The 121,896-nt window shown below is 43.5% G+C and overlaps 1 protein-coding gene and 1 long non-coding RNA gene across 2 annotated transcripts; both read right to left on the bottom strand.

Moving 5' to 3' along the window:
• Positions 1 to 2,898: 2,898 nt before the first annotated feature.
• On the bottom strand, positions 2,899 to 4,262 carry LOC117535745. The gene is made up of 2 exons (XR_004567455.1): positions 4,157 to 4,262; positions 2,899 to 3,063 (listed from the first exon to the last, which is right to left on the bottom strand). It is a non-coding gene; the product is annotated as an uncharacterized LOC117535745 (long non-coding RNA).
• Positions 4,263 to 11,309: 7,047 nt separating this feature from the next.
• arrdc1a (arrestin domain containing 1a) lies at positions 11,310 to 66,797 on the bottom strand. Its single transcript, XM_034200279.1, has 8 exons — positions 66,550 to 66,797; positions 62,217 to 62,327; positions 61,920 to 61,970; positions 45,086 to 45,240; positions 38,974 to 39,156; positions 17,753 to 17,929; positions 13,946 to 14,465; positions 11,310 to 12,523 (listed from the first exon to the last, which is right to left on the bottom strand). The coding sequence occupies exons 1-8, from the start codon at positions 66,665 to 66,667 to the stop codon at positions 12,486 to 12,488; spliced, it is 1,353 nt and encodes a 450-aa protein (XP_034056170.1). The 5' UTR covers positions 66,668 to 66,797; the 3' UTR covers positions 11,310 to 12,485.
• Positions 66,798 to 121,896: the final 55,099 nt, after the last annotated feature.

Genomic DNA, 121,896 nt, shown 5'->3' with positions numbered 1-121,896 from the left:
AATATATGTGTTGATAACAAAATACATCCGTCATAAACTAAACCGGTAACAGCAGTATCATTTATTGTGTTAACACTGTACACTTGACCGTTTTTTAACCTGCACCACTTAACCTGTTATTACACGTTTAGAGTCATTGCAATGCAGGTAAGGTTGTGTTGCTAATCTTTGTTGCATGTTTTGTTGAATATGTTATATTTGATGAAAACATACACATATTAAAGATGGGGTAGGTAAGTTTGAGAAACCGGCTCGAGATACACTTTTTGTTATATTCCATGGAATGCTCTTAACATCCCGATAGCAATGAATATCTGAAGTGCTTTGACAAAACATCCATAAAAACATTTCATCAGTGGAAGCTGTAGTGCTGTAAAAAGCACGACCAATCATTTGAGCCGGCCCGGCTAAAGTAACTGGATGGCCTACCTGCCTGTCAGCCTTCCATCTGTGCACAAACTTATCTCGTGCCCTCATTGGTCATGTGTGTGTTGGAGGAGGGGCTCTGTAAGGAAGTGGCAGATTTTTTCCGGCTGTGCATTTTCAAATTCTAGCGCACTTGAGCTGGTTTCTCAAATTACCTACCCCTCCTTTAAGAGTACATACAAAATAGGGGGAAAGTAGAAGGTCAATGAAAGAAATATAGAAGATACTGTAAGTGATCTCTACACTAAAACAGTTTAGTGCAGGACGTCCAAAGATATTAATATGAGGATGTGCAAAACAGAAACTAATTCACCTTTATTTAAACATTAAAGAATACTTTAGGTTAAGGTCCTCTTTCAAATAAGAAAAAAGCTTTGGGGGTATCTATCTACAGATAAATATTAAGCCTGACAAAGTACTTAACGTCTAATATATTGCTTTCCTGCAATGTTAACTATGTTGAAGCACTTATTTTAACTGATATTATCAGTGGCGGCTGGTGGAAAATATTTTTGGTGGGGCTGTTGATATAGTGAGTAAAAAAATGTTTTGGGGAGAAATGACCCCTTAAATTAGGACTTCTGGTGATGTAATGGCGCGTTTCCACTGCAGCGCGGAGCTCGCTTTAAGCGTGCCGAGCCGTGCGGGGCCCGTTTTTGGTTGCGTTTGCACTTGGCCTAGTACCGGCTAGCGGGTCCTAATTCACAGTTTTTCTGGCCCCATAAAATCGTGGTTCTAGGGAACAACCAGGCTGAGTCGGGCGGAGTATGCTAAACTAGAGAGAGAATCGCTGGCAAGGGGGCTACAACTACAACAAGATGAACATGTTTTACCGTGATTTAATTGTAATACACGTTTCAAAATGATGCCGAAGTAACAACATGCTGATACCGGTTAGTAAAAACCATGAATTAATGCTTTGACAAGTCTGCAGACCGAAAAACCCTTTTAAAATGCGTGTTATCTAAATGGAGCTTGGCTAAGCTAACGTTATATATGCTCCGACCGTCCACACTCACAACAACGGCCTATACAGACATAAATAAACCAGCGACTGTATTCTCCATGACACAGACAGTCTGTGGTTTGTACTTGTTTAACTTTTGTCTAGTTTCTGAACAGATCGTATCTGTCCCCGGCTGTTTGAAGAGCAAGCATGGAAAACAAAAGACAGCATTTACCTGTTTGCATCCAGCTAGCCATGCCTTTCTGGTGTACCAGCTACGTGAGAAGCCTCGTTGATACGTTTTGTCTTTTTCACGAGCTTGCTGCGATATATACAAATCGGGTTGGTCCGGTCCAAGGTCTTTAAGCAACAGTTTATCTCACAAACTTCTCCTTTCGAAAGGTTTGGAGATTAGCTCTTGAACGGAATTGGGCGGGGACCGAGGTCCGGAGACTCCACCTGCACATGAAGCCATCCTCATCAACTACTGCCGTACTGTGTCACCCCACCGGATACGAGTCACTAGTGTCCAAACTACTCACAGACTGGACCGGGCGCTAACATTGGCGCCCGGTGATCATCAGATTTGACGACGCTGATTGGCTGAAATTATGTTTCGGCATCATAGTTTACAGATAACAACAGTCAGCTGCTAGTGGCTGCTGCTGCACTGGTTGAGGGCTCCTTTCTTACCGCCCAGACGAGAGAGGGTAATGACCATAGACTGTATATATAAAGGTAATGGGCAAGGCCAGGCAGGAAACATGTGACTTATCAGTAACTTTGGACATCGTCGTAACACAATTTTAAACGAGATTTTATTGTAGATTATACATTTTACTGATACCAATTATATAATATTTACCTTGTTTATTAAAAATAAAAATAAAATAAAAAAATATATTTTTAAATATATATTTTTTTTTATTTTGTATGTGGGAAGAGGTGGGGCGGTGCCCCGAGCGCCCCTATGGGCCGGCCGCCACTGGATATTATACACATTAATTATACTCCTATGTATGTAGATAGAATAAGAAATGTGCAGAATTTGACAGTTTAATGCTGGAGGTATACACACATATTGATAGATGTCTTGTAATGCACTGTTGAGGAACCTGTGACCCAAGTTTTCATTCATTGCATAACTACACCGTAGTTGGTATGTCAATAAACCTTAGAAAATCTTGAAATCTTGAAAGGGATGTGCAAAATAGCAATTATACGATACGATACGATACGATATTACTTTATTGTCAGATCAAGTCTGAAATTTGACTTGCGTCACAGCAGCTCCATGTCCAACATCAACAGACAAATATGCATACACAAATACATGAAACACGAACATACAGTCTTTAATTAACTATTAGTAGAGAATAACGAGTAATTAATATGCTTTGTAACGAAGGTAACTTCGTTACTATGGACTGACGGCTTTGGGGGCCTTGTAATATTGCACATGTGGGTTTTCACTTTATATAACGACTTCCTTTTGCACAGTAATAATGTCACTCAGCACTTTAGTGAACAGTTTGCACTTTATTAGCATGATTTGCACAGTACAGTTTGACATGGCCTATTTGCAAATTGTTATATAATCTATACTATTTATTGATGTAGTAGTTGTTAAATGATTAAACCGTATTATTTGGAATGTCGTCTGGCAGATGCTGGTCGGTCCTCGGCTCCACCTGAAAAAGGTGTGGGAGTTAAAGCGAGAGCGCCGAGAGTGTTTATGATTGTGTAAGATTGACAGCAGATGAGATTAATCATTGTGTGCAGATGTCCTGTTTTAGTGTGTATATGTCATGACATGAAGTTGCATTCATTGTAGAAGTGAACACTAGTGATGGCAGTTTGACACTGAAGCTTCGAACGGAGCTTCAACCCTGGACTTCCTATTTCATAGAAGCAGTGATTGGAAGCTTGCTTCAAATCACGTGACATATGACGTCCGAAGCAGCAACTGCTTCAAATCACGTGACATGTGACGTCCGAAGCAGCAACTGCTTCATTTCCTGAATTAATCACTTGACTGGTTCGCGGTCCATTCACGCGATTCAATGCACTGCCTCGTCTCGATTCTGACAGGTGACAGGTTGAAACAGTTTCAAATTTGAGCGCTTCAACACTTTATGACCGCTCTAAACAATGCGCAATGTGTCGGTTGTTGTCGTAGTTTGCGTTGTTGCTGTTGAGTTGTTGTTGGTATTGCATTTTAATTTTAGTATCATTATAGAGCAAGCCAGGAAGAAAGATAGGTCGTTCTGGCTCTGGAAACACTTTGAAATGTGGAGAAGTTGTGAACAAAAAGACAATTATCAGTAATATAAAAACAGTTCAATATTTCAAGGAATAGATAACCCAGTGGGTAGAGCCGGCGGCCCAAATGCGGCGATGTATCCGCTGGTTCAAAGCCCGGAATGGATGTATTTTAATCATTGCTTTTCAACTTTAATAACTGTTAAAAGGCCCTCTCCTCCCAAAAAAATGTCCAGCACTCTCTAGTCTCTTCTCAATAACCCAATACACACAATTATCAATTTTTAATTGCAAATAGAACATGATATTCAGTCTTAGTGTGTGTGTGTCTGCATCGAATATTATTCAAGGCAAAGATACGTTAAACCCACTGCAGCCTTGCACTTCGCCAGGAGAGGTCGCTGAAGCTTCGAGAAATTAACCTATTTCCGACACCAATTTTCCAAGTGGTTCGATGCTTCATTCAAGCTTCATTTTGCCATCACTAGTGAACACTGTGTAAAGGTTACGTCCATCGCTTACCCATGCTGTTTCGTCCTGTGTCCGCTCCAGTGTGTTTGGCCAAAAGGTCCTCGGGGGGAAACAAACACTGACAAAAGAAGGTTCCGGGACGAACCAAGTGGCGGGATGGGCGGTAGGAGTTTCTGTTGTAGTTGGGGAATGTATTTCTATATATTATGGTCGATTATAATGTGGGTTTTGGGGTTAAATAACAGCCTGGGCTATAAACCACTGATCATACATGCACAGAATATTATAGATTATCGTTATACCAAATATGATGACATGTTTATTTATAATGGCTCACCTGTGAATGATTTCTCCCAATAAGATCCTCTATAAAGAGCCAGTCTTCAGTCGGAGGAAAGTGGTGAACACCTCCATGCTGGCTGGCTGGCTGTTCTTTATGGTGGTTGTGAAATAAAGACACTATGGTGTGCAACTCTACCTCCTCTCGTGTTTGGTTCTTTCACTGGAAATCCAGCCGCTAAAAGGGTCGCTGTCTCACAAATGGTGTCAGAAGTGGGCCCCACACTACAGTGAAAGGATGCCGAGAGGTGGGAAAAAAGATGATAAGGAGGACCAAGAGGGGAGAGCCGCCTCGTCAGTTGAGCCAGGCAGCACAGCGGAGTCCAAAACCGAGGGAAGCTGGAGGAGCTAGCAGGGTTGGAGACGACGCTAGTTCGTGTTCAAGCGGCTAAAGATGAACAAGCAGAGAAGGCGTCCTCAATTCAGGAGTGCCTTTGGAGAAGCATGCAGCAGCAGTGTACTGAGATACAGCAGCAAGTATCCAGGATAGCACAAGAACGGAGACAAGAAGATGATACTCAGGACAACAGCCAGTTTCACGAAAGAAGTGAGTATCAGGACAGGGATTATGAGGGTCCTGCTGGTGGTGACGATGAGATGTTCAACCAGAGGAGACACAGCCTCCAACAACAGAGGGAACCCTTGGCCCATAGGGAACCCAAATTGCTGCCGTTATCGCCAGAGGATGACATTGAACAGTTCCTGACAACTTTTGAGAGAATAGCATATGTCTGCCGCTGGCCAAGAGATGGATGGGCGGTGCGCCTTGTTCCCTTGCTCACCGGTAAAGCTCGTAGTGCCTATGTGATGATGGACATGAAAGACTGACAATTATGGAAAAGTTAAAGCAGCAATTTTGTCAAAGTTTGAAATCACACCGGATACTTACAGAAGACGATTCCGGTCCCTGAAGATCGAGTCTGGCGAGACTCCACAAGAGCTGTATGTTCGTCTGAAGGATCTCTTCGTCAAATAGGTAAAGCCAGGAAAATCGACGGTGGAAGAAATAACCGAGACCATTATCCTGGAGCAGTTCCTGAGGATACTCCATCCTGAGCTAGAAATCTGGATAAGAGAGGTTTTCACATCAGCCAGGAAAGAGAGCCGGGATGCCACACACAGTTGGGAGAACAACCGAGGCCCAAACCAAGCTCAAAGGCCGATAAAAAAAGAAATTAGGTGCCATCATTACAATGCTCTAGGTCACACCAAGCCATATTGCCCAGTTCAAGCCCACACCAAGCCATCTCTCCTGTGTGCAGTTCCTAGGTCAGACAGGGTCGAGAGATTACATTACATTTAGCTGACGCTTTTGTCCAAAGCGACTTACAATAAGTACATTCGACCAGGAAGACACAACCTTGAAGAAAACAGAATCATATAAGTACATCAGGTTTCATAGAGCCAAACATTTCAAGTGCTACTCAACTGGCTTTAGGTAAGCCAGTCCTTTAGTCCAAGATTAGGTGGAAAAGGCAGGAAAGTACCAGTCTTGATCAATGGGCAGCGGGTAGAAGCTTTGCTGGATACAGCATGTTTTCAGTCAGTTGTTTTGTCCAGTTTGGTCACTAGGGAAAAGTCAGGATACTTCAACCATAAGTTGCATTCATGGTGATCAACATGTTTACCCCACAGCAGAGGTCTATCTAACTGTAGGAGGCCAAACCTTTCTGTTGCCTGTAGCATTAGCCCCAACATTGCCATACCCAGTCATTTTTGGTAATGATCTCCCTACACTTTATGACCTAGTGCACAAGCCAGGTTGCAAGTCTGACAGGGAAAGATGTGAGGTTGAGAGCCTTGGGGCAATGGTCAGGGAGCCACTTAGCCAAGATGAGGTGAAACCAGTTCTACAGCCAGTCAAGCCTTGTAATGTTACCACTAGAGCGCAGAAACTCGCTGAGATTGCCTTTTTATAGGGTGGACTGGGAGACAAGTCCAGGTAAACCGCCAAAGACTAGAGCGCAGAGAAGGAAAGGGAAAAACTGAGGGGTACTCTGGAGGAAAGGGTCACAAGAACCTTCAGAATTACCAGATGTGCTAGACTTTGACTTTTCCCCCCAGATATAGGGGCAGTACAGAAACTGGATGCTACACTGACGCATTGGTTTGGGAAAGTAACAGAGGTTGAGGGGGTTAAGCAAGATAACCATAGCTATCTGGAGGAGGCCACCTACATAGTTAAGCAGGGCATCCTCTATCAGCGCAAGGGAAATACTGAGGTTTTAGCTCTGCCAAAGCAATTCAGAACCAGAGTGATGGAGTTAGGCCATTCAATTCCATGGCTTTTCAAAGACTTTGCACAGGATTGGAAGTAGGTTTGGTTGGCCAGGGATGTATACGCAAGTCTCTCAGTTCTGTAGGTCTTGTGAAACCTGTCAACTTACCTCATCAAAGGGAGTAGCCCATGCAAAACTTCAGCCGTTGCCTATAATAGACACACCTTTTGAGAGGATAGCCATGGACATATTAGGACCTTTAGAGAAAAGCTCCTCAGGACACCGTTACATTCTTGTTGTATGTGACTATGCCACCCGCTATCCAGAAGCCTTCCCTCTCAGGTCCATCAAAGCCAAACAGGTAGCAAATTGTCTTGTTCATCTGTTCTCCAGAGTAGGCATACTGTTACAGCCGCTGCTACCTTGTGCCTTTAACGTTGTGTGTATGCAAATGAGCTGTGCCTTCCGATGCTGTCAGTGGCCGTCCCGACCTCGCAACATTCGCGGGGATTGGACAGACGTCACTCAAGCCCTGCCCGCTGCTGCCACGTCATCCGGGGGAGGAGGATAAAGGCTGGGCACGAACATCCGTCTGGAGGCCCTGTATTTTGTGACAGATGCCTCAACCCTCTACTTGAGACAAAGCCTTCCTCCTGTGATTCTGTTAGACTGCGTAGCAGTGTATTTTCTGTGCCTCGTTAGACTGCTTAGCAGTATATTCTGTAGGGTTCTGTGCGATCTCACTGGTTAGCAGTGTGTCGTGGTATTCTGTGTTTAGAGTAGGGTTTGTGTGTGTACTTTGCGTAGATCCAGGTTGCTTAGCTCCTGTAAACCCGCATTTAGATTAGTGACATTGTGAAACAGCTTAGACCCAGGTTAGCTTAGCGCCTGTAGATCAGCATTTGTGTGTATATTGCTAGACCCCGGTGATTAGCACCGGTTGATCAGCAACAGCTGTGTTTCCACAGTCTCCTTTTGTTTAGTGTTTTGTTCCACTTTAGAAGTGAGGTACGTTCTTCTTTTGTAGCCTACTGTGCAACTCTCTTTTGGAGTCCTGTGTTGTTAACCCGTAACAGTTTGGTCCGTTGTTGGTCAGGCTGTTCGTGTGTTTATCATTGTTTTTGTTCAGTTGCCGTCATAAATAAACCCACCGGTAACCAATACCAATTACAAACTGGTCGTGTTGTTTCCCTTTCTTACCCCTAGCAAAGAGGGGGAACGTAACACATACCTAGAGAGATCCTTACAGACTGGGACACATTTCTTGTCCAAGTTTTGAAGCATGTTTACCAAGTCTTAGGTGTGAAGGGCATTAAGACCACCCCTTATCACCTCCAGACAGACGGGCTAGTAGAGCGCTACAATCAGACTCTCAAAGGCATGCTACGCAAATTTGTCTCCAATACAGGGGCCGATTGGGATCAATGGCTTCCGTACCTGTTGTTTGCCTATCGGGAAGTTCCACAAGTGTCGACAGGTTTTTCACCATTCGAGCTCTTGTATGGCCATCAAGTGAGAGGACCCTTGGATATTCTTAAAGGCCACTGGGAGAGTCCACAGCCAGGAGGAGATAATGTTGTCTCATACGTGATCAAAATGAGGAAGAGACTTGAGGAGATGACAGCACTGGCACATGAAAATATGAAGTCGGCACAGCAACAACAGAAAACCTGGTATGATCGGAAGGCCAGGGAGAGGGTTTTCAAACCAGGATAGAAGGTACTGTTATTGTTGCCAACGTGTGACAGTAAGCTGCTGACAAAATGGCATGGACCTTATGAAATTACCAGGGTTGTTGGTAAGGTCACATATGAACTATATATGCCAGAAAGAGTAAAGAAATATCAGACTTTCCATGTCAATCTGCTCAAGGAGTTCCAGGTTCGTCAAGAGCCTGTGTGCCAGTTGTTGGTATGTGCTGTCCAGGATGAGGAAGCAAATGAGAAGTATTTCCTGCCACCACTGTAACAGCAGAGCCCTTGACATTGGGCCTGTCTCATCTATCTCCCACCCAGTAGGAAGGAGTAAAGCCACTCCTTGACCCGGATCTTTTTAAAGAGACACCAGGTTTTACCTCACTGGTCCAGCACAGGATCCGTCTAACAGGAAATGCTCCAGTTCGGCAGAAGAGCTACAGGATTCCTGAACGGCTAATTCCTGTTCTACAAAAGGAAATAAAGATGATGCTGGAACTGGGGATAATCGAGGTCTCCTGCAGTGAGTGGTGCAGCCCAATTGTACTGGTTCCAAAGAAAGATGGATCACTTCGATTTTGCATTGACTTCAGGTACCTGAATGCAGTGTCTAATTTCGAATCCATACCCAATACCTCGAATTGACGATCTGTTGGAAAGGGTTGGCAAAGCTCAGTACATCACCACGTTGGACCTAAGCAAAGGCTACTGGCAGTTAGCATTGGCACCTGAAGCTAAGGAGTTGACAGCCTTTAGGACCCCATTTGGTATGTATCAGTTCAGAGTCATGCCATTTGGTCTCCAAGGGGCGCCGGCAACATTCCAAAGACTGATGGACCATGTATTGAGGGATGTCTCTGTCTTCTCTGCTGCATATTTGGATGATGTGGTTATTTCCAGCCAATCCTGGGATGAGCACAGGTTCCATCTACAACAAGTCTTGCAGCGGATCAGAGTAGCTGGTCTGACAATCAACCCAAACAAGTGTGCTATCGCTCAAAGAGAAGTGAAGTACCTGGGCTACATCATCGGATTTGGGAAGATTAAGCCACAGCTGGGGAAAGTCGAGGCCATACAGTCGTTCCCTGTGCCCACTACCAAGAAGAAGATGAGGGTTTCTGGGGTTGGTCGGTTGGTACCGTAAGTTTGTTCCTCATTTTGCAGACAGGGCGGTTGTGTTGAATGACTTGACCAAAGCCTCTGCTCCCAACAAACTGAAATGGACCGATGAGTGTGACAAAGCTTTTAGAGACTTGAAAGATGCAGTCTGCGCTAACTCTGTCATTCACACTCCAGACTTTGACAAGCCCTTCACCCTGCAAACTGATGCTTCTGGAGTGGGCCTAGGGCCAGTGCTGCTGCAGGAGGGAGACTGGAGACCTGTCGTTTTCCTGAGTCGCAAGCTGCTGGATAGAGAGACTAGATACTCCACGGTTGAAAAGGAGTGTTTGGCAATGAAGTGGGCCATTGACTCCCTCAGATATTATCTGTTGGGGTGGCACTTCGTTTTAGAAACAGATCACAGAGCTCTACAGTGGTTGCATCGCATGAGAGATACAAACATGCGCATCGCTGGATGGTACCTGGCACTGCAGCCGTATGACTTCACCGTTCGCTACAGGTCAGGGAAGACCAATATAGTGGATGACTTTCTGTCCAGAGTGTCGCAGGAATGAGACACTGTTCTCCTTCGGGAGAGGGAGGAGGAAATGTAACGAAGGTAACTTCGTTACTATGGACTGACGGCTTTGGGGGCCTTGTAATATTGCACATGTGGGTTTGCACTTTATATAACGACTTCCTTTTGCACAGTAATAATGTCACTCAGCACTTTAGTGAACAGTTTGCACTTTATTAGCATGATTTGCACAGTACAGTTTGACATGGCCTATTGCACATTTTTATATAATCTATACTATTTATTGATGTAGTAGTTGTTTAAATGATTAAACCGTATTATTTGGAATGTCGTCTGGCAGATGCTGGTCGGTCCTCGGCTCCACCTGAAAAGAGAGGGGAGTTTATAGCGAGAGTATTTATAATTATGTAAGATTGACAGCAGATGAGATTAATCATTGTGTGCAGATGTCCTGTTTTAGCGTGTATATGTCATGACATTAAGTTGCATTCATTGTAGAAGTGAACACTGTGTAAAGGTTACGTCCATCGCTTACCCATGCTGTTTCGTCCTGTGTCCGCTCCAGTGTGTTTGACCAAAAGGTCCTCGGGGGAAACAAACACTGACTAAAGAAGGTTCCGGGATGAACCAAGTAGCGGGATGGGCGTAGGGGTTTATGTTGTAGTTGGGAATGTATTTCTATATATTATGGTCAGTTATAATGTGGGTTTTGGGGTTAACTTAACAGCTGGCTATAAACCACTGATCATACATGCACAGAATGTTATGGATTATCGTTATACCAATTATGATGACATGTTTATTTATAATGGCTCACCTGTGAATGGTTTCTCCCAATAAGATCCTCTATAAAAGAGCCAGTCTTCAGTCGGAGGAAAGTGGTGAACACCTCCATGCTGGCTGGCTGGCTGTTCTTTATGGTGGTTGTGAAATAAAGACTATGCAACTCTACCTCCTCTCGTGTTTGGTTCTTTCACTGGAAATCCAGCCGCTAAAAGGGTCGCTGTCTCACATGCTTTATAGGGATCTGCAGATAAATGTTTTGTCCAACTATCAAATATCTATTTTTTTTTCAATGTAATAGCAGCCCTGTGCGTGGTCGGGCGCATTGTAGGAAAGCAAGACAATAAATGGCAAATATATGTTGAAAATAAACGTATTTGAGTTACGTCCAAAACAAACGTAATGTGGGAGAAAATACGTTTCTAGCTTAATGTAGTTGAGATTTGGATTTTGATAATTGATTTATTTAGCATTAAAGTGGCTCATATTGTTCAGAGTTTACCTTAATTAAAATGTTAAAACCACAAATGCAGACTAATGTTTATTTAGTATGAGTATAAATGTCCCATCTGATACTGGAGTACAGCGGTTTTAATGTTGTTATGGGACTTTTCTGTAATCTGAAAAAAAGGTTCATTTGACCTCTTTAGTCAAAAAAATGAAATGATAAAAATGTAGCCTTGTCAACATTTTGAGTTGTTAAGAGGGGAAACGTTCCTCTGGTGGAACTGCTAACAACAACTCTAAACACACAGAATTGTGTGTTTATAATGAAACAACCTTCCAAATCTGAATCTGAATTATGAGACTGTTTGGACAATAAATAAATATAATGCTGTCTTATGAATGTGTGAAGGATTTAACTTTATCAAGAAATATTAAAATCTATTAAAAAAAGTATCAAGACAGAGGTTTTTAACTACATCAATACCTACAACCTGAAATCACAGTGATGTTGCTAAAAGACATTTAAAAAAGTATGTCTGGTGTATAAAGAACCAACACAATCACAACACAGTGCAAGGGCACAAAAGTAAAAAAGGATCAAACATGGCAAACATCTTAAGAGGCCAAAATGTATCATGCATTATAGCCTTATGAAGATATATTTAGACAAGAGCAATATCTGGATTATCCTTATCATCTTAACATAGAAAACTCCTGATCAAAAGTAAATAAAACTAATATTTTCAACCAAACCATTAAATCTAGCGTTATCGAAACTCAGATTAAATGAAAAGATGTGCCAGAAGATGATCCCCCCGTTTCAAGTAAAAACCCACAGATTCCTTTCCTATTAGTCTTCTGGAAAATATATGATAGACTAATTGAGATGTTTGTTTTGCACAGGTTTCCGTACATAAATCATCCGAACTTGACATCACAGAGGCCATCTGAGGGACTTCTAAATAACACCCTATGACTCCTGCTCAAACAGCAAATCAAATCTGCAGATTCCCTTCAAAGTGCAAAAGCATACCGAAAAGGACCGACAGTGTTGATTGGCTGTAGTTTGAAGAAAGAATAACCCCTTTAGATTATTAAAGGTATTTGTTCACTGGGCAGCAGAGTGTGAGGTCAGTCCAGCTTCATTAAAATTCAAAATGTTGATAACCTGCCATTTAGAAAGTCCTTTGACAGGTAGGTAAAGTTCCCTCATTATACCAGGGGATATTAGTTTGATGGTTGCTGCCTCTTCATCCTCTTCATGTGTTGAAGCTGTCATCATAGGAAGGGGGAGCCTCTGTAACAGACAGTCAACATCAGATCAGCTGCTTTTTACACTCACAATGTACACACACTGCTACACAGCACCCTGTCCACAAGTCAGCAGCGTCAGCCCTGTAAGCCTGCAGAGTGGAAACACACACACACTGCTAAAAGACTCTCAAACTGACAAAAAGAGTGCAAGGCAATGCAAAACTATAAGGATTGCAGTCATCTCCACAACAAAAGTAGTGTAAAACAATTAAAATGTGTTGTTGAGTTTGGAATGTTTATGCCTTAGCCCTAGTTGAAATTAGTTACATGTACCTTTAGGTTTACTACTGTAGTTAGGTATGAGTGCTGTAGTAGTGCATTATGGGGACAGGTGTTTCTATTGTTTTGAAAACACAATTTTAGTCTATTTGCCAGACGTGTGAGACAAAGTTTGATGATATAAATGAATAGTGCGCGTCCCCAGGACATAGAAACTGCCAGATGACAACTTGCATATGTTGGGCAATTTGCACAATTGGCTTAAAGGTGGGGTAGGTCATTTTGGAGAAACCAGCTCGAGTGCGCTAGAATTTTAAAATACACAGCCGGAAAAAATCTGCCACTTCCTTACAGAGCCCCTCCTCCAACACACACATGACCAATGAGGGCACGAGATAAGTTTGTGCACAGATGGAAGGCTGACAGGCAGGTAGGCCATCCAGTTACTTTAGCCGGGCCGGCTCAGATGATTGGTCTGCTTTTTAGAGTACTACGGCTTCCACAGATGAGATATTTTATGGATTTTTTGTCAAAGCACTTCAGATATTCATTGCTATCGGGGTGTTAAGAGCATTCCATGGAATATAACAAGTGTATCTCGATCTGGTTTCTCAAACTTACCTACCCCATGTTTAAGTGGCATTAAATAGCATTTATAGACAATAGCTAAAGTATAGCGTTGACACATTTTGACAGTTTGCGTGTGATTTTTGAGCTACATTGAGGATGTTGAATCAATTTCTGATTTTCTTGATAAATAAATTGCAGTTTTGAGTCCCCTAAAACATTGAAAACGACCCGAAATTCATAAAAATCATACTGTTAGTACAAGTATTGATTAAGACTGCCCTTTTTGATCCTGAAAATGTCAGGAATTGATTCAACATCCTCAACAACCCCCAAAACTACTCCAAAATTGCCCAAATCGGCCAAGCCATTTTTGCATATGCTAATTAGTGATAACTAATGCAACTTAAGCTACTTGTACACTTTTCCCAAAATATGCAGGTTAGCATCCAGCAGTTTCTATGTGCTGGCGACCCGTACTATACATTTCTAACATAAAACTTTGGTGGACATTCCTGGGTTCAAACATTCAAACATTCAAATGAGCTGCAAACAGACTATTCACCTTATACAGGTTAATCCGTATTCAGCCTGGATGCTTCACCGTGTGCAGACTGACCTTGTGGATAAGCTGAGGCGCCGTAGTCTGGAGGCAGGATGAGTGGTGTTGGCATTAAGCTGGCGCTGCTCTCAGGGGGGTACGGTGCTGTGGCCCCCGTGGACCCAGGGGGGGCTGGGCTTGGCCCGTTGTGCTGCTGGTTTTGGGAGAAGAAGAGGCCGGGAGCGTAGCTGAAAGCATTGGGGGACACCAGCTGAGACTGGCGCTTGTTTGGAAGGCCATCGTTCATCGGAGCCCCCCCCTCGGCTCCCTGGGGTGAGTCAGCCGGAGGAGCACTGTGGGGATTATGGGAGGATGCCCTGGAGCGAGGGGTGGGACGTGGACCAGGTTTGGGGGCAGGGCGAGGAGGCAGAGTGAGGGTGGTGGTGGTGCTGGTGGAGGGGGGGTTGGCAGATTCTTGTGTGTCTTCAGCAGAACAGGCAGAAGCTGCTTTCTTAGAAGAGCGCAGCTTTTTGTCCAGTGAGACGTTCCCGATGTGGATGGGCAACATCAACATGACGTCTGGAGACTTCAGACAGACCTGAGCAATCACAAGAGAGGAAAACGGAATCATTCTCTACAAACCAATCCAATCAACTATTGATTTGATCATTGGGGCTATAGAATATCAGACATAAAAAATAAAAGGGCTTAATATATATAAATATATATATTTATCAAGCCCTTTTATTTTCAGACAGATTGATGATTATCAGGTTCTTTAACGGTTCTGTGTATAGACATGTTCAGGGCTGACAAAGATCAACAGTTACATTTGATATGTTTTGTAATGACGACACTACTGCTACTTATATTATAATAAAAATAAAAAGGAGAAACAAAATAGACTAAAAGAAAAAAGTCCTGATATTAAAAATCGAACATTAATTAATCAAAACATTTTTAAAGTATTTATATTAGGTCTATCAACAATAATGTTTCCCCTTGCAATTCATCTGGAAACCTTAACATAAAATAAAATAGGACCACAAATGAATCACAAGCAGACTGGTTTAAAGAGGATTTTTAGTGTTGAGCAGGATATTCATTCAGTACTTCCAAAATAAAAGTTAAACAGGAATAGAAATTGCTGGTCCAACTATATTATAGTCAGAGGCAGTGTTGTAGTCAAGTCACCAATTCACGAGTCCAAGTCACTCTTCGAGTCCGAGTCCAAGTCCGAGTCACCAAGGGAGAGTCGTAGTCGAGTCCGAGTCACCCAAGGAGTGTCCGAGTCGAGTCCAAGTCCGAGTCACCAAGGGAGAGTCGTAGTCGAGTCCAAGTCACCCAAGGAGTGTCCGAGTCGAGTCCGAGTCATCATTACCTGTGTTCGAGTCCGAGTCCAAGTCCGAGTCACCCAAGGAGTGTCCGAGTCGAGTCGAGTCCGAGTCATCATTACCTGTGTTCGAGTCCGAGTCCAAGTCCGAGTCACCCAAGGAGTGTCCGAGTCGAGTCCGAGTCATCATTACCTGTGTTCGAGTCCGAGTCCAAGTCACCCAAGGAGTGTCCGAGTCGAGTTGAGTCCGAGTCATCATTACCTGTGTTCGAGTCCGAGTCAAAGTTCGAGTCACCCAAGGAGTGTCCGAGTCGAGTCCGATTCATCATTACCTGTGTTCGAGTCCAAGTCAAGTCTGAGTCACAAGTCTTCATGTATTAATCTTCGTGGATATATGTGTTGAAATGTAGCTGCTCCTCTACATTGCTTCTATCCTGTCATGTTATACTAATCTGTCTATTGAACTGCTGTGAAGCCAGTTCGGCTACAGTTTTTGTAATAGGTGCTATACAAATATAAAGCTTATTACTAATATTAATAGTATTATTGTAAATTACCTTTAATATGTCCAACTATGTTTAAAATTAGTTAACTTTTAGAGAAGTGATTATATTTGTATGCCAATAATTTCCTATGGTAAAGTTTTCGTTTTGCACTTTTATTTTGATAGTAATAAGATCGGGACTCTTATTTTGAAGGAACTTTTACCGGTTAAATCAGTTTACTAATAAAGATTAAGCCCCAGAAAGCACATGGCTACTTAACATGCAAAATGATGTCATTCTGCATGTTAAGTAGCCATGTGCTTTCGTGTTATCGGCTGAATCTTTATTTATTGATTAGATCACGTTACTCTGATGATAGTGTTCAAGACCGCCTATATGTCTGAACTCGATCCTTAGAGTAATGTGTTACGGAGCCTTCTCTTCAATATTGTTTCCACATAACGAGCATTTTGCGCTGCTCTTTTCCAATGTGGAAGCATAATGTGTGAAAGCATACAGCACGATGCGGGGTGTGTCTCTAGACATCTTTAGACTGGAACAGCGGGGCCCAGTCCGTGAACTCGCCTCGCAGGTGCACACGCCAGGATAGAGGACATCAGACTCCAGAGAAAACTAGCGTCAATGTACAAGTCGAGTCCGAGTCATCGTGGGGGGGGGGATTCACGAGTCGGAGTCCGAGTACAAGTCATCGTGCGCGAGAATTCAGAGTCCAAGGCCCCGTCTCAGGTCGACTATTTTCATTTCCTCGCTCCTCGCTCTCACCGGAAGTTGATTTGTCTGCGCCATCTTGAGTAGCGTCCCAATGGCCTTATTTTTGCCGGAGGATCGAGGAGCGATAATGGAGGAGCGATAACCGAGGAACCACCAGACCATCCTTCGATGAAATCCTCAGATACTCGCCCCGCCCCCTTACTGTGTATCGCTCACTGATTGGACGATGCAGTGCATGCACTGCTCTCATGCTTCTTGACATGAGAGCAGTTTCCCAGCGGAGTGAAGAAAATAAATGAAACTCACGAGAGTCACTCCTCAGTTTATACTGTGTTTTGTTTCAATTCATGTATCATTTAGTTACAAATATGTGATATATCTGAACAACAAATGATCAAAATCATTTTATTCATTTTTTGGAAACATTTTCATGATCGCTTTTTTCGTTTTACATTTTCATTTATTGTCATTTCCATTCAGTCAGTCATTAAGTGCTATTACAATGTTAATTTACTACATATCCAAACAAACAAAAAAAGTGTGCAATCCAATGAATGTTAATCTAACTGGGTTTTGATAGATAACATATCTCTTTTTCTTCTCTCAATTATTTTATTTCTATTGTGCACTCTGATCAATATTAATCAAACTATTGTTCGTTTATACATTTTAAGAATGGCGTTTATCTTTTTTGAGAATGAGTTCTTATTTTATTTTATTTATTGGGGTCTACAGATGATACAAATGTTTGTGTCAGTAAATGTGTGGCGGGGGTGTTTGGGAAAATAACGGGGACAGAGCTGCTGTCAGACGAACAGCTGTGCGGCGTCATCACAAACGGACGTCGCTTCACGTGACGCTCCGGGGGAAAGGAAAGGACGTCCCATTGCTCTTAAAACTCATTTCCCTGCTTCTCGTGGTTTCCTTGCGTCTCTCCATGCTTCCCTGGTGGGAGGGACTAGTCGCAGGGAAACGACGCAAGTGAGGGAAGCAAGGATTTCATTTAACCGACCTGAGACGGGGCCCAAGTCCGAGTCACGCCAATGTGTGGCACTTCCGTATTGGCGAAAATCCGCACTCGAGTCCGACTCGGGTCCGAGTCCAGGACTCGAGTACTCCATCTCTGGTCAGAGGATGTATTTTAAACCTATTTTGCTCCATATGACTATGGCAACTGAGTAATTGAATAAAGTAAATACATTCACTAAGTAAGAAAACCAAAAGTACATAAACAATATTGTTTTGTAAAATGTTCTTGTGCACAGATCCAGACTTCAGATCAACGTGTAAAATGACACTACCAAAGGATGATGGCAGAAAAAAAGCATATCTTACTTTGACATAATAGTCCATCTTTATAAGATCACAGCCAATGAGGGAGGACTGAGGAAGAGGAGGGACGATGATCTGCTCCTTCCACTCCGACTCCTTGCCAGCCTTCACCACTCCGCCCTCCACCTCAGCTATGGTCCTCACATCGTGGGTGGGCCTCTTCGTCTCATAGGTCACTCTCTGAAACACACACGGAGGTTCATGAAGGCAGCAACATATGTGAATTATACCAAAGGACAGTATCTGCCATCTGAACATCAACCATTAAAACCCTTTAATATATATGATTAATCTTTACATTTTAATCTTTCTTTTTTTGTTTGTTTTTCTCATATCTCTATCCTTAGACCTTCTCATTTAGACCTTACATTCTTACTCATTTTGTAAAAAAGCAGCACTCAGTGTATGTACACTGTGCCTTATGTACTTGCTAATTACAAAAATAAATATATATATAACATAATATAAATATATAACAATTGCTAGTACTGTTACTGTGCACCAATAATTATTGGTGCACAGTAACAGTACTAGCAATTGTTATATATTTATATTATGTTATATATATATTTATTTTTGTAATTTTCTGCACCATATATATATATATATATATATATTTGGTGCAGAGTAACAGTATATATATATTTTTTATATATAAAAAATGATGTTCATTTGAGCCCCTTTTTTTGAAAGCTTGAGAAAGAACATCACATCTATTAGCCAGGCAGAAACAGAGGGACTTCCAATTGAGAAGCATTCTGCGACGGGCCAACAGGGCGGTGAAGATATCTGCGGTCTGGAGGTTGATGAGGACAAATCTCTATGGACACCAACGATGGCATCAGGGTAATCTTGAGAACATCTGGGAGGGTTTTTCAGATTAAATACCAATCATTTTGCAATTTGGGACACTAGGCAAACATATGACTAAGGTCACACAGGAAGAGAGGGCTTCTGTTACATGTGTCAATTACATTCGGGTATATTTTGGATAGCCTCGATTTGGAAAAGTGTAACATATGTAGGATTTAGAACTGTATGAGCCCAAGACGAGCGCATAAGGTGAAAGTTGGCACTGGATCAGATATATTATCCCACCACTCTTCAGATAATTCAATGTTCAATTCCTGCCCCAAAACCGTTTTTGTCTTGTTCATCGAATAGGCATCTATTGACATAATGAATGAGATGTGGGAGATGGACCCCCTCTGTCTGGGCATCCATTGATGCAGGTATACCCAGGGTTGTTTGAGAGGATGAGCGGGAAAGTTAGGAAAATGGAAGGAGACAAAATTCCTGACCCTGAAAATAGCAAAAGAGATGGGACGGATGCATGGGCGTTGCAGCCATTATATGAGGGTGGGGCAAGTCCCCCCCACCTTTTAAAATGATTAGTTTAGACCCCCCCACTTTTACCATGCGGAAAGTCCGTGCATCGGTCTATCCACTCGCTCTTTGGCGCTGTGTCAGTGCTTCATTATCAAATCCATTCCACTTGCTTATTGTGAGAATGCCCAAATCAATGAAACTCCGTACCATGTTTTCACTGCTACTTTGTACCAAGGCAGATTCTCTGAGCCGTGCACATGAGCCGTACACATGCTGCGTTTTTTGTGTAGCTATGTCTTTAGTTGTAAAATGATGCGCGCCACAGTTTCCACGATCTAAGGTTCCGGTGCTAACAGTTCACGAGCGTGCTCCACTAGCACCCAGATATAAGGCGCTGTTATTAAAGAGGTGGATGCAGGGAAGCGATTCACCATTAAAGAGAAGAAGAAGAAGATTTTTGATTTTAAAACAAATTTTATTTGCATTTGTTTTAAACATACACCCACCCTGCAAAAGAGTCGGAACAAACCTAATACATTACACAATCAAATAAACAGATTTTCATGACTACCAAATACATATCATTTGAAAACCCCATTTGAAAGCGTTTTACCCATTTAAAAACATCCTCTTTTACACACTTTAAAAACAAAAACTACACCTATCCTTTAAAACTTCAATATTAGAGAGTCATTCTCCCCCAGCGAGCACAGAACCTGCCCAACAGCCCACACATCCAGAAACCCCTGCAGATGATTGATCAGCGTATAGTACGCATGCTCCACCCTCAGATGCGCTGCCACCAGCCCCCTCAGACAGAGCACTGCATCCGTCCATCCCACTCCAGCAACTTGGTTCTTCCTACTTTTCCAGATTGCATTAGCAAACAAGAAATGTATCAATAGTAGGGTTTCTTTCTTTTTCAGGATGTATTTGGGGCCATTGACAAAAAGTGGTATGGAGAAAACCTCCCCGAACCCTTCCACCCACTCCTGTAACACATTTTTAAGACCAGCCAATCAGGACACCACTAAATGCTCCAATGTTTCTGCCATAAAACAGAACGGACAGCCCCCCCTTGTGCCTGGGTCAAAATTAGCTCTGTATTTGTTAGTGGCTATTGCACCGTGTATAACTCTCCATTGGATGTCAGCCATCCGTTTCTCAACCGGAGATTTATACAGGATCCTCCAGCTGCCCTGAGGGGAAAAGCCCAAGCCAAACACATCCGTCCACCTCGACTCTCTGACGCCTGCGAGCGAGCTGAGGTTTAGCACCTTTACGCAGCTAAGATATAGCTTCTTCCCATTGCAGGAGCTGAACGTTCCAGGTGTTAGAGTCCCCAGTGATAGCAGGAGACATTACATTACATTGCATTTAGCTGACGCTTTTATCCAAAGCGACTTACAATAAGTACATTCGACCAGGAAGACACAACCTTGAAGAAAACAGAATCATATAAGTACATCAGGTTTCATAGAGCCAAACATTTCAAGTGCTACTCAACTGGCTTTAGGTAAGCCAGTCCTTTATTAGTATAAAAAGTGCTTCGTTAATAGTTCTAACGCTCGAAGTGGAGTCGAAAGAGATGAGTTTTCAGTTTGCGCCGGAAGATGTGCAAGCTATCTGCCGTCCTGATGTCAATGGGGAGCTCATTCCACCATCTTGGAGCCAGGACAGCAAACCCACGTGTTTTCGCCGATGGGAATTTGGGTCCCCCTCGCAGCGAGGGCGCAACGAGTCGTTTGGCTGATGCAGAGCGTAGTGCACGCGCTGGGGTGTACGGTTTAACCATGTCCTGGATGTAGGAAGGGCCAGATCCATTCGCAGCATGGTAAGCAAGTACCAGTGTCTTGAAGTGGATTCTAGCAGTTACCGGAAGCCAGTGAAGGGAGCGGAGGAGCGGAGTGGTGTGGGAGAATTTAGGAAGGTGTTGAAGACCAGACGAGCCGCTGCATTCTGGATGAGCTGCAGAGGTCGGATGGCACATGCAGGTAGACCAGCCAGGAGGGAGTTGCAGTAGTCTAGGCGTGAGATGACGAGAGCCTGGACCAGAACCTGAGTCGCTTTCTGTGTCAGCTGGGGACGTATCTTCCTGATGTTGTAAAGCGTGTATCTGCAGCAACGGGTTGTAGCAGCGATGTTTGCAGTGAAGGACAGGTTGTTATCTAGGGTCACACCCAGATTCCTTGCAGTCTGAGTCGGGGAAACAACTGAGGTGCCGATGTTGATTGTTAGGTCAAGAGTGGGACAATCTTTTCCCGGGAGGAAGAGCAGCTCAGTCTTGTCAAGGTTGAGCTTGAGGTGGTGAGCAGACATCCACTGAGAGATGTCAGCTAGACAAGCAGAGATGCGTGCGACGACCTGGGTCTCTGAGCGGGGAAAGGACAGAATTAATTGGGTGTCATCAGCGTAGCAGTGGTAAGAAAAACCATGCGGGCTAATGACTGATCCGAGCTAGTTTGTGTACAGGGAGAAGAGGAGGGGACCAAGAACAGAGCCCTGAGGGACCCCCGTAGTTAATTGACAAGGGTCGGACTCAGACCCTCTCCAAGTCACCCTGTAGGTACGGTCTTTCAGGTATGAGGTGAGGAGGGAAAGTGCGGAGCCTGAAACTCCAAGTTTTTGGAGAGTGCGAAGGAGGATCTGATGATTCACCGTGTCGAATGCAGCAGACAGGTCCAACAGGATGATGACAGAGGAGAGGGATGCAGTTTTGGCAGTGTGCAGTTCCTCCGTGACAGCAATGAGAGCAGTTTCTGTGGAGTGACCTGCCTTGAAACCAGACTGGTGCGGATCCAGAAGGTTGTTCTGATTGAGATAACAGGAGAGTTGTTTAAAGACAGCGCGTTCAAGTGATTTAGACAGGAACGGGAGGAGAGAGACAGGCCTGTAGTTTATAACATCTGACGGGTTGAGAGTGAGTTTCTTTAGGAGAGGGTTTACTCTTGCCTCCTTGAGACTGTTTGGAAAGTGACCAGAAGTTAGAGAAGTGTTGATGAAATGGGTGAGAAACGGTAGAATATCAGGAGCGATAGTCTGAAGGAGGTTTGAAGGTATAGGGTCCAGAGGACAGGTGGTAGGGCGGGCAGAGGTAATGAGGGTAAGAACCTCACTTGGAGAGAGAGGGGAAAAGGAGGTAAGTGTGTTGGTGGAAGGAGGGTCTGGTGACCCAGCGGTGAGTAAAGGTGAGGCAGAAAAAAAAGAGCGAATATCATCAACCTTTTGAGACCATCCTCCTCTCTCCATTCCCCCACCGCAGGACCCACACTCAAGGCAGGAAAGTCATACTCATGTCCCTTTCTCCACTGGTCAGCCAGATCTGCATCCAGAGCAAAAGTCTGGTGGGATGGCGACAGCAACTGCCACGCCTCATCTACCAGGTTCTCCAGAACACGGGTTGATCAAATGCCTGTCACCTCAGCCAGTTTTTCTGTGGAGACCCCCGTCAAATGGCCAAGTTTTACCACTCCCGCTTCAATGAATGCGTTCTTTAGGGTGGCTGAAGATAAATGGGTTCCAGAAAGAAACCCAGTGTCAAACAGTGGCTCCTCAAACAGCCACATCCCAGGCCGGGGGTCAGGTGGTCTGGTAAAACTCAGAATCTTCCAGGCATTGATGACTGAGCAGTAAAAAGGTGCAAGTCCAGTTATCTTGTACGCAGGGGCCTTCAGCAGAAACAGGTGTTTATCAAAACCAAAGCCCCCTGCCCTCCAGAGCAACAGCCGGGCCATAGCCAGCCAGCAGGGAGAGGCACCAGACAGCAGCCGCTGAGCTGCCTGCAGTCTAAAAGTAGCAGTCCTTGCAGTAATGTCCACAAGGCCCTGCCCCCCCTCCGCCACAGGCAGGTACAGGACCGATGCTGGCACCCAGTGATGACCCGACCAGAAGAAATCCACGAGGAGCCGCTGCAGTTGTTTCATGAGGCCCGGCGGTGGGGTTAACACCTGAAGTCTGTGCCACAGAGACGAGGCAACCAGATTGTTGGCTACAAGAACTCTTCCCCCTGTAGGACAGCTGGGGTAGCAGCCATTTCCATTTGGCTAACTTAGCTTGCACCTTTCCCAGCAATCCCTCCCAGTTCTGTGCCACCATGTCCTCAGACCCCAACCAAACTCCCAGGACCTTTAAACCCTTGTTTCCCCAGCTGAGGTTACCAGGAAGACTGGGCCTATTTCCTACACTCCACTGACCTACCAAAACTGCCTCAGTCTTCTCCCAGTTAACTTTGGCTGAAGCAGCCTTCCTGTACAAAGCTAAACTGTCCTGTAGCTCATGGGATATCTCACTGACCCTGGACAAAAACACTGACATCATCAGCATAAGCTGATACAACCACCGGGGGGGCCTGAGCTGACTCTGGCAGACACAGGCCCCTCAGACGGTTTCTAAGTCTGCACAAAAGCGGCTCGATGGCAATACTATATAATAGGCCTGAGATAGGGCAGTGCTGCCTGATCCCCCTTTTAACTGGTACAGGTCTGCTCAGCCCTCCCCCCACCTTCACAACACAACATGCATCACTGTACAAACACTTCACCCTGGACAAAAAATGCTCCCAACACCAAAAGCCTGCAAAGTGGCAGCCAGAAAAGTGTGATCCACACGATCAAACGCCTTCTCCTGGTCAATAGAAATAATACCAACATTTATATTATACAGTTTGCAAACATCAAAAGTGTCTCATCAAAAACAAATTGTCCACAATTGATCTGCCAGGGATGCAATATGTCTGATCAGTACCGATAAGAAGTTCAATAAAACACTTCAGTCTGTTTGCTAAGACCTTTGACAGTATCTTATAGTCCGTACATAGGAGAGCCACAGGTCTCCAGTTCTTAAGCAGGGTTAGATCTCCTTTCTTAGGCAACAGTGAAATCACTGCACGCCTACAGGAAGCTGGAAGAGTCCCTTTCCCAAAGGACTCCATCAATACGTCTAGCAAGTCATGTCCTAAAATACTCCAGAAATGTTATAAAAAGTCTGCAGGTAAACCGTCTATGCCGGGAGGCTTGCCGGCGGCCATCTGTGTCACCACAGAGGTCAGTTCCTCCAGCGTAATGTCAGAGCCCAGGATGTCACTTTCAGCTGGACTCAGCTGTGGAAGACCCTGAAGAAGTTCATCGGCAGCTTCCACGTCACAACCTTCGGCTTTGAACAGGTCCGTGTAGAAGGACACTGCATGCCTCCTCATCTCAGCAGGTTCAGAGGTTACCTGTCCATCGGGGAGACGCAGACATACCATCTGCTTCCTTTGGCCCACAGACCTCTCCAGGTTGAAGAAAAAGGTGGTTGGTGCATCAATGTCTCTAATGGAAGTAAAAACGGGCTCTGATCAGAGCTCCCTTGGCCTTCTCCTGAAGAAAATAGTTAAGCTGTTGTTGTTTTAGGAGGGACTGTTCTATATTTCGAGCAGACACACTCTCTAACTCTCTGATCTCCCTCTCTAACTGCTCTATAGCTCTCCTAATGTTTGCAGTGGAGTAGGCTGTATACTGTTGGCAGAACACTCTAATCTGAGCCTTTCCTACCTCCCACCACTGACTCAGGGAGGGAAAAGACTCTTTCTTTGATTTCCAGTTGATCCAAAACAATTTAAAATTCTCACAGAAAATCAAATCTTGTAAAATGTTAACATTAAACTGCCAGAACGATCTAGGTTTCTCTGTGTTGGATAAAACCAAATCTAAAGAAACTAGCTGATGGTCTGTAAAACCAACAGGTTGGATGTGACAGTTCACTGCACGAATAATAAAAGTCGACATGTAAAATCTGTCTAGCCTGGCTGCACTGACGCCCCCATCTAGTATTCTCATCCAGGTGTATTGTTTAACAGAAGGATGCTTCATCCTCTACACATCCACTAAGTCAGCCTCTCTTATCACCTGTGACAGTAAAAGGGACGGCTGACGATGCGGCTCCCGTCCTATTCTGTCTAAAGTGACATTAGTGCAAGCGTTCCAGTCCCCCCCCAGTATAACACACTCCCCCTGTACACTAGTGTCTAGCTTGTCTTTTAATAACTGAAACACAGATACACGTGCAGGGCCCTGATTGGGTGCATACACATTAATAAAAGTGAAAAATAACTCTAACAGTTCCACTTTCCACTATCTCTGTGCTGGATCACATCTTAACATTTAGAGGGGGAGAACAAAACAGCTACTCCAGCACTAAGGTTTGAGCCATGACTGAGTACATACTGACACCCCCACCACATTCCCCAGTCCGTCTCATTCAGGCTATCACTGTGCGTTTCCTGCAGAAATATCACATCTAATTTTTTCTGATTAAAGAACTCTAATGCTGCGTTCACACCGGACGCGATGCGATATTTGGGGGCGGCACGATTACATGTAAAGTCAATGCAGAGAGTCAATGGACAGACGCAAATTCACTCCGACGTCGAGCATGAAGCGGTGGACGCGGCGCGAATCACACGATTGAGGCGATTGAACGGTGCCGCATCAAACGTGAGAGTTACACAAGAAGAAGAAGACTTTTTGACTTTTGAAAAAACACTTTATTTACATATGATCAATTATACATTCTTCAAATAAAGTGCTTCATTGTGCAATAAAAAACAAATCACTTAAAATAATACATTAAAACCTATGTCTTAAAAACTTGTGCGAAGTGCAAATCCTCATCCACAACAGAACACACAATATCCTCATAACACCAACGCTGTGTAAAAGCGTCCAAGTCCCCAATGTGTTTATAGAAACGATGCTCCAGCCAGAGTCTGGCTCTGATGTTACACAGCCAGATCGCTTTTGCCTCTTCCCCTTTCTTATTTTCAACCCTGTTTTTCCTGCTTAAATAAATGGCCATTTTTGCTTCGCCAGAGAGGAAATTCAGGAGCTGCCACTTTTCCTTGCTCGTCTTTTTATATGGAGCCCCCATGATAAAAACACTCTCGGTAAAAGCTATACTAAAAAGACTAAAAACCAATGTTAAAAGAGAGAAGAAACCCGTGAGTCTCTTGCACTCTGTGAAAACATGGAAAACAGTCTCTCTAAAACCACAAAATGGACACTTGTTAAAAACAGCAGGATTAATAATGGAGATAAAAGAATTACAGGCGATGGCACCGTGTAAAATTCTCCACTGGAGGTCGGCAGTACGTTTTTTTAATGGGAGGTTTGTATAAAATCCTCCACTGTGGACCTGGTCCGCCTCCTGCACCCAGTCTGGTGCTCCACACAGTGGAGGCCCTGTCCTTCAGTGCATTTTTGTTGGTCGTCTTTACAATGTTCATGTATATTGTTTTCTTGTCAACTGTGTGGATGGTCATTTGTCCTTGGTTTGCGACCTTGAGCAGGGGGCCGGTCAGTTCTCCGAGCCCTGGGCTCAGGTAGATCTCCGGGAAAGGGTCTGCTGGGTCCGGCTTGGCTCTTCCCTGTCCGTAGCTCCTTAACAGTCTTTTTTCATCAGGGGAGAGGATCTGGCTCCAGAGTTGTAGGATCCTCTCGGCCACCCGGACAGAGTGCAGACCCAGCAGAGAGCCCAAGGCCCGGGCATCGCTCAGCTCCAGCCCCACTGCATCAACCAGCTGATGAAGGCACAGGGTCTTGGATCGGCACAGCGCCACCGTCAGGCCGGGTGTTTCGCTGCTGCTGACGTCCAACCTGACTTTGTGAATCAGAGGCTCTTTCAACAACCAGTACAGAGAGTCAGCCTTTGGACACCTTTTATGGTTAAAAAGTGCCCAAGATTTAAAAACACCCTGATAAAAAGGAGGTAGCCCACTTAACTTTAAAACATTTGAATCAGTTAAAAACAGAGCAGCATCCAGCCCCAGGTTACTCACGCGTCGGAGAATGCAGCTGCTCACATCTCTCCACACCAAATCAGCCGGGCCGGTCAGATACCTCTGTAAAAACTGTATCCTAAAAGTGGCTGTTCGGCTGGCCAGGTGGATAAGGCCCTGTCCCCCCTCCTCTCTAGATAAAAACAGCACCCCCTGTGGCACCCAGTGTAGACCCTCCCAAAAGAAATCTACCAACTTATTTTGTATTTGGGCTAGTAAGCCTGAGGGAGGGTCCACACAGGTAAGCCTGAGGGAGGGTCCCCACAGGTAAGCCTGAGGGAGGGTGCACACAGGTAAGCCTGAGGGAGGGTCCACACAGGTAAGCCTGAGGGAGGGTCCACACAGGTAAGACGGTGCCACAGTTGGGATGCCTCAAGGTTGTTTAAAACCAACACTCTACCTTTAAAAGACATCTGAGGGAGCAGCCACCTCCACTTGGACAGCTTTCCCTCTATCTTTCCTATGACGTCCTCCCAGTTCCTCAGGACTATGCTTTTATTACCCAGGAACACACCCAGGTACTTTAGCCCATCTTTCTTCCATATCATGTTCTGGGGAAGAACTGGGAGACCGCCACTCCACTCACCGACAGCGAGGGCCTAACTTTTCCTCCAATTCACCCTCGCTGCCGATGCTGAACTAAAATCCCTCACGATGTTAACTAAAATGTCTATCTTTTTGGTCTCTAATAAAAACAATGATATCATCTGCATATGCTGATAAAACCATGCCTCCACTAAAACCAGGTAAAAACAGCCCTTGCAGTTTGGAGCGTATTTTGTTGAGGAGGGGTTCTAGGGAGAGTGCATAGAGCATGCCAGACAGAGCACAGCCTGCCGCACCCCTCTACACACTCTAAAAGGAGCACACAGCCCACCGTTGAACTTCAGCACACTCTCAATCTTATTATACAACACCTTGATCTTGGCTATGAAACCAGCGCTGAACCCAAACTTCTCCATTACTTTCCAGAGGAAGCTGTGCTCAACGCGGTCGAAAGCCTTTTCCTGATCTAGAGAAATAAGACCAGTATTAATGCCCAATGAGCTGGAGACCTCCAAAACATCTCCAATTAGGTGGACATTGTCCACCATGGACCTGCCGGGCACACAGTAGGTCTGGTCCCGGTGGATGACCTGCTCCACAGCCCTCCCCAGCCTGGTGGCCAAAGCCTTGGACAGAAGTTTGTAATCCACACACAGCAGAGACACAGGGCGTCAGTTTTTGATGTCCTGCAGGTTTCCTTTTTTTGGTAAGGCAAGGCAAGGCAAGGCAAGGCAAGGCAAGGCAAGGCAAGGCAAGGCAAGGCAAGGCAAGTTTATTTATATAGCACCTTTCAGCACCAGGCAATTCAAGGTGCTTTCCAAAAATGAAAGACATTCAGACAAAGGCATTTAAAAACAGTAAAAGATAATAAAAGAAACATTATAAGAAAAACAAAAAATGAAAGACATTAAGAAAATGGCATTTAAAATCAGTCATTAAAAAGAAAAGCTAGTAGCAGCGTGATCACCGCTCTCCTGCAGGACATCGGCATCGAGCCAGAGGCCAGACTTTCATTCAAAACGTCTAAAAGGTCATGTGACAAGACGTCCCAGTAGGCTTTATAAAACTCTACAGAGAGGCCATCGATACCAGGAGCCCGCCGTCCCTGCATGCCTTGCAGGGCGGTCTGCAGCTCCTGGATCGTTAACGGCCCTTCGAGCTGTGAGTTGGTCTCTTCGGAGACCTGAGGTAGTTCGTTGCAGAACCCCTTCAGAGTTTCCCCCTCCTCATACTCACTTGTGTAGAGGGTGGAATAAAAGCTCACAGCTCGCCTCCTGATCTGGCTTGGCTCTGTTATTTCCTGCCCTGTGTCTGACAGCAGTGAGTGGATCACTCGCCTCTGCCCATTATTTTTCTCCAGGCCGAAGAAGAAGCTAGTATCTAAGTAAGCTAGTAATCCATCTCATTGGTGTTGAGGAACCGGGACCTGACCAGTGCACCCTGAACTTTAACGTCCAGCAGGTTGGCTAAAGCCATTTTTTTCTCTTTGAGGATTTCAATATATCGTCGATCACCTATGGTCTCACTTATTGTTTCTAGTTCCACTATATCACTCTCCAGGACTTTCATAGATCTAATGATGTCTTGTGTGACATTGAGGGTGTGCTGTTGGCAGAGCAATCTTATCTCAGTCTTACCATGGTCCCACCACTGCCTAAGACTGCTAAAATCTCCCTTCCTCTGCCTAAAAACACTCCATAAATAAATAAGGGCCTCTTTTAAATGTTTATCAAATGTTAAAACCGAGTTAAAATGCCAATATGCACTTCTGGGTAAAACATTTCTAATACAAACATTACATAAAAGCAAAGAGTGATCCGTAAAACCAGCAGGTGATATGCTGCACATTAAAATGATGCTTGAAACAATAAAAACGATGTAGTCTAGCTGATGAGATTCTATTCTCTCTGATGTGGGACCAGGTGTACTGCCTGTTGTCTGCGCGCATCCTCCTCCATACATCCACCAGGCCGTGGGAGTGGACCAGCTGCCTCAGAGCATGCTGGGATGCTGGATGCGGCTCTGCATGGTTGCGATCTAAAGATGCATTTTCTGTACAATTAAAATCCCCACCCAAGAATAAGAAATCCTCCGTGGCACAACCGTTTAAAACATCATTAACTTTGAGTAAAAACAGCTTCCTCTCTGTACCGTTTGTTGGAGCATACACATTTATAAGAACAACTGTAAAAAGGTCAAACCGTGCTTTTATTAAACGCAACCTCCCATTGATAAAGTGCTCGACCTCCAGAGAGACAGGACTAAAAGACTTGGAGAGGAGGAAGCCCCCCACCCCCCCACTGAGAGAGGTGTTGTGGCTTAAAATGACTTCCCCCTCCCACTCCTTTCTCCAGTCCGTCTCATTAAAAACGTCGCTGTGCGTCTCTTGTAAAAAGAGGACATCGATATGTTTTATTTTTGCAATCTGAAATATTAAAGCCCTCTTTCTTTCCTCTCTGACTCCATTTACATTTAAACTTCCCGCTCTAAAAGTATCCATTTCGAGTGAGATGTTAAAATCAAAAAGAAAAACAAATAACTTAAACACAGACATTGAGGTTTTTAAAATCAACGCTGCCCATTTGCTTCCTTACTTTAGTAACAATTCTTTTTAGTCTGTATATTTCCAGCTCATCCAGGACAGACCGCTCTCTCCGGCTCATGTGGAGTCTGGCTGAGGCACAAAACACGGACAAATCTGGGAAATATTCTTCTATGATTACGTTATGTTGGTTTTTTGTCTGCACCAGGTGATTTTGTATCATTTCAGCAGAGTAAACATTTTTTTGTTGGCTACTGCTCAAAAAACCTGGCACATCACTGCTGTCAGACACACAATCATCCCAACTCTCATCCGCCTGTTCTTGCTCTCTTTCTTCCTTTCCCTCACTCACTACTTTACTGCTTTTTGCAACGGTTGATACATCTTTTCATTTCTCCTGCGTTTAGTAGCAGTCTTTTTTTATTTATAATTTCTGTTGCCACCTCCTCTTCCTCCATCTCAACAACCTCCACCTTCTCACCCCATGTTTTCTTCTCCTCTCTTGTTTTGTCCAAATGTGTTTCCCTATCTATATCCTCCTCCTGTGTTTTACTGACTTCACCTGTCCCTACATTTTTTTTTGCCAAATCACCTTGTGGTGCATTGATTATTCCAGGTTTTTTTTCCACCATTTGTATTTGTTTTTTTAATCTTTTTTTCTCCCATCCCCCTTTTCTTCTGCTTCACACAAAACCACCACCTCATTTTCCTGGACATAATCACCCACACCCTGTGCAACACCACCGCACCGCAAGCCAGGCACAGCAGCAGAACCGCGCTGTGCAGTGCGCCCTCGCTCGCTCCGCGTGCGAGATGGCACATCGCGCGCCACCTGACGACTGATACAGGAGCAGCGTTGCCGTCAGCAGCAGCGGCCACCTCCGGAGGGGGGCAGCGGCACCTCCGGAGGGGGGGCAGCGGCCACCTCCGGAGGGGGGCCCCCCCCACCACTGTGGGTGACACCCCTCCCTCAGCAGCAGCCACCTGCTGCTCCATTACAACCGGCGCACCGGCAGCCGGCGCGGCAGTCCGCCTCGGCGCAGCCACGGGCGGCTTCGGCGCAACGGATGGCCCCAGGACAGCCGGCGGTCCCGGCGCAGCCGCGGGTGGTCCCGGCGCAGCGGTAGACGACTCCGCCGCTGGCGCGTTGGACGGCCCAGGCTGCGGGTTCATTCCGGACCAGGCGGAGCCGGATCCCCGCGCCTCGGACAGGCATTCATGGTGTGCCCCCTCCTCCCCGCAACCAAAACACTTCATAACTGATGATGTTGCAAAATCACATAGTCATAATCATCTACTTTAACGTAAAAACGGAGGTTAAACTCCGCATTCCGATTGTTCAGTATCATATACACTTGTCTGCGGTGAGATACTACGTGTTTCAGTAACTGAGACTTACATCCAGACAGCATCTTTTTTACGGGAGAAACAAGTTTCCCGTGTCTGGACAGTTCTCTCCTGAGGAACTCATCAGTTATGAACAGAGATGGGGTCGTTACTAAAAAAATGTAATATATTGTAGTGCCAGGAAAAGGGAGTCGGAGGCGGTGTATTAAGAACAGAGTTCTAATCTTTATTAGCCATTAATAACGGAGAGGTTATCACATGAACTGCTCTGCTTGATGAGCTAGCAGGAATGGAAGCGAACGCTACAGGTGTTAAAGGGTCAATGAACTGTTTGATGACTTCCCAAATAAAGACAAGATAATCAAACGAATAAAAGACATGCGCCTGTCAGCAAGAACTGTGCACGATCGTAGCATCATGATGGCAAATCAAGTCGAGGAAACACAAATTAAGGACATAAACGCCGGGACATACTTTTCTCTCGCGTTAGATGAGTCAACAGACGTTAGCCATCTATCTCAGTGCAGTATAATTGCCAGGTATGCTGCAGGTGACACACTGCGTGAGGAAAGCTTGGCTGTTTTGCCAATGAAAGGGACAACAAGAGGAGAGGATTTATTCACGTCTTTTATGGAGTTTGCTAAAGAAAAAAAAACTACCGATGGATAAACTTATTTCTGTCTGTACTGATGGTGCACCCTGTATGTTGGGGAAGAACAAAGGATTTGTAGCGCTTCTCCGTGAACATGAAAAGAGAGCCATCCTAAGTTTTCATTGCATCCTGCAGCAGGAGGCGCTTTGCGATCAGACGTGTGGCCAGGAGCTTGGTGAGGTGATGTCGCTGGTCATTCGAGTGGTCAACTTTATTGTTGCCCGAGCTTTAAATGATCGCCAGTTTAAAGCTCTGTTAGAAGAAGTTGGGAATCATTATCCCGGTCTGCTTTTACACAGCAACGTGCGTTGGTTGTCAAGGGGGAAGGTGCTCAGCCGTTTTGCAGCTTGCCTGAGTGAAATCCGGACTTTTCTTGAAATGAAAGGCGTCAAGCATCCTGAGCTAGACAACACTGACTGGCTCCTGCAGTTTCACTATCTCGTGGACATAACTGGCCATCTGAACCAGCTCAATGTGAAAATGCAAGGTATTGGAAATACAATCTCATCCCTTCAACAAGCAGTGTTTGCATTTGAAAGCAAGCTGGAAGTCTTTCTCAGGGACATTGAAACTGGTCGTCTTCTGCACTTTGAAAGACTGCAACAATTTAGAGATGCATGCTTAGCAAGTGACTCCACTCAACATCTGGATCTCCTGCAGCTAGCTGGCTTTACGTCCAATCTCCTGCAGTCATTCAAAGCACGTTTTGGAGAATTTCTTGCGCGCACTGGTCTTTTCAAGTTCATCACTCATCCACATGAGTGTGCAGTGGACAAAATCGACCTGACATGCATCCCGGGGTCTCTATCGGAGACTTTGAGCTGGAAGTTACTGACCTGAAGGCATCAGACATGTGGATGAGTAAGTTCAAGTCACTTAATGGAGAGTTGGAAAGTCTTACGCGACAGCGAGCAGAGCTGGCGAGGGAACACAAGTGGACAGAAACGAAAAATCTTCAACCTGAAGACCAGCTGATTCTTAAAACTTGGAACGAGCTTCCTGTGACATACCACACAATGCAGCGTGTGAGTATTGCCGTATTGACCATGTTTGGCTCTACATACAGTATGCATGTGAGCAGTCATTCTCGCATATGAGGAACATTAAGACCAACCTACGCTCACATTTAACTGATGGAAGCCTCAACGCCTGCATGAAGCTCAACCTCACCACGTATGAACCAGACTACAAGGCCATCAGCAAAACCATGCAGCACCAGAAGTCGCATTAAAAGTAAGACATATTTAATTTATTATACGTTAAAAATACTATATGGCTCTCAATGAAATATATTTAGAAATATTTGGCTTTTATGGCTCTCCCAGTCAAAAAGGTTCCTGACCCCTGCCCTACACCCTACACCTCTGTTTGCGCGTTCACGCGGAGTCAAAGCTAACTTGTTCATCAATATAATTGAAGGTGCGAAAGGTAATGGTAAAAACGTTTGGCAAATCTTAAATAAACTATTAGGTAAACAAACCAAACAGGAAAATAATGCTCTAGAATTCAAATCAATGATGCCCTAATAAAAGACCATGCAGTGTTGGCCAGCTCTCTCAATTAGTATTTCATAAATAGTGCATTGGACATTACAAAGCTCTTCCTGCTATCTGAGGTCCCACCTAGCCCGACTGTGGATACACACCCCGTTTTTGACCTGGAGGAAATCATAGAGGTTGAGGGTTAAGAGGTTCTGAGGCTAGGGATGCAGATGATTTCAACACCAACTTTATAAAGACACAAATTGACGGTCTAATAAAACCAATTACTATGCTAGTAAATCAATCTATCAGCACGAGGGAAGCTCCATCATCCTGGAAGGTGGCCACGGTGACACCGATCTCTAAATCTGGGGATAAGGCAATAATGTCCAATTACAGACCAATCAGCATCCTCCCCTGTGTCTCTAATACCTCATTCACACCAACGGTGTTTCAGGGCCGGTTCGGAGCTGGAGCTTGAAAAGCACCGGGTTTTCCTGTTCACACCGCAGCGGAGCAGCCTCTTAGCTCCGGAATCCGGTTCGTTTCAAGCACCAAAAAAATTGTCCGGCCAGAGCAAAAGCACCACATACGTCACGCTTACGTCGAGGCGGGGGCAGACACATCCATGGCAGAGACAGATCAACTCCTGAACAACAACAAAAAGCCCGCGTTTTATCCAGTTTCTACACAACGATGGAGAAACTTAACAAGAGTTTCAGTGTTTCTGCCATAGACTGTAAATATAAAGGTTTCTGCTCATGGTGAAGCAACGTGTCTGCGTGTTAAGGTGGAACCTGAGCATTCACGTTGATCACCTCTCATTATAACTCATTATAAATCTATAAATCTATAAAAATTAAACTTTACTTCACGTGTTCATTTGAGAACAGCTGTTACATACCTGGGTGAAGGTTACAGTTCATTTAAATGAAAGATACAACGTTACTCCACACTCATGGTTCAGTCCACCTTAAGAAATAAGACCGACCTCGGAAGCAGTTGTGTTTTAAAAAAACCTTTATTGACACGAGTACACTTTTTTTATAAGAATATAGTCTAAACCACAGAAATGACTCCGGAAAAGCTGCAGATAGAGCCATAAAAAATGAATGCAACTGATTTCATCTGCGCGGTTTGGCTTTATGAAGCAGGCACGCAAACGGTTACGTCATGACGCAAACGATGACGCAACGATGCATTACCAGTCGGACTCTGGGCGGTGTGAAAAGAGCCTGAGCTAAACCGAAGAACTGGTTCTGAACCTGAAAAGCTCTAGCACGGAGCTTGAACCGGAGTTGCGTTGGTGTGAATGAGGTATAGGATAGCTGAGAAATGGGTGTCAAAACTAATCACCAAACATTTAGACAAAGGTTTCGCTCCACTCCACCCAATGCAGTTTGGTTTTCGTGCTCACTACTCCACTGAGACAGCTAACTGTGTCTTTGTGGAAAAGGTTAAATGTATGTTGGACACGAGCCCATATGTAGGTGCTGTCTTCCTTGATCTCAGGAAGTCTTTTGACACTGTTGACCACCAAGTGCTCCTTACAAAGCTGACTTCTTTCGATTTTTCGGCAGATTCAATACATTGGTTAAAGTCTTACTTATCGAACAGACAGTGTGTTTTGGTCAACGGCACCAAATCCCCCTACCTTGTGAACCCTGTTGGGGTTCCACAAGGTTCCATTCTTGGACCATTACTGTTTTCTCTGTACATTAATGACTTGTCTAATGTATGTCCTGAGTTGAATGTGCAAATGTATGCCGATGATGCGGTCATCTTTGTACACGGGAAAAACACTGAAATTATCGCATCTTGTCTCTCTAATGCTTTGGACAAGGTTCAACACTGGCTGAACAACATTTGCTTACAGTTAAACGTAAAAAAAAAACAGTATGCATGATGTTCAGTAAACGACAAGTCAAAATCGTAGGATCCAACTTGTTTTTAAACGGAGCAGGAATAGAACTAGTCATAAGTTCGAGTCATATTGGACTCAAACTTGACTTTTAAGAAACACATTAAAAAAGTATCAAATACTATTTAAACTTTCAACTTGCAACATTTTAAACAAATGAAACCCTTCTTAACTGTCGATGCTGCAAAGTCAGACCTCCACTGTATGATTTTATCCCATATTGAATACTGTTTTACAAACTGGTCGTTTGCTTGTGCCACAAACCTGAAACCCATAGAACAGCTGTACGAGAGAGCTTTCAAGGTGTTTGAACGAAAGCCAAATTCATACCACCACTGTACCATCCTTGATAAACACAGGGGTTACTTTATGTAGCTCTTGTATCTCCTCTTGCACTTTATGTAGCTCTTGTATCTCCTCTTGCACTTTATGTAGCTCTTGTATCTCCTCTTGCACTTTATGTAGCTCTTGTTTCTCCTCTTGCACTTTATGTAGCTCTTGTATCTCCTCTTGCACTTTATGTAGCTCTTGTTTCTCCTCTTGCACTTTATGTAGCTCTAGTATCTCCTCTTGCACTTTATGTAGCTCTTGTTTCTCCTCTTGCACTTTATGTAGCTCTTGTATCTCCTCTTGCACTTTATGTAGCTCTTGTATCTCCTCTTGCACTTTATGTAGCTCTTGTATCTCCTCTTGCACTTTATGTAGCTCTAGTATCTCCTCTTGCACTTTATGTAGCTCTTGTATCTCCTCTTGCACTTTATGTAGCTCTTGTTTCTCCTCTTGCACTTTATGTAGCTCTTGTATCTCCTCTTGCACTTTATGTAGCTCTTGTATCTCCTCTTGCACTTTATGTAGCTCTTGTATCTCCTCTTGCACTTTATGTAGCTCTTGTTTCTCCTTTTGCACTTTATGTAGCTCTTGTATCTCCTCTTGCACTTTATGTAGCTCTTGTATCTCCTCTTGCACTTTATGTAGCTCTTGTATCTCCTCTTGCACTTTATAATAATAATCCTTATATTTATTATAGCGCTTTATCAATGACTCTCAAAGCGCTTTACAAATACACATTACACATACAGATCATACATACATGTAATGGTCATCTACTGTGGACAATACCCACAGGAGCAAATTCGGGTGAAGTGTCTTGCCCAAGGACACAACGGCCTGACGCAGTGGGGCGGGAGCGGGTTTCGAACTGGAATTCCCCAACACCCCCTTGATCTGATGATCAAACGCACAGACCACTGCGCCACCCGTCCCGTATGTAGCTCTTGTATCTCCTCTTGCACTTTATGTAGCTCTTGTATCTCCTCTTGCACTGTATGTAGCTCTTGTATCTCCTCTTGCACTTTATGTAGCTCTTGTATCTCCTCTTGCACTTTATGTAGCTCTTGTATCTCCTCTTGCACTTTATGTAGCTCTTGTATCTCCTCTTGCACTTTATGTAGCTCTTGTATCTCCTCTTGCACTTTATGTAGCTCTTGTATCTCCTCTTGCACTTTATGTAGCTCTTGTATCTCCTCTTGCACTTTATGTAGCTCTTGTATCTCCTCTTGCACTTTATGTAGCTCTTGTTTCTCCTCTTGCACTTTATGTAGCTCTTGTATCTCCTCTTGCACTGTATGTAGCTCTTGTATCTCCTCTTGCACTTTATGTAGCTCTTGTATCTCCTCTTGCACTTTATGTAGCTCTTGTATCTCCTCTTGCACTGTATGTAGCTCTTGTATCTCCTCTTGCACTTTATGTAGCTCTTGTATCTCCTCTTGCACTTTATGTAGCTCTTGTATCTCCTCTTGCACTTTATGTAGCTCTTGTATCTCCTCTTGCACTTTATGTAGCTCTTGTTTCTCCTCTTGCACTTTATGTAGCTCTTGTATCTCCTCTTGCACTTTATGTAGCTCTTGTTTCCCCTCTTGCACTTTATGTAGCTCTTGTATCTCCTCTTGCACTTTATGTAGCTCTTGTTTCTCCTCTTGCACTTTATGTAGCTCTTGTTTCTCCTCTTGCACTTTATGTAGCTCTTGTATCTCCTCTTGCACTTTATGTAGCTCTTGTATCTCCTCTTGCACTTTATGTAGCTCTTGTATCTCCTCTTGCACTTTATGTAGCTCTTGTATCTCCTCTTGCACTTTATGTAGCTCTTGTATCTCCTCTTGCACTTTATGTAGCTCTTGTATCTCCTCTTGCACTTTATGTAGCTCTTGTTTCTCCTCTTGCACTTTATGTAGCTCTTGTATCTCCTCTTGCACTTTATGTAGCTCTAGTATCTCCTCTTGCACTTTATTTAGCTCTTGTATCTCCTCTTGCACTTTATGTAGCTCTAGTATCTCCTCTTGCACTTTATGTAGCTCTTGTATCTCCTCTTGCACTTTATGTAGCTCTTGTATCTCCTCTTGCACTTTATGTAGCTCTTGTATCTCCTCTTGCACTTTATGTAGCTCTTGTATCTCCTCTTGCACTTTATGTAGCTCTTGTTTTCTCCTCTTGCACTTTATGTAGCTCTTGTTTCTCCTCTTGCACTTTATGTAGCTCTTGTATCTCCTCTTGCACTTTATGTAGCTCTTGTTTCTCCTCTTGCACTTTATGTAGCTCTTGTATCTCCTCTTGCACTTTATGTAGCTCTTGTTTCTCCTCTTGCACTTTATGTAGCTCTTGTATCTCCTCTTGCACTTTATGTAGCTCTTGTATCTCCTCTTGCACTTTATGTAGCTCTTGTATCTCCTCTTGCACTTTATGTAGCTCTTGTATCTCCTCTTGCACTTTATGTAGCTCTTGTATCTCCTCTTGCACTTTATGTAGCTCTTGTATCTCCTCTTGCACTTTATGTAGCTCTTGTACCTCCTCTTGCACTTTATGTAGCTCTTCTATCTCCTCTTGCACTTTATGTAGCTCTTCTATCTCCTCTTGCACTTTATGTAGCTCTAGTATCTCCTCTTGCACTTTATGTAGCTCTTGTATCTCCTCTTGCACTTTATGTAGCTCTTGTATCTCCTCTTGCACTTTATATGTCGTTGCTGCTATATTGTATTACCATGTGATACATACTTATCATATGGTGCTCTTGCACTTTTTGCATATCATGTAATTGTTTTTGCTATGTTTGTAAAATGTCATGTTCTTAAATGTTTAATGTGAGGGACTGCGGATGGAAATTAGCTCAAATCAAAATCTGGCATATTTACGCTTGACACATTTTATTGTTTTAAGTGTTCATCACTGTGCATTGTCCCTGCTAAATAAACGATTAAATAAATACAATTGTAATCTTTAATACATGCTTAGGCCCCTTAGTTCTCTCTGGGGGTCTTTCACATTAAACGTAGTCTTTTGATCGATTAATAATATAAGAATATTAATCAGTAACGTTTTTATCATTCCATCTCCTGGTAGCTTGTTTCTGTTTTATAAATACATGTTTCAAAAAGGTAAAAAAGTTACAAAAACTAAACAAAGAAATCACCAACAGGAATCAAATATCAATACATCAATAGTCCATATTGGGATTACTAGGATTTGGCGGAAGATCTATGATGTCACCCTGAGCACTACCAGCTGGTATGGTTGGGGAACATTTAAATAAAAGAGTGTACCTGCATCAGACTGGCCGCCATGTTGCCAGTGGATTTCCCGGACTGGTTGTGGATCTGGGCCAACACCTGGATGATCTGGCCCTGTGTGTAACCCTTCAGGTCCGTCTGGGCCTTCAGGACCACGGTCCCCGTTTTCACCAGCAAGTAGGTGAACTGCTGCGTCACTGCAGAGGAACTGGGCTCCTGCATGGAGGAGGGCAAGATAGATATCAGTCAGTCGGGGCTGGAGTCCAGACGTGGCTAGCATAGCTTAGCACAAAACCTGACGCAGTTGGAAACAGCTGGCTGGGCTCAATCCAAACTGGAATAGCTCACAAATTACTCATTGAATTAAGTTTGTTTATTCAGTACTAATAGAAAATAAAAAATGACAATTAGTGGTTGGAGAATGGGGAAATATTAGGTGAAACAAAACCTGGCTTTATGTTGTTGGCAGAAACCAATTACCAAACACTTTAAAAGGATGCACTTTAAATCTGACAGCAGAATGTGTGTGTGCAGAAGAGAAAGAAGAGTTTGCACATCTGCACATCAACATTCAGACACAGCGGCAGACCTAAATCCGTGGGGCGGGCTTCTGATTTCCCAGGGCTGGCCCAAGGTCAAAATAATAGGTGGCACAGGCACATCATTAGTGATGTTGCTGATTTATTACAAGCATATCATCCTATCTACACACAATATATGTGAGTTTGGAATTTCACTGACCTGAGACATACCGTGTATTCACATTTAATATATCTTGCATGTGAAACTGTTTCACCCAGCATCCAAACATCTTGGAAAACACCACTTAAGCACCATCTTAAGCTTGTCTGGGGTGTATGTGTGTGGGGGGGGGGGCATTTTTGTTTGTTTGTTCGTTTTGTACAAACACTCAAGTATGAGTGGGGATGAAATGTATTTATTATTTTAGTTTCCTATTTTTATGAATGTTAATTTTTTATGTATTCATTTGTATTTCTGGAAGAAGTGAAATGTTGCATCATGTTGACATTTTGATTGTAGTGTATTCAAACCCCCACTCTGAGTGAAAATACAATTATTTAAAATAATAAAATAAATGAAACTGTTATTTTCTGGCGTAGCGCCAATATATTGACTCGGTTTCAGCACAGCAGAGCGATATAGTCGTAGCACATAAACATTCAGACAGAACGTCTGCAGGGGGGTCCGGGGGGATTCAATATACATCCATGGCCTACACATTGGCAATAATAACGCTATTTTCATTGGAGGGCCAAAATCCAAGGTCTGGCAAAAGTTTACTCTTAATGTTTAACTATTAAAATATAATAATATATTAATACTGAAAGGGTTTAGATAAAAAAAATTGAAGAAAAAAAAGAAAATGTAGCCAGCACATCACAACAGCTGTAGCTGATGGCTCACTATACTTGGCTAAAGGCTCTTAGAAAACAAGTGTAGACTTCATATTAGTGATCTTTTCATATCTTCTCCTGCTCATTGGAGGAAAATGACATCAAAATAACATACGTGATCATTTTGCTTTTAAAAGCCGTTTGACATTTCTAAGTAAAATCTAACAGTACAGTCTTTCCCCTCTGTGGGACTAATAAAGGTATTCTGATTCTGATTTATTAGAAATGATTTGTAATCAGTGTTGGGTGTAACGCGTTACAGTAACGTAACTACTTTTTCCGGGTAAAAAGTAGTGTAACGCGCTTCTACGGAAAATTTGGTAACGTAGTTTCTTTTTCAATTCGCCGCAACGTTACTTTTCCCAGGGATGAGTGACAGTGACACTGCCTACTCAGCTGTGTGCTTACGCATTAGGCACGAGCTCTCATTCCACACTGTACGTGATAGAGGCTGGCCGCTGGTGGTGGCATGAAGACTGAAGAGCAGTGATGGCAAGCGAGAAGCAGGCGCAGCCAACGCTAACATTCGAGGGATGGAGGTATTCCCATTACTTCAAACTTGTTGAAACTAAGGGAAAAAAATGTGAGTGTAAGGTGTACGTTGTGCCCTGGCCAGAAACTTGTGTCCACTGCCGTTAACTCAACTGCCAACCTCACTAAGCATTTGAAAGGAAAACATGCTAGCATGAATCTAGTAGCTCAAGATCCCCGGGGAAATGATGATATTTCGAGTCCAAGCCCAAAGCAGCTAAAACTTCAGTTTCTCCTATCTAAACAAGAGTTGGACAAACTTGTAGCTTCGTTCATCGTCGAAGAAATGTTGCCCATCAATACTGTTGAATCTCCCACTTTCAGAAAGATACTTAGCAAGATACCGATAACAGGAGACAGGCGCCCATGGTCAGATCGTAAAACGTTCAGGAATACTGCAGTGTTTTGAAATCCCTGACAGTAGCACTGGATATATTGCAAGGGGAAGACAACTGCTACTATGGTAGTCTTCTACCAACCCTGGAGACCCAGATGTCCAGGACACTGGCACTCCAAAATGGACTGTCGAGGATGACAGCAAACCTACCGGGTGTAATTGTACAGGTAAGCCGATTCTTAATAGCCTATCTGAAAGTTAGTAGCCTAGGCATATACATCATATAGCCGACGATGTCTATGATATAAATGTATATGCCTATCCATTAACGGACATTTCTTAATAAATATTCTTAAGATAAATGCATTATGCCTCCCCTGATAGAGCTCTAGTGAGTCGTGTGTCTGAAAACTAGGCTTATTTCTTCTATATAAAATGTTGTCCTAGGCTATCAAGACGCGATTCACACCGGTGTTGGAGAGCAGTGAAGCTTTATTGGCTGCCTTGACGTTGCCGAAATTTAAAGTTCGATGGATAGGGGGAGCGGAGAGAAGCGGCGCGTGCGCTGCTCATCGCGGAGTGTCGCACTCTACCCCGTAATGAAGAGCCGGCTGAGAACAAAAACCGAGAAGTTGCCGCACACAGCAGCGCCAATGAGAATGACTTTTTTTCTTTTGATGAGGAAGAGGAAGACACAATGTCCATTAGCGCAGACTCGGAGGTACTTGAGTACATAAGATCAGGCTCAGAGTTAGAAGTCCTCAACCGTTTCCCCCGAGTGAAAGCTGTGTCCATGAAATACAACACTGCCACACCATCCAGTGCACCGGTGGAGAGGCTGTTCAGCCTGGGAGGTATTGTGCTTACCCCCAGAAGAAACAGACTCTCTGATAAACGTTTTGAAAGACTGCTCCTGATGAGGTATAATCACACATTTTGTACTGATGTGGAATAGGTTGCCTGCCACCCATGCTGTAGACATAGCTCAAGCCTATGCCTAATATCCTCTTTTTTATCTGCCATCATACTGTGAAGAAGGGCCAGCATATTCAGTGAACATAGCCTTTTAATTCTGAGGCCAGTCCTGCTTTAAGTTGTTCTTGATTTTATTTTTGGCTAAAATGTCTTTGCTTCCAAGCTGTATTATGCCATTTTATTTTATTTACACAAGCCATCAAGACATTTTGAAGTTATTCTTTTTCTGTTGGATTTACATGAGGCATGTTTTATTTTGAGACACATGAGCCATTTTGAGGTTTTCATCATGTTGTTCCTAAGGAGCCTATTAATATGATTTGCACTAGCTTTGCACCTATTTTGGGCCTAGCCTGTTTAATGATTATGATTTTATATTGATATTGTTTGATATTATTGTTTAGTGGTGGTGTTGATGCCTATTGCCCAATGTTTTGTTAAGCGCTCTGTGGCATTTTTTTTATAATAAAGAGCACAAAAGAAATATCTGTTATGTCCTCCATAGTAGAACTTTATGTAAGCCTACACATTTAGGAACAGAGATGGGGTTCTGCCCAAAGTCGAGCAACATAAAAGTAACGTAAAAGTAACGAGTAACGTAAAAAGTTACTTTCCTTGGAGGGTAACTAAGTAAAGTAAGGGATTACTTTTTTAAAGAAGTAACGAGTAACGAGCAAACACTACTTTTTAAAAGTAACTTCCCCAACACTGTTTGTAATACATCAAAAGCAAACATAATCTGGAGGGAAATAATGATTGTTACGTGGCCAGGTTGACCAAGCATTCTGACAGACTGCACTATGGACGCAGACACAGAAGGGATGAATGGTGTTGTGTAAATTGCTCGAGCACCACAAACCACAGGCTGTCCATTTTACATGCATCTTCATATAGAGCAGTGGTTCTCAAACTTTTTCTGTCATTCCCCACTTTGAAGAGGTGGGCCTTTTCAAGCCCCACCTGTTCCTCATCGCTCCAATAAAATGGTAGAACAAGCTTAAAATTGTCAAATGTATCGTTCTATAACAGGGGTCTCCAACCTTTTTTAGGATGAGAGCTACTTTCAAAAAATAAAACAAGTTGTGAGCTACTTTTACTCCTCTTTTTTGTTTTTTTGCAGTGTATATATTTAGCACATTTTAACATTATTATATGCTACCTTTAACCTTTGAGTGCTGTTTGGGTCTGTGGGACCCGTTTTCAGTGTTTACTAAAATAAAATATATGCAATTTAATTATTTGAACCTGCTTTATTTGGTGGTGGACGTCACATCCTCTGGGTCCGGGGGCATGCACCCCCAGGAAGACTTTTTTTAAATGTTGAAGTTAAATGCATCAATCTGGTGCACTTTGAGCTAGGGCTGCTCAATTAAATCGTATTTTAATCGCAATTACGATTTTGGCTTGCAACGATTATGAAAACAACATAATCGAAATAAAACGATTTTATTTATTTTTTAAATAGGTTTTTCAGTTGAATTATACTTAAAGTTCAGGGTCATCAACTGTTAAAAACATATTTTTCAAATGATTTTCTTCAATAAATTGATGTTTTCAAAGTAAATGGTTAATCGTTTTTTTAAATCGTGATATCAATTATTGACCCAAATAATCGAGATTAAGATTTTTGCCATAATCGAGCAGCCCTACTTTGAGCCCAACATGAATTTATGGATACAGCTCTCAACACTCAGATGAAAGGGAGCTGTATACTTTTCAATAATCCAAACATCTTTAGAATATGATCTCAACAAATCATTTAAACTTGTTTATTCTTATCTTATAGTTAGCATTCATTCTTTTTATGTATGCATATTTTACTAATCCCTCCCCTTTTAAACTTTTTACTGTCCTATAGTACACATTGGAATGATTTCTTACTTTATTTTTTACAACTTTATTAAATAGATAAAGCTGTGCTCTCTCTCTTGCTCTCTCGCTCTCTCTCTCGCTCCACATTGCTTTTCTTCCCGACTGCAACGCTGTTGAGATTTTTACCAGTGGCGAGCCTGTCTCTGAGGGCCTAAGAGATTCTACAAAATAATATTATAAAACATTAAAAAAAATATATATTTTTCTTTATATATCTTTTTTAAATATGTTTTTAGTAATATTTGTCATTAGTTTTACAAATAATAACTTGATTAAATTGTATTTAAAATAACATTTCCAAATAAATAAATCCTTTGAATCTGCCTATTCAGTTTCTGTTTGAATGTGAAGGGTTAAATGAAAGAAGCTCCTCTCTGCGAGTCTGTGAAGACAGGAGCTGATTGGACGTCCAGCTATGAATTCACAGAGGGCCGCTATAGTAACTGAACGAGAGAGTAATGTCAAATGACGGTACAATTGACCAATCATATCTTGCCTCTAAATGGGTGGGCTTTATTATCGCGGACTTTATGACAGGTTCCGCCTGCTGTGAAACGTTTCTTGTTTCCATAGCAACAACTGTCAACAGCTTAAACTCGCCTTCAAAATAAAAGCATGCCAAATGACACTTAAGACATACAACTGCAATGAAAGTAACAAACACAATGCAATATCCTTTTCAATTTCAAAGAACACAAATTAGAGTTATTTACAGGTGTTGTTTTGTGTGGTAGAGGGTCGCTTTCATTAATGCGTTTTGCACCCCAGTGTGAAAAAAAAAAATAAGAATTTTATTTTTTTTAAAAGAAAAATATTTTTTTGTTTTGTATTTCGTGACCCACCTATCACATCTCTGCGCCCCACCAGTGGGGCGCGCCCCACACTTTGAGAAACGCTGATATAGAGGATGTATTGAACAAGGATGGGGGTCGGTTTATGTCCATGTAGATCAGCCTTGTGTAGTGGTCTAAGCAGACGAGGACTGAACATTTACACACGTCGGATCATTTCTCACCCATATGTCGGGCACTTCGTTCAGGTTTAGGAGGCACAGCAGGTAGAAAGCTTTCTCTGTGTTGTAGTCCTTGGTGAAGCGTGGAGTGTTGATAAAAGCTCTCACTCTGTAAATGATCCTTCCATAGTTTCCTTCAAAAGATGTCGGGGCAGACTCTGTGGAAAGAACACAAACATGTTTTAGCAAATACACACTTACACAGCGAGTTGTTCTGACAGTTTTTACACAGTCTGCAGTTTCCTTTTTATCTTCTTGACTGGATTCAAGCAGCCCCTGCTCACTAGAAAGTTTGATAGTTGTGCAACGGAATTATGGACACAAATGTTGACCATGTCATCTTAATGAAATAAATGACTCACAGGTTAAAGGATGACAATGCAATGTAAACAAACAGAACATATATATATGTATAGCCTGGACTTCTCAGACCAGTGTCTTCAGATGATGCCACAATACTGCTTACTCCCAGGTTAGAGTCCATCCTCAGACTGCCCCCCCCCCGATTCCAGTCTTGTCTCTACATTAGGGGCTAGTGTTCTTTGAGACAAACTCTACTCTATGTCTTCTCGTTCAGCCAGAGACTCATCACTGCTCTGCAGAGTACAGGCTGCACAACCAAGGGTTAACAAAGTAGCCCAAATAACCTGCACTGAACAATAATAATATCAGCACTGTATAAACATACAACTTTCAACGCACTGGTACTTGCACATTTAAATGTATGTATATTTACCTTGGTTTACATATCTGTATATATGTACATTCACCTGATCAGTGTTTGACTCAAGTAATTTTTGTCTTTTCTATTCATAGTGTTTATTCTTATTTTAGTAATATTTTATTTGTATTGGTATCATCCCTGTGTATATTCTCATGTGTACTCTCTAATTATGTTGCTTCTATTGCAACTGAATTTCCCTGCTGGGATCAATAGAGGTCCATCTTATCTTGTCTCCTCGATCGAACAGACCCATGAACTCTGTGAGACTTTGTTATTGCGTTATCAAACAAATATGATTTACATTACATTTCATTTAGCTGGCGCTTTTATCCAAAGCGACTTACAATAAGTGCGTTCGACCAACAAGATACAAACTTGAAGAAAACAGAATCATATAAGTACATCAGGTTTCATAGAGCTAAAACATTTCAAGTGCTACTCAACTGGCTTTAGGTAAGCCAGTCCTTTATTAGTATATAAGTGCTCTGTTAGTAATTATATCGCTGGAAGTGGAGTCGAAAGAGATGAGTTTTCAGTCTGGAAGGTGTGTAAGCTTTCTGCTGTCCTGATGTCAATGGGGAGCTCATTCCACCATTTTGGAGCCAGGATAGCAAACCCACGTGTTTCTGCTGATGGGAACTTGGGTCCCCTTCGCAGTGCGGGAGCAGCGAGCCGTTTGGCTGATGCAGAGCGGAGTGCACGCGCTAGGGTGTACGGTTTAACCATGTCCTGGATGTAGGAAGGGCCAGATCCATTCGCAGCATGGTACGCAAGTGATTTGAATCACAATGTCATATTGGTAATTACTAATGCAGTGCTCTATACATTAAGCACCATGAGTCTGTTGGCACAGCAGCCCTCACTGGAATTAAAATGTTGTTAATGTGAAGATAAACTTCTGTTGTTGCAATGTTGAGGTAGAATGAAGGAGTCTGGAACCGTCGTTAGCCAAAGCACTGAGAGTTTTATTGATCACAGTACATTAATACGGCCGGGGAGATCACTTAGTTTCACACTGTCCCGTGCTCCACCATCATGATCTCTGCCCCAGAATAGACCCAACACGCATCAACATGAGGAGAGGCGGGCCCCCAGAAGCCCGCGTTTACCTAATCAATAGCAAAATGGGAGACAATAATCTCCTTGTCTCAAAGAGATGCAGCCAGGTCTCAACCCTCCCCCACGGATATAGGAGAAGCGTTTGACCTGTGACCTCAACTTACAGAGGAGTCTTTGACTGATAAGTCAAACACATGTTTGCAGTATCACAGAATCTAAGAAACTATAGGAAACTCTATAAACAGATCAGATTAAAATATTCTCTTACAGTTAAGTAACTTACACACTAAAATAAGGCCACCAACCGAGATTACGTAACAAACACTAGATAAATCAACAGAACGTTGATTAAAATTAACTTGTGACACATAGGACTTTAAATTACACAACTAGTCGCAGAAATCCACAGGCAACATGGCAGCCAGCCTGATGTAGAGGAAACTATTGTCAACACAGACCAAACCATCTAGTGTTTCTGTTTAAAGTTTAAACACCGGACAAACGAAAATGGAAATTAAACCAACTCTACTCCACTCTTCCAAATGAAGGTGAAAATGTTAAAAAAACAAATCTTCAAAAAACATTCCTCCAGAGAGTGCCCTGATTTTCCGACAGTAAAAAGACTGGTTGGGTTGCTTTTGAGTTTCTGTGGTGTTCCTTCTGCCAAACGATGTCAGGCACATGAGTTTCTTTACAAAGGCTAAACAAAGATACACTCTTTCACACTATAGTTAAACACTCTGAAACTTAAAGAGGGCAGGGTTGTACAAATGTACAAATGACATCACAAGTTTGTATTATTTGGAATATCAGAAGAAACAAAAAGGTTTACCATGATCCAACTTAACTGTCCCATTATCTAAAAAACATTTATAAAAAAATGATTTGGTCACTACTCAGTGTCTCAGAATAACAATGAGAAATTCCCTTTTTGTTGTCAAACATCTGCTGATGTCATGAGGGAGTGCTCTCCAGATTGCACTGTGATGAGTAAGTGGAACAGAAGCTGCTGACTCACTGTAGATGTCAGGTGACAGGAAGTGGTGGTGGCAGATGGAAAACTTTAGGAGAACCAGTGGCATGAGAGACAAATGCTCTACTTCAGAACATTTTCAATACTCGCTCTAATTTGTGTCTCTAAATCAGGGGTGTCCAAACTACGGCCCTGGGACAAGCTGAAGCCGTTAGATTGCCCGCAGCAAATTCTTAAAGAGCCTGTGACACAAGTTTCCCCCATCATCCAAACCCATCAATTTGAGTAAATATTGTCCACTTGAAAATTGTTACTGAACTGATTTTGGATATTTGTACTTTGATAACCATTAATCTGCCCTTCAATGTTGACCATATTCTGGATCTTCTCGGGGATTCTTCAAGTCCCGCCAAATTATGTGTGACGTCATTGCGGGCACAGCGCTCCAGCTGCACCGTTCCGGATCCCAGCATCTGCATGTAAACGCACGATGGCGCACACAGCAGCAAGCTCAGACAGGATGACAGTTTAATTTTGAACGTGTCTGAGAGCTCATATGAGGCTGAAGGATCGGTTTATGTTGTATCGGTTAGAAGTTTAGGAATTAGGTGCGTCAATATGGGCGATCATACGGTCATGTAGCCAGTGGTGGAATGGGACTAAAAATCATCCCGGGACTCTCGACCGGCCCACTTCGGTACCGCTAGTGAATTGTCAACGGAGGGAGTGGGGGATGTGCTAGTGACTTATCCGACCGGCCCACTTCGGTACCGGCCCATCGGGATTCGTCCCGATGGCCAGTCCGCCACTGCACCCAGCCCAGCCCACGTAAACTGTCAACGGGGGGAGCCTCGCTGCGGGGAAACGGTGGACCTAGTGTCCCGATCGGAGTGGGAATAATAATAATAATAATCCGTGCATTTTATCCATGAATTTCGCCAACATTATGGTAAAAAAAACACATGTTTAATCCATGTTGGTGTACTACAACTACAAAAAGCATCGGTTTGTTTTCTCATCAGGAAATGCAGACCGGCTCAAACAAACGATTTTTAATCATCATTCTCACGATCATTTAATGTATCATATGTTCACCGAATTGACATGAAAGCACTAATAAATGTAGTTTCATCCACTTGAGTTTACAACTACAAAAATAATCGATTTGTTTTTATATCACATCCGACGGGAGGAAATTCAGCAGCTCTCACTAACGATTTTTAATCCTAATTTAATCATCATCTTCACCACGATCATTTATGTTTATGTTCGCCGAATTGACATGAAAGCACTGACAAATATGAATATACTGTAGTCAACTTCATTAAAACGTTATTAACGTGCCTAAACTCAGTAATTCACCATTTCTACGCATGACAACACACTTTGTCCGTGTTTGGCTCTCTCGCCGCACAGTGAAGCGTTCCCGCATTGACGTCACTTCCGGCTTCCCCCAAAACTTCAAAATGAGTCGAAGGAATTTCCCCGCGATGTTCGAAATTATTGATATTTATCGGAACAGTATCGCACCTTCTTTTTTAAACTGACGGTTCGAGATGACTAGTAGCCCAATATTTCATTGCACAACAGTTGTTGGGAGGCTGTCACAGGCTCTTTAAAGTATAATAGAATATGCCCCCCAAAAACGTGTGCTTGTCTTATATGGTACTTCCGTATTAGTCATGTGTCAATAAGCCAATTTTTTAAATAAATTCAGTCAATTAAAATCTAAAACATTTTCTAACAAGTCTTAGGTAATAAAAACAACAACCTCTGGAGAGCTGTGATGGAAGCGGTTTTCTCTTAAAACATATTCAAGTATCAAGCATCATTTACCTACATTTGATTAATTTTGCTAACTTATAACTGAAATTATGAGGCAATACACCTCACCTCTAGTGGGGGGCCCAGCACTGCATATGTTTTTCTGTATTTGGCCCTCAGTGAACACAGTTTGGACACCAATGCTCTAAAGTATTCAAGAAAAGTGCTGCCATCAGGCACACTCACTTACAGCAGTCAGTCTAACAATGTTTTCACCAAAGCATTTGCTGAGATTTGGAAACACGGCGACCTCACGGCAACTAAATCAGACTGGTAATGAAACACATGCAGTCTGATGGACAGAAACCTGTCTGATATGTTGACAAAACAAAGGTTTGCTTTACACGCATGATTGAAACTATTATATTATCAGGTCAAACTGCACTGACATGTATACGCACTACAGGACCGTGTTGAGTTTTTGTTTAGTCATGTTCAGTAGCAGCATTTTATAACTAGAAAATTCCGAGAAATGTTGACTTGGGTTGGGTTGGGTTGAAACTTGGGTGCGCGTCCCGATGCTAATATTACCTCCACTGAGTAAGTATTAATAGCATTAGTTGTATTGTTATGGTACATATCATTAATGTTAGCTCACTTTTAGCTGACTATTTTAACTGTTTATCTATTACATTTTTGGATTATTGTACCACATTCCTGCATAGTTTCTGAACATCTTTAGATTACCACTGGATTTAGTGAACGACCGACAGGTGTGTTCAAAGATCAAAGCGTTTCCACGGCAACGCCCTGCCAATGAACGAGAGACAGCCGGCAGAGAATGTATTGACAATATTGTGTAAAAAACTGTAACTCTAATCAGCTAAATATCCTACCCAGAGTATTCAGGATACCAGATGAACACACCTGATGACTCTCATGTTTGCTATGTGTAAGTCTGTTTGATTAAATGAGAATATCGGTGCGGCCGGGACACATTTCCCTACATCAGGCCTATTCAAATGGCGGCTCGCGGGCCAGATGCGGCTCAGAAACAACTCCTGAGTAGCCCAGCCTCCCATGGCCAAATTCCTACACTAGTACAGACTAGTGTTGCACGGTGTACCGATACTTGAAAGGTACCGCGATACCCTGCCGTTAAAAACGTTACGATTCCTCCGTTTCATTAGTATCGGTACTTTAAGAATGACGGGGGAAAGTACTCCGGTGAGAAAGCGCCGTTTTAATAAGAGCCGTGTGTGTTCAGCGCTCTGCTTCCACTCCCTGCACTGCAGCCGTGCCTGCAGTCCCGCCCCTCTCAAGCACGCTCCAAGTCCCTCCCCTCTCTCGTGCACGCGCTAGCTGCCAGAGCATGTGAGAAAGCGAGAAGCATGGCTGCAAGTGGGAGTGCAACTGCCGCTGCGCCTCGGCTTGTTGACAAAAAAGACGGCAGAGAGCGAAATTTGGAAGTATTTTAGCGATATCTCTGACAGTGAGGGCAAGCCGACGGACACCACGAGGCCTGTCTGTAAGAAATGTTTTAGATCCCTGCAAACCAAGGGAGCCAACACTTCAGACTTGGCTAAGCACCTCGCCGACCGGCATCCAGAGCGGTTTAAAGAATTTAAAGACAGACAGGTTAGCGAATGTGATAGATAACATAATTACATCATGCTCAAGCCCTCAAATCTAAGTCAAACAAGTGTAATTTATTTTGTGACAAACGAACGTTTTCGTAGTTTGACGAGGCAATTAATGGCAATGATAACTGTCTAATACGGCTATATTTTTAGCTAACTTACCAATGTGGCTAACATCTGCAATGTACATTTGGTCAATAGTTATTTATATTACTGTACTATTACATGTTAATAAAATATAAAGTTAACTATCAAAGAAATCACATAAACTCAAGTATAAAGAAGAGACCATGTTGTAAGAAAACACTTAACAGATAAACTACAATTTTATTGATCATGAAAATAATAAAAGAAAAATAATCGGAATCGCAATTCTTGACTTGGTATCGGTATCGAAACCAAAATGTTGGTATCGTGACAACACTAGTACAGACTATGAACGCGACACTCCGCGTTGCCTAGAAACCACCAAACCACAACGCAGTGTGTTTTTTGAAAGTGCATCTAGTGGTGCTAGTAACGGTGGTCCTATGATAGCAACTCTAAAACATGTCTCTCTCAACTCTGAAGCGTAAACAGAGGCAAAGCGGTCATTGATCTTGTGGAGCAGATGAGCGCATTCCTAGTCAAGCTGGACCTTTTCGCGACCGACTTGAGCACGGGTCGGATGCTGCATTTTCCGACGCTCCACAAACACATCAAATCCCCGGCACAAATCACGGATCTGATGAAAGACTTAATTGCGAGGTTGAAAGAGAACTTTGCCGGTTGATCATCAGTGTTTGACATCAAAGCTCCAACTCTCCACGTGTCTCTCTGAGTCCTGACTCTCCATTGCTGCAGAAGTTTCCCTTACAGTAAGCTCCTGGTTTACTATACTTAGACGTGTAGTGTATTCATTCATATGTTATACCCTTATCCCTTGTTATGGGAGGGTATGCACTGAAGGGTTTGACAGTTCTTTTTGTATTCATTTAAATGCACTTTGTAAAGTGTCTGGGTCAAATGTGACCAAAACATATGATTTTTTTTTTAGACTTCCGTTTATGGCGGCTCGCTAGAAAGACGCAACTATCAGTGCACCGCCAATTTCTGTCTTAAATCCTGTTTTACCCATGTTTTATGACAACCCATCGTATCTACTCTACGGAAAAGACAGTGAAATGTCGGCTGCACCCGGGAAATCGACTAAAGGACGAACGAAATTCCTTCAATCTAAGCTTGAAAACTTCAAGCTTCGGAGCATCCAAGCTTATTTTCTTTAAGTATTTGCGGTCGACATCTTAGCTATGTCAGGACATATCGAGCTTCATGAAGTTTGCAACTGATGTCTGACGGTGACCAAATGTTTTGTATGTTCTAGTGGTCACGAGTGTTTTCTATAATGTTGAGGTCTGTTACCACACATTAGTGTTAATTTCCTTGACTAAAACTATGACGAAATATGTTCGTCAACGACCTTTTTTTCCATGACGAAAACGAGACGATGACGAGACGGCACCGACGGCAGTAAACAATAACTGTAACGAAATCAACATGCAATATTGTTGACGAAAAGTGACGAGACGAAAATGTAGTTTACTAAATTAAAACTATGCCAAAATCTCTCTTTATTTTCGTTGACGAAAAATGAGGAGACGAAATATTATCAAAGATAACGTTACATCTCTGATAGTCAGTTTTTCTCCCAGCAGTTCCATTTCCGGTGCTGCGGCAGGGCAGCAGCTGTGTGTCTGTGGTGCGCGCGGCGGTACATTTGAATTACACCGGGCAGCGGCACACTGTGAACTGTCAGGAAGACTCGGGTCTAACTCATGGTCTAACTAACCTTATTTAACAGAAAATAAAATGGCAACAACAGGGCTTGGGAGCAGTAGTCGCACTCGCGTTAACCAAATACCCCCCCGTCAGCGCGAGTGATTGATAAATTGTGCACTCGACGGATAATAATGGATTATGACGGAAATGTTACGATCCTGTCCGTCAAAATGACTGACAACGAAAAAGTCTAAAGCCACCACTGCTTGGGAGAAAGAAACGATGTGATATTTGGGCCCATTTTCGCTACAATGAGGCGGAGAAAAAAAGCGAATGCATTGTTTTATCAGAAGGGAAGCAATGTGGCCATAACACAGGTAAAAACACCACAAACCTGAGCAGATACTCTCTGCAAAGCTGCATTCTTAATCATTCAACCTGTGTTTTTCATCAAATAAGGACAAGATATAATCTTATTGTGAAATAAGTTTGACTAAAATGACAAATTATTGGTTTTGGCTAGACTAGTTTGACTGAAATGTTCTATATAATCTGATGACTCAACAGTTTTCATTGACAAAAGGTAGACTAAAATAATTAGTTTTCTTTGACTAAAATAAGACTAAAATGCTCAGACTTTTAGTCGACTAAAACTTGACTAAATAAAAACAGGATGAAGGTGACTAAATATGACTAAAACTAAAAAGGAAATTTAACACAGGACTAAGACTAAAACTAGCTGACGAAATTAACACTACCACACATGAGTCGCTAACTACGTTAGCTTTTATTTCTGGGTTGTTTTTATTTTATTTTTTATATTCACACCATACATCTCAGTATCTAGCCAACGTTGCATGGCGTATTTAAGTTAAAAGTTTGAAAGCAATAGCTTTAAATGAAGCTGAGTCAATAAGTAATAGAGAGGCCAGCTCTTATGGGGATTGCTGATTTAAATTAAATCTGGCTCTGATAACTAGCTATTCAGCTACATTTGTGTTAAGCCCTGATGGTTGGTTAACAAAACGGCTGAGTGTCGTTTTATGACAAGGGTATGTGGAGCCTTCAGTTTAAAATTGAAGAATGAACGTATATTTTCATTTTATTTGGTTTTATAATCTTGAATTTTTTCTACATAACATTTGTCAGCTCCTCCTGAGCTCACTACCCATTAGATATGTATGGTGAATCTACTTTAGGTGGGATTTCTTATGGTTACATGGCGGTTAGTAAGGTAAAACAAAGGTTAGGTATAGAAGTATAGTCGAGCTGAAGCATGTTCTGTAAGAGTACAGTGACTGTCAGCCATAAGAAGAAGTGTCAACATGAGGAGGGGGGGGGGGCGGCCCATTAGGTTGAACGCATTCGGGAAAGGGGGTAAAGGTTCACAGGTTTGGATGTGGTTTGGAAAATCCGTGTTATGTTTCTTAATGTATTTCCTTTTTTTTTTATGTACATGTGGGTAATCTAATCTGTGTCAAAAGTCATGTCGCAGGGTGTGGAGGTTACATTTACTTCCTGGAATTGCAGGGGCCTGCACAAACTTAAAAACTTAAACAGGTTATGAATAGAGTTAAAAGTCTGCAATCTAAAATAGTTTTTTTGCAGGAGACACATTTACTTCCAAAGGATGATATTAGAATTAGGAGGAGGTGGGCGGGATGTGTGTATTCAGCAACATGTTCTACTCAGGCTAGGGGTGTTATGACGCTAATTCATAAATCAGTACCATTTCAGGTAACAAATCTAATCAAGGACAAGGCTGGTAGATACTTAATTGTTCAGGGTACTCTACTAACCGAGAACTTGAATTTAGTTAATGTATATGCCTCCAATAATGATGATCCAAAGTTTTTTAAGGACCTGTTTTATACGCTTTCAACATTTACTGGTAATTACATCATAGCAGGGGATTTTAATTGTGTATTGGATCCAACAAAGGATCGGTCAGGGGGCATAGATAAATCACACACCAAAAGCAGGGAAGTCTTACTTACACTGAACAAAAATAACAAAAAAAACACTTTTGTTTTTGCTCCCATTTTTCATGAGATGAACTCAAAGATCTAAAACATTTTCTATAAACACAAAATAACCATTTCTCTCAAATATTGTTCACAAATCTGAAAAAATCTGTGATAGTGAGCACTTCTCCTTTGCCGAGATAATCCATCCCACCTCACAGGTGTGGCATATCAAGATGCTGATTAGACAGCATGATTATTGCACAGGTGTGCCTTAGGCTGGCCACAATACTTTTATGCCACTTTTGTGCCACTCTGAAACGTGCAGTTTTGCTTTATTGGGGGGGTCTGAAAACCTGGAGAGTGAGGCCTTTCAGAAACCCTGCCCTAAATTACAACAAGAACTGCTAGTACTGAGGTCACAGTATAATGAATGATCAGCTTCTAAAGCAGTGGCAAGTCTACTAAGACTCAAACAAACATTTTACGATCAAGGAGAGAAGCCTGGAAAGATATTAGCGTGGCGCATTAAACAATTACAAATTGAAAGATCTATTACCTCAACACAGAATAACAAGGGAGATAATATAGTTGATCCTCTAGAAATAAATGAGGCTTTTAAACATTTCTATGAAAAACTGACTGACACAAATTCAGATCTGACGCGTCAAAATAACTTCTAAGACTCTCTCAATATACCGAGTATCCCAGCAGAAATCAGACCTAGTTTGGAAGGGGAATTATCACTGGAAGAGATCTCTAATGCAATTGATGACATGAAATCTGGGAAAGCTGCAGGACCAGATGGCTTACCCATAGATATCTACAAAAAGTTCAAATATAAAATACAATCTCCCCTCTTAAATATGTTGTTAGAATCTTTTAAAAATGAAGTCCTTCCGCCATCACTGAGAGAAGCCTTGTTTACATTGTTACCAAAACCAGATAAACCCTGCAATAGATGCGAAAATCTGAGACCAATAAGCCTTCTTAACTCGGATGTAAAGGTGTTATGTAAAATCCTTGCGAAAAGGCAGGAAGGCCTGCTCCCAGGGATAATTAAGGAAGATCAGAATGGGTTTATTAAGGGACGCCAAGGGTTTCATAATGTCAGGAGGGTACTGAACATTCTGCATAGTCAAAATGACATGCCAGAGACTGCTCTCTTGTCGATGGATGTCGAGGAGGCATTCGATAGGGTCGAATGGCCATATATTTTTGATATCCTCAAACGCTTTGGATGTGCTAACAATTTTTGTAAATGGGTTAAATTGTTATACACTGACCCTGTGGCAGAAATACTTACAAATAATACAACCGTCATCGTGTTTCTCAGGGACTTGGAGAGATCGATTCCAGTATTATTAGAAGTGATAGAAACATTTGGTGAATTTTCTGGTTACAAAATTAATCATTCCAAATCTTCCATATTGTTATTAAACTCCAAAGAGAGAAGTAGTCCGACTGCATCAGTCTCCCAGTTTAAAGCATTTTACATATTTGGGTGTAAAAATAGTGCCCAATATAACAGATGTGGTGAATTCTAATTATGATCCTATTATGGAATCAATTACAAGCACAATTGATAGATGGAAGCCTTTGCCGATCTCTTTAATTGGGAGAATTAACATATTAAAAATGAACATACTCCCCAAGTTGCTGTATCTATTCCAAAACATCCCCCTGCCTCCTCCTCCAAACTTATTTTCAAAGTTAAGGAAATTATTTTTGAATTTTCTGTGGAACAACAAACGAGCCCGTCTGTGCTTGGCCCTCCTGTATATGCCCTATGATAGAGGGGGCCTTGTGTGTCCTAATCCTCTCTGGTACTACTGGGCAGCTCAGTTAAGGACTTTTATGTTTTATTTTACAAACGACAACCCCCCGGTCTGGAGAGAGATGGAGACCCGATTTTTAGATTGACCTCTTCCCATGTATTTGTGCTCAGCTAATGTGAAGAAACTTGAAAAAAACCCTATTACTAGGAATATGATCAGAGTCTGGCATGAAATGAAGTAAGGAAGTACTTGGGCGAACCTCTCTCTCTCTCACGTTTTAGTCCAATTAGGGGAAATTATGACTTCATTCCAGGCAGAGCTGATAATGGGTTTAAGATTTGGTCAGATAAGGGGGTACAGAAAATTCAAGATAGGCTCAACGATGATAATCTGATGTCGTTTGAGGAGCTTGCAATTAAGCACAACATTTCACAGAAACATTTTTCAATTTCTTACAAATCAGACATTTCAACATTAGTGGAGCAAACCAAAAACAATTATTAACTATACCTCCATACTCACCACTAGAGAAAATAATGTTAAAGGACTGTAGGGGGGAAAAACTAATTTCTGCACTTTATAACTTGCTGATATCTGGCTCCCCTGAGTCATCCGAAGCTAAACTCAGGAATTGGAGGGAGGATTTGCAGGAAGACATTTCGATTGATGAGTGGGAAGGTGCCTGTAAGAAAGCTCAATCACAAACAGCGAATACCCGTCTAAAGCTCTTACAATATAACTGGCTGATGCGTACATATATTACCCCAGAAAAGCTAAACAAATGTAATGGTAATATCCCGGACTTATGTTTTAAATGTGAACAATCTAAGGGAACATTATTTCATTGTGTTTGGGAGTTTACCAAGATAACAACGTTTTGGGAAGAGGTCAAATGTATGATAGAAGAGATATTATCATTGCAGTTAATCATGGAGCCCAAGTTTTTTTTGTTAGGGTGTTACCCAAAAGAACACAACATAAGGAAGAGAGAACAAATCTTTTTAAATGTATGTCTGCTGCAGGCAAAACGCATGATAGCACTTTCATGGAAAAATGTTAACAGTCCAAGTATTGGCAAATGGCTAAAAGAACTGTCGGCATGTGTCTCATTGGAGAACATAACCTATTCAATTAAAGGAAAACAAGAACTATTAAAAAAAGTATGGGTTCCTTTCCTTAACTATCTGGAACAAGCGGATCTAGAGAGTACTCTGGGTCAGCAAATTGGAGATGATTAATGTTCCTCTGCTGGGAGAAGGATAAAAGCCTTTCCTATCTGCCTTCATGTTTGTATATTTCCTTACTTAGCCTACCCACGTGACTTGTAATATATTTTAATTTGGTATGTCTTTTGGTATGTTTGTGGACTGTCTTATATATTGTCTATGTATGCTTAAACAATAAAGAAAGTGTTTAAAAGAATTATTACTAGTTATTACTTGAAGTGAAAAAATAGTATTGCTACAGTACTACCTCTTTTTGTTACATTGGAGCTCTTTAACTGTTTGTTGATGTGCATGTGTCATATGCATCCAATTTTATTTTGTATGTATGAAGACATTTATTAAGACTGCTATTATTGTATTCAGTTTGTGATGTGCCTGGTTCAAAAAAATAACCTGAATATTTTACTTTTAAAGCAAACAAATGTAATGCTACAACTGTGCACTTTTTGTTTTGTATGCACTTTGAGATGCCTCAGATTCTGTTAAATGAATGCTAATTTTTTTGTGTTGAATGTCGGCCCAGCTGAATTTTGTAGTTATAAAATCTGGCCCATTTTGTAATCGAATAGCCCTGCCCTACATTATGATCAGCAAATGATGTATGAAGAGTGAAAATTGTGGCTAGCCGAGCAGTATTTGGAAAAAAAACTCTTCAGATTTTCCAGCTCCTCTCCCCTCTAGCCGTGATGTTACCCACTCTAAGTTGTAATCAGCTTTCCCATACACACACATTATAAAATGGGAAACAGTGTGAAATGTTCACAAAATGTAAGCTGCGACTACGTCAGAACCACACTAGCTATCAAAAAATATCCAACTAGTCTAATAAAGTCCATAGTCTCGAGAACCATTTAAACTTGTAATTTGTTTTGATGTGTTTTTTGTGTGTTTCGTGTCGGACGAGTAGCATGACAACATTTGTGGGGGAAGAAGGAGAATAAGATGATAAGTATGTCCAATACTATACTGTCTAGCCTCGCCAGTAGGGCTGAACGATTAATCGATTTTAAATCGAAATCGCGATTTTAAATGATGCGATTATCAAATCGCAAAGCCTGCGATTTTTTTTTAGGTTAGTAATGCTCCATCACATGTTTCTATTACAGGGTGAATCTCAAACTGAAGCTTGACTTTAAAGCAACCCAACGGAAGTTTCATATAAGTTTAGTTTTTTCACTCGTAGCTCGGGCTGCGGGGGTGCTAGAGACGGGAGCACGTTGATACGACCTTCCTAGCCGGAGTTATGGCCGCATTTTACAATAAACTTCCGTTGGGTCGCTTAAAAACAAATATCGCAATTCGAATCGCAATCGCAATATTTGTCAGAAAAATCGCAATTAGATTTTTTACCAAAATCGTGCAGCCCTACTCGCCAGTCACACATAATAAATAATCCTTGGAAAAAAGGGTTGTGGAAAAGTTAGGACTAAAAACAAACTGAATAGGAGATGGGATGTGATCATGGTTCTGTGGTAATTCATTAAAAACTATAATCAAATCAAAACAAGGGCTGTCAATGAAATGCAGGGTTTAATCCAATGATGATGATACTATATTTAGGCATATATTATAGGTCTCAGATATATACACATTTATAAAAAAACATGTCTATGAAGTGTTTTGTTTTTTATGGGTTAATAGCTTTAAATCAAATAAAAAAGAGGGGGGGAGCTTATGCCTTCTCAGAATTCTACCCAGATACTCAGCTAAATGCTGCCGTGATGAAACGCCATATTTTGTTCCAAACCACATCAAGGATTATTTCTGAAACAATATGGAGCTCAAATGCTCTTCTGGGTTTACCACAAGGTGAGTTCCTTTAATTTCCTGCGTTTTTTTTCGCTCTATCGCAATCAGTCGCATTGACCCGAAGACACATTTTGAGTTGTATACACTGCTGGAAAGAGGAGATTCCTAGCTTTCTAATGATATCAGGATTGTTTTTTGTACTCCAAATATTAAGCTAAATATGTCACATTATATAATGACTGTCACCGAGTCATCATTTTGAGAAAAGGTCCTTCAAAGTTTCCTCTTCTCTGGAATCCATCGATCTGATTGATTATTAGCGGAGCAAATGATCAAAGTACTACGGAGGGAAGATATTTTCGTTTGGATTACTGGTCTGGGGGAAGCTCGCGAGTGTGTGTGTATACGTGTGTGTTTGTGTAATTTTGCTTTTGTGTGTATTGTGTTTGTTTCCCGGGGAAAACACTCACGAGAAACACCAGCTGTTGTTATGCCTGCTGTGACGTTAAGTTACTCCGTTCTCCGCTTGTAATTATGCCGTTACAAGCTTCAAAGTTGTATTTATCATCTGAATTTGCCGAAAAACAAGTTTAATATTCTGAAAGCCAAGACTGTAACGGACCCTGCCGTGTTATCTATGATTACTAAACGCATTACATTAATAACTTCAGCGGAAGGGGAGCGGCGCTGCGGAAGAGTGCGAGTGAGAGGTGCCTGTCTTCGTCCCTTTACAAGCTTCAAAAATGTATTTATCGTGTGATTTTGGAAATAAAAGTTTCATATTCATTTTATATATTTAGTTAAAATCAAACAAAACACCCAAACCCCGAAAAACTATTTTTTTACGCAAATTTATTTTTAAATGAGCCGTTGCGACTTCCGACTGATTTCGATAGAGCGGGTCACATATTCTCTCCAGTACAGCGTTAGCTCTGAGTGTTAGCGATGCTTGCTAATGTAAACACAGACCATATTACTTCCAAAACACGTCACACATTGTTTCTGATAGGGCTGTGGGTGTAAAGCCAGCCCACATTTCCGATATTACGTCATATCGGATGCAAATCTGGAGGGTTTAGTTTTCTGACACTTTGTGAGTTCCCTGACACACTGGGGACACATATTTAAGTATAAAATACATCAAAAAGTGCATTTTTTATGATAGGACACCTTACATTAAATCAATATTAATTGATTGGGGGAGGGGCTTCTGCCAGCGGGAGCTCCACTGACAGGAAGGGAGGAAGAACACTGATCATTTGTACATACCTCCTCCAAAGCAAAATAACAAAGCATTCACTTTGCATGCAACAGTGCAACTGAGCGGTCCACTGTGTCAAACGGGTGATTTAAGAAATTCTAAAGTGTCAGTGCTCTCCGAGGCAGGATATAATGCACATATTGCTAATAATAGTAATAATAATAATAGTTGGATTTTTTGGATCTGTGGATCATTACCAAATCAGGTTTTTAGTAGCTTCTCTGCAGTTCCACAATATTTAATGCATATATTATTTTTACACATTTTGACGTTACTTTGATTTGGATATTGTAGTAGTGCAATTTCAATAACATTTTCAAGTCTCAAGTCATGAATACCAAGTCAAGTCAAGTCTTTTATCAATGTTAGTCAAGCAAGTCTCAAGTCCAAAAATATGCGACTTGAGTCTGACTCGAGTCAAGTCATGTGAGTCGAGTCCCCCACCTCGGTCTTTTACCCATAATGACCGCCTCACTGCACATTATCCCTTACTTGTTTCTGGCCCTATGAAAGACTGATTGCTGTTAGCATATCAAACTGTCAAACATTAGGGACCTGTGTATGTATACCACCAATATAGAACATAGGAACAACTACTTCCTCTTGCCCACCCCACCATAAGCGGCATTGGGTGCTTGGTAAACATGAACACACTGATAAGCGAAGTGCAGCATTTTGAATGATGACTTGAAATGGTCAAATGTAAAGTACTAGCTTTGGGAAATAAGTTGGGCTGGTTCAAAGAAACAATGGAGATCAGTTCAATGTTTCACACAACACGCATGAGCCCCAGTGAATGATGGGAGAAGAGCCCCCTCCTCACTGCTGGGAACCGTGAGAGCACCAAGGTAAACATCAACATGCCAGGTCATGTCTGACTAACACACAAAAACACAGGGAAGAATGTCCACAGTGCTCATCCCATCAATCCTCGCTCCTACCTGGTATGAGGAACTTGAAGGGAAAGGTGTGTTCTCCTTGTTTCAGGGTTCCTGTTCGGGACAGAGAGCACAGATAATATCTGTCAGTGGAAACAGTAACAATCAGCCTCTGTTTCCCAGCAGGCAGAGGCCTAAGGCTGCAGGGGTCACATCCCTACTGCAGGCCACAGTTAACCCACAAGTCACTGTTCATGGCAGACTGAGTATTATTAACTGTTATATAATACTGTTTCTGATGTGGTAAAGTGTATCTTTGAATCAGTGTGTAGTTAATATTTCCAGGGTTTGGATGCATACCTTTGTCTGCAACAGAGATGGTGCTGTTGAAGTACTGTTCCTCCAGAGTCCATGCCGTGTCGTTTACCTTACTGGTGATACCACAGAAACCATTGCAGTTCACTTTGATGGCTGCAAACAAGAGACACAGGTTTTAGGTTTTCCCCTCAGATACTTTTATAAGCAGCTGCAGCGTGAAACACTAAAATCAAACACGGTACAAAGGCAGACAGTCTTTTATTCTTCAAGTAGTATAAAAATAATCACAACAAGTGTCTTTAACCCCGGAGTAAGAGAGGGGTATAAGAAAATATGCTCATTATTATGAAACCTAGCACACATACAAGTGAAGAAAGTGTTATGTGACAATGACAGGATATCCTGGAGACCTTGTTCTCTCCTTCAATGTTCAAAGCTGAACTCCAGAGGTGTGAGAGTAGAAGCCACATCTTCACAGCTTCGTTCACACTTGACAGAAGATAATCTCTCTATGGAGCTGGCTTTGTGCACTGTCATCGTCATGTTGAAACATGAAAGCAACAAACACCGACTGTTGGAAAGACACTGTTCTCTCAAATATAGGTTTTATAGTACAGAGCTCCACGTCGCTTCCCAAAATGCAGTTCGGCTAAAAGTGACGTCACCCCATTCAAAGTGAATGGGCAGAAGCGTTGGAAGCTTCAACGCACGCCGCTGTGTGGACGGGCCGTTAGCGTTGCTGGCGTTGCTCGCTTCAAAAGTTGAGCAATGTTCAACTTTTGACGCCTCGACGGAGGCGTCAGCCAATGAAATCCCGTTTATGCAAATCTGCCAGTACAAGGGCTAGCCAATCAAACCGCGTGTATGCTGGGAGAGACTACGCAGGTCATTTCCTCATATTACAAAAAATGGAGGGAAAATTCATTATAGCGGTAGTGAATCAGCCGGTGATGAATGATCAGTCTCTGTTCATCTACCGGGATACAAACCAGAGGAGCGAGGCATGGAGGGAGGTGGCAGAGACAGTGGGTGAAACTGGTAGGTTTTCGCCTGTTTGGGGATTTTATATCCAGTTTACTTCGTTTTAACATTGCTATTGCTTTGTATGTCGGGGGCGGGAGATTCATGTGATTGGTTGTTGGTCGCGTTGCTCGCAAAAAATCCCCAAGCTTCAGACACGCCCACCTCCAAGCGTCAACGCACACTGCTGTGTGGACGCTCCGTAACGGCCCCTACACACGGCGGCGTGCGTTGCCGCTTCAACGCTTCTGCCCATTCACTTTGAATGGGGTGACGTCACCATTCGCCGAACTGCATTGTGGGAGCAAAGCGTAGCTTTTCTCGCGGTGCTCGCTGCAAAAGTAGAGCAATGTTCTACTTTTGCCGCCTCGACGGAGGCGTCAGCCAATCGAATCCCGCGTATGCAAATCTGACACAGTGCATGACATTAAGGATTTTGGGAGATGGCCCTGTGGGCCATCTAAGCTAATTTACAGATGGCCCTGAGCCCAATAGAGATTGCCCTGAAAAATGTGCGCGGACGAAATGACGCACGAAGGGTTTGGGGGGCCTCCTCTAGAACATTTAGATTTTTGCAGGTCTTAGATGCTGTCTGGTGCATTCTCTAGACTGAATTATAAGATGAACCACCACAATATTGTATTGTACAATTTCAATTGTATTCTTCATTTCACTTGTTTGTTTGTGTTTGCTCGCTTGCATGCCCTGCATAGCTATAAGAAATACTTGAGTTGTTGGTCAAGACACTTTCCATCTGATGAAGGCAAATGCCTTCATCAGATGTAAAAAAGTAGAAAACATTACATTCAGTTATAACTGCCAAAACAAACATTATTTACACTATTATGGCCCCTGTTAAAAATGTTTGTAATGTTATCTACTGTAAGTTGGTCGAACGAATGCCTCCTCATCCGGAAGCTGACCGAGCAGACCCGAGCAGCAGTCGAGAGGAGCCGAGCTCATCCGCGAAGCACACAAAATGGCGACGTCAGAGTTCCCGTTAGCCGGCAAAATCTAAATCTCTTTGGTCAAAATGTCTGGTCAAAATAATTTCTCTTTAGCGCAATACCGCTTCAGTTGCGCCACTTATGTGACAGACAAGAAGAGTCAATTCTAATGTCTAATACTGAATGTGGAAAAAGAGATATCCTGGATGGGTTGATTGTGCGTTGATCTGTTGGTAATGCCTCAGGGTTCCGGCGGGCATGTAAACAAATGCATACTTTGTGGCCTGACCCAGTTGCATAGCGACACTTATTGTTTAGGTGTCTTTTAATAAGCAGGTAGTCCTATCATTAGCTAGAACTAGCTGGATCTGATCGATATGGACATAAACACGAGTAAAGTCTAATCTGACGGGAGAGAGAGATCAGCTGCTGCTGACGAGTCGACACGCAGCTCTGCATGATCACATGCAGCAGTGAGCGGACAAAACACACACTTCAGGTTAGAATATCACACGTAGCTATTTTAATTACCTCTCAAACTACCTAAACTAGTTATAGATATGTTTAGTTTTACTGTCGGGTCACTCATTACTGGATCCGCGAGCTGCATGATACTGGCATAATAGATTGCCCGATCGGGCAACCAGCAGGTGAGGCTTCATTGCCCGAGCTAAATACTAGATGGCCCCGGGCCATCGGGCAGCCCTTAATGTCGAGCCCTGTGACAGTACAAGCACTAGCCAATCAAACCGCGTCTATGTTGGGAGAGCCAGACCGCAGTTATTTCCCATATGTCAAAAAATGGAGGAGAAAATTATCGTGGCGGTAGGGAATCACCCGGTACTATATGACCAGTCCCTCTTTACATACAGGGATACAAACCGGAGGAGCCAGGCATGGGGGGAGGTGGCAGAGACAGTGGGTGAAACTGGTAGGTTTTCGCCTGTTTGGGGAGTTTATATCCAGTGTACTTCATTTGAATGGACAGCTAGCAAGCATAGACAGTATATTTAGCCAGCATGGATGTAGCATGAATGCTTTGCTTTGTATGTCCGGGGCAGGACATTCATGTGATTGGTTGTTGGTCGCGTTGGTCGCGTTGACTCCCCAAGCTCAAGACTCCCCAAGCTCAAGACACGCCCACTGCCAAGCGGCAGTGTAGGCTCCGTAACGGCCCGTCCACACAGCGGCGTGCGTTGACGCTTGCCGGCGGGCGTGTCTGACACTCGACCAACAACCAATCACATGAATCTCCCGCCCCTGACACACAAGCAGCGGTTTGATTGGCTAGAGCTTGTACTGGCATATGATTCGATTGGCTGACGCTTCTGCCGAGGCGTCAAAAGTTGAACATTGCTCAACTTTTGCAGCGAGCCACGCCAGCAACGCTCCGCGTCACTTCCCACGATGCAGTTCGGCTAAAAGTGACGTCACCCCATTCAAAGTGAATGGGCAGAAGCGTGGGAAGCTTCAACGCACGCCGCTGTGTGGACGGGCTGTTAGGGTGTAGCAGCTCAGAAAGATATGGTGGGGTCATGCCATTTAGGGATTTAAAAAGTAAATAAAAGGATTCTGAAATGAATCCTAAAATGTATTGGCAGCCAGTGGAGCGAAGCCAGAATTGGGGAAATATGGTCATATTTCCGTGTGCCAGTTAAAAGCCTTGCTGCGGCATTTTGCACCCGCTGCAGACGAGCGAGGGAGGACCCACTGACCCCCATGTAGAGAGAGTTACAGTAATCCAGCCGAGTGGTGACAAAGGCGTGGATTACTGTCTGAAACTGCTGTCTGGAAAGAAAAGGTTTTACTTTGGCTAGCTGCCTCAGGTGATAAAAGCTTGTTTTTAACCACAGATTTAAATCTGACTCAAGTTTTAGTTCACGGTCCATTTTAATGCCAAGGTTCGTAATGGTGGGCTTGGTGTAGGCTACTGAGCCAGGGAACCCAGGTATACAGAAGTGGTGCTACCAAAAACCATTACTTCTGTTTTTCCTTCATTTAGTTTTAAGAAATTGCACGCCATCCAGGCCTTTGTGTCCTCTAGACACTTTAGCAGTGGGATAATTTAGTAACCCTCCTTCTTTTTTAGTGGGACATAAATCATAATAGCAGTGGAATGCGATGCCGTACTTGAGTACATCTACTTTACACCACTGGCCACACTTTCGAATGATGAAAAGATCCCATCACCAATAACAGTCTGCTGTAGGAGATTATAACGCCATTAAAACTCCACTAAATCACTGCTCTGAATCCACAGACAAAAGTAGTGTTGTTTTTTTAACTATGACAGAGTATTTTTATAATACAAACAACGTGAGAGGCCGCATTTCCTCCCCATGTAGTCCCAGCTAAACTCCACTTCCTCGTTAGGCGTCGGGCAGGTTTCACGGGGGGGGGTCTCTCACCTTTACACTGCAGCAGCTGACCGACTTTGATGCTCACGGTCCCGGAGATGGACTCCCCCGGACTGTACACGTCTTTGTTTTTGTCAAACGTGATGTTAAACTCCTGAAGTTTGCCCATGTTGTCCCCGATCCGCAGCGACAGTGAGCAGCTCACCTGTGCGCACAAACATGCGCATTTACCTCTACATGTCCCGCCCTCTGCATGACGTCACCTAGCTCCACAACATGGACAAATAGTCACGTGCAAGTATTATAATTAAAGAAATACTCTTTTGCATAAAAGATTTAGAGGTCGTGGGTGGTTTTCCAAAAGAAGATTTTGCTAGTAATTAGGAATCTTTTTTTTGTATTACTAGAAGTACTGTTACTGAAACAAATGATGGTCCTAAAACAAATATCAACAAATATTAGGAAATAAATTATGTTTACAGAAATCTTTAAAATATGTTTAAAGAAATCTTTCAAATGTGTTTAAAGAAATATTTTAAATGTTTAAAGAAATAGTATCCATAATTTACACATAATTATTCAAACTGATAAATATGCCCTTACTCTCAGGCTACATGTACCACAGTCATTTTAGCTGAAATTAAACCTCTCCTTAAAAAATCTAACCTTGATCCGGAGCTGCCTATTATAGACCAATATCAAACCCTCCCCTCATCTAAAAAAAAGTAGTTGCTCATCAGTTGGGTGAATTTCTAAATATCAATCATTTGAGGACTTTCAGTCAGGCTTTAGAATCCATCCCAGCACAGAGACAGCCCTAGTGTAATCACCAATTGTTTCGATACATTTTCATTGTTACGCTGATGATACACAACTATATATATCTATCAAGCCAGATTAACAATATCAATTAAGAAAACTTCACAAATGCCTGACATATTTAAAAACATGGATGACCGGCAACTTTTTATTATTAAACGCTGACAAAACCCAAGTCATTATATTTATCCGGAATCAAATATCAAATGACATAGTAACTATTGATTGTATCACCGTGGTCTCCAGCTCTACAGTAAACAGCCATGGCGTTATCTTTGTCACGCATAAACAGATAACATTGATACTGTAAATTAGTATTTCCACATGTATATTTTATTTTTTACTTTTGTAATGTTATTTTATTTCTATTTGAGATGTTTACATTTTGGATTGTTTATTTCTAGTCTTTTCATTTATCTTATTTACAATGCCTTGTATTTTTATGCTGCTGCAACGCAAAAAAATTGGGATCAATAAAGTACTTCTTATCAGGGGCCTCATTTATAACGCCGTGCGTAGGATTCACGTGGGAAGGTTGCTTACGTAGTAGAAATCCAAAAAATAGGTACAGAAATGTTTAGACATTTTCAGATTCACCAAACATTGCGTACCTGCGAGGAAAGTGCGTACAGCACTTCCTACGCCGGTTTCCCTTTATAAATCACAATCGACTCGAAATGCGGTGCAGCTTTTGCGGGCTTCACGTAACGCCCATATTTGCCTATAAATAGTCAAAGAAACGCCCATTCATTCATTCTGACTGACTTTATGAAGAAGATAGCAGGAAATGACGACAGAACAGCTAAAAAAGACATCTCACACCGTGCCAGATTTTGGTTATTTTGGGGAGGTCGAGATAAATCATATTGTTTGGTGGATGCAGTTTGAACCAGAGTAGCAGCATGGAGGTCGGATCGTCACCAAAATAAATAAATAAGTGGTCCGAAAAATGTAATGACAAAAAAAATACACATAGCCTTCCTCAGGCAGTGTGTTTGTACCGGGGACAGGAGACCCCCCCTGGATGAGAAACTGTAAGAAATGATCGGGGAATCCCCCCGGAGTGGAGTCATGACGACTGGATCTGAATTATGTGTTTGTATTTGGTGGTTTGTGTTCCAGCTGTCGATCAGCTGTGCGCAGCCTCTCCACTGCAGCCTGTGCATCTCAACCCCCCCCCCCCCCCCCCCCCCCGCAGCAACTCTATATCCACCAGTTAAAGGAAATACAACTAATGTGTTGTGTTATATTCGCTGTACAATTTACCACATATGGTGTTCTTAGTTTCCATACCTCCTGTGTTTTACGAGCAACTTATCAAGTCTTGGCAAATGGCATAAAACATGATTAAACATGATAGTATATAAAAACATGCTCGTATCTACAACCTATAGAAATACAAAACGGCCTCAGTTTAGACGTAATTATGTCCTCCTGCTTACCGCATCATTTATAAGAAAACATTTCATAACATTAACACAACATATTCGAGGTGGTTTTACATAACATATCCGTATTTATTTATTTCTCCAAGTTATGTTTTTGTGTGCACTGAGGAGTCTCAAACAGGTGTTTGTTAAATCATTTTAAGATTGGCTTTAATCAATGTTTGAAAATGAATTCTTCATATATGATAAATGAGAGGTAACGTTTTATTTATGGTATTATTTCCACATATTTCTCTCCATTCTTCCTTCTGCCAACCAGTGGCGGCGCTAGGGGGTGGCTACTTGGGCTCAAGCCCCGGATGTTTTCTGAAAAGCCCCGGATGTTTCACTTAAAAAAAAAAAAAAAATTAAATTGAAAATGTCTCGGGAGTCCAATGCAGTACCGGAGTCCACCAGAGAGGCAGCCACTGTGGGACATTAGCCTGCGTACTGCGTAGCCTGCCCTGAAGAAGAAGTGATCCTTCCTAGTGCCTGACGAGTTTTAAGCTAATAGCCTATACAGTTATGGATATTAGAAAGTTATTGTCATCGAAGCAGGCGCCACAAGCTGCAGCAGTATCAGCAGCTGACAACAATATGGGCATAGATATGTCTCATAATTATTTGTGTGAACATAAAAATAATTTGTGTGTAAATATGTGATTTGTAAATGTAAAACAACATCCACAAATGCATTTAAAAGATTTGCAAACTCACAAATACATTTGCAAGTGTAAAACGGATCTGCAAATACGTTAAATATGTTCACAAATAAAAAAAAAGATCTGTGAATATCTCTTTAACATTTACACCTTTCGATCAGGCATTTGTGAATCCATTTGTATTTGTGGACCAAAATATGCGCTTGCGGATCTCAAATCTCTGTTCACGGATCTCAAATCTCTGTTCGCGGATCGTCTTTTTACACACACGGAATTTTGAGACATATTTTCCCGCCGGTCTCGGCTAAAATCTACTCGTGTCACTCGGTTATTTTCGGAAACCACGTGATGGCCTGCTGATGGCGACATTTCCACATGATTTCAAAGTAAGAGCATGATGGTTTGTTTAATGCTCTGTTTTTGTATTATAATGAACAGTGGAACGTTAGATGCATTCTTCATCACCACCACCATCATCATCATGTTATATTGATACAGTTAGTTTGTGTTATTGGTTCAATATAGCATATATCGAGCACTTTCGTTGATGTTGAAGTGCAGGCTATACGCCACTTTCGGGTCCCGGGGGGAGCAGCTGGCAGCGAAACAGCCCAGATAAAACTCTTTCTTCATTGTTTGTTGTGTATTCAGTCAAGCGGGTCGAAGTTACAAAGCACTTCACATCTTATTAATCGGCCTAATTTTACCTTACCAGTGCAGTAATAAAGTAATCTGTAGAAAAGCACCGTATTTAGGTCAGGGTTATGGTGATAAAGAATGCATCTAACGTTCCGCTGTTCATTATAATACAAAAACAGAGCATTAAACAAACCATCATGCTCTTACTTTGAAATCATGCGGAAATGTCGTCATCAGCAGGCCATCACGTGGTTTCCGAAAATAACCGAGTGACACGAGTAGATTTTAGCCGAGACCGGCGGAAAATATGTCTCAAAATTCCGTGTGTGTAAAAAGACGATCCGCGAACAGAGATTTGAGATCCGTGAACAGAGATTTGAGATCCGTGAACAGAGATTTGAGATCCGCAAGCGCATTTTTGGTCCACAAATACAAAATGGATTCACAAATGCCTGATCGAAAGGTGTAAATGTTAAAGAGATATTCACAGATCTTTTTTTATTTGTGAACATATTTAGCGTATTTGCAGATCCGTTTTACACTTGCAAATGTATTTGTGAGTTTGCAAATCTTTTAAATGCATTTGTGGATGTTGTTTTACATTTACAAATCACATATTTACACACAAATTATTTTTATGTTCACACAAATAATTATGAGACATATCTATGCCCATACAACAATGTCATCACCAGCAGTCAAGAAATGGATGATGTTTCAGGTTTGTGAATCTAATGGTGATATCTGCACTCTGGCTGACTGAGTAAGAAGTGAAAAAGAGTGATGTAACGTTTATGTTATAGCTAGTAAACATGGAGTAACCACACTAAGTATACCCTTATATGTTAGTATGTATACAGAACATGACTAAAAATGATCCTAAGATGTAACGTTAACCCTTCATACCTCAGTCTACTTTTAAGACACTAAAATAACTATTCCAATTTGTATTTTGTTACACCGGCTCTCGTTTCAGTACACATAACAACAGAACTGACAGGCAACCCTCTGAATCAGACTCCGATTGGCTGTGACTGCATCCACTCAGAGTGTCCGATTCAGAAACGTGACTCTTACACTCTTTACGTCACAAACAAAGATGGTGGATGAGAATAGATCTATACAACGAATCAAGCCAGAATCAAGGTGAGACTATCCGCATCCTTTAAAACTTTACGCACCTTCGTTTCACCTTAATAAGTAAACGACTATTTGAGTGAGTTAGTTTACTTCATTAAAGGGTGTTAATGAGTGTTCTCCAGTGCCTTTTGTCCGCTTTAAGGTGTTATTAAGGTAGGGTTAATGTTGCTCTCAAAGTGCACCAGATTGATGCTTTCAACTTCAATATTTAAAAACAAAATCTTCCCGGGGGAGCATGCCCCCGGACCCCCCGAGAGGAGGCGACGACCCCCCTAAAGGATGTTCGGTCCCCCCCCCACTTATAAAAAATAGCACTGTACCCCTGCACCCCCCCCCCCCCCAACCCAACAACTCCTGGGCTAAGCCCCGGATCTCCTACAATCCTAAATCCGCCACTGCTGCCAACGGTGTTACAGTTTCTCTTCTCTCCCGTTTTTTGTGCTTAGTGCGTACGCATGGGTTAGAGTTTGCGTGGAGGACGGCACATTTTCCGTCAAGTTAGTATTTTATAAATCGCAAACATTGCGTAGAAACTGGCGTATGCCATTTTTTATGGGGCCTCATTTATAACGCCGTGCGTAGGATTCACGTGGGAAGGTTGCTTACGTAGTAGAAATCCAAAAAATAGGTAGAGAAATGTTCCGACATTTTCCCATTCACCAAACATTAGGTACCGGCGAGGAAAGTGCGTCCAGCACTTCCTACGCCGGTTTCCCTTTATAAATCACAATCGACTCGAAATGCGGTGCAGCTTTTGCGGGCTTCACGTAACGCCCATATTTGCCTATAAATAGTCAAAGAATAGCTCATTTTGACTGACTTTATGAAGAAGGTAGCAGGAAATGACGACAGAACAGCTAAAAAATACATCTCACACGTGTCAGATTTTGGTTATTTTGGGGAGGTGGAGATAAATCATATTGTTTGGTGGATGCCGTTTGAACCAGAGTAGCAGCATGGAGGTCGGAGCGTCACCAAAATAAATGGCCAGATAAGGTTTCATGACAAAATAAATACACATAGCCTTCCTCAGGCAGTGTGTTTGTACGGGGGACAGGAGACACCCCCTTGATGAGAAACTGTAAGAAATGATCGGGGAATCCCTCCGGTGTGGACCACTGGATCTGAATTATGTTTTCGTATTTGTTGGTTTGTGTCCCAGCTGTCGATCAGCTGTGCGCAGCGTCTCCACTGCAGCCTGTGCATCTCCCCCCCCGCTCCCCGCAGCAACTCTATATCCACCAGTTAGAGGAAATACAACTAATGTGTTGTGTTATATTAGCTGTACAATTTTCCACATATGGTGTTCTTAGCTTCCATACCTCCTGTGTTTTATGAGCGACTTATCAAGTCTTAGCAAACGGCTTAAAACATGATTAAACATGGTAGTATATAAAACCATGCTCGTACAACCTATAGAAATGCAAAACCGCATCATTTATGAGAAAACATTTCATAACATTAACACAACATATTCGAGGTGGTTTTAAATAACATATCCGTATTTATTTATTTCTCCAAGTTATGTTTTTGTGTGCACTGAGGAGTCTCAAACAGGCTTTGTTTAATCATTTTAAGATTGGCTTTAATCAATGTTTGAAAATGAATTCTTCATATGATAAATGAGAGGTAACATTTTGATTATGGTATTGTAGCGACCCTGTATAGGATGCTGAGGGTGTCACTCAGGCATCCCCCGTCTCTCTGCCAATCATAGAGCTGCACAGTGATGCTGGTTGAGGTGCGGGCCTGTGGTTGGGGGAGCAGATGGGGGAGGGCGGGAAGTTGTGACGTAGACACTGTTATATATATGGGTATGTGTAGGAGTTAGTGTTAGTGTGAGGTTGAACCCACAAGCTGTTCCTGAACCTGTGATCATCTGTAAAGAAGAAGAGTTATTAAAGCCTAATAACTAGCAGCCTGTTTCCGACTCCCTTTGTGATCGTTACATTATTATTTCCACATATTTCTCTCCATTCTTCCTTCTGCCAACGCGGTGTTGCAGTTTCTCGTCTCTCCCGTTGTTGTGCTTAGTGCGTACGCATGGGTTAGAGTTTGCGTGGAGGACCGCACGTTTTCCCGTCAAGTTAGTATTTTATAAATCGCAAACATTGCGTAGAAACTGGCGTACGCCATTTTTTGAGCGTATATCCCTTTATAAATGAGGCCCCTGATCTTATCTTAAAGCAAGTTTCACAGACTGCCTTCTTTCTTCCCGCAATATTAAAAAATCACACACTTCCTAACTCAAAACAATGCAGAAAAACTAAATCATGCTTTTATTACATCTACACTGATAAAAACGATTTTTATTTTTTTGCTCTAGTAAATAATAGGCTACTATGATTATGTGATTAAATTATAAAATAATTCTAATATCCAGCGAGGTTATTTTCATTTATGTTGTTTTTTTTCTGCACAGTGTAGAGTCTTGTTGTGATGAGAGGGATGGAGGTATTTAATAAAAACCTTGCTCGCTGGAGAATAGCTAAAGAAGTCCTGTCACAAGTTAATCGGAGAGGATCACAGCTGGCCACGGATCTCGATGCTGCATTCGGGCTGTGAGTAAACAACTTGTGTCTTACTTTTAGGCTGTCTGGAGGCATGGACAGCTATCAAAGCTACTAAACATCACATTAACAACGATGTACAAATGAAAGTCGGAGACAGATACATATTTGAAATGATTTATTCACGTTTGCAATGTTTTGAACAGACATCCCCAGTCACCTCATTGTCATTTTGTAGTCCTCACTGTACGCGTCTGATATTGGCATCGCAACCACAACCTCACACACTGAATGTGCATCAAAGTGTTCCTATGGAGCCGAATATACCACAAGATAAATGTAAACAACAGAAGAGGCGATCGAAATGTGTATTTCCTGGTTATTCGACAAAGGCTCCTCAAAGTACACGCCCCATTCCTACCGTTATAGAACGTCACGAGTTCCCCGGTGTAACCAGTTAAACGGCAACACCGGTGCCAGATTCCTAAATAAAGGGGAATAGAGGTTTCTCCAGTGGCGAGCCGTCAGGGCCCTCTAGGCACACCGGTGTGCCGTGAGGCAAGTCCAGGGCCCTTTCTCATTTCTCTAACTCCCCTCCTCGACTCCTATCCTCGATACTTAGTCCCGCCCACAGGAGATGCGAGCGGAGGAGCAGAGGAGGGGAACCGAGGAGAGAGGAGGGGAAGCAGCAGGCGGTTAGAGAAATGAGAACTCCTCTCCTCTGAGCGGTCATTTTAAAGAGACGTCCATTAATGATGACAGGAGGCACAGCAGCACTCTGTCTGATGGACAGATGTGTTCATGACCACTTATATATTTACTTTGATTCATTCACAGTGCGGTATAATGAGACAATAACAGGCTACAGATGCGGACACACACACACACACACACAGATATATATATATATATGTATATATTTATATAAATATATACAATTTCAGAATCAAACAGAGCACTCTCATAATAACGTAACACTATCAGAGACTGGATATACCCCCCCCCCCCCCCCCTCTCTGGTCGCTACAATGAGGAAAATAAATTACGGGCCAAAAGTTTTATTTACAAGTATTAAAAGTAAGCAGAGGACACCAAACCAACTGAGACCTGTCTGTCCGCTGCATCTACGCACACACTGTACCACACACACGCACATACAGTTCCTAAAACAGGCTACAGCCGTTGTGTATTTTATTATGTGAAGCACTAAATGGTTTTAGAAAAATATCGACTCTTTGTAGATATCTACTAAACTAAAGCAAATAAAAAGAGTAGGCCTGTAATACTGAGTGATATATATTATACACACTGCTCTGCTTTCTGCACGGACCTCACAGCTGTTCTCACTGTAAACATCGCGTCGTGATGAAAGCAGTTAATAAAATAATATCCAGGGGATGCATGCAGAGCTGTCATTGGCTGAGATAAGTCCGGCCGTGCGTCACATCTCTGTTGCCGGAAATGCATCCACGAAGGAGCCGTGGAGGACCCATCAGTGTCTCCTCGGTTAGAGCTCCTCCAGAGAGCCTCCTCGACGCTCGATCCTCGAAGTGCATTTAGAGAAATGAGATGTCCTTCAACATGGCCTGCTGAAATTCATTTCCGGGTCACTACCGGAGGACCGAGGAGTCGAGGAGGGGGATTTGATTAAATGAGAAAGGGCCCGGGTGTGCCGTGGGATTTTGTGACAACCATACGTTATTATTGCAATATACAACTACACAAAAATAATAATTGTTTTATTTACTATAATATCAGTACTTTGTAGGTTTATATGTACGTAATCTGCGCGACTTGGGGTCCACATCTCCACGTGCAGTGCTGCATAAACATGGCTGAGTCAGCGATAACTTTCAAGGGGTGGAGGACTGGAGGTATGCCCATTCTTTCACACACACATACAGGTTTTGGGCCGAGGGCGACACCGTACTTCCGGTATCCACCATTTCACACGAGGTGCAAGCAGAATATCATAGTCTAATCAATATCTAGTCAACTCTAAAATACCACATATATGCATTGGCATGATAATATTATTGTGACAAGTGGGGTAATCACCTGGTGTTTCTAGAAGATAGACGTAGATGCTGCCAAAATCGACCGAAGGCCACTTTCGAGAGTCGTTTTTCCATACTTCTGCAGGCAGTCTGTAAGGGCAATCGGACAACCCACACAGCTCTAGTTTACGCTGGTAACGACCTAGAGCACACCCCTCAAGTCCAGAGATGTAATCCGAAGACATGCAGCGATTTCTTCGGTCGTTAATTCAGAAAAAAAACCTAGTGCGCTCTGCCTGGCAACATTACCTAGCTGTTTATATTAGCACCTCCAGGATATTAGCACCTCCAGGAAAATGGCGTATTTCTATATAGATATATGGCGTGCGTTGCATTGTGGGTAGCTCGTGACGTCACTGTGTGTGAAATAATTACTTTGAGTTCGTCCGAAGAATAGACAGGAATGTGACGGTGAGGTGCAAACTGTGTCCAGGCCAGAAGCTGTTATCCACTGCTGTAAACACCACGTCAAACCTCAACAAGCACCTGCAAAGAACACATGCTAAGGTGAAGCTACCGCACAGCTATTTGTTGTTTGTTTATATCACGTCGTCTGTTCTTCTTCTCTGTCTTCCGGTTGTTGCCTGTTTTGAATGACAAATATACACTACCGCCGCCTGCTGGTAAGGAAAGTTATTGCCACTCAGGCATGCGCAAGTTCGTACGTGCTCGGCGAGTAAAGTAACGCGTAAGGTAACGAGTTACTTTATGTAGATAGTAACGAAGTAGTGTAATATATTACTTTTTTTAAAGTAATATGTAATATATTTTAAAAAATTAGTAACGACCCCATCTCTGGAGTTCGCGTTCTCTACTCTGATTTACATGAAGAACAACAGGAGGTCACAGCTCTCTGTTGAACAGGACTTGCGAGTGGCCCTCTCCTCAGTGCCACCAAGGATTAAAAAATTATGTGCGCCCCGACAGGCACATGTATCTCACTAATTTGTAAGTCGGCAAAAATATTTACAATAGCACATGTTTCAATGCTGATTGGTGAAATGTTAATTTTGTGACCTGTCTGGTTTAAATGAGTGTGTTGCTTCTTTGATGAAACCTAATTTGATAACGTTTCAAATTAATTTCTGAAATATTTCGTTAATAAATATTTCATGAGTAATATAGTTGTCTTTGTCTTTGTCTTTGTCATATCTTCCCTCTAAATGGGTGGGTGTTATTATCGCGGACTTTATGACAAGTTCCGCCCGCTGAGAAACTTTTCTTGTTTCCATAGAAACAACAACTTCCTGTCAACAGCGTTAACTCGCCTTCAAAATAAAAGCATGCCAAATTACACTTAAGACATACAACTGCAACGAAAGTAACAAACACAATAAAATATCCTTTTCAATTTCAAAGAACACAAATAGGGTTATTTACAGGTGTTGTTTTGTGTGGTAGAGGGTCGCTTTCATTGATGCGTTTTGCACCCCGGGCCGTTGTTTTGATATTCCGCTGAAGTATACGCTGTGACGTAATAACTCGAGGGAAGGGGGGGGTCAGAGGGCCTAGGTATACAAGTCACGGCTCGCCACTGGGTTTCTCAATACTCTAATTTCCCCTCCTCGACTCCTTTCCTCGACTCCTATCCTCGAGACTTAGTCCCGCCCACAGGAGATGCGAGCGGAGGAGCCGAGGAGGGGAACCGAGGAGAGAGGAGGGGAAGCAGCAGGCAGTTAGATAAATGAGAACTCCTCTCCTCTGAGCGGTCATTTTAAAGAGACGTCCATTAATGATGACAGGAGGCACAGCAGCCCTCTGTCTGATGGACAGATCATGTGTTCATGACGATTTATATATTTACTTTTAATTAATTGACAGTGCGGTATAATGAGACAATAACAGGCTACAGATGCGGACACATACACACACATATATTTATATAAATATATACAATTTCAGAATAAAACACGTTATTATGAAAGTGTTCTCATACTTAATACAATCAGACCCCCCCCCCCCCCTCTCTCTGGTCGCTGAAATGGGGAATTGAAATGACGGGCCAAAAGTTGTATTTACAAGTATTAAAAGTAAGCATAGGACACCAAACCAACTGAGACCCGTCTGTCCGCCGCATCTACGTACGCATTGTACAACACACACACACCTACACACTGTGGTACAGTGTGTAGGTGTGTGTGTTGTACAGTCTGTACCACACACACACCTACACACTGTAGGCCTACCACACACACCTACAGCTCCTAAAGCATAATCAGGCTACAGCCGTTGTGTATTTTATTATGTAAAGCACTAAATGGTCTTAGAAAAATATGGACTCTTTGTTTGTAGATATCTACTAAACTAAAGCAAATAAAGAGAGTAGGCCTGTTATACTGAGTGATATATATTATACACACTGCTCTGCTTTCTGCACGGACCTCACAGCTGTTCTCACTGTAAACATCGCGTCACCGTTCAAGCGGTTTCTAAAATAATATCCAGGGGATGCATGCAGAGCTGTCATTGGCTGAGATAAGTCCGGCCGTGCGTAACGCCTCCACCGTTCCCGGAAATGCATCCGCGGAGGAGCCGTGGAGGATGCATCAGTGTCTCCTCGGTTAGAGCTCCTCCAGAGAGCTTCCTCGATGCTCGATGCTCGGTCCTCGAAGTGCATTTAGAGAAATGAGATGTCCTTCAACATGGCGCCCTGAAATTCATTTCCCGGTCACAACCGGAGGACCGAGGAGTCGAGGAGTCGAGGAGGGGAAATTAGAGTATTGAGAATGAAACCTCTTATGTCACATTCACTGCCATGGACGCTGCTCTGTGGGCCAGTCTGTGATGCGGCCAGAGGGGTGATCCAGGAAGACTACTGGGAAGTTGAACTGTTGGTGCCTCCTTCTGTAGCGCGTTAAATTGAAGTTAAGGTATACTCTTTGTCTCCAGTATCTTTCTGTACTTACAGTTATGTGTGTTCGCTACAATAATCGACATGTCTGTTAAACAGCACCACGTTGAAGTTAGACGGAAGCCGTCCTCCCGCCTGATGGAGCTTCTGGAAGAGTCTGCAGAGGAGCTGATTAAAGAGAACCAGGTAAATGTTCTGCTTGATTTGTGTTAAAATGTGTCTGCTGTTCTGTTTGTACATGAATATCTCTATTCTCTAAAGGTAAGTACATCTTGCCAGTATGTGAAAAACCTCTTCAGTCTCCAGTGTTTAAGTTAACATTTAGATAAAGTACATTGGAATCTAATTTGACTGTATAATATTTATATATATTTTCAAACTTACTCAATTTCAATGTTTAATATTCTGATTCAAAATGTGTTTTTCAGGAGAATTGATAGTTTGAGCTTGTAGAACCCAATTATTTAATCAGGTTGACTTCCTGTTGGGAACAAGGCAAACATTTAATAAACTGAGCTTCCATTACATTGCATTTAGCTGACGCTTTTATCCAAAGCGACATACAATAAGTACATTCGAACAGGAAGACACAACCTTGAAGAAAACAGAATCATATAAGTACATCAGGTTTCATAGAGCCAAACATTTCAAGTGCTACTCAACTGGCTTTAGGTAAGCCAGTCCTTTATTAGTATAAAAGTGCTTCGTTAATAGTTCTAACGCTCGAAGTGGAGTCGAAAGAGATGAGTTTTCAGTTTGCGCCGGAAGATGTGCAAGCTATCTGCCGTCCTGATGTCAATGGGGAGCTCATTCCACCATCTTGGAGCCAGGACAGCAAACCCACGTGTTTTCGCCGATGGGAACTTGGGTCCCCCTCGCAGCGAGGGCGCAACGAGTCGTTTGGCTGATGCAGAGCGTAGTGCACGCGCTGGGGTGTACGGTTTAACCATGTCCTGGATGTAGGAAGGGCCAGATCCATTCGCAGCATGGTAAGCAAGTACCAGTGTCTTGAAGTGGATTCTAGCAGTTACCGGAAGCCAGTGAAGGGAGCGGAGGAGCGGAGTGGTGTGGGAACATTTAGGAAGGTTGAAGACCAGACGAGCCGCTGCATTCTGGATGAGCTGCAGAGGTCGGATGGCACATGCAGGTAGACCAGCCAGGAGGGAGTTGCAGTAGTCTAGGCGTGTCATACTTTGACCGTAACAAATAAGAGTTAATATAAATTCCCATATCCACACTGTAGCTACTGCATATGATAATAAAGCCTTTGAAGCTTACCCCATCCCCTCTGCTTAAAAAGAACATGGCTACTTGAACACTAAATGAAATAGATAGCTAACTCAACCCAATCAGTTTTTAGTACATTCACAGAAAGGTTTACAGTATTGTATGTTAACACTGATTTACATGTTTTGACAGGATGGAGGCAAAGATATCGTGGAAAAAGGACTATGCTGAGTGTCGTGAAGCTCCATGTCCCCCATGAAGTTCAGCAAAAGAAGACGCCACACCTCCCAACGTGTCCATCTCCATCGAGGGATTGGCGGTGCTTGATGAGGGTGACATCATCCATGCAATGAACTTAAGTAACGCATCAAAGATTAATTGCGCTTCTGTCGTTTGCAAACATCTTTCTTGAACTTAATTTCCTCAAGATTTCTCTTGAAAGTCCACATGTTTGCAGAAGCAGTCGTGGAATGTTGAGGGACTTGAGAATGTTCTTTTCGTTGCACTTTATACTCCACTACAAATCAAAGGGAAATATTGTACTTTTACTTAAGTAACATTTTCATTACCAGACTTTCACTTGTAATAGAGTATTCTTACAGTGTGGTATGAATATTTTTACTTAAGTAAAGGGCCGGATACTCCTTGGACCTCTGAGTGACAGTATATCAATGTGTTTCTGTGCCTGCTTTGTTTAATTTAACGGATGTATGTGCAGTATTTGTTCAAATCATTGTAAACTGTAGATTAATCATGGCTTGTATCAGACAACATAACAAAAATAAATGTGTTTGTGTTGCCCTGTTGTTTAGGTCAAAAGGACACCTAGTGGGTACAAATGGTAATTACAGTGCTTTGAGTTATGTATTGTACTTTCAGTGTTGCCGTAGTTATGCAGAACTCGTCTCTTACATGTATTCAGACGCACGTTTTTACTCTGCATTGTTGTCTAAGAAACCATATGCCTGTAAGTGTTTCTATGCTCTGTTGTTTCAACATTGTTAATGAAGAGTATGTTTGTTAAATGGTGGAAATGTGTGACTCGCTCTATCGAAATCAGTCGGAAGTCGCAACGGCTCATTTAAAAATAAACGTGGATTTGCGTAAAAAACTATTTTTTCGGGGTTCGGGTGTTTTGTTTGATTTTAAATAAACAAAGTCTTTCAGAATATGAAACTTTTATTTCCAAAATCACACGATAAATACATTTTTGAAGCTTGTAAAGGGAAGAAGATAGGCACCTCTCACTCGCAATCTGCTCTTCCGCAGCGCCGCCGCCCCCCCCCCTCCCTCCGGCTGACATTATGAATGTACGCGTATAGTAATCATAAATAACACGGCAGGGTCCGTTACAGTTTGTTTTCATCTGATTTCAATTAAACAAAGTCTTGGCTTTCAGAATATTAAACTTGTTTCGGCAAATTCAGATGATAAATACAACTTTGAAGCTTGTAACGGCATAATTACAAGCGGAGAACGGAGTAACTTGACGTCACAGCAGGCATAACAACAGCCGGTGTTTCTCGTGAGTGTTTTCCCCGGGAAACAAACGCAGTACACACAAACTGAGATTACCTACTCTAACCCCAGCTTCTATGAGTAAATGGCGCAGCCCTCTAAGGCTATCGCTATTGGGTAATCCCCCTGCGCCCCCGCGCAGCACTGAAAACTTGTAGTCCACGCCCACCCGCAAGGTGGGCCCCACCCTCAGGCCTCCGCCCGGCAATCTGCTCCCATACAAAATAACTTTTCTTCAGCTATTCGTGGAGCCAGTGGGGCCCAGCGCTTAGAGGGCTGCGCCATTTACTCATAGAAGCTGGGGTTACAGTAGGTAACCTCAGCTCTATTTCGTATATGGCTTCGCCCTCTAAGGCTATTGCTATTGGGTTAAGGGCGAAGCATGATGTAGTCTGCGCCCCACTGGGTCCGCCCGGTACTAGAAGCACAGACACACCTGCTCAATAACACCCCCTGCCTGTTGTGCCATGCATAATGGCGCATCACCGTCCCTGGAACATAGCAAAACATGCCTATCTTCCCGACGGGGTGAAGGCTGGGAACAATACATAGAGGCCGCTGTGAGAAAGTAGAGACGAAGGTCCCACCTTGCCCAGCGATCATAGAGGGGGAACAGCAGCTCTCTGCGTGTCAGACAGGTAGGAGAGCGCCCAGCTGGATCCCTGACGTCACTCACTCTGACCAGGCACTCCGTACAAAGTGTGTCAGAGGAAAAAGGAACATCCCTCCTATAAGAGGGAAAAAGGGCCGCTCTCTGTGTGCCGAGAGGCAGGAGAGAGGCGCACAGCTGGATCCCTGACGTCACTCACTCCGACAGGACACCCAGTACAGGGTGCGTCAGAGAGGAAAGGGAGACATCCCTCAAATAAAAATGAATAAATAAACAGGGGGAAGACCAACATGCAGCAGTGCAAATATCTTCCACTGACATTCCTCCGTGCAAAGCCGTGGAGGAGGAAATTCCTCTGGTGGAGTGCGCATTGATATTCCCCGGGGGATCCACCCCAGAGGAGACATATGCCTGTGACACAGCCTCACATAGCCCGTGTGACAGCCGTTGTGCAGACAGAGGCTGCCCGATCGAGCGCTCTCTATAGTGCACAAACAGGCGCTGAGAACGGCGCCAGGCCGCCGTGCGCGCCACATAGCAAGACAGCGCGCGCACAGGACAGAGGAGATGAGACGTGGCTTCTTCCTCCGACCTGTAAGGAGGGGGGAATAAGCCAGCCAGGGTGATCACTCTTGACCTAAAAGAGTTGTGATTACCTTAGGCCGGGTTAGGGCGTAAAACAGCTGAACTGCCACCTCCTTGGATCCGGAGACATGACGGAGCCACAGGGAGAGCAGACCAATCACTCACCCTTTTCTCTGATAGAGCCAAAAGCAGTACTACTTTGGCTGAATACAGTTTAAGGGGAACCTGATCAGGTTCAAATGGGGCTTTGCTTTAGTGCGCGTAACACCAAAGCCAAATCCCACTGAGGCGCCAGTGTGCGTGACACAGGTCTGAGTCTCCGTACTCCTCGCATACAATGGCTGCTGCGCTCTGCGAGCCCCTCTGTTAAATTCGCCGGGAATATACATTGCTCTGATGAGAGCAACGTGTGTGCGCGCCCAGAACAGCAGCCGCCTGGCTGCGTTCAGAAGATGCGCAGATCGTACTCCTCCCTGGCGATTGAGGTAGGCTGCTTCCATAGCCGTGGCCTGTTGTCTGTGCAAATCAACACATGTTTGATTGTACAGCAACGGGGCGACTCCCCCGTTCTTTTCCGAGATTTAGAAAAATAGCGGGGGTAAAAACCGCGCAAGACACTGTTCCTGGGATGACAGGAGTGTTTCTTGTATCCCATGGAACTGCTGGGGGGAGAGGCTTCTCTGTGATGTGCCGTAATGGTCATCATGGTGACGAGCCACGCCATCGCTGCCGCTGCCCGTGAGGCAAAAGGGCTGCGAGGGAGTTTCCACACGTTGCATTTCACTCCGTCTCTCATCATGAGGCACGTACACGCCCAGAGGATGAGAGGTGTGTGTATGCTGTCCACACGAGGCGTTATAACGGTGCTCGTGGATTTATTATGACCGTGTGTAAGGCATATCTGGGACAGAGGAATGCCGCGAGCTCTGCAGTTTATAAACCAATAGGTTAAAACAGCAGGCTTCTGCAGCGAATGAACCACCTCTGGAGACTCCACCTGTGGGGGAGACCCAGGGGGATCCCCACGTGACCAGCTGACGCCAACGCCGAGCAGCTGCGTCACGGAGAGGGCTGTGCGGGTTTGTGACACGCCAGAGGAGAGCTGTCAGTTTCTCCACTCACTGCTGCGAGAGCCGCGCTCTGCTGCTGGCTGAGTTTAATTCCACTATCAGATAAACGTTTGTCTGAGAGGGAAGGGAACAGCTCTTCTTCCAATTAATTATGAAACCCAGGCTTTGACAGATGCGATACGAATGTAACGTCTGTAAAGCGACTTCCTCCCTGGAGCGAGCCAGCAAATAGCAGGTCGTCCAGAGGAAAACACACTCTCATCCCTCCTCTGTGTAGCGGCTCCAGCCTTCTCTACACAAAAAATGCGAGGAGCCAGGAAATATCCGAACGCTACTGTATTTCCTGTGTTTCGGGATGATGGGTACGTGGAAGTATGCATTCCTGCGCTGCCCGTGAGGCAACCCAAGGTGTGCTTGGACCGAAAGGGCTGCGAGGAAGCCTCCACACGCTGCGTTTCACTCCGGCTGTCATCATGAGGCGTGTACACGCTCAGGGGATGAGTGGAGGTGTGCGCAGTGCTGTCCACATGAGGCGTTATAACGGCGCTCATGGGTTATTATGACCGTGTGTAGGAGGCGTATCTCAGACAGAGGAATGCCGCGAGCTCTGCAGGTTATTAACCGATAGGTTAAAACCAGCAGGCTTCTGCAGGGAGCCCTGCTGTCTACTTAATCAAGAGATTAGTGGCAGCTGGCTTAATTACCAGCTCTGCTTCCTCGGAGGCTCTCGCGGAGCAGACCAGGAGCGGGGGAGCCTCACTCCCCTTTGACTCGCCGCCGGGAGACCCTGTCTCTGGGGTGGTGGGGGAGCGGAGACGTGGGACGGAGCCCCTGCAGCCGCCGAAGGGCGAGTCTGATGCCGAGGCGGTTGCTGTGGGCGTCTCTCCGCTTGCGGTCTCCTGTGGCCGGCGTGGACGCCGCAGCCGCTGCAGCCGTTGGTGCCGCTGTGGGCGCTCAGCAGGCTGGAGCCAGCTGTACATGCTGGCGAATGCCGCCGCCTGTTCCGCGGCCGTCTTCATTGCCTCCACCATGGCGTGGAACTGGGGTCCGAACAGCCCATCTGGGCTGATTGGAGCGTCCAGTAGCACTTTTCTGGCCGTCTCCGTAACAGACGCCTGCTTCCGCCAGAGGTGGCGCTGGATCTGTGTCACCCACGCGGAAATCCTTGCCTGGGAGACAGCAACGGACGCGCACAGAATGAGCGCCGTGCTGGCCGCCTTGCTGATTTCCTCTGCCTCGGTGGTGGACTGCTCTACCAGTGTCACCACCGAGTTGGAGAGCAGCGCGATGTTATTCGCCGCCGCGCTGTGGTGACGGAGAGGGGGAAAGCATGTTCGGCCGCCAAGCTGGCACCCTGCTCCGACTCTGTCTCCCCGTCCGGAGGAGAGGAGGGAGGGGAGAACCGCACGGTGAACCGTGGAGGGAGGCGGGGCAGGAGTTGCTTTTCTTCGGACTCCTGCCCGGCACTCGGCCCCAGGGACACGAGGCCCCGTCCGCGGCTCGTAAGCCTGGACGGGCCAATCGTCCTCCTCGGCCGTAGCAGCAAGAGCGTCCGCTCTCCGCTTCCTGTCGCCCGAGGGGAGACGGGCGCAGTGTGTGCATGCTACCTGCTGGTTTAGAGCCGCGTACGCGTGCTCTGACCCCAGGCCGGATTAGCATACTGCTTTTATCTCTGCTGGTCATAACTCATTATGAACCCCGAGCCACATGAGGGACAATCGCGGACGCAGTTGTTGCTCATGATGATTCTCAATTGCTGTGCTTCAGTAACTGTGCTGGTTTGCTGAAGAAAAGAGGGAGCAGATTGCCGGGCCTCCTTCCTATTTATACCGGAAGGAGGCCCGAGGGTGGGGCCCACCTTGCGGGTGGGCGTGGACTACAAGTTTTCAGTGCTGCGCGGGGGCACAGGGGGATTACCCAATAGCGATAGCCTTAGAGGGCGAAGCCATATACGAAATAGAACGCAAAATTACACAAATACACACACGTATACACACACACACACACTCGCAAGCTTCCCCCAGACCAGTAATCCAAACGAAAATATCTTCCCTCCGTAGTATTTTGATAATTTGCTCCGCTAATAATCAATCAGATCGATGGATTCCAGAGAAGAGGAAACTTTAAAGGCCTTTTTCTCAAAATGATGACTCTGTAACAGTCATTATATAATGTGACATATTTTGCTTAATATTTGGAGTACAAAAACAATCCTGATATCATTAGAAAGCTAGGAATCTCCTCTGTCCAGCAGTGTATTCGATAGAGCAGGTCACATATTGCTGTGAATTCATAGTTGCAACGATCAATCAATCAATGTTTATTTATATAGCCCAATATCACAAATGTTACAATTTGTCTCAGTGGTCTTCACAGTGTGTACAGAATATCAGTATGACAATACGACACCCTCTGTCCTTAGACCCTCACATCGTACAAGGAAAAACTTCCGAAGAAAACCCACAGTTTAAAGGGAAAAATGGGAGAAACCTCAGGGAGAGCAACAGAGGAGGGATCCCTCTCCCAGGACGGACAGACGTGCAATAGATGCCGTGTGTAAATTGAAAAGATAATACATTTGCAACATAGGTAGTCCAAATGTTTGGAAATGCATGTGTGTATAATAGGAAGATGAATCCACGAGGATATCCATCCAGGACCTATGATCCAGGACCACAGCCACGATTCAAGATCCAGGGCTCGCGATGCAGGACACAGGACTGCAGGATCATCCATGACTCCGGATCCCAGCGTATATAGACACCAAAAAGAAAGAAATTTGGGGAAGCTGGGTTAATCGGAACATGAGAGTACACAGGTATAGACAGAGAGAAGGAAGAAGTAAGATGTCCCCCGACAAACTAAGCCTATATCAGCAAAACTAGGGGCTGAATCTAATCAGCCCTAACTATAAGCTTTATCAAAAAGGAAGGTCTTAAGCACACTCTTAAAAACGGATAGGGTGTCTGCCGCCCGAACACAAACTGGAAGCTGATTCCACAAATGTGGAGCTTGATAAGAAAAGGCTCTGGCTTCCATTGTACTTTTAGAGACTCTAGGAACAACCAACAACCCTGCATTCTTGGAATGCAATGCCCTAATAGGACAGGGTATAATGAGTTCTTTAAGGTAAGATGGCGCCTGCCCATTAAAGAGCCTGTGACACGAGTTTCCCCCATCATCCAAACCCATCAATTTGAGTAAATATTGTCCCCTTGAAAACCGTTACTGAACTGATTTTGGATATTTGTACTTTGATAACCATTAATCTGCCCTTCAATGTTGACCATTTTCTGGATCTTCTCGGGGATTCTTCAAGTCCCGCCAAATTATGTGTGACGTCATTGCGGGCACAGCGCTCCAGCTGCACCGTTCAGGATCCCAGCATCTGCATGTAAACGCACGATGGTGCACACAGTAGCAAGCTCAGACAGCGATGACAGTTTAATTTTGAACGTGTCTGAGAGCTCATATGAGGCTGAAGGATCGCTTTATGTTGTATCTGTTAGAAGTTTAGGAATTAGGTGCGTCAATATGGGCGATCATACGGTCATGTAGCCAGTGGTGGAATGGGACTAAAAATCATACCGGGACTCTCGACCGGCCCACTTCGGTACCGCTAGTAAATTGTCAACGGGGGGAGTGGGGGATGTCAGGGGCGGCGGGTGCTGTAGATAGTAAATGTAAATATGTAAATATTTGTGTCACTGCATCCTGGTAAAATACAAATATAATGCAATGTCTGTGTCTTTGACATTAGCGCTGCTAGCCACCTGTGCCCTGTACTACGAAGCCAGTTCAACAGACCCTGGATATGTTTGAGTAACAAACAAACTAACAACAACAAACTAACAAACGAGATCTCGCTAAGCGGTCCTACGACGCTGGTTATCAACTCGGTAAATCAAGCCAGGGTTTCTCTCACCAGCTGAGAGCGCGTTCATGTCTAAGACACGAGTGAATCTGACTTTAATTACTGACTCAGATAAGGAAATATATGATATATTGTGATATTATATGATCGATGATCTGATTGATGATGTAATATGAATGATAAGTGCGACACGTCGGCGTCTTCTCTGCATACGGCAGTTTAAACTGTATTTCCTTTATCCTGTTATATGACTTGAGAGATTTAAACTCCGCACACTGAGTTGATCTATTTTCTATAGACGCTGGAGGCGGGCAGCGTCAGGTAAAAAAAGTTATTTAGCCTTCCCAAACCTGAGCCTCACGCGCCGCCTATGGGGGATGTGCTAGTGACTTATCCGACCGGCCCACTTCGGTACTGGCCCATCGGGATTCGTCCCGATGGCCAGTCCGCCACTGCACCCAGCCCACGTAAACTGTCAACGGGGGGAGCCTCGCTGCGGGGAAACGGTGGACCTAGTGTCCCGATCGGAGTGGGAATAATAATAATAATAATCCGTGCATTTTATCCATTAATTTCCCCAACATTGTGGTAAAAAAACCACACGTTTAATCCATGTTGGTGTACTACAAAGTACAAAAAGCATCGGTTTGTTTTCTCATCAGGAAATGCAGACCGGCACAAACAAACGATTTTTAATCATCATTCTCACGATCATTTAATCTATCATATGTTCGCCGAATTGACATGAAAGCACTAATACATGTAGTTTCATCCACTTGAGTTTACAACTACAAAAATAATGGATTTGTTTTTATATCACATCCTACGGGAGGAAATTCAGCAGCTCTCACTACCGATTTTTAATCCTAATGTAATCATCATCTTCACCACGATCATTTCTGTTTATGCTCGCCGAATTGACAAGAAAGCACTGACAAATATGAATATACTGTAGTCAACTTCATTAAAACGTTATTAACGTGCCTAAACTCAGTAATTCACCATTTCTACGCATGACAACACACTTTGTCCGTGTTTGGCTCTCTCGCCGCACAGTAAAGCGTTCCCGCATTGACGTCACTTCCGGCTTCCCCCAAAACTTCAAAATGAGTCGAAGGAATTTCCCCGCGATGTTCGAAATTATTGATATTTAACGGAACGGTATCGCTTTTTCTTTTTTAAACTGACGGTTCGAGATTACTAGTAGCCCAATATTCCATTGCACAACAGTTGTTGGGATGCTGTCACAGGCTCTTTAAGGGCTTTGTAGGCGAGAAGAAGAATATTAAATTCTATCCTGTGTATAACGATGTATGCTTACCGCTAGCCTTTCAATGTAATTTCCCATAGGGGTTAGCATGAAGCTAACGCATCGTTTATGATATGGTTGTTAACACACGCGGGAAATGTATGATATGTTAAATGATTGCTATGCTTGAAATGAATGTATATTTTCTTGTGTGTCCAGTTGTACAGTGCTTTCTTAGTAAAACTTTCAAACGGAACTTCTGAAGCAGTTTTCTTCCTGTTGTCTGTCTGCTCCGCTACGGGAGCGGGGGCAGAATAGTGTTGTTTGAAAAGTGTAAAACAGTTTTATTGAATAAGAATTGCATTTGATGTTACTTAATAATTATATTTAAATATTACCTACATATTTATTAAATGAAAGATAAGAATAGCAAGTAAAAATAACCTGAAAAGCGAGAAACCAGGAGGAACAATTGTTTTGAAAAAAATAAAATAAAATCCTTTGACAAATTATTGATTCTAAATTAATATGCTACAGTACAAGTACGTCTGGGTCTCTGTGTTTCATTCAAGCTCGGCTCGGCTCGGCATTTTGTTTGCGTGCGCGAGTGTGAAGCTGACCGTTGAGCGGCCCAGACCAAGCAAGGAGGCAGAGGCAGAAAGTCCAAAAATATAACCCGACGTGGGCATTTATTAAAATCATGTGCACAAAGTTCACAGCCTCAATCCTGCAGCCACAAGGATCTCACACACCCTACCAGTCTCTCAACAGACAGGGAAACAGAGCCCAAATACACACACTCCAATCAGCACAACAAGACACAGGTGAGGGGGGAGGAGACAACACAGGACACCAGGTGCACACAATCATCAGCCTGAAGCCGTCAGTCCATATACGAAGTTACCTTCGTCACATTTCCTTCCCCCTCTCCCCAGGAAGCACAGTGTCCCCACAGTCTCGGCTTCGGGACAACCAGTCAGCCACCCGGTCTCAACGCCGCCTCCTCCGCCACCTCCAGTGGGGCCAGTGAAGCCGTTGTCAACCATGTCGTGATGCCACTTATCCGGAAGCTGTTTTGTCCTGTTGCAATGCGTTGGTCCGCCTCCAGCACGACCCAGGCTCTGTCGACTCCTCGTGGGTACGGGTCCGCCTCCTCGGCCCGCAAACGCTGCTCCTCCTGCCTGTCTCTCGTCTCCTGCCGCTTGTCTCTCGTCTCCTGCCGCTTGTCTCTCGTCTCCTGCTGCTTGTCTCTCGTCTCCTGCTGCCTCAACAGCCGTGGCCCCCTGGTCCACTCCAGGCACAGCCACCCCCAGCCGCGGTTCCTCTCTTTGGTCCCTCTTCTTTCCTCTGAATTTTCACCTCCCCACTTGGTCAAATCCCACTTCTGACACCAATTGTGAAGCTGACCGTTGAGCGGCCCAGACCAAGCAAGGAGGCAGAGGCAGAACGTCCAAAAATATAACCCGACGTGGGCATTTATTAAAATCATGTGCACAAAGTTCACAGCCTCAATCCTGCTGCTCTCCCTGCACACATCCTGCAGCCACAAGGATCTCACACACCCTACCAGCCTCTCAACAGACAGGGAAACAGAGCCTAAATACACACACTCCAATCAGCACAACAAGACACAGGTGAGGGGGGAGGAGACAACACAGGACACCAGGTGCACACAATCATCAGCCTGAAGCCGTCAGTCCATAGTGACGAAGTTACCTTCGTCACAGCGAGCGAGAGAGAGAGAGTGCACCAGTACCGGAGATCGTTGTTGTTAGCTTCTGGTGCTAGCGAGCTAGTGGCTGGGTCTCAAACGTTTTGGTCACGATTAATGTAAACAATTATTTCCGAGGCACACGTTCATTTGATCATTATAGTTATAAAAAAATAAGAGAACAAATGAAAAACAGGTATGAAATACTATATGACAGTAAAACAAGAATACAGTTTAAAAGGGGAGTGATTAGTAAAATATCCATGAAGAAAAAGTAAATCTGTTTACAGTTTTGTTTCATCTGGATGTTGAGAGATGTATCCATAGATCTCTTCATTTTGCTCTCAAAGTGCACCAGATTGATGCATTTAACTTCAATATTTAAAAATACATCTTCCCGGGGGAGCATACCCCCAGACCCCCCTATGTGAGGTCCAATCCCCACTTATAAAAATAGCACTTTACCCCTGCGCTCACCTACCGTGAGCTGATTATCGAGCCTTCATTGTAACAGTCGCAGGTACACTGTGTATTTGCGTGGGGAGTGTTGCAGTAGAACATTTGACTGTAGCGCCCGGTACATTAATGGGAAACCCTAAATGTTTGAGCACCCTCTATGAAACGTCAAGCTACCCCACAGCATCCCCAAAAGAAAATCTCTGGCACCGCCACTGAGCCTGCAACCCCGTTTTGAAGAAATGTGCAGTGGCAAACAGGCTCATTGCAGCCACTAATGCTGTGATAAGAAGACACACTTTTTTGCCAAATATCAGCATTTTCTTTCTTTTAATTTTTTTGCACATATTACAAAGTGGCAAATTATTATAACTTATTGTTCTAGCAAAGGGATTGCACAATTGCATTATGTTTTGGTTTTTTAGACCACACAGACTTATGGAGCATTGTTTTCAGTGGCAGCTGGTGGAAATTATTTTAGGTGGGGCTATTGTAATGGTAAATAAACCACATGGGGAACATTTTGAGAAATGACCCCTTAAATTATGACTTCTGGTGATGTTAGAGATATGAGAAGACTGATCAATACCTCCATAATCTTCAGTGTGGTTAGCTATGAATTTTCCAAAACTTCCAAACACCTTGTCCTGGACATAGTTTCTACAGTAAACTGGGCAACAGTACAGTAGGCCCACACAAACTGCAGAACACCGGTTCTTTGGGAACACTCAAATGATTGAATTCCCATTTAAAATCAGGAGACTAAATACGAACAGTATATGCAGACACAGACGTGGTTCAGAAACACAGAAATATTAGAAAACAGACCATTAAGGCAACAAATCTAGTTTGATGGATGCTGTCAAAACTCAACTATATGCAATAATATGTGTGTGTGTGTGTGTGTGTGTGTGTGTGTGTGTGTGTGTGTGTGTGTGTGTGTGTGTGTGTGTGTGTGTGTGTGTGTGTGTGTGTGTTTATTTATCACAGGCACATAGTATCTGTCCCCGGCTGTTTGAAGAGCAAGCATGGGAAACAAAAGACAGCGTTTACCTGTTTGCATCCAGCTAGTCACACACAGTTACAATCACACTCCCTGTAATTGACATAATTAATAGATAGTTTCGCTTCTCACCATCATTTTCTGTGGCCCACTGATGTTAACGATCGTAACTGAAAGGCTGCCTGTCAAACGTAAACATTCAGCCACGTGACTCGCAAACTCTCGCGAGAGTTTTACACAAGACGGATCTTTTCTAGCCATAACCCTGCACCGGGCGCTGACATTGGCGCCCGGAAGCATAGTTTACAGATAGCAACAGTCAGCTGCTAGTGGCTGCTGCTGCACTGGTTGAGGGCTCCTCTCTTAGCGCCCAGACGAGAGAGGGTAAAGTATGGGATTAGTTTTGTATCATAAAGATAAAGCAACACTTTCTCAGAATAAAGCAAAACTATGAGTTTAAAAAAAACAAAAACGGAGTCAAGCAAAATAAAATACATTTCAAAAATAAAACTATAAGTTGCAAACAAGTCATTTGTGTAATCATGTAAACTATAAGTCTTTTTTCTTTGTTTTAACATAGGTTTTTGTTTGCAGTTCTTGTTTCTTCTTTCTCAATGATCAGACTTTTGCTCTCGCTGCAGCTCTTCTCGTTTACGCTCCCTCACTTTTTGTTTGAGATTCTGACACAAACCTCCCAGGTGGGCGGGATTTTCAGGGGTGCGTCCCCATTGGCTACTCAGTTTTTGAGTGACAGCCCAGTCCTCCAGCGATTGTACAGTGCAGGCAGCTGCCTGAGCGTGGATAGAACACCCCCAGAAGAACCAGAATTTAAATTATTATAATACTACAAGTGGAAATATATGTAAGTATTGATCATTTGTGTTGTTTGTGCTGTACTATACGGTATGTTTCTTTATTGTGGTAAGTGAGAAGTAAAGCTGTGCTATGAAAGTTAGCTTGTGCTACCTTTAGATCCATAACAATGCAAGCTAAGTAGCCTAACAGTTATCTACATAGCTAGCAGTGAGTGAGCGTTCAGACACCGGCGCACACACTGAAACGGACTCCTGACTCTACCAACAGGCTTTCATGATTCTGTTTAGATATGCAAGTATAAGCCATGATAGCTTATTTTATTAACACGCTAATTTGATATGAAAATCAATGGAGGCTGAGTTAACTTTGTAGGAAAACCTACCGTCCATGATGCCCCTGAGCTATGTTAAAGATATGTTAAAACAAAGAAAAAAGACTTATAGTTTACATGATTACACAAATGATTTGTTTGCAACTTATAGTTTTATTTTTTAAATGTATTTTATTTTGCTTGACTCCGTTTTTTTTCTCTTTTAAACTCATAGTTTTGCTTTATTCTGAGAAGGTGTTGCTTTATCTTTATGATACAAAACTAATCCCATAGGTCCCATAATCCCATACACGCTGCGGCCAGGCAGGAAACATGTGATTTATCAGTAACTTTAGACATCGTAACACAATGTTAAACGATATTTTATTGTAGATTATACATTTGACTGATACCAATTATATAATATTTACCTTGTTAATTCAAAATAAAAAATAAAAAAATATTATTTTTTTTAAAATATATTTTTTATTTTTAATGTGGGAAGAGGTGGGGCGGCGCCCCTAGCGCCCCTATGGGCCGGCCGTCACTGATTGTTTTATTATCACTGTTCTAGCAAAGGAATGCCCACGTTCATATTGATGTGTTTTAATTAGGGCTGTCAGTCGATTAAAATATTGAATCACGTTTAATCGCATGATTGTCCATAGTTAATCGCGATTAATCGCAAATTAATCGCACATTTTTTATCTGTTCTAAATGTACCTTAGAGGAATATTTTTCAAGTTTTTAATACTCTTATCAACATATGAGTGGACAAATATGCTTTATGCAAATGTATATTATCATTTGAACAATGACAAATATTCTCATGAATATTAAACACAACAACCTCTGAACATTACAAATATTCGCTTCAATTCAACCTGGAACTTCTCTCATTCAATAATACAATACAAAGTGTGTGTGTGTGTGTGTGTGTGTGTGTGTGTGTGTGTGTGTGTGTGTGTGTGTGTGTGTGTGTGTGTGTGTGTGTGTGTGTCATACTTGCCAACCTTGAGACCTCAGAAACGGGAGCATTTCAAAACCACCGCGGGTGGGGTGGGGGGGGGGGGGGGGGGGGGGGGGTGCTATGGATCGCCGGAGCTGTATTAGCTTAACATGCTTATTGTAGTTGTAAGTGCACTGTCTTGATGGAGCATATGTGTGGGCTGGACCTGTGTTATACAGGAAAGGAGTGAGCAGGGGGGAGTTTTGTCGATTCTTGTTCAGTTTTCTGTGACTTATCTTCCTCACCCTCTCAGACTTTCAGTTGCGCTCGCTACTAAAGAGACGCGCTACCATGGAAACCAAACAATGGTGTAGCTGTATTAAACTCCGAGTGGAAACAGTCGTGAGTAAATCCAATTTTGTCAGAAATCGGGAGAAATGCGGGAGAAATATGACCCCGGGAGGAAACCGGGAGAGGGCAATGAAATCGGGAGTCTCCCGCGAAAATCGGGAGGGTTGGCAAGTATGGTGTGTGTGTGTGTGTGTGTGTGTGTGTGTGTGTGTGTGTGTGTGTGTGTGTGTGTGTGTGTGTGTGTGCGTGCGTGCGTGAGTGTGTGTGTGTGTGTGTGTGTGTGTGTGTGTGTGTGTGTGTGTGTGTGTGTGTGTGTGTGTGTGTGTGTGTGTGTGTGTGTGTGTGTGTGTGTGTGTGTGTGTGTGTGTGTGTGTGTGTGTGTGTGTGTGTGTGTGTGTGTGTGTGTGTGTGTGTGTGTGTGTGTGTGTGTGTGTGTTCGTTGGAGCTATGTGCAACTCAAGGCATATGCTCGAACGGGAGCTGCCTGTACGCTGCAATCATGTTACGTGCACTATCCGTGCTGAGTGTGCTGACTTTTCGTACAATGTCCCACTGTCTGGCTTTCTGCATAAAGTCAAGTGCTCGGCGCAGTTGTCGGCGAAATGTCGCTCCTCTGTTTTCATTGAAACAGCTCCTTATATTCGTTAGCGCAGCTAGCTAGCACCAGATGCTAACAACAACAATACACGTAAGGTCTCGCTCGAGCCACACATACACACACCCTCCCGGTCCTCCCGATGGCCAGTCGGTGCCTGGCGGTGAGCGTGGAAGTGTGGTCTGCCACAAGCAGGCAGCAGGAGCGGGGCTGTCAGCATCAGCTTGTAGATGGTATTTTAAACTCGATGCGCTCTGAAACTACGGGCGGCCGAAGAAAAAAATACACATGCGTTAATCGAGTTAAAATAATTAGTGGCGTTAACGCGTTATTAACGCGTTAACTTGACAGCAATAGTTTTAATAAATGTTAACTTGGCCCATTACGTGATATTTGTGTTGGGGGGGGCCTGACTTTTTTTTTTCTCCAAAGGGGGGGGGCTGACAGAAAAAGTTTGAGAACCACTGCCCTTTGACTTTAGGGACATGGAAGAAATCGGGTTAACAGATAACGGGTTAGTAGCTATCTCGTGCGTGCAAGAAAATAATCCTGACTTTATATTTGTTGAGAAAGTTACCGGTGCGCGAAGGAGGAAGTGGAACACACAGGAGACAACCATTTCATTGCAGACTGTTATGTTTACGTGGGGAAATGACAGTGCATACATTATTTGAGATATATTTCGAACTCAGACTTAATTTTATGGACATTTCGGCCAGGGGTGTAGAGCTATTTGTTTAAGCACCGGATTGGCAAAACAGGAGAGTCTGTAAACCAGTCTGCTTTGATCTATGAATTAATGTGACTCAGAGTACATGCTGCCCGCAGCTGTTTTAAAGGAAAACACACACTCAGAACACATGCACACGGAGCTGAGCAGAGCACAAACAGATTCACATCAATCATGCACCCTGGTGACCTGTGTGTGTGTGTGTGTGTGTGTGTGTGTGTGTGTGTGTGTGTGTGTGTGTGTGTGTGTGTGTGTGTGTGTGTGTGTGTGTGTGTGACCTAGCATTACTATACTTGTGGGGACCTAAATCTGTTTTATGGGCACAAATTGGAGGTCCCCATAAGGGGAATCATTAATTTTAGGGTGAAGACTTGGTTAGGTTTAGGATTAGGGTAAGGTTAAGGGTTAGGGTTAGGCATGTGTTCGTTATGGCTAGGATAAGTATCCAAGAAATGCATGTAAGTCAATGTAATGTCCCATGAAGTGATGTATACATGGTGTGTGTGTGTGTGTGTGTGTGTGTGTGTGTGTGTGTGTGTGTGTGTGTGTGTGTGTGTGTGTGTGTGGCCTAGCATTACTATACTTGTGGGGACTAGTGTTCATTTTGTCAGCTATTTTTGTATTTAGTCGTAGTCGTAGTCATGTTTTAGTTTTAGTCATATTTAGTCACCGTCATCCAGTTTTTAATTTTGTCAAGTTTTAGTCGACTAAAAGTCTGAGCATTTTAGTCTAATTTTAGTCAAAGAAAACTATTTACATTTTTGTCTTTTTTAGTCATCAAATTATATTGAACATTTCAGTCCAACTAGTCTAGCCAAAACCAATAAGTTGCCATTTTAGTCAAACTTATTTCACAATAAGATTATATGTTATCCTTATTTGATGAAAAACACAGGTTGAATGATTAAGAATGCAGCTTTGCAGAGAGCATCTGGTCTAGTGGTTTGATGGTATCAATTTAAGGAATACATCCAGACATGGAACATGTTCGGATTTGCATATTTATTTTAAATATATAACACACACAACTCAACAATACAGGGTAGTGTACACACACACACCAATTGCAAAATAAAATAGATAAATTAAAAAGGTTTAATAAATTAAAGTTTAAACAAGGCATGGCTAGAATAACAACCATGGAAAGGTGCAAATTAAAAGTATGCGTCTGTATTGTTTTTGTTGTTGAAACTTGAAAACTGAAAAACATGGATTTTGAACCAGTGAGCTACAAAAACTTTTATAAAGACTGAGCCCAACAACTCCTGTACCAACTGAATTTTGGAAAAAGACTGCACTCTGTTTATAACATTAAACATATATAATAATTTAATGTTATTTTGGGAGTGTGTGAGTTGGTGGCTTAATTGGCCTCACCTCACCTCAGCTAGAGGCTGGGGTGGGTCTACAAACCTGTTGGGCATTGGTTAATCAGTGCACCACAGGTTAAGTCAGCCACCAGCACACACACTCGGGAGAGCGCTAACATGTTAGCAAGGAGAACCTGCTCTGCTTCATGGCATGTCATTCATTCCTGTCATGTCTTCACCTTTGCAATAAACCAGACTATTTGCAACCACTACTGGCATTGTAGTATTGGCACTGCTACACGGCTTCTTTTGGGGCTCCTCCAAGGACCAGGCAAAGAGTCTGGTTTATTGCAAAGGTGAAGACATGACAGGAATGAATGACATGCCATGAATTAAATGTGTTATGTTATTTAAGTGAAAACTGAAAAAGACCATAACAACCATAACAATCTCTGCTAGCCATCACACCATTGAGACCTGGTTTAGCTTGAGAAAAGCATTTCTTTCCAATGTGGTTCTTGCTCTGATGCGGCGGCCGCTTGTGAGGTCACCGGTTACACTGAAGACACGTTCGGCAAAGGCTTGTGATGCTGGCATTGCCAGAAGGTCCAAGGCCAGAGGTTTCAGAAGTGTAAATACAGTGCTACTCTGAGAGATCCAAAACTCCATCCCAGATTCCTCAGTGTTAGCAGCATGGGACAGCCCTTCTTTGTATTTTTGTATCTCCTGCCTGATACTAGAGGCCTCGGAGGTCCTGGGCCTCGATGGACGACTGGGGCTGAAAAACCTAAATCTAGGCCGCTTTGGGCAATGGGTCGTCTCTGGAGCCATTGTATCCACAATCTCCTCTTCCTCGTTTTCACTCACCTGCTCTTCCACTTGAAGTCTTGGTGGCACACAGCGAGTGATGTAGTCTTCCGCTACTTTTAGAAGATTCTGAATTTCCTCATCATTGTTTTCAACAATGGCTTCAGCTGATACACCGGGGTCAACAAAACATGCAGCTGCAGCAAGGGGAGAGAACTTGTTGGCCGTGACATCCAAGAAGCAGCTGAAGCGTTGCTCCATATTTGCACTCATCTTCTGTGCCAGTGTAGCTGCGTCCCTGTAGCTCCTTGCATGCGCTAGGGAGAACTCAGACAGGTGATTCCTCAAGTCCAATAGTGCAGGCACAACAAGGGATAGGGAATTTGTGTCACTTTCAAGCACCTTTGTGTCTTCTGCAAATGGAAGGAGCAAATCTTTGAGAATGGCTACCTTCTGCCACTCACTGGGTAGAAGGCTGTCCCAGCTCATGGAGTCAGCTACTGATGTAAGATGGTCCTTCACTTCAAGAGCACGGGACATCATCAAATAAGTACTGGACCATCTGGTTGGACAGTCTTTGATGAGGATGAGTCCACACTGTTGCAGCAACCGCTCTGTGGCAACAGATGATTTTCGAAACAGTTTCACCAGTTGCCTGACTTTTCCCAGCAGTCGATTGATTGTGAGTTTCTTCTGGATCATGTTGACAACAAGCTGGAGGGTATAGTAGGGGATCCTTCTCTCCAAGGTTTCGTACCTAATGAAAATTGGAACACAGAACACACAGACTTTTCATATTACCCAATCCATGAAGAATTAATTTGATATTTTAGCACATAATTTATCACCACATGGAATGTTAAAAATGCTGATTGCAGATCACATTATAGGAGAAATATCTAAAACGGTGAATAGTCACAGTATGTGGGAAGACTGCATTGGATTTTCTGTTTGGCACACACGTCACATGTATACGCATTATGCACACTGCAGACTGACCTTTCGTCTTCTTCTCCCTCCTCATCACTATCCTGGAGATTTTCCTCTTCAGAACTGGAGTCCTCTTCAGCGTTGCAATGAAAAGCAGCAATCATGTTGCTTCCATTGTCCGTAATAATGGTGAGAATCTTTTCTTTTGAGATCCCCCATTCTTCTTTACTCTCCTCCACAAGAGCAGCGATAGCCTGAGCAGTGTGCGGGTGAACCATTTACTTTAGGTTCAGGAGTATGTGTTCAGCCTTATTATCCTGGGGGCTAAAATAACAAGCACTGACTGCAAGAAAATATGCTGTGAGCCCCTTTTTAGTCCATATATCTAAGCCAATAGTTATTTTGCGTGCCATGGACAGTCTGTGCTTGAATTTCTCCTTTTCGGCCAGGTACATTTTTTCCACCAGGTTTGTGATCTTAGTTTTTTTCGGCACGGTGAGTCTTTTATCAATTGTTTCCATCATCTTGATGAAGCCCACGTCTTCCACTGTCCGTGGTGGGAGGGCTGTCCGGCCTATCCATTCAGCTATGGCCTCCTCTTTGTGGCGTTGATCCTGCGATTCTTGTTTGTACTTTGTGTAAGTCAGGAATGCACCTGTTATAGCTGGCCTCTCCTTTTTCCTGGGTGGTTCCTTTACTGCAGCACGTCTGTCTGGAATCTAGGACAGGAATACAAACAATGATATCAGGAGTCAGGACTGATGCAACATCAGGAAATCCAGTAAATCATTGCTATAATTTTAACTTAACGCAAACAAAGTATCTGTAAAATGAAAACTCTACACAATCAAAACTAGGTGGTATTATACTCACAAAGTAAGTATGTATGCAGATTATTACATTACATTACATTGCATTTAGCTTACGCTTTTATCCAAAGCGACTTACAATAAGTACATTCGACCAGGAAGACACAACCTTGAAGAAAAAAGAATCATATAAGTACATCAGGTTTCATAGAGCCAAACATTTCAAGTGCTACTCAACTGGCTTTAGATAAGCCAGTCCTTTATTAGTATATAAGTGCTTTGTTAATAGTTCTATCGCTCGAAGTGGAGTCGAAAGAGATGAGTTTTCAGTCTGCGCCGGAAGATGTGCAGGCTATCTGCTGTCCTGATGTCAATGGGGAGCTCATTCCACCATCTTGGGAGCCAGGATAGCAAACCCACGTGTTTTTGCTGATGGGAACTTGGGTCCCCCTCGCAGCGAGGGCGCAGTGAGTCGTTTGGCTGATGCAGAGCGTAGTGCACGCGCTGGGGTGTACGGTTTAACCATGTCCTGGATGTAGGAAGGGCCAGATCCATTCGCAGCATGGTATACAAGTACCAGTGTCTTGAAGTGGATTCTAGCAGTTACCGGAAGCCAGTGAAGGGAGCGGAGGAGCGGAGTGGTGTGGGAGAATTTAGGAAGGTTGAAGACCAGACGAGCCGCTGCATTCTGGATGAGCTGCAGAGGTCGGATGGCACATGCAGGTAGACCAGCCAGGAGGGAGTTGCAGTAGTGTAGGCGTGAGATGACGAGAGCCTGGACCAGAACCTGCGTCGCTTTCTGTGTCAGCTGGGGACGTATCTTCCTGATGTTGTAAAGCGTGTATCTGCAGCAACGGGTTGTGGCAGCTATGTTTGCAGTGAAGGACAGGTTGTTATCTAGGGTCACACCCAGATTCCTTGCAGTCTGAGTCGGGGAAACAACTGAGGTGCCGATGTTGATTGTTAGGTCAAGAGTGGGACAATCTTTTCCCGGAAGGAAGAGCAGCTCAGTCTTGTCAAGGTTGAGCTTGAGGTGATGAGCAGACATCCACTGAGAGATGTCAGCTAGACAAGCAGAGATGCGTGCGACGACCTGGGTCTGTGAGCGGGGAAAGGACAGAATTAATTGGGTGTCGTCAGCGTAGCAGTGGTATGAAAAACCATGCGGGCTAATGACTGATCCGAGTGAGTTTGTGTACAGGGAGAAGAGGAGGGGACCAAGAACAGAGCCCTGAGGGACCCCTGTAGTTAATTGACAAGGGTGGGACTCAGACCCTCTCCAAGTCACCCTGTAGGTACGGTCTTTGAGGTATGAGGTGAGGAGGGAAAGTGCAGAGCCTGAAACTCCAAGTTTTTGGAGAGTGCGAAGGAGGATCTGATGATTCACCGTGTCGAATGCAGCAGACAGGTCCAGAAGGATGATGACAGAGGAGAGGGATGCAGTTTTGGCAGTGTGCAGTTCCTCAGTGACAGCAAGGAGGGCAGTTTCTGTGGAGTGACCTGCCTTGAAACCAGACTGGTGCGGATCCAGAAGGTTATTCTGATGGAGATAACAGGAGAGTTGTTTAAAGACAGCGCGTTCAAGTGATTTTAGACAGGAACGGGAGGAGAGAGACAGGCCTGTAGTTTATAACATCAGACGGGTTGAGAGTAGGTTTCTTTAGGAGAGGGTTTACTCTTGCCTCCTTGAGACTGTTTGGAAAGTCACCAGAAGTTAGAGAAGTGTTGATGAAATGGGTGAGAAACGGTAGAATATCAGGAGCGATAGTCTGAAGGAGGTTTGAAGGGATAGGGTCCAGAGGACAGGTGGTAGGGCGGGCAGAGGTAATGAGGGTAAGAACCTCACTTGGAGAGAGAGGGGAAAAGGAGGTTAGTGTGTTGGTGGAAGGAGGGTCTGGTGACCCAGCGGTGAGTAAAGGTGAGTCAGAAAAAGAAGAGCGAATATCATCAACCTTTTTTTCAAAGTGGGTAACAAAGTCGCTTGACAGAAGTGAGGAGGGGGGAGGGGCTTTTGGAGGGTCCAAGAGGGTGGAGAAGATGGAGAATAGTTTTTTAGGATCGGAATAGGAAGATTGGATCTTATCTTGAAAGAAAGTGCTTTTTGCCTGAGAGATCGAAGCAGAGAAAGAGGAGAGGAGAGCTTGATAGGTTAGGAGGTCGTCACGGTGTTTGGATTTCCACCGTTTCCGCTCTGCTGCCCTAAGGACGGTTCTATTAGCACACAGTGCATCATTTAGCCAGGGAGCAGGAGGGGACTGACGAGCCTGCCGAGATGTGAGAGGACAGAGAGAGTCCAGAGTGGATGAGAGAGTAGAGAGGAGAGTTTCTGCAGCAGAGTTTGAAGGCAGGAGTTGGAACGAGTCAGAGGAAGGGAGGACTGAGAGCACCGACGATGCAAAGGTAGAGGGGGAACGAAGGTTACAGCGGACAAGTGCAGGATGAGAAGAGATTAGTTTGTTATGTTTGGAAAGGGGTAGAGAGAATGAAATGAAGAAGTGATCGGATGTGTGGAGCGGGTTTACAGAGAGGTTAGAAGTAGCGCAGTTCCTTGAGAATATGAGATCAAGGACATTGTCAGCTTTATGAGTCGGTGGGGATGGAGACAGTGAGAAAGCAAAGGCGGTTAACAGAGATGTTAGTTCGTCTATCTTCCCTGTCTGGAGGTTGAAGTCTCCGAGAAGTACAGCGGGAGGGCCAGTTTCAGGGATGTGTGAGAGGAGATTATCTAATTCCTCCAAGAAGTCCCCCAAGGCGCCTGGTGGACGGTAGAGAACAACAATGGTTAATTGTATAGGATGGGTTACTGTGACGGCATGGAATTAAAAGGTGGAAGGAGTGAAGTTAGGTAGCTTGAAGAGGGAAAAGCTCCATTTGGGAGAGAGCAGGAGACCAGTGCCACCTCCTCTGCCAGTTGGTCTGGGTGTATGGGAGAAGGAATATGCTGTGGAGAGAGCTGCTGGGGTGGATGTGTTGGATGGAGTAATCCAGGGGCCCAGTCCAATAGTCCATTTAGCTTAGGAACCTTCCTAACCAAGTGAAATGACCCGGAAGTACGTCACTGGCAGCCATGATAAGTGCCGTTCCAATTCTCCAAATGAAAGGAAAGGAGGTTTCAAACTTCCTTTATAGCCTCCTTTAGCTTAGGAACCACTGGACCTCCCTTACAGAAAGGAGAGGAGAAAATGCTGCCCCACAATGCATTGCAGCCGCAGCATTTGCCGTCACTCAACAGTCGGCCGTTCACGGACACAAACGATAATGGGAGAAATGATATCATGAAAGTTACGGTGCTTATTACGCATTTTAAAACGTATGTGGTAAGTTGCCAAAGTGCTTTTTTCTGAACGTTCATCAGTATTATAATCAAAAAGAGAAATATGAACGTTAGTTTTTACTGAAATTATCAAATAAAGTCAACATTTCACTGAGCTGTGTGGGGTTGTTCAACTTTTAAAAGATGTTTGAATGGTGATATACACAGTGATAGATGTTAAGGACTAACGTTTATAATAAATACATTTGTATTGATTTTAAGATCTTTTCATAGTTCATACAATCATACGTATTGGGATCATTTGTATTAATGTGGACCGGAGGGAGAGGGTGACGAGCATACGTTTCACTTTCCTTTTTTATTTCAATTCCAACTTTGGTCATGAAGAATATGTTTCTCTGTTGTCCCCGTTCATAAAGCATAAAGCAACAGCATCAGAGCACGGTGCAGAGTCTCTAGATGAGTTTACAGTAATCCCTCGTTCTTATTAAACATCCATGTTGTAGTCCGCTGTATAGAAAACTGTAGTTTCCATAGTTTCCCCACAGCAGCAGACGCACATTCATGACGTCCGCTGGCGCATCATAAACACGTCGGATAGTGAAAGTGCATTCGGATTCTCTAAAGTACCGCAGTCTCTTCTCCTAAGTCCTTTTGAATTCTCCTATCCACTATCACTTAACCCGTGACGTTTCACTCAGAGGTCAAGGAATAGGAGATAGGGTTAGAATTTAGGAGCTAATTTTTGGATTATCGGAACGCAATCCAGGTCTCAGTGAGAGCAAGGAAATCCAGAGACTGCAGGGAGGCGTAGCCAGAGATGAAGTCAGCCTTAGGAACAGCTGACTGGCAATTCCACAGGCCACCTGAAACTAGATGTTGGATCTCAGTGGAGCACCTGGGATAGATGAGAGCAGGCCGGTTATATCGATTAGGAGATACACGGGGCCAGTGATAATTGCGAGAAGACACATGAACAGGAATGGAGAAAATACACATGATTATAGCATGAGGGGGGCTAGAAAACTAAAGAAAAGAGAAATAAGACACCAGCTCAATCAGAGTAGGATTTGCCTCCTCTTTGCCTCCCTCGTAGGCAAAGAGGACTCCAATGTAGGACTCCAATGTCTTTGTCAGTCTTCGGCTGTCTGATGCTTAAGCTGACGCTCCAGGAAAGAGCTACCTAAAATGGACGCCTGATTGCTGAGTTCTCACAGCTGTAGGGCCACGCCCCTCTAATTAGTTAACTATCTACAGCTGATGGGCGACAATAGACTGGCCCTGCCTCTATTGTAATGCAGGCTTGAGTGCTGAGACCTGTGCAGCAGGTTTCGCCTGAGCAGATCTGAGATTTAAAATCTCTCAAAAGCGCTGTATTAGCTACAATAACTACAGAACAATTATACAGAGTAGAATAAATGAAACAGAGAAGTCTAATTAAACAAGAATATAACTTACAGTGGTTGCTGCGTCAATAGGTAAAATCTTCACCCCGGTCCAGATGCACACTGAGTTCATCAGATTTTAAATGCGGTATTTAAATGCAGGCATATTACTGCAGACACCTTGTGAGGTATGATTTTGTAGGCAACTAATAGTTATAACATATTATCATATGACAAATCAAATGTAATGAAAGCAATGTGCCGTTGTTGTGAAATAACGTTAACAGTTACTAGTAACGTTAGCCCATCATCTAACGTTGTGTCAGAGACCAACTCAACCCTATGGTAAAGTACCTTTCCGCCCCTTTTTAAGCTCCTTCACAAGTTTCAAAACAATTTGCTGCTAGCATTTGGTTTGGCTAACGTTAGCTAACGTTATAGCATACAACACAGCCTACCCGTTAGCTAACGTTATAGCATAAAACACAGCCTACCTAATGTAACACCATACCTCAATTGCTTTGTGGTGAGTCTTGATGTGCCTCTTGAGGTTTGTGGTGTTTTTACCCGTGGATTTATGGCCACATTGCTTCCCTTCTGAATCTAAAGCAATGCATTGAGTTTTTTTCTCCGCCTCATTGTACACAAAATGGGCTGTAACGTTATCATTGATAATATTTCGTCTCGTAATTTTTCGTCAATGAAAGTAAAGAGAGATTTTGGCATAGTTTTGATTTATTAAAATACATTTTCGTCTCGTCATTTTTCGTCAACGATATTGCATGTTGATTTCGTTACAGTTATTGTTTACTGACGTTGGTGCCGTCTCGTCATCGTCTCGTTTTAGTCATTGAAAAAAAAGGTCGTTGACGAACATATTTCGTCATAGTTTTAGTCAACTAAATTAACACTAGTGGGGACCTAAATCTGTTTACACAGTCACGTGTGTGTCTCGCCTCCCTTATGGGGACAAATTGGAGGTCCCTATGAGGGGAATCATTCATTTTAGGGTGAAGACTTGGTTAGGATTAGGGTTAGGGTAAGGTTAAGGGCTAGGCATGTGTTGGTTATGGTTATGGTTAGGATAAGTATCCAGGAAATGCATGTAAGTCAATGTAATGTCCCCTGAAGTGATGTATACATGGTATGTGTGTGTGTGTATGTGTGTGTGTGTGTGTGTGTGTGTGTGTGTGTGTGTGTGTGTGTGTGTGTGTGTGTGTGTGTGTGTGTGTGTGTGTGTGTGTGTGTGTGTGTGTGTGTGTGTGTGGAGGTGTGTGTGGAGGTGTGTGTGGTTAAAACATTACGTAGCAGCCTGCGGTCAACTCTTTAGCTGTTCGAATTAAGGTAAACACAGTGTAGGCAGTGCGTAAAAGCTCTTTGCGCGCTGGTGCTTCTCTTCTCAAGTTAAACGTCCCGCCGCCTACTGGAGTGACCGCAGGCAGCAGGCTGCTACGTTTTTAACCACACACCCCTGGCCCGAGTTCGAAATATATCTCAAATAATGTACTATAATGCACTGTCATTTCCCCACGTAAACATAACAGTCTGCAATTAAATGGTTGTCTCCTGTGTGCTCAATTCCCTCCTTGGCGCACCGTTAACTTTCTCAAAAAATAAAAAAGTATAAATAAAATAAAGTCAGGATAACAGATTAGTTTCTCGTTGGCACGAGATACTAACCCGTTATCCCGACTTATCTTTGTTGTCCCTTTAGGGCAGGGCTTCTCAAACTCCGGACCAAGGTCTGGATCCGGACCGAACTGCAAATCAATCCGGACCGAACCATTATAAAAAAAAAAATTTTTAAAAGAAAGAATTTCTGATTCTGATGTAAATTAAAGTGGACCTATTATGCTATATTGGAAAAATATATTGTAGGGCCATACCTATACAAAATATGTCTGTGAAGTTATTTTTTTCAAAATACCAAACAGTTCACCCATTGTAGCCATTCCTCATACTGCTCAAACCCCTCTTTTGCAGCCCTGTTAGAGAAACGCGGATTTTGGGTCCTTAGCTTGAAAAAAAAAAAAGAGGAGGAGGAGCTAATGCCTGATCAGAATTCTACCGGAGATAAAGTTACATTCTGCTGTGATAAAACGCAATCCTGTTCTAAACCACATCAAAGATTATTTCTGAAACAGTATGGAGCTCAAATGCTTTTTCTCTTGCGGGTTTATCACAAGGTGAGTTCCTTTTTTTATTTCCTGCATTTTAAACACGTGCTCTCCAGTACAGGTTTGCTCTGAGTGTTAGCGAGGCTTGCTAATGTAAATAAAGACGAGATTACGTCCAAAACACGTCAGGCATTGTTTCTGATAGCAATTTTCTGTGGGTCCGCTGCCTATTTGACGTCAGATCGGCAGCAAATCTGTATCCGCTCATTGTACCCATTTTTTTTAAAATTGGGTACGGAGGAAAAGAGAGAGGGTTTTATTTTCTGACGCTGCGTGAGTTCCCGACACACCGGCACCGACACATATTTATGTATAAAAGACATCACAAAGTGCATTTTGCATGATAGGTCCCCTTTAATGTATATTTTCTTGTATCTGACGCGTTGTGAGAATGAACGTGCATATATATTTACTTGTGTGCGCGAGCGTGACACGCATTGCAGTTAACCACAAGTTTACCTTGACTTTCTAATGCTTCTAATGCCATTGTTGCAGAGGTTCAAGGCATTGGCTACAGACAAACAGTGTCATTTCTCCCACTAGTTCAAGCCATCATACTGTATATGTATGTATTGAATGTGTGTGTGTATACATGTGTGTGTGTATACAGGGGCGCCGTTTACCGACAGGCAAGTGCTTGGACCAGAAGGGGCCCCCCAAATAAGGTAGATTAATCCAATCCAACTTTATTTATATAGCACTTTAAAACCTCCAGACCAAAGTGCTGTACAGATAGATACATAACATATAAAATCACACAGCTCAGCTCACAAAACATTAAATACATTTAAAATAAAATAAAAACTAGGGTTGGGAACCGAAACTCAGTTCCAGATGAGAACCGATAAGAAAATGCCGAGTACCGGGTACCCATACAAAATACACAATTTCGGTTCGGCTTAACGGTTCCTAGACGCAGTAGACCCTGTATTCCACCGGGTCCGACTGCGCCGCGGGTCCGGCGCCGCGGTGACCCGGTGGAATACAGCCAGGGTAGGGGCGGACTGGCCATCTGTGTGTTCTGGAGAATCACAGAACGGCGGGTCGTCAGCGGGCCGGTCGTCAGCAGGCCGTTGACGGCCGGCACGGTACGCTGACGGCCGGCACCGCCCTTCATTTTTTTAAACGGCATCATGTAAGTTGGCACAGTGTAATACCTGTTATTAGCTTGCCACAGACATAGCTCAGTTAAAATAAAGTACAGCTATTGTGCAATACATTTGTATTGCATGTATATTTTTTATTTGTAAAAATGTCAGTTAAAGCTTAAGAATAAAGATATGTTTGTTATCTAAACGTTTGACCTCTTTCTTTTACAATTTTGGAATCGAAACAGGGGATTGATAAGAACCAGAATCGATAAGCAGAACCGGAATCGATAAATTTCAAACGATACCCATCCCTACACAAAACAAACCAGAATAAATGTTGTTTTTTTTAAAAACATAAAAAAAGATTAAGAAGGTCCACAGCAACGACAATAGGAAACACCCTTTAATTCACTGCAACAACATGTCGGGAAACCCCCTCAAGGGGGCCCCATGCAAAGCGCGCAGAAACTGCTTCTTAATTTCAGTTTCGTTGCTCCGCTCCGGGGGGACCATTGACCTTGTATAAAATTCACAAGTGGACCTTTAACAAAAAAGTTTGAGTACCCCTGCTTTAGGGGCTCCGTAGGCTCCCATAAAATACAGAATTTATTTTTAAAATACTACCCTCTCTCTGGAACAAACGTCCTGTTCTCATCAGGGAGGCAGACAGTGTCCATAATGTTAAGAGTGCGCTCAAGACCTTTCTTTTTAACAAAGCCTTTAGTTAGAGCTGGTTCCAGATTTTTCCCTATGTTTGTCCGCCTGGTTCCTACATTTTATGGTATTATATTTCATGCTATTTTATTTGACCGTTTATTCTTAATTCATTTTCTTTCTATTTGTATATTACACTGTATCTTGCCTTTTCATTATTTTCCTGTACATTTATTGTTTACACTGTTGTTGTTGTACATGTTTTGTAATATTGGGCTATATACAGTACATACACTTTGATTTGATTTGAGTAGAAGTATATTTGCACAGTTATTTACAGGTGTATTACAGAAGTTGAATTGGCTAACTAAGGGACAGCAGCCAGTAATACATATTATATTTATGAAGCATATATTGCACATAAGTAGTATTGCACAAAATATAAGTTATAGTCTTTGTTTTTATATGTGTGTGGGGTCTACCAGGGGCCGTGGTGTAAAAATATAACACTTATTTTAGGGTCCATAAAACCAGGAGGTTATAATTATTGAGTTGTATTGATTAAAATAATACATTTAAGATAAAAATGAATTCAGGAATGTCTTAACATTATATTTGGTATTTATTTGTATTTACTTACTTCTAATATTAATATATTAGATTTCCCTTAAAAAATATCAAAATGGTATAATCAGACCTTCCAGGTTTTACATTTTGTTTGCAATAAAACAATTCTAAGTAGAGAAAACTGAGTTTTTACCCATAAAAGGAAAACCATGATGGAGATGGTTTTGTATTTTCGAGGGAATAAATAGCAAGTATGTATTATCTGAACTTCCAGTTATGGCGCTGAGCTGAGAGGCTGACACTCCCCAGCACGGTTGCAATTCCTATTAAAATCCTATTCTAATTACTCGGAACCCACCTAAAGATGCATGGTATTTGATTCTAAACCCCCACCACATCCATTATGCCACAGAAACCGTAAAAAAAAAAAAAAAGGCGGAAAACTCAACAGAAGATAGAGCAAGTGAGGACGCCATGGCCACGCAAGGCAACAACTCAGCTAGCAAGGAGTGCAAGGGTAGCTCAGAAGCTAATGCTACCACTGACAACACCGATAATGCTATCCTACAACAATAAATGGCCTGAAGACAGAGTTTTCATCTAAACTGGATGGGCTACTTTCAGCCGTCAACAGCGTTAAATGTGAGCTGACCAGATGTCAGAAGAGAATATCCGAGACGGAGGAGCGAATATCAAACGCCGAAGATGACGTCGTCTCCCTGCAGAGGAGAGCCGTGAGCCTAGAAGAACAAGTTGCCAAGCTTACCTCGAAACTGGACAGCTCTGAGAACAGGAGCAGAATATCCAATTTACGATTGGTGAATTTACCTGAAGCGGCAGAAGGGAAGGATATTTGCGCATTCCTGGAATCCTGGCTCCCCGATGCCTTGAGATTAGCGCCATCAGCCTCTCCTATTGTTATCGAGCGAGCCCATCGGCTCTCTGGCCCTAAACTTGCTAATGGCCCGCCTAGACCACTGATCATGAAGTTCCTTAATTACAAGGATAAAGTCCTCGTTCAGAATGCTGCAAGACAAATGGGTAAAATATTCTACAAAGATCGCCAAGTGATGCTGTTCCCGGACGTCTCTGCAGAGCTGCATAAACAACGGAGGAGATTCGATGGAGCCTGCGGGAGATTGACGTCCAATATGGAATAGTTTTCCTGGCGCGACTGAGGGTCACACATGGCGGCCGATCTTACTTTTTTGACAACCCCTCTGACACAGAGAACTTCATCAAGGACATACAGAAGAAATAAGACGGCGTGAACACTAACAACATGATTTACGGACGTAAATCAAAATAGACTGAACAAAAATATAAACGCAACACTTTTGTTTTTGCTCCCATTTTTCATGAGATGAACTCAAAGATCTAAAACATTTTCTATATACACAAAATAACCATTTCTCTCAAATATTGTTCACAAATCTGAAAAAATCTGTGATAGTGAGCACTTCTCCTTTGGCCACTCTGAAACGTGCAGTTTTGCTTTATTGGGGGGGTCCGAAAACCAGTCAGTATCTGGTGTGACCACCATTTGCCTCACGCAGTGCAACACATCTCCTTGGCATAGAGTTGATCAGGTTGTTGATTGTGGCCTGTGGAATGTTGGTCCACTCCTCTTCAATGGCTGTGCCAAGTTGCTGGATATTGGCAGGAACTGGAACACGCTGTCGTATACGCCGATCCAGAGCATCCCAAACATGCTCAATGGGTGACATGTCCGGTGAGTATGCTGGCCATGCAAGAACTGGGATGTTTTCAGCCTCCAAGAATTGTGTTCAGATCCTTGCAACATGGGGCCGTGCATTATCATGCTGCAACATGAGGTGATGGTCGTGGATGAATGGCACAACAATGGGCCTCAGAATCTCGTCACGGTATCTCTGTGCATTCACAATGCCATCAATAAAATACACCTGTGTTCGTCGTCCATAACATACGCCTGCCCATACCATAACCCCACCACCACCATGGGCCACTCGATTCACAACATTACCCTAACCCTAACCCTACCCCTCACACCAGATACTGACTGGTTTTCGGACCCCCCCAGACCCCCCAATAAAGCAAAAATGCACGTTTCAGAGTGGCCTTTTATTGTGGCAGCAAAAGTCGATGCCCCATTGAATGGAGACTCAATTTGTTTATTTTTCGATTGGTAAATTATACAACGCTTCCATTGGTTGGAATATAATTCTTATTTGAATTCAAGCTATTCACTGTGAACCTTAATGTTCAAAGTTTACAATATTTGTTCTTGCAAAAGTTAGGAATCGGGTAATGTTGCTGTTATCGTGAACGAATGGCACTTTTGGTGTTTGGGAAAGAGATGGGAGGGGGGATGTATTTATTTGGTTTCTGAAAGTGTTAATCTGTAACACGTTGCAGGGGGAGGGTAAAAGAGGGGACAAAGGACAGCCCACTACAGTGTGCCAACCCAGTCTCATGGCATTTCGTGTTATAGTCACAACCAGTGTGCGAAATACCCGTCAATAATCGGGGGGGGTCCCCATCTCCCGTTTATTGCGCAATATACCGGTCGAAGATTTCTCAATATGCAGTAGGCCTATGCAATATTTCATGGATGCAATCCAAGACAATCAGTAGTAGCAGCGTTTCTCAACCGGGCGCTGTCAAATAATTATATATTCTAACGTTCATATGAATGAATACGCGACCGTTAAAGAGCCATCTGTTTTCGATTCTATGCGAGGAAATGGGAGCAGAGCTGGTCTCACACACACACACACACACACACACACACACACACACACACACACACACACACACACACACACACACACACACACACACACACACACACACACACACACACACACACACACACACACACACAGTCTGCGTGCTCTGCGTGTAGGGAGGGGCACGCACGCACGCACGCACGCACGCACGCACGCACGCACGCATTATGCTATTCTTAACCCCGGAATCCACACAGCACATACGCACACGCTCATTTTATGCACAGCAAAGATCGAAAAAATAGTCTTTTACCTTAAGTGAGAATAGACCAAAGATGCCTTGGCTCGACTTCTTCTCGTTGCCGTCCTGGTTTCCAAGAAGAAGAGAGACGATGTCCTGCTTTAATCCAGCTTTTCACGAACGGCACTGGGTCGAATTTGTCCAAAGGGGGTCCGTTTAGGTCCACAAACAGAAGCGAAGACAGGCTCTCCTCGCGCAACCTGTTGCGGCTCTGGTTGTCGGTGTTATTCACGGCGGAAAAGCCTCTTTCGCACTCAGCAGACGTGGGGAGGTAAGTGCGACTTGCTATGCATAGCCGTTCCAGTGTTTTGCCCAGTGGAGTGCCCTGCAATTTCCAGTCTCTAAACTGCTCCACGGCCTCCCCGGCTGGTTCTCCGAGCGATTTAGCCAGATGGTGCACTTCTTGTTCGCCAAACAAAGTCAAGTCTTCCTGCTCTCCAGGCCAAAAGCGCTTATCAAGAGCTTTGAGCGTCTGGACCAAGCTTGACTCCGGTAAGCGCTTGGTTAGAGTAGCAGCCACCGATTCATAAAAACGAGGCTTGTTTATTTTCCCCCTGCCTTCTGTCAACTCTACGTCCTTAAAAAAGCCCGATGAGACGCCCTGTTCAGCCTTCTTCGTTGATCTCCCCCCGGTCGTCTTCATGGCGGTCAACACATTTATGGTTTGTTTGATGTGGACACTTGAGTCCACAAGTGTCATTTCTCTTCTCTGCAGCTTGAGAGACAGGCTCTGGAGTTCACGCAGGATGTCTTTCATGACAGCCAAATCTTCCACGAATCCTGAGTTGGTTAGGTGCTTGAAAAGTCCCTTGTATTTTTGCCTCTCAAGATCATTACGTGATGCGTTCTCACTGGATGTTTTAAAATGGAGTGCTAGTGCGGGGAAATCTTTCCATACAGCTTTTACTGTTTTAAAGCTGCTGGCAACCCATCTGATGGTGAAAATGTGACCTATTTTCAGTATTTCCATGTTGAGCTCGGCCGCTGCTTCTTTCAGCAATCTGGAATTCCTGGTTGACTGATTGTAGAGTGAGTATAAATGTGAAATAAATATCTCAAACTGATTAGTGCCACCCACTTCTTTAAGAGCATCTTTGACTGACAGTTCTAGTCTGTGCGCCAGGCAGTGTACAGACTGCACGTTCGGAAACTTGTTTTTGAGCCTGACGACAAGCCCACTGGCTTTTCCCGTGAGCACTGCAGCCCCATCGGTGGCTATGCTTATTAGGTGCGTCTTCAAAAAGTCATCATCCATTCCAGCTTTATATAGACTCGCCATCATTGAGTTATAAATTGATTCAGCATCGACCCCATCTGTAAGTTCCACTATATCCAGGAACACATTATCTACATCCCTCTTACCACTGACATCACATCTTACGTAAATGATTAGATAGGGACGACCGTGAACGGTACTTTCATCAATTGTTATTGATACCTTTGAATCCATTTCTTTCACATTAGAGACGAACTTGCGGCGCATTTCCTTTGCAATGTGACTTGTTATTTCTGCGCATGCATGGTCAGATTTGTGGATATTCCCAACTTCGGCTCCATTCAGCTCCTGCATTGTCATGGGGGGGTTGAGCTTTTTATAAGATAGCCTTTCCTTTGCTACGGTGTAAGCTGTTCTAAACGAGACTGTTGTTTTCTTGAGTAAATCGGACTGTACATCGATGAAACAGTTTGGGAGGGTTTCTTTGTCTTTCATCTGTACTATTTCCACTGACCTCGCGTGGGCCTGGCTGTCCCTGTGTTTGTAGATCTTCTTTCGTAGCTGTTTTGCATCAGGGCTAGTAACATCACCATTGATCCATTCTTCCGCGAGGTGTAAACCCGGTCCCTTTAGCAGCAACGTTTTTGCTTTCCTACACACTAATTATCCTAACTTTCCAGCCTTAATGTCAAGCCAGGGGTTGCGGTCTTTCCATTCGCCCACCTGCTGCGTTGTCCAACCAGCCGGCGGAAAGTCACTAGCAGTAGCAGCTACCTCCGCAACTGCTGCGTCTTCTGAGCGCTCTGCCTCAACTTCACCTCCTTCTGGGGAGTGACTGGGCGGGACAGGAGCCCCCGACTCGCTAACGGTTCTGGTAGCGAGTGTTGTGCTAGCTGCTGCATCATCAGCATCATCTCTGGGTGTCTCTTGGTCATCTCGTGGTGTCACTTTTTTGGATGTGAACCCAAAGTGCGCGAGTGAAACACTTTGGTTTAGCTTTCTCTTAGACATTGTAGTCCTCTCTAATGTAACGTCTTTCTCTCTAATTTAAATAATTTGTGTCCGCGTCACGCAGCGTACCCGCGTCACGGCGGCTGGCTCTGCTTTTGACAGCCAAAATAGAAGATATTTGTGAATAAATGTTTTGAATTATGAATACTGGACATAGTAAGCTTAAAAACATTTTAGTGACCATTGCAAGTGACAAATACATATTATAATTTCAGACCCCCCCTACATTTTGCTGTTGAGGCTTTCAGGGGGGCTCAGGTGTTAATCGGGGGGGTCGAGCTCCCCCGGACCCCTCCGTATTTCGCACACTGGTCACGACATTTAATCTATTGATTCGTGTTCACCAACACCATTTTCCCCTTTTTTTCGTGTCACACAGAACGATTTTAAAAGCAATGTATTGGTAGTATGTTTCGTGCCTGCAGCACGTATTTTTGTCCGTTTGGGTCTTGGAAGACCGGAAGCTGTGGGGTTCATAAAAACATCTTCTTACTCAATATCAAGCCACGATTATTGTTTTTATTTTAAATCGTATAATCAAATATAACACATAAAAACAATAATTCAATAACGTGCTTTAACCACTAGGCGTTGCACACAAGGTACACTCTTGCGGCTTTCACACCAGCGCTTTTCCCTTTCTAGCTCCGAGCGGGAGCTTTTCTGGTTCAGCTCTGGTTTCCCTTTTCTGCTCCCGCTCTGTTCACACCGCCCAGAGCTGCCGCTGCTGCGTCATGACGTCACCGTTTACGTGCCTGCTTCATAAAATCTTGCCTCTAGACCGACAATTTTTTGGAGCTGAAAGTGAACCGGATTCCGGAGCTAAGAGGCGGTGCCTCTGCGGTGTGAACAGGAAAAACCGGTACTTTTCAGGCTCCAGCTCCGAGCCGGAGCTGAAAACGCGTTGGTGTGAAAGGGGCAACAGCCATAATAACTTTGTATTATTAGTGTAGGACACTTATGTATGTACAACATCTGAAGATGTGTACAGGGTTCGTACGGGTGCTTGAAATCCTTGAAAATGCTTGAAATTTGACGTGGTGTTTTCAAGGTTGGGAAAGTGCTTGAATTTTGGGAATGGTGCTTGAAATTGAGATAAAGTGCTTGAAAATGTAAATGCTTTACTTTTACAATAAATGTCTGTCTGACTGAATAGTTCGCTTTTTAGATTAAAAGAAAATAATTGCTTCGCTTCCACATAAAACAGCTCCGCTGCGGCCTTCCCGCGCTATGCGCGCGACCTGCAAGTGTTTGTGTTACGTGTGACCTGGGCATTCTGATGAGAGTGATAGATGACTGTGTGCCAGGAGGTTGCTGTCATGATTCTTGTGTTATGTCACGTTTTAGTTTTGTATGTCTTGTTATGGGTGTGTTTTTGTTCTCTCTGTCATGTTTTCCTCCTTGTGTATTGTCTGGTCCCTCTCCCTGGGTTTTTCCTCCCTGTCGTTAGTTTCCCTGGTGTGTCTAATTGTTTGATTGTGTTCACCTGTGGCCCTTGTGTTTCTCCTCCCCTGCCCGGCTGTTTCTCGTCTGGTGATTACCCCTCCCTGTATTTAGTCTGGTCTCTTCCTGTGTTCAGTGTTGGTGCTTCTTTTGTTTGTGACCTAGTTCACCGTAGAGTGTTTTGTTTGTTTCCATGTGATATGTTCGATAAGAGCCCTTGAAATAAAGGGTTATCAGTAGGGTATTATCAGTATTATCTGCGTTTGGGTCCTACCTGCTTCACTCCGCGTATCAGAAAGCACCAACCCAGAAATGGACCCAGCGGATTTTCAGGAGTTTGAGATGGATCTGTTCGATCTAGACTTTTCCCTTCAATGTTCTCATGCTGAGTGGAAAGGAACTTCTTCTAGAAAGGACAAAGAGGCTATTCTCGAGAAGGTTGGTTGAGGAGTTCGTTGCCAGAGTGGTTACAGCTTTTCACAAGTTGTCCTGAGGATTGGTCCGACGCTTCTAACCCTTTCCTCGGATCCGACTACGGTCCTGTTGGAGGTCCACGGAGTCTCCAAAGAGCCTCTAGGAGACGCAGGGCCAGGATTCCAGCCCGTGCTCCAACTGCCATGATTCCGGTGTGGGATTCCCGGCCTGCTAGCCCCAGGCATGCTAGCTCCCTGGCTCCCAATTCCCAACCTGGCACCATACGCCTTGGTGGGTTCCGCCTACACTCAACCCGTGCTTCTGCTCCAGTTCCTGCTCCTGTCCAGGAGTTGTATTCCGGAACTCGGCTGGCTTATGGAGGTCCACGGAGTAGTCAGGCGGCTGCTAAGAGGAGTCGTCGCAAGGCCAGGCTAGCAGCCGGAGCAGCCACAATTCCGACTCCAGTACAAGCCCCAACAGCCATGGTTCCGGCTCCATTGCCGGACCCAGCAGCCATGCCTCCATGCTCCAGTACCGGCCCACGCAGCTTTGCGTCCATACTGGATTACCTGGCGTACACAGCCAGGGTCCAGGCTTCCACACCGGACCTTACAGTCATGTTTCCGGCTCCTGAACCGGACCTTACAGCCATGTTTCCGGCTCCAGAACCGGACCTTACAGCCATGTTTCCGGCTCCAAAACCGGACCTTACAGCCATGATTCCGGCCCCAGTAGCCATGGTCCGACTCCAGTTTCGGCTCCAGGACTGGCGTACCGGCCAACGCCAGCTCCCCGAGTCTTGTCGGTGTACCGGCCGACTCCAGCACCTCGTCTCCTGCTGGCTCCCCAGCCGACGCCAGCTCCACGAGTCTTGTCGGCGTACCGGCCGACTCCAGCACCTCGTCTCCTGCTGGCTCCCCAGCCGACGCCAACTCCATGTCTTGTCCCGTTGGAGGTCCCGCAGACTGCTCTTCTGCCGGGGGTCCTGCCAACCCCATGTCCTGTGTCGTTGGAGGTCCCGCAGACTGCTCTTCTGCCGGGGGTCCTGCCAACCCCATGTCCTGTGTCGTTGGAGGTCCCGCAGACTACTCTTCTGCCGGGGGTCCTGCCAACCCTATGTCCCGTGTCGTTGGAGGTTCCGCCGACTGCTCTCCGGCCGGGGGTCCTGCCGGCCCTGTGTCCTCTTCCGTGGGGAATCTTGCCGACACCTGTCCCACCGGCTCCGGATCCTGTCCGGTCGACACCGGCTCCTGCCCGGCCTCCGGAGCTGTCCGGTCTTCGCCCTCGAGCCCGGTCCCCTGAGTTCGCCCGCTGTGGTCTTCGCCCCTCCTCGAACTCTGCCGTCCGCCCGAGACCCCTTCCTCGAACTCGGCCTTGCCCCCGGGCCGTCCGCCCGAGACCCCTTCCTTGAACTCTGCCTTGCCCCCGGGCCGTCCGCCCGAGACCCCTTCCTCGAACTCTGCCTTGCCCCCGGGCCGTCCGCCCGAGACCCCTTCCTCGAACTCTGCCTTGCCCCCGGGCCGTCCGCCCGAGACCCCCTCTTCGAACTCTGCCTCGCCCTGGGCTGTCAGCCAAGGCCCGTCCTCCGGACCCCCTCCACCCACCCTGCTGGACGTTGTTGGATTTTTGTTTTGGTGTTTAGGGACGTCTAGAATCCGTCCCTTGAGGGGGGGGTTCTGTCATGATTCTTGTGTTATGTCACGTTTTAGTTTTGTATGTCTTGTTATGGGTGTGTTTCTGTTCTCTCTGTCATGTTTTCCTCCTTGTGTATTGTCTGGTCCCTCTCCCTGGGTTTTTCCTCCCTGTCGTTAGTTTCCCTGGTGTGTCTAATTGTTTGATTGTGTTCACCTGTGGCCCTTGTGTTTCTCCTCCCCTGCCCGGCTGTTTCTCGTCTGGTGATTACCCCTCCCTGTATTTAGTCTGGTCTCTTCCTGTGTTCAGTGTTGATGCTTCTTTTGTTTGTGACCTAGTTCACCGTAGAGTGTTTTGTTTGTTTCCATGTGATATGTTCGATAAGAGCCCTTGAAATAAAGGTATTATCAGTATTATCTGCGTTTGGGTCCTACCTGCTTCACTCCGTGTATCAGTTGCCGTTTCAACGAGCGTTGGCTAGCAGAAGACAAATACAAGCCATGGCTAAGACGAGGGTCAAGCCCACGAGTAGCCTCCTGCAAAGTTTGAAAAAATAACGATGCGAGAGTCTGCGCTGACGAGCCACATGAAAGGTACGCCGTAGTAGAGCATTTTAGATTAGGCTAAAGTTGCATGTTACGTTTGTTTAAGCTAACGTTTGCTAGCTGAATAGCGAACTCGATTGAGGGATAATAATAATTGCAGGGGATAAACGAGCCGGTTTTTTGTTTTTTTTGCGGAGGGATCTAGATCGGCTTGAAGGCACATTATGCAATGTGCACATTATCCCGCTTATTACACGGCCACATTCTCAACAAAGTAACGACATGACTCCCAATATTAATTTAAATGCTTTTATGGATTTAGAAAATTATTTTATTGATTTAAAAAATAGTTTTATGTATTGATTTAAATTGACATGCATCCGCTAAGAAAAGTAGTCCATTGTTACCGTTTGAACTAACGTAGCAATGGCAGGAACTGCTTCGATAGTGTTTTTGAGGAGCTTTTTGATTACAGATTTGAAAACATCGTTGCTTGCTTTAAAAGTAGCACAATTCATGATGTCAAACCTTGGAAAGCATCTAGATATCCCTGCCCTAATGCCAAAGTAACTGGCAACTGAATATGTGTCGCCGTTTGATGTCTATGTCTGGACCGCTGCGTAAAAAGGAGGGTTTCTGCCCCATTACTTCTCTTCTTACTTCTATAAGAATAAAACACGGAGGACGGAGATCTCTTTTGCTCCCCCTCTTCTGACAGCCCAGCAGCTGATCTCAGAGCACGCTCCCCTCTCCTGCAGGGGGGCGTGGTCAGCTGCAGCTCACAGAATCAGCCCCCTGCAAAAACAGTGCTGGAAAGAGCAAATAGAGCGAAATGAGGCATGGCTAAAATGCAGGATCTTTTTGGTCTATATAGTCTTCTATTTTTTTTTAATATAAAAAAACTATATTTATATACTTTTATATAGGTCGATATAGTAGCCCCTTTTCTTTTAAATAGTTTTTATAGGTGTTGCTATTTGTTTTGTGTAGCGTGGTTCTACAAGCAAGTCAATGCATTCATCGGGTGGTATCAGAGAGTTACACAGGTCTGTAAATGCAATGAAAACAATTGGCCACAGCAAATCATTTATATTAAACATGTAATTTTTACTTTTGAATACTTCAGTACAAAGGATGTATTGAATAATTTAAGTGATATATGTGTATACATATAAATCATTAGTCAAAACAGGGCTACATTTGATTTAATTAAAAGGTATAATATGTGGTAAACTGAAGAGCCGTTTGGGAGCCGAAAGTGCCGGCTCTTCTTGGTGAGCCGAGCCAAATGATCCGGCTCACCAAGAAGAGCCGGAATTCCCATCACTAGTGTTCAGAGGATGAAGCACTCACGGCATTTCGTGTTATAGTCACGAAATATAATCTATTGATTCGACACAGAGCGATTTTGAAAGCAATGTATTTCTACTGGTAGTATGTTTCGTACCTAAACCAAATGTAACTTGCTCTATCGAAATCAGTCACATTGACCCGAAGACACATTTTCGTTTGTATTACTGGTCTGGGGGAAGCTCGCGAGTGTGTGTGTATTTTTGCGTTTGTGTACCGGGGAAACACTCATAAGAAACACCGGCTGTTGTTATGCTTGCTGTGATGTTACATTAGTCCGTTCTCTGCTTGTAATTATGCCGTTACAAGCTTCAAAGTTGTATTTATCATCTGAATTTGCCGAAACAAGTTTAATATTCTGAAAGCCAATACTTTGTTTATTTGAAAACAGATGAAAACAAACTGTCTTTTATATAAAATTGAAGTATTATACAAGTAAAACTACATTTTGCTTTAATCCCATGTAATTGTAGAATGAACACAGTCTTCCTTTGAAGATGTATAAGTCAGGTGTCTTGAGTAGTCAAAATTACCTTGTGGATTTACTCCAGGTGGAACTAAAGTCTGATTTAACACTTGATTATATTTCACATCATTCATCCACATCTGTGAAGTAACTAAAGGTATTAAATACATGTAGTGGAGGAAAAGTACACCATTTACCTCTGACTTATGTTCACTTCCAACATAAAAGTACCTCAAAAATAGTAATCAATAATGTATTGAAAAGTTATTTGGCTGATTGTTTTATATTGGCTCAGACAGGTTATATGGGAGGCCTAGTCTACGTACAGGTGACTCCTTTTGAAATATTAAACTTCGTTTTATTTTCTTTAATTTTTCATCCTCGTGTAGAATGCTATCACGAAACACACATTTGGTTGTTTATAGCATAAAGAACATCTGATTTAATGTGAGGTAGGGAAATAATCATTTGAGTATGTGTATATAAATATGTAATTTACAACAGCTGTAAGCTGCTTGAAAAGCTGGAAAATGCACCTTGAAAATGCTTGAATTTGACTTTGGAAAAGGTGTAAGAACCCTGTGTGTAGTTTTATTCATGTTTTCACATAATTTTACAGGATATTGCTATATTATTTCAGACTTAGAATTTACATTCTTATATTCAAAGAAAATCAGTAATATCTTTAAAAACTACAAGTCCTTTTATATCAGCTGTGCACCGTTATGGTGTAAATATAACCTATCTATGAATTAGATCAAATGTAAAAGTCAGCCGAATTAGTGTTGATACTGCAAGGAGACGCATTGTGTGAAGAGAAATTGAAGATGTTGTTTAAAGGAATGGTATGCTCATGACACTCATTTTTAAATAATTATCATCCGATAAAACAGACCAGTCTTCTTTTTCTTTTTTTTTAATCCGATGACATTATCAGTGATTTTAAACTGATTAATTACCGAAATAACATCAACACTGTGGGCGGCGCCATTTTACCGGACGTGACGTAAACCATGCGTTTGGTTTCGAGGACACGTTGATGTTCATGTTATTTACTGTAGTTACTCTCTTCAAATATGCCTCATTGTATCGCGAAACATTGACACAATTCTGATAGGAACAATCCACGGAATGCTCGGTTCCATCTGTTGCCAAAAGGTAAGCATAGGAAGTACGTTCGGAGGCAGTGGCTAGCGAAATGTGGCCGGCCCGAACCGAAAGATCCACAGGCGCATGTATGCAGCGAACATTTCAAGTTTCCGGACGACTACTCTGAGAGTATGATAAAACATAACATGGGATTTATTGAACAACCATTACTTATTGGAGATGCAGTACCATCGGTCTTTCTGGTGTCATCACCGACCAGGACACCAGTTCGGCCAGTTGAGAAATCGCCCTCTGCAAGTGTGAAGCGACGGAGGACCAGAAGTAGTGCTCGGAGTAAGAATAAGGTATGTTATAGCGCATTTCCATTGCAGCGGGTAGCCCCGTTTAAACGTCCTTTATCGTCCAGGCCAGGCCAGTTTTTGGTGGCCTTTCCATATAGCGTAGTACTGGCTAGTGGGTATTTTCCCCCAGTTTTTCCGGCCCCATAAAATCGTGGTTCTAGGTACACCATTCATGTACAGGTCTTCATACTCGCCTCCCGAAATCAATTGCACGAGTAAAGGGATCGTCTCCAGCAAGATCACCGTGCTGTTCATCCTCATCGTCACTGTCCCTGGATTCCTGACGGTTCTGACTATTTGGCTCGAACCTGTATGGCTGAATTCCCCCATCCAATCTCTTCATATTGCTCAAAACTTCTTCCTCGGCTGACGAGTCCGAACTCAAATACTCCGCCATGTTTTCGTGTGTTTACAAAGTGAACGCATGGATGACGTCACGACCATCACGTGACTACTGAAAATGGCAAAAATGGCAGCGGCCTGACGGAATATACAGGTTTTGATAAAAAATAGCTATAAAATCATTATTTACCGGGGAATATCGCTGATTTCTTCAGGGTATGGTTTAAACATAATGTTTCACTAAATACTGAAGTTTTGATTAATTATCTAATGAGTGGAGCATTCCTTTAATTGTTGATATATTTATGATCCATGTCAAGTATTCAGTTTCCGCGGCAGTTCTTCCGTTTTTC

Source organism: Gymnodraco acuticeps, unplaced genomic scaffold, assembly GCF_902827175.1.
Source record: "Gymnodraco acuticeps unplaced genomic scaffold, fGymAcu1.1, whole genome shotgun sequence".
Classification (NCBI taxonomy): Eukaryota; Metazoa; Chordata; class Actinopteri; order Perciformes; family Bathydraconidae; genus Gymnodraco; species Gymnodraco acuticeps.
This window is presented reverse-complemented; position numbering and strand designations above follow the sequence as displayed.

Bases quoted from the DNA above. Each gene is read 5' to 3' on its own strand.
- arrdc1a (XM_034200279.1), bottom strand. From the start codon at position 66,667: ATGGGCAAACTTCAGGAGTTTAACATCACGTTTGACAAAAACAAAGAC. The intron at 45,241-61,919 runs GTAGGAGCGAGG...TTCTTTCCACAG, and splicing joins CTTCAAGTTCCTCATACCAG to AGTCTGCCCCGACATCTTTT. The intron at 14,466-17,752 runs GTAAGATATGCT...GTGATTGCTCAG, and splicing joins AGATGGACTATTATGTCAAA to GTCTGTCTGAAGTCTCCAGA.